Source organism: Adiantum capillus-veneris, chromosome 21 (genome assembly GCF_014529385.1).
Source record: "Adiantum capillus-veneris isolate H3 chromosome 21, ASM1452938v2, whole genome shotgun sequence".
Taxonomy (NCBI): Eukaryota; Viridiplantae; Streptophyta; class Polypodiopsida; order Polypodiales; family Pteridaceae; genus Adiantum; species Adiantum capillus-veneris.
Genome location: NC_140951.1, coordinates 6,061,779 through 6,205,957, shown reverse-complemented (window position 1 = coordinate 6,205,957; position 144,179 = coordinate 6,061,779). Strand labels below are relative to the sequence as shown.

General features: G+C 43.8%; 1 protein-coding gene across 1 annotated transcript; it reads right to left on the bottom strand.

The window, feature by feature from the left end:
* Nucleotides 1-56,788: 56,788 nt before the first annotated feature.
* On the bottom strand, nt 56,789-114,234 carry LOC147430497 (pre-rRNA-processing TSR1-like protein). The gene is made up of 22 exons (XM_086493114.1): nt 114,017-114,234; nt 113,841-113,929; nt 113,621-113,698; nt 64,392-64,562; nt 64,267-64,317; nt 63,011-63,139; nt 62,800-62,925; nt 62,650-62,727; nt 62,473-62,565; nt 62,261-62,377; nt 62,101-62,181; nt 61,914-62,009; nt 61,603-61,815; nt 61,436-61,511; nt 59,327-59,430; nt 58,474-58,733; nt 58,254-58,340; nt 57,911-58,141; nt 57,705-57,783; nt 57,572-57,635; nt 57,218-57,450; nt 56,789-57,128 (listed from the first exon to the last, which is right to left on the bottom strand). Exons 1-21 carry the CDS (start codon nt 114,102-114,104, stop codon nt 57,347-57,349), a joined length of 2,415 nt encoding a protein of 804 aa, XP_086349240.1. The 5' UTR covers nt 114,105-114,234; the 3' UTR covers nt 56,789-57,128; nt 57,218-57,346.
* Between the last annotated feature and the right edge of the window lie 29,945 nt (nt 114,235-144,179).

Genomic DNA, 144,179 nt, shown 5'->3' with positions numbered 1-144,179 from the left:
ACACGTGATGGTGCTTCATTCATTGTCAAACGTGTGAACACAAGAACCAATGCATGCTACTGCTATGCAATGTTGAACATGCAAAAGTAAGTATATTTAAGTGGGAAAATTTTGTAAGGTTCACTTTTACTTGACGTTTTTCTCCCTGCCTTCCTTGCACCTGTGTTGTTTTTCTCTCATCCACTCTATACCACGGAGACCATAGCCCTCTCCCTACTCTTTCTTCAATTCTTTGCATTCAATATCTTGAAGGCTCCATTGACCTAGGGTCAGCAAATATGATGGATTTGATGCCAATCAACAATCAAATGATAGATGTGATGAAGATTTGTCTTGAGCATAGAGTCTTTCTTGAATACACATTGATTGAATGGGCATAGGTATAGTCTCACCCACACACTCCTTTGATTCCGTAGCAATTGTCAGCAAAGGATAGCCAAGGTATTGAGCACTTGCATGGTGAGCCTCACCACTTGTGGACTCAACTAGTGCAAGAAAAGTGTCATGGATTTCCACGTTTTTGTGGATGCGTCAAATATCATAATTGGGAGTGTATTGATGTTGAAGACAATTAATGGGTGGTTTAGACTAGTTTAATATACCAACTTTCTACAACAAAAAAGAATTATTTGGTGACACAAAGAAAATGCCTAAAAATGGTGTACTCAGTGAAGAATTTTGACATTATTTTCTTGAGAAATTGTTTTATTTTCATGTGGACCACTCAGTATTGTTGTTTCTAGTATGATAATAGAATTTGGATGGAAGATTAGCTAGATGGATAATTTTGCTTAAGGAATTTGGCTACGGACTATTTGTTCCAATTTTATTATTCAAGAGAGGCACCCCACGGGTATTGAAGATGAGTTGATGTGGACACATATTTGTTTAGAGAAGAAACAATTTGGAACCTCTTCCACGGACATGGTATGAGTATATAATGATTTTTCTATAGGAAGGAGTTATGCTGGCCCATTTGATGGTCGATCAAAGGAAGAGAGTAACATAACACGTTTGAAATATTATTGGGTCAACTTTATTACAAAGATCTTTGGGGTGTATAGCTTCGGTGTGTCCCAAGATCCAAACAACAAGCAATCCTTGAAGAGGCCCATGAAGGTATTGCTAGAGGACATTTTTTTGGAACATTAACTGCAAAGAAAGTGTTTCAAGCAGGACTTTGGTACCATACATCTCATGCGGATGCAATGAGGTATGCAGCTCAATGTGATGTGTCATAAAAAGTAATATCTAACTTTTCCAAAAGATTTTCTCATGCTAAACTAATCATACTCTCTTTATTTTATTGTGCACAAATTTAAGAAGTATGCATGCTTAGGATCATGTTTATGGCGACGACCTCTCCCAAACACCAAGTAGAACTTGTCACTCTATCTTGGGAGAATAATATGGGATAATGAGCAACATGCTTGCGGCAACTAAATCTCTCAAGCACCAAATGTATTAGTCGTCCATTTTGGAATGATGTTGTAGGGTAAAAAGGGATCCTCTAGCCGCTAGGAAACCATGGACTAATGACTAGGATTTATCTTCTCTACCTCATAGTTGAACACAACTATGATTTTAAGAGAGAGGTAATGTCATAAAATCTAATATCTAGCTTTACCCAAATGATTTTCTCGTGCTAAACTGATCATTTAATATGGGAAAGAAAAAGGGAAACAAGAGCTAGAATATAGATATGTGCTTTTAGGCCAAGCTCAACACGGGGCCAAAAGGAGATGGTTCCATCTCAGCAAGGGCTCACAAGGAGATGGTCTATTGAAGAACAATGTTTGCATAATGGAGCTTGAAAGACCTTAGGGTTAGCTTCATTAAATACCTCCAAAGGTTAGTGCTAAAATTCCATAGACCTTAGGTTACGTTAGGCCTATGCTTGAGGTGCTTGATGATTAAAGTGCTTGAGATGCTTGATAACTAAGGTACATGGTTAAGCTACGCTTATGCTTGAAGTCAAAACCAATTTTCTACAAGGAGGGGGCAATCCCTTTGAGGCTAGAGGCATGAGAGAGAGAGAGAGAGAGAGAGAGAGAGAGAGAGAGAGAGAGAGAGAGAGAGAGAGAGAGGCCATGCACTTGCTAATCCCATGCTTGTGACTAAGGTGCTTGAGGTGCTTAAGCATGTTGGGGACCAAGGTGCTTGAGGGCTTGAAAGTCAAACCAATGCCTACAAAGGAGGGGGCGAGCCATCGGAGTAGGGGGTGGGGTTGAGTGACTACTCCCTCACCCAAAGGGCACCCCTTGCTCAAAGAGGCAAAAGGGACACATGTAAAGCTCCTAGATGTGCCTAAAGCCTATTGGTTGACCCTTAGAGAGGTCCAACGAGAGTTTAGCTAATTAAATTAATTGTTTAAGAAGCCCTCTTTCTCAAAGGGGAAAGGAGGACACTTGTCCAAAGGCTACTTCTATTGCTAGTTGTGGACTTGTGATTGGCTAGGCTTGAGAAAGTCAATGAGCTACAAGCATGAGCTAAAAGAGGGGGTCGACCCAAGAACCTAGGGGACTTGCTTGCAAGATATACACCCTCACACACACACACACACACACACACACACACACACACACACACACACACACACACACACACACTCATTGTGTGAAGTGCTAAGTGAAGAACTTCATCTCCTTCTCCAAGATTGTGGAGAAGTTGAGAGCCTACACCAACACTCTTGGCTATGGAATGAAAATCCAACCAAGAGCCATGCTTCAATGCTTAAGCTTTCCATCTTCTTTATCATCATTAATGTGCTATTATGTTATGCTAAGCAACAAAAGTGATGATAAGTGAGAGACTATTTCTTTCTCGTAAGAATGCTTCTTATTCATCTTCCCTACCCTCATTCCTTGTTATCTCTCTCCACCTTCAAAGGTGTTTGAGGTCTTGGGACTGAGGCCGGGGACAAGTTAATGCTTTCATTTAGCTAAGCTACGGGCATAATTGTGGTGCATCAAGCTCTCTATCTTCATTGCATCAAGGTTTCAAGGATCCCAAAGCTTGTATTGTACCAAGTCTCTCTTTATGGAAGAAACTATAATACAAAATCCTTTTTGGGAGGGGATCGGTTCCACATAAATCCGTTCCTCAACTGTTGTCAAGTTCTCTAATTCTCTCTCTTGAAAAGTATTTTTCATGCCAAGTTAATTAAGTATAATGGCTATGTTGCTACCTCTAATCAAGTTCACCCTCTATTTTCTCAAAGTAGTCTCATAAAAATGCTCACTGCAATTTTCTTAATTCCGTTATTTTCAATGTTCATAGGCCCTTTCCGTTAAAGGTAATGTCATAAAAACTAATATCTAACTTTTCCAGATATTTTCTCAAGTTAAATTGATCACTTAATATGGGAAGATAGAAAGGGAACAAGCGCTAGAATATTGGTATGTGCTACTAGACCTATCTCATTAGGGGATCAAAAGGAGAGAAAATAGAGATCCAAATAGAGATGGCCTGCCAAAGATCAATGTGCACCTAGTGGAGCTTCAAAAGACCTTAGGTTAAGCTTCATTAAATCCTCCAAATATTTGTGTCAAAGTCCCTAGCCCTAGGACTAGTGGGTGGGAGCCATGCCCAACCTTGTGTGTGTAAGGTGCTTTCCCAAAATTCAAACTACTTGTCCATTTGCATGAGGCGAGCCCTACTATTGGACAGTCTACCAAGGGATCCAATGAGAATTAAGCAGTTCATAAGCTAGCTTAATTCCTATTGGCTAATTGATTTAGAGGTCCAATAAGGATTTAGCTTCATTCAAATAATATATAAGCTCTCTCTAAAGGGGAAATAAGGACACTTTTCACAAGGCTACACACCTTGCTTGTTATCTCTCATTGGCTAAGCCTTGGCATGGACGAATAGGATACAAGCATGAGTAATTGCAAGAGGAGGGGTCAACCAAAGCAAGGAAAAACTCTCATTTTGCAAATCCAAGCACACAGACTCACATAGCACATGTGTTGAGCAAGAACTCCATCTCCTTCTCCAAGCATTGAGAAGTAGAGAGCCTACATCAACACATTTGGCTATGGAATGCAAATCCAAGCAAAATTCAAGCTTCAATGGCATGCTCATCTTCTCTACCATCTACATTACTATGCTAAGCTAAGATCTAAGAGTAATCTATGGTAAGGAGAATACTTCTTTCCCGTATGCCACATCTTTTTCCTCTTCACTTTCCTCACTCCCTGCTAGCTCTCTTCACCTTTGAAGGTGTTTGAGGTCTTGGGATTGAGGACGGGGACAAGTTTATGATATCGTAAACAAGTTTAATTGTTGTTTTGGGCATAATATTGGTTCTTGAAGCTTTCCATCTGTTGACCCATGGATCAACAGTACGGCATAACTCATTTTTGTACCAAATTCTTATTTTTTGAGATTTATGAAATGATGCAGATTATGGTTAAAAACATTATCTATAATGAGTAGCTATTTTAGTTGCAGAAGCCGAGGGTCGACGGTACTTCCAGATTGTATATACAAATCCATTTGACCCCTTGAACTATATTTTTGGTTTAACCTATGGTAGCCTTAGTATAAGGTACCTAGGTCATTTTGTAAAGAGAACTTTAATCTTAATCAAGGTATCGTGTTGCCATCGATTGTGTGTGAGAGAGAAAGAGAGAGAGCGTGAGCTTCATCCTGAAGCTCACTCATCGCATTTGAGATCCAATTGCACCATTGCAATAAGCTTGGACAAAGTTACGCAACAATGCCAAGCGTTCGATGCAAAATGGAGCACATGCACTAATGCATCTATGAGCTATTTCTGGTTGCAAGTGTATCAAATGATGTTTGTTTTCTGCGTGCAAGTAGTCATTAGAATTGTGACGGCATAAGCTATGCATAGGTGTTCATAGATTTTAGTTTTGGGTACTTTTAAAAAAATTTCTTTGTGTTGATACATATTTGCAATAGATGGGTTTGAAGTGAGGATTTTGAGTGTAGAGACTTTGGGGTAGGTGTACCCTAGTGAGGGGATGGTGTTCTTAAAGTTTTGTACGATTCTTGTATGATTTGGTGAGTTTCCTTTTGTTTGTGTGTATGTATGTTGGGTGGTGTAGTTGAGAGCTGTTATATTCTTGATTTTGGTTTAGTTGGCCTTCCAGAGTGTTGTATGTGTGGGATAACCTGACAAGCTATAGAGATTTCCTCTATAGCTTGCATCAATCATGTCATTTTTGTCCTCAATTGACATTATGTTGTTCTAGGTAGTGTTGCACGCACTTTATAGGTGGTGTGATTCGCTCCCGCAACATTGGCACCGCTGCCGGGGACACAAGGACTAAAGTAGGTAATCCTATTAGCACTCGTATGATGAATGCTTGCTTTAATTTTGACTAAATAGAGCATCTTTCTTAAGTGGATCTGGAAGAGGATATTCTGAGATCAAGTGGACAGCCAAGAAGCGTATGTCTTGCCGAGGGTTTGCGACTAGATAGATTTATTTAAGATTTGTAGTATCATTCAAGTGATTTGTGAGGGATAAAAGTGTTTGCTAGTCTGTGTGTGGCAGTGAAGCGTTTTTCTATTCACAATTTCAAAATCCCATATGATGAGTAGGAGTAGCTTTAAGTAAGTGATTTGATTTTGATCTAGAGCTATTCATCATTGATTTATTTGTTGAAGTTCTTGTTTGCATTTATGTTAATAGTGCCATTAAAAGAGGTTCTACATTGGAGAAACTTCCTACTAGTCATATTTTTTTGCAAAATATGTTGGGACTCTACACTAAGGAGACTTTGTGTAAGTGATAGGATACAAAAAAGAATTCTCCCTCTCACAAAATTTTAAACTAGCCTTGAAGGCCTTGTTACTACACTTTCCATAGTTTGGCTCTAGTTAAGTTCTCCTTGTTTGAGGTTGTCCAAATGCTTCTTTACATAGGGGATTGATGGTAGCGTTGTGAATGTTTGAAAATAGACCATGCTAATTGTTACCCTTTTAACTTACTAGATTTAGTAAAACAAATTGGATTTATAATGGTATTGTTTCCTCCACTCTTGCCAAAATTTTGTTGGGAAGATAAACTTTGTAGTAGACCTACCCCTCACAATGTCCTTGGCAATTTCGATAATAACACTTTTGATTGACTTGAAGATATGGTTATTTCACAATTATGGTTGACCTTATAGTGACTAAACCCTAAGGGGTTGTTCTTGCATTTTCTCCCCCTTAATGGGTTGAGTTTCACTTGGGTGAGACTAGCCCCTTACTTTATAAAATTTCCCCTCTTCTGGAAACTTACCTTAGCAAACTGGTGGTTTTCTTTCACCTTGGGGTCATAAGAAGTTCATTGGGCCTTGAGGAAAAAAAATGTCTCTCTCTCTCTCTCTCTCTCTCTCTCTCTCTCTCTCTCTCTCTCTCTCTCCACCACACACATGTCACCATTCCCTGTAGTGTCTTGTTCAAGTCATATTGCATGCCATGAAATCATGGGAATCTTCTGCTTTTCCATGAGAGTACTACCCTTCACTAACCTTGGAATACTATGGCACTAACTTTTTGGATGTTCTTCCTATGTGTTTCCATTACTACTCAATAAGGCAATATATTAGGCTCTCGCTTTTTACTTAAAAGTTCGCTTTGTGCCTTATGAGCTCCATGGGGGTGCCTTGGCTATTGAAGCGATGGCATGTCTTGGAGTTTTTGTCATCACATGGATGGGTAAGCTCTCTAGTAGTGTTATAATTTATTCTTTGGCATCACCAATGCATGGCATGGTAACTATCCTTTCACTAGCTCTACAAGTTCACTTTGATGGGAGTGGGCCACTTGAGGGGCTTGAAATGTTGACGGAGAGGAGCTGGTCCCTTACCCTTTACGTGCCCTTCCTATTTCGGGTGAGTGATCTCTACACTCACTTAGCCTTGATATTGTCATGTAGCTTGTAATGACTGTGATGAGGTCGATCACCCTCCGCTCGTATACTTGTGAGGATGGGCTTCAAGGGGAGACCTCTCGATCATAGTGAACAAGCGACCAAACCGATGTGAATGACAGGACACACATCTATAAGGTCTAGGAATGAGGGGCATTCCTGATTTATCTCAATGGCTATTTCTCCTTTGGTGGTAGGTATGTGTATAGCGATGTTATGGTATTCTAACATTGGTATCAGATCTTGGATTTGTTCAAAGTGACGAAAGCAAAGCAAACCCCGAACACCCGACAGCCTCTAAAACACCGGGGACCGAATGGCGCGCCTCGAGCCTGTCATGGTAAAGCAAACAGGGGGCACCACCTAGCTTCAGCGGCTAGGACGCAAACAACACACCACCATAACAAAGTTTTCATCCAAGAGAGATGGATGCTTGGGAGTAATGATGAAGAGGAAAGGGAATGAGATCAAGTGAGAGAGAGAGAGAGAGAGAGAGAGTGAGGGAGGGGGTATAGCGGCTTAGTACTTAGGCATCACAAAAGGATGGCAAATCCGCACACCCTTAACACATACACAAGCTCACTCCAAAACACGAGACTAGGTGGCGATTCCGCACACCTCACATGGGCAAAACATTGCAAGAAAACATACTCACAAAACCTCAAGCTTTATTTAGAGAATTAGGCGATGAAATGGGGAGCATAGGGTAGGGGAATGAGAAGGGAGACATTGGTAGAGCACATGGCGGATAGGTGGGAGTTGATGGCAAAGACTCGCACGAGGATTATGGCCATCATCCTTCATTTAGTTGCCCTTCATCTTCCATAGCCAAGGGTGTAGAGGTCATGCTCAAGACAAGCATGGTGATTGCGGTGATGGTGATGGTGTGGGTGTGCGTGTGTGTGTGCACTAGGCACACACAGTGCATAGTGTGTTCTTTGGTGATGTTGTGTGTATTTAGTGTGATGGTGACCCCTCTTTATATAGGGGAGGAGGGGGGAGGAATTTTAGAATTTAGAAATGAAGAAATCATTATCTACATAGGCCATGTGACTGTGGGCCCCACTTGTCTGGCTGTGTGTATATGTGCCAGAACAGCAGTCTCATGAGAGAGAGACTAAGAGAGAGAGATGGGTTGATGAAAAAAAGTGAGAGGTGACATGGAGAATAAAGTAATTACAAGAGGGGAGAGAGGGGAGTGTGCTCAAAGGTGAATCTGTGTGCAGATGTGTGTGAACACAAGAAAAATCAGGTACCCACCGGGTGGGGATGGGTCTGTGGGCACCTTTTTTAGTGAAACTGAGTGTGTGTGAGTGTGGGGGAGGTTATTTAGCTACAAGACAAGAGACATGGCGCCCTTTAGAGAGAGGGGGGGGTATTTGGGTCATGGGATATGATAGGAGAGAGAAAGGGGGGGTGGGGTATACTATTTTGGAAGATAGGGTAAGTTGCATGTGAGTTAGGGTGCATTATTGGTGAGTTAGAATGCATTATTGGTGAGAGGTGGGGTAGCTTGAGGGGAGAGAGAAAGGAGAAAGGACAAGGGGAAGAGAGAGGGGGTTGACCTTTTGAGTGGAGGAGAGGAAAAGGGACACCCGGCGTGGCAACAGTGAAGAAAAAGGAGGCAAGGTGGGGATGGGCTACCCCGCAGGCATGAGGTGGCCTATTTTACCTTTCTTATATATTTACATAATCATACTTTATTTTTTTCTTACTTTTTCCAATTCCTTTTATCACTCCCTCCATAAGAGGGGGTTTTCATGGGGTGGGGACGAGAGAAGAGGGGTATGGGAGCTTGGCTTGTGAAAATCACAAATTGCTTAGGCAGCAAATATGACCTAAACTTTGTAGTTGCAAATCTAAGAGCTAGGACTAAGTGTTCCACATGGATGAAACCTTTCTCTCCTGCTGTCATCATTTGACTAGAGAAGTAGATTGGCCTCATGAAAGATGTCGTCGTATCCTTTTGGAGTAGCACAGCCCCCAATGAGTCATCACCAACACTTGAGGTGACATAGAATTTTTCATCCCACTTAGGTGGTGAGATAGTTGGCAGAGTGGCTAAGACCTCCTTTACCTTGTTGTAGTGATGTTCGCTTTCCTCGTCCCAAGTGAAAGTTGATCTTTGAGTGAGTTGTTGCAGTGGTAGAACAAGTTGTGATAGTAGATGTATGAATCTACTTAAGTACCTCACCTTCTGTAGAAAAGAGACCAGTTGACGTGCGGTCGTTGGTGAGGGTAGGGCAATGAGTGCGGACACCTTACTTGGGTCGGCGTTGATACCTCTTGCTGAAATTTCATGGCCTAGTAGAATGACTTTACTCTCCCCAATGTGACATTTATCCACATTTAATTGCCAACCTAAGCTCTGCAACCTGGCCAAACCTTCAGTTACCTTTTCTAAATGTGAAATACGGGAGCTATATATACAAAAATCATCATTGAACACTCTTATGGATGTTCCAAAGAACGGTTGAAAAACATATGTGAAATATCTTTGGAATGTGGCAGGTGCATTTGTGAGACCAAATGGCAGAATCCTGTATGCAAAACAACCCCATGGCGTGATAAAAGTGGTTTTTAGCTGATCTTCCAAGGCTATGCATATTTGAAAGTATCCTGAATAACCATCACAGACGGTATAGCATTCAAAACCCGCTACTTTATTCAGAATTTCATCCAAGAAAGGGAGAGGAAAGTGGTCTCTCTTTGTAGCTGCATTTAGTGGTTTGTAGTCAACACAGACCCTCCACTTATCATTCTTTTTAGGCGTCACCACTACGGGTGACACCCATTCTGAGTTTTCTACAGGATAGATGAATCCTGCCTCCAGCAGTTTCCTTACCTCGGCCAAGAGTGCCTTTTCTTGTATGACCCCCAGTTGTCGTAGCTTTTGCACAACTGGTTTTACCCCTTCCTTCAGCTTAACATGATGTTCCACCACTGTAATGCCTGTGATTCTTTCATAGTTGTCAATGAACAGGTTAGGAAATCCCATCAACATTTGCAAAAAACTATCTTTCTCCTCAAGTGTTAATTCCGTAGACAACATACCCTTCAACCTACTTCCTCCTAGGCCAGGTGATTTTCTCTCCTCTTCATTGGGTTTCCCTTTTGGTGATGGATCACCAGTTGTGCTTACCCTTTGTGGATCCTTCATAATGATACCCATCACATCAATGGAACTGTCACTTTCGTCGGTGGATGTGGTCTCCTCCTCAGAACTGGAAGATTCGCTAGTGGTTTCATCTGCCGATGTTTCCAGATTCATTTGCTTCTGCTTGCCAATCCTCATGTCGTAGTAGATTGTCTCCCCTTTCTTACCAGTCATGCGTAGAAGGCCAGTACCCCAGTCCTGTTTTGCCTTCATGGCCATCAACCATGGCCTTCCCAAAATTAGTGGATAGCCCTCCCCCTTAGTAGGCATCACAAAAACATCTACCTCTACCTCAGTGTTGAAAGCTTTGATTTTCACGGCACTTACCACACCCACACACTTAACTTTTGCGTTGTTTGCCATCTTTGCCTTACATGGAGAAGGCCTGTCAACCTCAAGCCCTAATCGAAGCATCATAGCTTCGCTCATTACACAGATTTGTGCACCCCCATCAATGTAGGTGTTTCCAACCCTCTTTCCTTTTATGTTTACGTCGACAATTGGAAGGATGTCATCCATGTTGCATCCCGAAATTGCTCCGGCTACCTTTGTTTTGGAGCGTCTTGTACTTACCATTTTAGACCATTGTCGCCTTACTTTAGGTACAAGATGTAGCAGTTGTGGCCATGTAATCTTCGGTCCTTGCTCTGCCACATCCAATGTTAGATCATAGGGCTTAGAACTTTCCCCTAGCTGGAAGTCGGTGATGCCCAATTTCCGCCGTGGCCTGGATGGCCTCTTGCTAGTTTCTCCTCTCATGCTTCTCTCATCATCTGATTGTGTAGCTTTCTCCCTCCTAGCTCTTTTCACAGTCATGGCTTCAAGTGGTTCTAAAAAGGTTACCTTCTCCTTACCCTTGTCCCTCTCCTTTGCTCTGGGTGGATCCACTACTACGGATTTTCCTTTCTCTTCTAGCCTTATGATGTTTACAGGGCGATCAGGTGGTGGGGCTGGTGGAAGAGGTGGGATGGATGCTTGTAGTGGTGTCTGGGGTGGACGTAGAATTTGTGTTGGTGGGGGTGGTGCTCGGGGTGGGGGTGTTCTTTCTCTAGGGGGTGACAATTGGTTCCTCCTACCTCTTCTATTATAGTTTTGTCGGGGTTTGGGACAGTAGTACATACCGTGACCGTCTTCTCCGCAGTTGTAGCAATGATACTCCCTATTTTGTCGTCGTGCTCTTCCAGGGTCTTGATCTCTTTCTTGACTCCTCCCTTGTTGTATTAAGTGGACAGAAAAATTCTGCAGTTGGTCAGTAATATGGGCCAACATATCTTGTTGGTCATCTCTTACCCCAAGAGCCGGTGGTGGTGGTATGGTGGTTGTCGTAGTTGCTGGTCGACGCGATGTTCCTGATTCTATTGACTTGGTTTCTTTGGCTTTCATTCACAGCTTCTTGTCTTTAAGGTGAGCAATCTCAACGGCTAGCTCGTACGTAGCCGGGAATCTACCTTTCACCTTCTCCTTGAGAAGCGGCCATAAGCCATGCGTGAACCGATCTTTTTTTAGGAAATCGGGTGCAGCTTCCCCCCTAGCCAGTGACTCAACCCACCGTTCCCACAAATCCACAAATTTGGACTCATAGGTGGCATATTCTAAAAGACCCTCCTGCTTCAAGTCTCTCAACTTGTCCCACAACTTTTCTGAAGTGGTACCTCCCCCAAAGCGCCTCTTAAAAGCGGTTTTTAAGGGTTCCCACTCATCCTTGGTTGCTTGTGGAAGTGCATTGTACCATGATCTAGCTTGTAGCTTCATGAGATGCTTAAAGATTCTAACCCGGGATTCATCCGTATCTTTGTTGCTCACTACACATGCTACTTCAAAGTCATCTAGGAAGTCTGTTACCAAATCCTCCCCCTTCTTTCCTTTAAATGTTGGAAATGCTACACTTGCCATGATTACTGAGAGAGAGCTAGAAAGACACACTGCTTAACTTGCAAAAGTTTTTTTCTTCTTTACAAGGAGGCGTGTATACCCTCTTATACTAGGACATAGATTAAAACTTCAAACGGTACATTGCCTTGTACCAAAGGTAAGACAAATGGTTGATCTGATGCCAGAACCTCAAAAAATTTCTCCCCACCCAGCATGGTGTCAATGACGTGCTGGTAGTGAGCCTTCAAATCCAGTATTACCTTGATTCAGCGTACACGTGTTGGTATGTGTGATCTGTCTTGAGGTAGGTTTTACTGATTCATGTGAAGCTTAGAGGTGCTTAGTCACTGTCCAAGCTTGTGGGAGAGGGTGGTGTTCTTTCCTAAAACAAACTCAGTAGATCCCTAGTTTCTCTAGTGAGAGTGTGAGCCAATGCTTCTGTTATCTGTGCTGCAGCATTAGGTGCGACTTGAAAATTGACTGTGGTAATTACCTCGGTGACTTGAGTTACCCGATTCTCAAAGTAGAATAGTGTTGATTCTCTATTGTGTAGAGCTCCTTCCATTTTGTTGTTGTGGGTTGGTTGTAGGTTACGGACATGGTTTCGACCTTCTCCTTCTTCTTCTTGGCACTTGGCCTATGTATATCCACTGGGTTTGGCGTGTTGGTTGACTCTCCCACTGCAAATCGATTACCGTTACACCTGGCACTCGAGCTTCGATGGAGATGCGGAGTTCGTCTAGTTGTGCTTGGAGCTCTTCTTCTTCTGTCGTCCAATTAGCAAATCCTGCTAGCCATTCATCCATTCACAATAGTTTAAGGGTTTTAGTCTTGTAAACTAAAGGGTTTCATGAAAAGATCCTCAGTGGGGGCACCAAATGATGGGAGCAAATCGAACCCCGAACCCCCGACGGCCTCTAAAACACCGGGGACCGAATGGCGCGCCTCGAGCCTGTCATGGTAAAGCAAACAGGGGGCACCACTTAGCTTCAGCGGCTAGGACGCAAACAACACACCACCATAACAAAGTTTTCATCCAAGAGAGATGGATGCTTGGGAGTAATGATGAAGAGGAAAGGGAATGAGATCAAGTGAGAGAGAGAGAGAGAGAGAGAGAGAGAGTGAGAGAGGGGGTATAGCGGCTTAGTACTTAGGCATCACAAAAGGATGGCAAATCCGCACACCCTTAACACATACACAAGCTCACTCCAAAACACGAGACTAGGTGGCGATTCCGCACACCTCACATGGGCAAAACATTGCAAGAAAACATACTCACAAAACCTCAAGCTTTATTTAGAGAATTAGGCGATGAAATGGGGAGCATAGGGTAGGGGAATGAGAAGGGAGACAGTGGTAGAGCACATGGCGGATAGGTGGGAGTTGATGGCAAAGACTCGCACGAGGATTATGGCCATCATCCTTCATTTAGTTGCCCTTCATCTTCCATAACCAAGGGTATAGAGGTCATGCTCAAAACAAGCATGGTGATTGCGGTGATGGTGATGGTGTGAGTGTGTGTGTGTGTGTGCACTAGGCACAAACAGTGCATAGTGTGTTCTTTGGTGATGTTGTGTGTATTTAGTGTGATGGTGACCCCTCTTTATATAGGAGAGGAGGGGGTAGGAATTCTAGAATTTAGAAATGAAGAAATCATTATCTACATAGGCCATGTGACTGTGGGTCCCACTTGTCTGGCTGTGTGTATATGTGCCAGAACAGCAGTCTCATGAGAGAGAGACTAAGAGAGAGAGATGGGTTGATGAAAAAAAGTGAGAGGTGACATGGAGAATAAAGTAATTACAAGAGGGGAGAGAGGGGAGTGTGCTCAGAGGTGAATCTGTGTGCAGATGTGTGTGAACACAAGAAAAATCAGGTAACCACCGGGTAGGGATGGGTCTGTGGGCACCTTTTTTAGTGAAACTGAGTGTGTGTGAGTGTGGGGGAGGTTATTTAGCTACAAGACAAGAGACATGGCGCCCTTTAGAGAGAGGGGGGGGTATTTGGGTCATGGGATATGATAGGAGAGAGAAAGGGAGGGTGGGGTATACTATTTTGGAAGATAGGGTAAGTTGCATGTGAGTTAGGGTGCATTATTGGTGAGTTAGAATGCATTATTGGTGAGAGGTGGGGTAGCTTGAGGGGAGAGAGAAAGGAGAAAGGACAAGGGGAAGAGAGAGGGGGTTGACCTTTTGAGTGGAGGAGAGGAAGAGGGACACCCGACGTGGCAACAGTGAAGAAAAAGGAGGCAAGGTGGGGATGGGCTACCCCGCAGGCATGAGGTGGCCTATTTTACCTTTCTTATATATTTACATAATCATACTTTATTTTTTTTCTTACTTTTTCCAATGCCTTTTATCACTCCCTTCATAAGAGGGGGTTTTCATGGGGTGGGGACGAGAGAAGAGGGGTATGGGAGCTTGGCTTGTGAAAAGCCCCCGTCAAAAGGTATCTGGGCGTGCAAAGCAGGCCCAAAATACCTTGGAACCATAAGGTTTCATTATCGAATGGGTTTTGAGAATAAGGGAGTGGATAATCTTATTGCGCACAGAAAATACAGCAGGTTTTCCATAATTGGGAAGGAAATAAGCTCTCCCTCTCTCTAGTGCTCTCTCTTTGTCTCTCTCTCTCTCTCTCTCTCTCTCTCTCTCTCTCTCTCTCTCTCACACACACACACACACACACACACACACACACACACACATATGTCACTTTTATGTGTGGCTTACTATTCTGAGAAAGGATAATTGTTGATATTTAACACTGCATGGATGGTAGGTATAAGTTAAAAAGCATTTAAGTAGGATATGGATAATAGCTGATAGGTTTGTTGACACCTGTTATACGTATTTAAGGCTAGCAAATCTGTGGTTTTGTTTATATGGAAGTATGTGAGGACTCTATCTTTACTTACGATCTTTTTGGCTTTGCTATTGTCCATCACTGTCGAACCTGGCCTCTTTCACTTCAGAATAAGTTGTTCTTGACTATCTTATATAACAAACACTGGAATGATACTTCATTCTCACTATGATGTACAAAAGTGAATCAAAGACTGAGTTATTTTTGTGCTAATTGTTGTCCTTTGTCTAAAGCCAGTTGTCTTTTGAACTGTTATGCTCTTTTGTGTATAAATTTAAAAACAACACCACACACATCCTAAACACAAGGTTCTCTGAGAAAGTTGGGAAACCAGGACACTGGCTTGGGAGATTTTTGTCTATAGACTTTGATGGACCCATTGTCTAAAATTCCTTGTTAGGTTGACATGTGTTACGTGGTCTTTCCTTGTCTATAGATTGAATTCCTGCTCACGGCTATTGTAGCCTTTGACTTTGCTGGTTTTAGGTTTCAAGTTAATCCAAGATTACTTACCCTTGTGTAATTATTTTGATTCTTATGATTTTAGGAACGTTTTGCCTATAAACAAACTACTCTTGGATGGATGGTTGGTTTGAGTGTTGAGATGTCGAGCTCTACATCTTGAGTTGGCATCCACTACGGGTCTTGGCCGCTTACGGCATTTACTCACTGGCGCGTTAGGTGATCGACACGGAGGATCTCTGCCAGTGATTCTACAGTTGAACTACACTTATAGTGCCAGCCTAGTACGCTTCTAGCGAGTTCACACTTAGTGACCGCATGCACATATGTGCTACTTTTCAGTTTTAGCATTTAGTCATTTTGTACTCTCTTTTCTGTGAGAAGAAGAAGAAGCTTTCCATCTCTGTGTGCTTTGTGTTTGTCTTGTGTAGCTCTCTTGCATCCTCTTTCTTTACATGGTATCAGAGCATGGTGCAGGCAAGAGAGGCTAAGAGAGCAAGAGCATCACAATCCCTTCGTTCGCAATCCACGACCAGATTTGGGGGTTTTTCGTACAAGTTTCTGAACAGGTCTCCAAAGTGCAGTACACAGAGATTTAATGTACAAGTACAGTGGTTGTATGTATGCTTGATTGTGGACACTCGTTGAGTGTAGAAAGCGTTACAGGTACCACGATAGCAGGTTCAGCAGATTTGCAGGTTTTTGCAGATTGCAGCTATTTTGTCTTAGTGCTTCAAGATGTCTGACGGTTTCAGTCATATTGTCACTGAGAAGCTTGAGAAAAATAACTACCCTGCATGGAAGTTCAGAATAACAAATTTCCTAAAAGGAAAAGGTTATTGGGACTATGTAGAAGGAGACAATGAAAAGGAACCAGAGATTCCCGAGGCAAATGCTACAGCAGAACAAAGGAAAGCTTTGAGGGAGTGGCAACAAGGCCAGAGCAAAGTGATGTATTGGCTTTCTATGAGCATCACAGATGGCATGATGGGCTATCTACAAGATGTTGAAACCCCCGCCATTGCATGGAAAAACTTAGGCACAGTGTTCGAGGTGAACACCAAGGCCAAGAAGCTTCAACTAAAGTCGGAGCTAAATCGGGTTAAGAGGAACAACCTCTCCATCAATGATTATGCTTTGAAGATCAAGAGTATCATCGAGGCTCTTGGATCTATTAAAGTCTCAGCGGAAGACGATGACATTTTCCATGCATGCTTGGATGGTCTAGGAGATGAGTATGTACATTTCAGGTCTTCCATGAATACAAGAGACGACATCCCTGTGTTCCAAGATTTGATTTCTATGCTTATTCTTGAGGAGAAGAACCTTGACATATCTTCTTCTCATGGCAAAAATAATTCTGAACAGGCCTTCTATTCTAACTCCAACAGAGGTAGAGGTAGAGGTCGTGATCGAGGCCCAAGGGGTTGTAGGGGCTAATTTCAAGAAGGTCAATCAAATCAAAACAGTACAGGTGGCAGGGGAAACCAGTCTCAAGGGAGGGGGAGTCAAAGAGGTTGTGGTGCAGGAGCAAGCAGGCAGCAACATACTGCAGATAACAGAGAATGTTGGACTTGTGGTGAAAGAGGTCACATGTCACGTGATTGTCCAAAGGGAAAAGCAAGTGGAAAGAGAGAACAGGGCAACTATGCATCTACTAGCAGAGATGCAGATGACAACAAAAACGAGTGCATGTTTGTTATGCAGCATGTAATGAATACAATGACTGCAGAGAATTCCACCCAAGATGATGTTTGGTATGTGGATTCAGGTGCCTCTAATCACATGACGTCTCGTGGAGAGTGGTTTAGAGATATGCGCAAACCAGATGTGTCAGGCTATGTGCAGACAGGAGATGACACAGCTCACCCCATTGCTCATGTAGGGGACATACCTCTAAATACGAAGAGTGGGAAATCAAAGTACTTAGCAAATGTACTTCATGTCCCAAACATTACAAAGAATCTTGTTTCTGTTGGACAAATGGTTGAGCAGGGTTTGCAGGTTCGCTTCAATCCTAATGGTTGTTATGTAGAAGATTTCCAGAATAGCTGTAAGCTGATCACAGAGGGCAAATGTGTGGACAGAATGTTTACGCTGAATGTAGACATGCCTGAGGTAAAAGCTGCATTATTTGCACAGGACACAAGTGTTGTGGCTGATGTTAACATTTGGCACAAACGCATTGGCCATGTCAATGAGCAGAGATTGCGCAGCATGCAATCAAAACAGATTGTAAAAGTTTTGCCCAAATTCAAGGTCGATGGTATGCATAAAGTATGTGCAGCATGCCAGTTTGGAAAACAGTCAAAGGGCTCATTTCCACATGAGCGCAATGTATGTAAAAAGCCACTTGAGGTGATGCATGCAAATGTTTGGGGTCCAACCGATACTGCAAGTATACATGGTTGCAGGTATTATGTCTCTTTCATTGATGACCATACAAGGAAATTATGGGTCTACTTCATGCGTAACAAAAGTGAAGTGTTTGGTCACTTTCAAGACTTCAAAGTCATGATTGAGAAGGAGACAGATATGCAAATCAAGACATTGAGGTCATATGGAGGGGGAGAGTACTTCTCCAATGATTTTTCAAATTTTCTGCGAATGCATGGTATACGCAAGCAGTTTACATGCAGATTTACTCCACGGCAGAATGGGGTCGCAGAAAGGAAAAACAGGCACATTGCAGAGGTTGCACGTGCATTGATGAATGAGAAGAACATGCCTCATCATTTCTGGGTTGAAGCTGTAAATACAATTGTGTACATTATGAACAGGACACCTACAGCTACGGTGCATGATGTAACACCTGAGGAAAAGTTTACAGGTACAAAACCTGATTTGGCACACTTGAAAGTGTTTGGCTGCATAGCTTACGTGCATGTACCAGATGAGTTGCGTAGGAAATTGGATCCTAAAGCAGAGAAATGTATTCTTGTGGGATATTCCCTTGAACAAAAGGGGTATAGGTGCTACAATCCTACTACACGAGAATTACGAGTGAGCAGAGATGTACTCTTTGATGAGATGAGCAGCTGGTACAGTAATGCACATGGCACTATTGGGGCTGATGTAAAAGATGATGTGGTTGTACAAAATGTGAGGCCACAGTCACAGGTTTTGAGTGGACCACAAGAGTCCTCTTCTCGTGGCTCTATTGAGAAGCCATGGAATGGTAGACTACGTACGCATGTTACTCCACCAACAGGTACAGGGAATGTATCACGAAAAGGAAAGAAAAAGGTTGATGAACCTCCCTTTATGGCTGATGCATCATCAGGTTTTTCACATGTAGACATGGATTCAGATGGTTTTGAACAAAGTCTTGATGAGGAATTTGGAATTCCGGCTGTAAGGACACCTGGTGTAAGGAAAGTACAAGAAGATGCTAGAGGACAAAGGAGTGACCCAGGACCGCGCAGATCTAACAGAGTCAGAAATCCAGTTCAGAAATGGACTTATGATGGGTATCTAGCGCATCACCAAGCCTACATAGCTAAGGTGATACAGGATGTGGAGCCCACATGTTTTGAGGATGCAGTTGGAAATGTGCATTGGGATGATGCAATGAATGAAGAGATGGCTGCATTGGAAGCAAACGACAAATGGGAGTTGGTGTCATTGCCAAGTGGCAAGAAAGCTATTGGCTATAAATGGGTGTATAAAACCAAGCATAAGGTTGATGGTAACATTGAGCGTCACAAGGCAAGGCTGGTCGCAAAGGGCTATGCACAGAAGTATGGCATAGACTATGAGGAGACCTTTGCTCCAGTGGCAAAGATAACGATTGTGAGCTGTCATAGCAGTGGCTGCATCTAGAGGATGGATTATGCATCAAATGGATGTAAAGAATGCCTTCTTGAATGGTGAGTTGCAAGAGGAAGTGTATATGGATCAGCCACCTGGTTATGTCGATCCAGGTTACCCAGATTATGTATGCAGACTTCTCAAAGCTTTGTATGGTTTGAAGCAGGGCTCTAGAGCATGGTATGACAGGATTGCCAAGTATCTTGTCATTATTGGGTTTAGGAGAGCTCATGCTGATCATTCACTCTATGTACGTGAGAGTGATGTGGGGATTGTGGTCATTACCATATATGTAGATGACCTTATTATTGTGGGTGACAATGCTATGGAGATTGACCATGTAAAGGGTCTTCTCAAACAGGAGTTTGAAATGAAAGATTTGGGCGAGTTGCGCTACTTTCTTGGCATTGAGGTGATCAGGACTCCAGAGGGTGTATGGTTGTCACAGAGACAATATGCTTTGTACATGTTGTCAAAGTATGGTATGGTTGATTGTAAGCCAATTTCTATTCTCTTGGATGTGAATGCAAAGCTGAGTGCAGAGAAGGGTGATGTTGTTGAGGATGTCAAGATGTACAGGAAGATTGTGGGTAGTCTAATCTACTTGACTATCACGAGGCCAGACTTGAGCTACACAGTAGGCTTGGAGAGTCAGTTCATGCAGCTTCCGAGGAAGCCACATTTGGATGGAGTACGACGCACACTTCGGTATGTGCAAGGGACTCTTGACTATGCATTGTTCTATGCAGATGCGCCACTAGCATTGTATGGGTATACAGATGCAGATTGGGCAGGTAGCATTGTTGATAGGAGATCTACGAGTGGCTTCATGTTCTCTTTTGGGAGTACTGTTGTTACTTAGAGCAGCAAAAAGCAGCCTACGATTGCTTTATCGAGTACACAGGTGCAACATTTGCGGCGTGCGAGGTAGCTTGGCTACGCACATTACTTGAGGACTTGGGAGTTCAGGTGGACCAGCAGATTGTCATCCATTGTGAAAACCTCAGCAGCATGCAGTTGGCTAGGAACCCAGTGTTCCATGCCAGGACCAAGCACATAGAGGTCCATTACCACTACGTTCGAGAGCGAGTGTTGGCGGGCGACATCGACTTGGTCTACGTTAGCACAGAGGAGCAGATAGCGGATATCTTTACCAAGGCCCTCGGAGCTGAGAAGCTTCGACGTTTCCGGACTATGCTTGGACTCTACGACATGTAGAGCTCGAGGGGGAGTGTTGAGATGTCGAGCTCTACATCTTGAGCTGGCATCCACTACGGGTCTTGGCCGCTTACGGCATTTACTCACTGGCGCGTTAGGTGACCGACACGGAGGATCTCTGCCAGTGATTCTAGAGCTGGACTACACTTATAGTGTCAGCCTAGTATGCTTCTAGCGAGTTCACACTTAGTGACCGCATGTACATATGTGCTACTTTTCAGTTATAGCATTTAGTCATTTTGTACTCTCTTTTCTGTGAGAAGAAGAAGAATCTTTCCATCTCTGTGTGCTTTGTGCTTGTCTTGTGTAGCTCTCTTGCATCCTCTTTCTTTACATTGAGGAATATCCAGAGAAACTGATTAAAGCATGGAGAACTTCTACAATTGACTATGAACAACATCCATACTATTCTCTGCTAGCTAACAGAGCCTTAAAACTCCGATTGGAGTATAATCCTCTCTATTAACATGGTCACTTATACTCCTATGAGACTCATGGATTTTTTTTTATGATATAGCACCTCTGCCATCATCGGCTGAACCCACTATTGTGGACAGCACCGTTGTGCAGACCCCCACTGCGGCTGCCATGTTACCACTGCCATCATTGGTTGTTGCCGATATTGTCTAGCCCCACAATTCCCACGTTGATTTTGGATTTTTTAGCCCTCTAGCCCAAAACCCACGAGGCTAGCCCCCTATCTAGAGAATTGAAGCTCTCTCTGTGTTCTTTGTATTCATTAGGAAGAGAGGAGGGCCTCTTTATTTGGCAGTTTAAGGAAGTCAAACCTTTAGTTTTAAGAAAGTAATCAAAGGACAGCTTTTGAATCCAAACAGGAAAAATGGCTAGTTTATTTGAATTCAAATTTTTCTTCCAAAATGGAATTTAAAATCTAGCGGGTAAAACCATATCAGTAGCATATCTATGAAAAGAGCTCAATGTGTAGATTGTAGATCTATGATCTTCGCTCAAATCGAAGGTCATATGTGGGAGTTATGGAAGGCCAAAAATCATAAAATCGTCCACCTCCCTTTTGAGAAAAAAAGTACATCCTTTGACCTCTCTTACATCTCTTACACACCCACCATTCTTGCACACATGGCGTACACCTATTTGTCAAAATGTTAATCACCTCCATAAGCTCATGGAAAATAAAGAGGCCCTTCTACACCCCATCCTCTTCCTAATGCGTAGGGAGAACTCATTAATTTAAAGGTTTCAATGGCCTAAGCTCAAGTAAGGAGTTCTTTACAACAAGTACAATTTTTGGCCATGAAGACCACAATGAAATTTTTATACAAAGACAAATATCTTGGCACGAGAGAATCTCGCAACAGATAAACTACAACGCATCACCAGCTTTGACACCGAGTTATGACTCTCGAAAGTAAGAGGGTGACTATATTTCTCTTACTCTTTCATTAGTGTTTTAAAAATATCTATTATTCTATTTTCTTGTATTTACTTTTCTCGGAACAAAAATGTTTGCTAGGTGTAGTATGTCCTTGCCACCCTTTATTCCTCTAGGAATTTTGGTTTTACTCTCATTGGTCATGGGCTTAATCGTGACCAAATTATCTGACCATAGATGCCAAGTTCTCTCGCATTCTAGAGAACACTCTAGAATGGCGTCACGTGATCCAAAAACACCCTCCACATCCGTCGACCCCGACCCAGCATGGTCGTAGAGGCTACCAAGCTTGATGACCCTCCTCTTGCTAATGAGATAGACCATTTGGCTAGAGGGACGATGAGGACCTCTTGGATGATGCAGATTATGATTATGAACTAGCGGACCTTGCAGACATTGTGTTAGAGACATAGCTCTCTAGCGAGATGTTTAAATATTCCAATGCAAAATTGACCACTTTAGAGTCCAAGATAATGTAGTCATGATGCTACAGAGAATCTATATCATTGGCTAGATGCATTGACAACCATTTCAATAGGTTATCCTCTTGGCATTCACTAAGTAAAATTTTTTGTGTATCACAAGCGTTCACCAAAATGGATTTTAATTACCCCTCTTGTACACATGAATTTGTAAATTTGCAAAAAATTAAAATCCCTTCTATTGAATGCACGTGATATGTTACATATACTTTAGTGAACTCCTCAAGGAGTGCTACCGTGGTGCGAGTGAGCGTAGCCTCACCCATAGTCACGAGAGTCTAGGCCAATGTGGATATGAAGCCATCTGTAAAGACATCCTCATCCCTACACAAATATTTTAAATTTCCTAGCTTTGGAGGTGAATAAAGAGAGCGAATCAAGGATTCAATGAATCTGCTACTAGCAAAGTGGTCGGGCATTCATGCGCCATGAAAGAAACCTAGTTTTGTGCAGCATGTAGAGGCTAGCTTCTTGTTGATTGTCAAGGGGTACAAGAGGTGGATGAGTGACTACTTGTCATGCCACTTGGGTAGAGTTCAAACTGATGTTTCAAAAGGAATTCTCGCCTGGAAACAAAGAAGAGAGAAGCAAGGAGTTATGAGACAAGTGCTCAATGGAGAACAAGTACCTAACTCAGAACATCTCAGACTATAGAGAGATAGAACTCAAGTTGAAAGGGATTGATTCATTCCACATGCTATGAGGATTCAAGAGAGGCCTCATGGATGATTATCTTCAGTACGTTGAGCCCCTTTAACTGAAAGACTTATCCAAGGCAATCAAATATACTCAAATTTATGATGACGTCAAGCACCATGGTGCACAAGATGGGGCAAGTAGGGCCGAGGATAAAGAGAAAAAGGGGGTGAGCTTTAAAAGAAAAGGGTTTTGTAGTGATAATCAAGGAGAGAGGATGGACCAAGGGAGTTAGGGTGGTCATTGATCTAAAAACCTACGACCATTCAACAAAAAGAGTCCAAAATCCACAAAAAGGGCATTATGTTAAAGAGCAAAAGAAAAATAATTTCTTTAGCTGCAATGAGGTAGGACTAGCACTAGTTGCAATGAACTTAAGATAGGTGGTAATCCTCTAGGTAGTTTCATACAGTGCAGATGCTTCCTTTGAATTTTGGAGACTTTAGTGAGGTGATTGTGTGCCATTGTGATGAGCGTCATGCTTGTCCAGTGACACCAATTAAGTGAGGCAACCCAGTACAGGCCTACATGACATGGTGCACATGTATGGCACTATTGGTGGCCATAGAGTCATTGTCCTAATTAATGATGGAGCTATCCATAACTTCTCAAAATAATTATTAATTAATAAGTTACGGTTGACTGAGACCACAAATGATCACGAGTATATTGTTGGGTTGGCCAACGATTATGATAAAACGATATGGAATATGTAGTCTTGAGAGTTCCATTAGCCATGCAAGACTACGAGGCTTTGCTATACTTTTAGTTCATGCACTTGGCTAGAGAAAACATATATCTAGGTAGAGAGTGGTTGTATCGCCTAGGTCCTAGTCTAGTTTGGAGCTATTTGCATAACATGCTATAGTTTGAACATGGTGGTAGGATCATCACCCTACAATGTGACTATGGTGTCCCCTCTATCCCTCTCATATCATCCATGGCTCTAGGCAAAGCAATACGCAGAGGCCAGATAGAAGAGGTATTTGTTTGCTACCCTCTTTTAAATTCTATTTTTGTAGATGAAAGTAGTTAAAATGTTTTCGTGGGGGTGGATGTAAGTAATGTTTGGGTAGAAAAACATGATAAAAAAAGATGGCCTTGGATGAAACCCAATGTTTGAAACCCCTGTTTAGCATGCATGTGATTTTAAAACAAAAAATTCCAAGGCAAAAGAGACTCTTAAGAAAAAGTACGTAGATGTTTTTAAAAAATTATTAGAGTAATTTCAATATGTATTCTCCGATGATTTATCGAATGGCTTGCTGCCATCGCGTGAAGTAGACCATGGCATTGATGTTGTGCCAAGTTCCAACCTGTAAGCAAGTCTGCTTACAGATTAAGCTACTCCAAAGCATATGAGGTGGAAAAAAAATTAACAAAGTACCTAAAAAAAGCCTTCATTAGGTCTACTTCTTGTATGTGGACATTGCCTATCCTTTTGGTAAAGAAGAAAGACAGATATATGTGGATGTGCATAGATTATATGGCTCTTACTTAGATAACAATAAAGAACAAGTATCCAATGCATCACACCTATCTTGCACTCTCCCTCACTGGAAACACCACACCCACTACACGCCCCCCACACACCACATCGATTCATTTCACACATGAGCTAGCCCCCCCATACTCGGTAGAGGTCAAGAAGGGACTCCTTTTACTCCACCCCTCTACATCACTACCCGTGCTCACCTCCCACATCACATATGTCCTTCAGACATCGTCCATTATCTCTTTCTTGTACACCACCCACATGGGCCACACCCCCCTCCCCCACGGGACTATGATGATGAATTCAGAGACCTTTATCTCCACTTGGGTGCGCAATGGATCCTTGGGGAAATTAGTGATCGAGAGGCCAGGCGATAATTGAAGCTACTCACATTCCGAAAGTGGGGAGCCTTTCAGGAGGTACAAGACTAGAGTTATACCGCTTATTCATGAGCATGGATACTGCCACAACGTGGCGCACCCTTTGAGAGACACAACCGCCTACCCCTATTGAGGATCTACAGGTATCGCACGATTATGCAGAGAATCTCTATGAGGTACCAAACTAGTCTCTTGAATGCACAATCACTCGGGCCTGGACCCACGACCTTATCTTTCTTCACAACGGAGATGGTCAAGAAGGCCATCTACAGCACCACCGGTCTTCACATCATGCACGATTACAGAGTGATCACCTCATTTACGTAGCCACCACTATAGCCCCATTGATTGCACATGTATTCAATTGGGCTATAGGGAAGGGCTTCCCAGAGGAGTAGACTCGGCACACCATTGGGCCAATCCACAAGTGTGGGGACACCTTGGACCCAGAGAATTATAGGACTATCATGATAGGCAATACAATGGCCAAACCATATGGGGCAGTACTTGAGGCTGAGCTTAGTTGATATGGAGAAAATGAGTGCCTACGAGCTCCCAACCAGGCAAGGTTCTTCTCCACCATCGACCACATCTTCGTTCTGCTCTACCTCATTGATGGGGCAAAGGTGCGGAAGAAGAAACTTTATTGATAATTTGTGGATTTCCACAAAGAATTTGTTACAGTCCCATGGGAGAGGCTCTTTCGGCGGCTTCAGAGTCTCGGGATACCACCAGAGATTATATGGGCCATCTACGCTCTTTATGAGAGAGTGACGGGGAGAGTTCGTTTTCCGAGCGGCCTATCACAGTCTATTGCTAGCACCATGGGTGTTAAGCAAGGATTCACCCTCTCCCGGACCCTTTGGATTCTACATCGACGAGATCTCCGATTACATCTTACGAGCGGGAGGAGCAGGAGCTGACCTAGCAGGCATCCTAGTCAACATTATGCTTTACGTTGAAGACATTGTTTTGATTTCATAGTCACCAAAGGGTTTACAGAGTCATTTAAGCACCTTGGATGAGTTTTGTACACACAGAGAACTGACAGTGAACCTTGGGAAGACTAAGGTCATGATCTTCCACACCTCCAGATCAGTCCGACGAGCAGTCACTTTTATAGCAGGACGAGGCCCAATTGAGGTAGTCACCTCCTATGTCTACCTAGGAGTCACCTTCACTAGCAGACAGAGACCCTTCTCCATGGCACAAGCCGCCACTGGTAAGCTTACCTGAGGATATGCAGCTTTGGCCATGTTAGAGCAGAGATGTCATCAGGCACACTTTCAAGAGCCCCATACGAAGCGCTGGCTATTTGATACATTAGTCACCCCAATCCAATGTTGTTTCAAAACATACGTACAAATTCGTTCCGTACTGTATGGCCGTACTGTTCGATCCGTACAAGTTTCTTCTTTTTTGAAGGGGGGGGAGGGGGGGAGATAAGGCCACCGAGTGATTTTGTGAGTGTTTCTGAGCCATTCACTTTTGGGCACATAACTAGAGATGTCTTCAAATGTCTCTAAAAGCTAATGCATGTAATCTTATTTTTTAATTGGAAATGTCCTAGAAAATTTGGTAAATTAAAGTTTTTTTACAAGAGAACGTATTTTTATGTACACAAAAATGTTTCCTGTACGAAACAACATACAATACGTACAGATCAGCCATGTACATTACGTTTGGAACCACCTTGCCCCAGCCTTGATGTACGCAACAGTAGTGTGGGCAACCGGATTGATAGATAGCTAGTGGGCACGGATCGAGAGACCATAGGTATATATGATCTCCCGCATGTTTCGAGGCAAGCACACAGTTCCACACGACATCGCCAAGGCGGAGCTCCCCCCGCCCCCCCAATGGTAGTGGAGGCACTCTTTTAGACGATCTTCTTTATCCAGAGAGTGAGAGAGCTACCAACCGATAGACTCACACAACGAGCATTTGAGTCAGCCATACAGATTCTCCGCCATACAGATAGGAGAATCTGGGTAGAGCTTGGTACACACATGTTAGAGCATGGTTCGAAGCACATGGCCTTGATCTTGATAGCATGTCACCTTTCCAAGATGTCCCTAACTCACCCCGGGTTCATCTCTCACGCAGTGAAAAAAACATAGTGCTTTGACAAGTTCTCTGGAAGCTATATACCAGACAGAGTTGGATCACATCTCCCCTACAGAGATCATTTCCTTACCATACCGGAGGACAAGTTCATACAACGACCATGCTATATGGACATCTACAAACCACACAGCTCACGAGTGGAAATTGGTCAGCTCACAGTATCATCACACAAGCTATCGATAGAGGTGATGGGCGCTCATGACATTCCCAAGAAGGAGAGAGTCTGCCAAGTATGTAGAGAGGTGGAGAGTGAGGAGCACTTTGTTTGCAGATGTACAGCTTATGATGATATTAGAGGTAGATACGAGTCACTTTTCAACGAGCAACCTACCCTTTGCGAGATCATGCACTCTCGAGATCAGAGACAATCGGGGCACTACAAACCTAACATGCAAAGGCATAGAGATGCACTTTTACAGCCACCTACAGAGACACGGGGTGTGGGGGGGGGGGGGGGGGGGGGGGAACAGTCACAATTTACAGAGTTTTTTCCAAATAACCACACACCCTCCACTCCCAGACCCACCGAGGGGAGTGACTCTCCAACAAGCTAAGACGAGCCAGGTCGTATTTTCCAAATGACTACAACCCCTTCACTCCTAGATCCACTGAGGAGAGTGACTCTCCAACAGGCTAAGACAAGTTGGGTCATAGGACGCCCATGTTTTACTAGATGTCGGGCCCCACGACACCACCACAGACAAATTGAGGAGACGAGCGCATCAAGCCGCTAAGGAGAGACGAGCCTAGATGATGGCTCACACAGTTGCCTTCATCCGAGCAGCCTTTGATCCTCCCATGTACCAATTTTACACCTTCCTATTGGCACAGGATGGAGCTAGCTAGATTTATGCATTTTCATGGTTGTACTACCTAGCATAAAGACATGCACATACCCCTAGTACTAGAGCTCCATTCCCCCCTATAGATCCCATCACAAACTGTTGGACGGGGAGCGACTCACACACCCATGAAGTGCATGCAAACACTACCTAGATCAACAAAATGTCAATCGAGGACACAGATGACACGATAGGCACACGGAGGAAATCTCTTTAGCTTGTCAGGCTGAGACCATCCTACACATACAACACTCTGGAAGGCCAACTATACCACAATCAAAAACCTCATTGCTCTCAACTATACCACCTAGCCACATACACACATACGGAAGGTAACTCACCTAATCATGCCAGATTCATATGAAACTTAAGGAACACCATCCCCTCACTAGGATACACCTGTCCCTACGCTTCTACACTCAAAACCCTCACTCTAAACCCATCTGCAGAAAACGCGTAGGATGACAGAGCTGAATTTTGAAAGTGCCCGAAACTTAAATTTATGAGTACCTATGTGTAGGTTATGTCGCCACGATTCTATAGACTACTAGCATGCAGAAAACAGACATCGTTTGCTACACTTACGGCCACAAATAGCTCGTAGATGCGTCGGCGTGTGCGCTTCGTCTCGCGTGGAATGCTTGGCGTTGTTGCGTAGCTCTCCTCGAGCCTACAACAATGGTGCAGTTGGATCTCCAATGTGTTGAGCGAGCCAGGCGTAGCGCAAGGATAAAGCTCACGCTCACTGTCTCTCTCTCACACACAGTAGACGGCAGCGCTAAAGTTTTGATTATGATTAAAAGTCTTTTTACAAAATGACCTAGGTACCTTATATACTAAGGCTACCTTAGGTTTAACCAAAAATGGGGTTGAAAGGGTCAAATGGCTTTGTATTTACAATCTGGAAGTGCCATTGCACCCCGACTTCTGAAACTAGAATAACTACTCATTACAAATGACATTTATAGCCATAGTCCGCAGCATTTCATAACTCGCAAAAGATATGACTTTGGTACGAAACTTGAGTTATGTTGTGTTGATGACCCAGCGGTCAACATTCCCCCCTTCCGCGTTCATGTCGTCCCCGACATGACCTGATTGTCGATGGCGATGTGGTCTTTGCTGTCGTTTTGGCTTCATATGTTGCACTGCTTGTAACTTCGTCGAACCATAGCAAGAACTATGGTCCATTAGAGCGGACATCTATCATCATAACCATTCATATTTTGAGATCCTCGGATTACTTTTATGTCTGCTCTTCTTCATTGGGGACTTCCTTGTTCCTGTGCAATCATGTTGTTAGTATTGTCTGCAGCTTTGTCATTGTAGGCCATTCTTCGACTTGCCATTGAGGAGAAGTATGCTATGATCTGAAATTGGTGCTCCAATTCATTTGTCAATTGATTTGAGTAGCATATCCTTATTGTTGATGTAGAAGGAATCTGTACAAGAGGATGGTGATAGGTGTCTTTAGATTAGGGTCTAAAACCTGGATGACCAAAGGAAAAAAACCTGGTGGGAAAAAGATGCCTTTGGTATACACTCTTATTGGAATTGAGCAGTTGAACGTGAAGTACATGTTCATGAAAGGTGAGTGCTTGGGTGAAACATGGAAAGAGTGCCTGATACAAGTGCCAATTATGGGACACTCTATATGCATATGAGAAATTTGTCAACAAAAGCATGCAATGTGAAAGAAGGAGATGATGGGTGTTTCGAGGAATAAATATAGCACATGTGACATCAAAAGATGTCTCAATAGCTTCCACCTTTCCAAGAAGGGTTGTCGACGTAGAAGTTTCTCCACTCGTATCTCACTGTGCGTAGTACGTGAGTGTCTTTTGGACCTTCTCCTTCACTTCACCAGACATAAGTACTTAGACTTCGACTCTTTTGCTCACCTATACCAGCATGAGCGACACAACGTAAATATGCTCAACTCTTCCAGCTTGAGCAGTACCTAGAATAGCTAAGACGCTTACACCACAAAGAATATTACTTGAAGCTTTGGGACTAACACCTCACTCATTTTGTGGCTTAGCTACTCGACTCTGACTTGTATGACTTGTCGGTTGCATGATGACACTGCTTTGTGACAAGTTCTTCGGCTGTTGTAGTGGCTGTTGAGACATACTTCGTGAAGTTTCATCGTTTTCCTGTACTTTCTTCTCTTTGTAGTGCTCAGGCCTCTCGTCAGTCTTTTCTTCATGTGGATTATGGATTTTTTTTTATTTTTTCTTAATAATAAACAAAGAAAATCTTTAAAAAAACTTAACAAAAGAAAAATCATTCAAATAGAAATCTAAATGTTATGTACACTATACACATGTCCCTAGGGGCTCATATATGGATTTTGTCCCCATACTCCTCTGTAACACTACTATGAGGTCATAACTCTAACTTTCGTCAAAAAAAATTATCACAATAAAACGCATGTTAAGTATGGAGCCTGATTTACCCTTGTAATTTTCTGTGGTAAAAGCGCACATTTGTAAGGCCCTCATTATGAGGATAAGCCATCGTGCGTGAAAGAAAATCACTCACCGGAAACCAAAATTTTCACGGACAAGAATCAGGGACAACTTTAAAGGCCGGAATATTATGGCCGGACGGCGGCCGGAAAGTGGTCGGAAAACAACCGGTCGGCTGGCCGGTGGTCGGAAGTCAATGGCCGGTGGCCGAATTCAAAAGCGGACTTGTCTTCTCAAGGGCGGCCACACATGGGCGGATTGGAGGGTCCGATTTGGACTTATTCGCACAAGGGCGGCTACACATGGCTGTCTCTCATAAGAGAGGGCAGCCCTTTTGGCTTATAAAAGGAGGCCATTTCTACACACATTTCATAGTGTGAAGTTGATGCAACAAGGTGAGTGTGAGATGGTGAGAGTGAAGCAAGGCGGGAGCTCCATTAAGGATATAATCCCTTTGTAAACTACTTCTTGTTTTGAAGTAGTAAAGCCATTGAGTGACTGCTTTCCCGTGGACGTAGCCCACATTGGGTGAACCACGTATATCGTGTGTACTCTCTCTCTCGCTCTCTCTCTCTCTCTCTCTCTCTCTCTCTCTCTTACTCTATAATCTCGTGTATATAAATCTGTCTCTCTCCATTAAGTAATCTACTCAATTATCTATTTAGCTACGTCTTATTTCCTAACAACGCAAAAATTCAATGCATCTCACAAAACATTGCCCTCTAATAGTCATAATGTTAGGTCCGCATTCAGAATGCCTTCCCCCTTCCTATTTGGAGTCATCCTTTACGACAGGGTATCGCAAAGGGTATGTGTTGTGCTTGGGCAATTAAAAGTTGTGCCTATGCAGGCCTTGTAATGTAGCCCTATTATGCATACACAGTCAATGTATGGAAAGATTTATGTTGTGCAAGATGTGGGTATAAGCAATTTGCTTATTGGCATTTGTTGGCGAGGCTTCCTAATGGTCTTTGAAGCTCCTGTATCGTTGCTTAATTGAAGCGACTTGCTCTCTTCTAATTGTACTGTAATCGTAGGAAGAATCGTAAGAATTCAAGCGACGATCCACTGACAGCAGTTTTGTTGTTCTTCTTTGGGACCCATTTCTTTGCAATTATTGGTTGTATTGTTGTTGGCTCTCGTTTGGAAACCCATACTTTCCCGTGCTTCGTTTGTGTTTGAAGAGACTTCTTTGGGATCCACCTTTTTGTTGTGTGAGTCGACAATGGTCTTTGCTTCAGCCCTTGTACGCTTGGTTGGGGACGGGATTTAGACTTTGAAAGTTGATACTGTGGTTGTTTTGGAATCCAAATGAAATCTTGACTTTTTCGTGCTTGAATCAACTTCGTTGGGGCCCAAACCTGAGTTGTGAAAGCTTGTAATTTTATGATATTCTTACCCGTTCGTGCACGCTTTCCTTGTTTTTTTTTTGGTGTTGGATCTTGTGATTTGTCATTAGAGATCTTTGTCTTCTTGATCCATATCTGTTTTTGGCCGATCTGGCTTTTTGGTATCCAGATTTGTCGAGCTTTTTGGCTTTGACTTGTTGTCCTATTCTTTTGACCTGTCATGGTTGTTGCTGAAGGGGTTGGTGATAGTGATGGCTTGAGTTGATGATAGGGGATGTCGTAAGAGTTATCACTGCCGCTACTATCCTTAGCAAGGTTGACTTCTTGTACTTTCCCTTGATTTTTTGGCTGGTAGTGAAAGTTACTGTCTGTTTGCTCGTGGGTGGTAGTTTCTTGGAGGACTTTTCTATCCCATTGATTAGAGCATTGTTAGATCGTTGCTCTGGTCGTATTCCTCCTAGTTGAGTCTTTGCATCCTTATTAGGAGCCCTATATGAGGATGCTTGTGGTGGCTGTGTCTTCACCGAGGACTTTGGAATCCTCTTTTGATGCACTTTATTCGTGTAGCGATGACATTGATTCCCGGGTCGTTGATCTTCTTGAAGCTCGAAGTGTTCTACAGAGTCATAGAACTCGTCGTCTTCTTCATCTTTTGATTCTCCACATTTCTTTGTTTGCTCCTTATTTCGAGAGCTTGTTGATGTCTGGACCTCTTCATTTTCCTGGGTTACACTCGCTGCAAAATAAGGAATGACATCATAGCCATTTTCATCACAAAACTTTGTTGTGGGAGCATCCTCCACGGCGCACACGTCCAGAGTAGCCAAGATGTGTTCCCATCCAAAAGGCTCTAACTCTTCTTCAAGAAATGGTTCTGGGATATAGTCCATATCCTCTATAACCCGCTCTAGGATACATTCCTCACATTTCAAGCTACCACATTGTGAAGCTCCACATATCCACAGGTCTTTAGGCTTACCTAACCAAGCTGGAAGTTCTGATCCTGCTACTGTGGCGGAATCAAACTCCTCAACCGGTGTTCTCGTCACATCCCTATAGCTATGGTACCTCAAGTTTATCTTTGTTATGGTTTCCATATGTCTCAGGTATATATGGTCATAACCCCAATCTTGGACCATTTTCAATTGTCGCATAAATGGTCTTCCCAGAATGATGTCATAGTTGTTCTTCTTGCCAAAGTCAACAACAGCAAAAGTGTGTTCATATTCAATGCCACAAGAAGTAACAAGTACTTTTTCTAGCAGTCCTAGGGGCTTTTCCTTGTGTCCGTCCGCAAGCTGCAGGGTCATTCGTGTGGATATCAAGGCAGGTTTTCCTTTATTTTTTCCAAACCTCTTTGGTTGCAATGGCCACACCAGCTCCACTTTCAAGGATTGCCATGGTTTTTACAGTATTGAATTCCACAGGAAGGGTGGTGTTTCCCTCTTCTCCCTCGTAATACTCGCCTACCTTGTTTAATGACACTGGCTTAGTATTTAGTTGAGGCATTTCAAGCTCTTTGAAGCCTTCCTCGATTTGAGTCATTGGGGTTTTTACACCAAATTTCTCTAGACATTTACCCACATTAGCCCACATGTTTGGTCTTATTCTGAGCAACTCGGCTAACATTATTGTACAGGTGACTGGGGTAGATAGAATATCTACTAGCCCTTTTGAATCGATGGCCTTGTTGGGAGACAGTCTCTGTAATGGGACTGCAACCACATCTGACTTGGTCTCATACTCTCTCATGTAGGACGGTAGTGTTCTTAACGAATGGAGTTGACTATCCATAGATTGTACAGATCCTTTGTCGCCCCAATACGATCGCACGTCTAGATTCATTTGAGATCCAGTCTCAAATTCCTCTATTGGTGGTAGAAACACTCCTCGTTCATCACCAGTCTTGTCTACTCGTCTTCTTATGACTTTTTTCCACAATTCGTCAAGACCATTTATCTCTTTACAATCCTCAGGTATAGCTTGTTGAAATCCCTCGGAAGAGTTATCCGTGGTATTCAGTACTATCCTTGGTTCTAATGCTGGTTCTTTGAGGTTTGGTCTGTGCTCATGACTAGAATCTGGCTCTTTTAGTTCCTGATTTGGTGGGATTACTTGTGTAGGCATGACACGAATCACGTCCTCAGGTTTTGTAACTGGTGGTTCTAGTAAAGCTTGGGCTGTTTGAATCATTTTCTAGCACATTTCAAACCTTTGCTTTTCTAGTTCCACATAGGGATATGTCATCCACCTGTGTTCTTGGGTTTGGTTGTCTTTGAGCCTCACATCATAGGCTTTCAAGAGGGTATCTAATATCTCATTAACTTCTCTGCCAACACAAATCCTCCTGAACTAGCACTTCTCGGTTTTTCATCCGTGGATGGTTCTTCTAGAGGTTTAATCATCTGTGTAAGAGAAGGTGCCTCCTTTTCCTCATGTTGTTTTATCTTCTCCTCAGCTTCCGTAAGCTTCTCAGCTAGGGATTTTTGCTCTCGTTCCCTGCATGATTTCATCCTAGTCTTTCTAGCTTTCCAACTATTTCGTTTGCTCTTGATTTTCTGACTAGGTGCGTCTGTCTTTGGTCCATCATCTTTCTTTGGACTCATGTCACTTTCCGTGTTCTTTGTCTCTGGATTCTCATCAGCTTTCTTTTGAGCTTGTGCTCTTGTAACCACTTGAACTGGTACAACATTTTCATTTTCTGAGCTACCAGGGAGCTGAACAATATTCCCTAATACATTTGTCGTGATTCTCCTGATTTGGTTTGGGTTTTTCGGGCAATCGGGGATCAAGTGAGTGATGCCACACTCAAGACAATAGGCATTTACTTCAGTGATCTCCGTATGAGGACATTGTTTGACCAAGTGGTTGTCATGACTTTTGTGACAATCTGTCTCTGGTTGAGGAGATTCTTTTAGCATTTCCTCTTGGCTATAAGCAAGCTTGACCTCAATAAGCCGCTATTTGCAATGAATCGCAATGTCCTTTCGTCCATTTCATACCTTCTTTCTTTCGACTGAAACCCAGGAGGTGGAGGTTGTACCGGCCTCACCACTCCATGTGTCTCTCTCACATTTTGTTGCTCCGAAGGGTAGTACTCACTTTGGTTGCTATACCACATTGTAGCTGGTACTAGCGTTGGTTTATTTGATGCTTCCATCATTGGCATGTATCTCATGTCTACCTGCATTCTAGCACCTGGCAGCAGCAGCGGAGGTTTTTGTCCTAAGACAAGTTGTGGCCTTAAAACTCCTACTGGTCCTGGCGCATTCCCCGTAATGTATCTAGGTGGAGTAGGTGCTTCTGGAACAGGTTGTACATACCTCTCCTTAGCATTTTCCATGCTATAATAGCACTCTTCCCCCGTATGGTTCGTCCATTTTCTCTCAATTTCACACCACTTCGGCTCTCCCGAATCAGACTTTGCAAGAGGAATCAACCTCTTGACCCAATCGTCGATAATCTTTTCTTGATCAATAGTTGCCGTTGGCTTGGCAATGGACTCACTTATCTGTGAAACACTGTGCTGAGAGGATGTGTCATCTCCTTGACTCTTTAAGTCCTTTTCTTTATATGCCTCACACTTATCCACTAGATAAAGAGCTTCTTTGATCAACTCGTTTAGCGTCATCCTCCTTATCATATGCAGATCCTTCTGAAGGCCCTCATCTCTCATTCCCTGGATAAAGATCATCATCAGTCGTGCTTGCGTAGGTAATTCCGCTCTCGGACAGAGCTTAACATATCTCTTGAGCCCTAATGATGCTCTGCGTACTGATTCATTCTCTTTCTATTTGAATCTATGGATTTGCGAGACCGTGTTGTGAACAAGGCCTTTTGGCGAGAATTCTTCAATAAATTCCTCAAACACCTCATCTAGGGTCTCAAAATCCCCTTTTTCCATCGAGTCAAACCATGTAGCTGCATCATCTTCTAGAGTCAATCCAAATCCCGCAAACTGTGTCGCAAAATCTGAAACTTCCTCTGCTCTAATCACTCTTCTAAAAACCGCTACGTGATCTCTCGGATCTTTATCTCCGCAGTATTTTCTGTTTACCCGTTTCTGGACTTAGGATGGTCTAACTCGTCGATTGTCTACAAGTCTAACCAGACTTGGGATGGTCTAACTCGCCAATTGTCTACAAGTCTCTCGTTATCGCTCTTGAAGGGAATCCTGGTGGCTCTCTTCTTGGAATTCCTATAGGAATTCTCATGTTTGGTGGAGGCATTTGTGGTCCTTCATTGACCAAATATCCACCTCTTTCTAGTACAGTATGTGGATTTGTGCTTTCTACAACTCTGTATTCTCTTCCATACTTGTCGACAACTATAGATCTCCATTGACACTCGAGTCCGTATGTATAGACATATAAGAGCTTGTAATCCGTTATCTCTTCTAGGTATGGATCTGAGCACCTATAAAGATTGACCTCATTGTCGCCAATGTATCTATATAGTCCTTCACTCTCATGACCAATCATCCAAACTCTCTCAACAAGATGGGTCTTTATCAATTGCAAGTTTGGAAGATCCATTGTGGGAGAATATTCCTCTATCGTTGGGATCTCCAAGCTTGTGTAAGCTGCGTTTGAATCTAGGATAGACATGATTTCTGGGCTTAAGAGATTTTTCTTGGTTCAAGTAGACTTAGTCCACTGTGTTCTAGTTCTTTGGTTAGGGAAAAGTCGAAACTATGTCCAAAACCGCAACCGTTTCGTCACAATTCTCGCAAATTGTCGCTTTTAGACACCCCCGACTTCCGGATGAAATTTGAGGCCTCAAACGACGTTTTTTTCTCTCAGGCTACGTTTTGATATAAAAACTTTTCCAATCCGATACCGTTTGTGAAAGTTATGGCCAAAACAGTGAAATGCACTTTAGAATGGAAGAAGATTTGGGATCTCTGTGACACTATAAACACTTCTGTGTGGTCAAAATTACAGTTGGACCCTAAAACTGGCCTAGAGATATCCTACGCGTAGGATGTCTATATGCTCAGAATTTAACAAAATTTGGTCCAGAGACTCCCCTTAAGTCCAACAACACAATGGTATGCTCAGAATTTCATTTGGACCTAAAAATGGCCTTGAGACATCCTACGCGTAGAATGTCTTTTTGCTCAGAATGACTTGAAATTTTCACCCCAGCTTCTCCTTGTTGTCCTGATCACAGTGGTGTGCTCATAGGTTGGTTTGGAGTCCTAAATCAAGCTAGAGACATCCTACGTGTAGGATGTCTTTTTGCTTTGTTTCAGCTCAAACGTCCACTGTAGCTTCCCCTTGATGTGCTTAACTCACAGCTATTTTTACTTTTTGATTCTGACACCTATAGGTTGGTCAAATGGTCAAGAATCTATTCCAAAATCCTGATGTCTGTTTTGATGAATTCTTAAGTCAAATCAACTCCAAATTGGACCAAATTTGACTAGAAGGCTTGCCTAAGGCTATACAACACCTTGCTATGTCCACAGTTTGAATTTGGCCTCTAAATCATGCCTTAGACATCCTACGCGTAGTATGTCTAACTGCTCAGAATTGCCCCAAATTTGAACCACAGACTCTCCTTAGGGTGCTGATCACAGTGGTATGCTCAAAATTAAGTTTGGAGTGCAAAATCACACATATGACATCCTATGCGTAGGCTGTCTTTTTGGCCTGTTTGACCCCAGACTTGACCCAAAGCTTCCCCTTGATGTCAGCAACCCAATGGTATCTCAGATTTTGGTTTGGATTTCAAAAGACCCCAATTTTAGCTGTTCTAGTCTTTTTCAGTCAAAAGTGCTAAAGTCTGCTTAAAACCCAATTTTCTCACCCAAATGAGCGGACAACTCTCACATGCACTCAAAACATCATGTATAACATGCACATGAAGTCACCCTATGGTTTGGTCTCAAAAATTATGCCTTGGGCACAATTTGCGTAGGATGTCTGACAATTTTCGTCTCTTGGCTTTGATCTGTCAAAATTTGGTCAAATTTCCACTTTCCAGGTGAAAATAGGGTAAAACCTACCTTCTAAACACACTCGTAACCTCAGATTTTTAAAAAAGTGCCAAGATCACCCTGTAGACATCCTACGCGTAGGATGTCTACTGCTGATTTTTTGAGACTGAAGTGTCCCTGATGCTTCCTTATGCTCTCAGAAAGTGCAAGTATGCTTTACAATTGCAAAAACATGCAAAAATCACTCAATTAAGCCTTTGCTGAAATTTTACGTTTTTTGACTCCGCCTTTTGTCTTTTGGTCAACAAAAATAGGGAAAAACACCCAAGTCAATATGTTACTAGGGTAAAACCTACCCTCTAAACCCACTGGTGCAGTCAGAATTTTCAAATTTGGTCTCCAGAACCCCCTTGAGACATCCTACGCGTAGGATGTGTATGTTTAAATAATTGCAGGTTTTCTTCACAGAACCCTTGCAAATGCTCTTTTATATGCACAGCATCAGTCAGTCATACAAAAACATCCACAAAAGCTTGTTTAATGCATTTTTACCCTCAAAAGCATACTTTTCCGTGATTTCAAATGCAATCAAGCACTTTATCAAATAATTCAGTACTGAATAGCTCTAGATCAGAATCGGATCACTTACCTAAAGCACTCCTACAAATCATATGGGGTTTTGCATTTATGAGTAGAAAAACGCTTCACTGCCACACACGGATTAGTAAACGCTTTTATCACCTCACAAATCACTCGGCCACCAACAACTACTCTAATCCACAGATCCTAACTAAACCTATCTAGTCGCATACCCTCGGCAAGACACAAACTTCCTGGCTATCCAATTGATCGCGGAATATCCTCTTTCGGATCCACTTTTTAGGTCAATCCTACTGAAGTAGGTCGATCCTTGTAGCTTATCAAATAGGTCTTCTACCCGTGGAACGGGAAACCTATTCTTGATAGTGATCCTATTTAGTGCTCTATAGTCGACACACATACGATATGTGCCGTCTTTCTTTTGCACTAATAGCACAGGTGAGCAAAATGGAGATGAGCTAGGCCTAACCATGCCCTTCTCAACTAACTCATGCACTTGCCGCATAATCTCCTCTTGTTGAGCTTGAGAAACTCTATAAGGAGGTTTGTTAGGCGGTGAACTTCCTGGAAGAAGTTCAATTGCATGGTCGTCATTACCTCGTTTAGGAGGTAGCTCACAAGGGATGTCGTCAATAAAAACATCTTGAAACCCCTTGAGAAAATTGGATAACTCTAATTCCTTTTGGTTGCTTTTATTTTCTTTTGCTAAAGCATTAGGTTCATTTTGAGAATCTTTAACAAAAATCATGTACACGGAAATAGAGCTCTTTATTGACTTGTTGAAAGCTGGTGTATGTACAATGGGGATGGTGTTACCCATCTCCTTAGCATCTATATACATGTCCTTTTCCCTGAACTTAAAGGAGATTCTCCTTTCAGGAAATTTAACATCAGCAGCCAGGCGGTCAAACCATGGTGCCCCTAGGATTACATCCTCATGCTTGAGAGGAGAGATAAAGAAGTCCTCTTTGTCCACATAGCCTTGGACATGAAGCCTCAATTTCCCGATGAAGGGAGTGACTGAAGCTTCTTGCCCCTTGAAGGCACTGTCTGCAGGTAGGATATCTCCCATCTCGTAGGATTGTATGCCTAGCTTGGTGGCTAACTCCATAGATATGAAATTGTGAGTAGAACCAGGGTCAAAGAGAATAAAAGCATCATGTTCTCTTACCTTTCCCCAAGCATGGCATAGAGGAGATCCTTTGTGGTGAGTTTGGTGAATCTCCTCCTCTTGGATTTCAACCAAAGAAGCTCTAGGAGGATCTTGGCGGTTGTTCTTTTGGGGACAAGCGCGGTACGCATGCCCTTGTTCGCCGCACTTGAAACACCGGTTATCCTTACGATAACGCTCAAGCTCTTCAGGAGAGAGTTTATTCTTTCCTTTGTAAACTCCCTTCTCTTTAGCTTTGTTGGAATTGCCCTTAGGAGACTTTTGGACATTGTCCTTCCCCTTGGGCTCATTGGAACCCTTGTTTTCCGGGGGCTTATTATTTCTTTTACCCCCCGTTTGAAAATTGATTCGCGAGGCCACCATAGTATGGTGTATTACCGCCGATATGGTACGTGGCCTTTGGGAGTTGACATACTCCGCCATTTCTTCGGTTAAGCCCGCACAAAATTGTTGCTTTTGCTCTCCAAAATCCAACTTTTTGAAGACAGTGGCTTTGAGTTGTAGGTCCCAAAACTTGTCTACATATTTGTGGATGGATTCATTGGGAGAGAGCTTTAAGCTTCGCCATTCGGTGAGTACTTTGTCTTTGGCATCGGTGGCCAAAAACTGCTTCATAATGGAAGCTCTTAAAGCCTTCCATGTTCGTGGAGCTTCACCGTTGGCTCGTAGGCTAGACCACCATTGTCTGGCGGACTTTTGAAAGTGCATAGCTACATGGCGTAGCTTAGAGGACTCCGTGAAGCCCTCATCTCCAAACGCCACATCGAATTGCTGGATAAAGGCCAAAACTTTGTCTGTAGCACCGAAGGTGCCATCATAGGTAAGGAAAGAGATGCTCTTCCCTCCCTCTTTGAATTTCTTCAGCTTGGACGACCTCTTCCATGCGGCATAGGATTTCCTATGGCCTCTTCTTTTTGATGGTTCAAAAGTTGCACCATCACTTTCTTCAGAAGGTGAAGAATTTGAAGAAGGTGGAGAAGAGGGTGACCTCTTTCTCGCCTTTTTCTTGTCTTGATCTTTGTCGTCTTCACCATAGCTTTCATAAGAGGAAGAGGATGAAGAAGATGGAGAAGAGGGTGTCCTCTTTCTCGCCTTTTTCTTCTCTTGTTTTTTATCATCCCTCTTTGAATTATGGCGTGGAGAAGAGTGTGATGGTCTTCTCCGCTTTGGTGGTGATGGAGAGCGTTTAGCCCGCCGTCTTCGTGGAGCCATCTCCGCCGAGGTGGCGGGAGACTCGCTTCTTTCTCGTTCCTTTGATGGAGGCTCTTGAGTTCTTCTTTGAGAAGGAGATACATCATCAAGAAGTAAATTCTTGAGCCCTTCATATGGATTCTCTTCTTCTTCCCAAATCGGAGAGAGACCTCTTTTGGTAGTCTCACAAGGAGGCTTCCTAGGTGTTCTCTCGTCATGGTGATGAGCTTGGAGAATCCCGTGAGCACGGAGCTGCCGTTGCACTTCACTTTGGAGAGATGGATTGCCCATGGCTTGTTGAAGCCTAGAAACCAGATAGTTAACAAGCATTGAAGCATCATTACTAGCTTGCTCATGAGCAAAATCAAAGTTATCAACATTAATTTCACTCTCTTTACTATTGTCAGCCATTCTAACAACTTTTAGGTGTAAACTTTTTAGGTGTACTTTGGCACTTCAAGCCCTAGTTGCTACTCCTCTTTACCCCTTTAGAAAAAGCACTCAAGCTACTGTACCCGCGGCTCGAATACCATTAATTGCAAGGAATAGAAGAGAGGGTCTTTCGACACCAAGATAGCACCGGCTCCTGTCAAGCTTCTAATAGCTCAATAGTGGTTAAGCCGTAGGCAAGCCCCGTAGGACTCCACTATTAAGACCATAGCTCTTGACGGTGATGCCCCGTTAACTGCACAAAGGCAGGCGCACTGCAAGGCTGAAAAATCCCTATTCTACTTACTCACAGGCAATTAATAATACCAACCATTTGTAGCTAGCTTGAGGACCTCCCTTCTTGAGCAAGAAAAGAGAAACCTTGTGCTCTGATACCAATGTAACATTTAGTGGCCTAATAACTTTTGTGTAGCGAAAATCAGCATGAACATAGTGGGCATTTCATTAGAATAGCTTCCTAATGAGAATTACAAGAGTGCTTGGGTGGAGAGAGCAACAAAAAGCATAACACCTAATTAGATGGCATCGACAATACTTTCAAAAGAGAGAGAAATTAAGCTATTGACAACAGTTGAGGACCGGATTTGCATGGAGCCGGTCCCCCCTCCAAAAGGCTTTGTATTATAGTTTCTCCCATCAAGAGAGACATTGTACAATACAATTCTTTGTGTTCCTTCAAGACTAGCTAGTGCAATGAAGATGGAAGCTTCATACACTAAGCAAAACACTAATCAAACACAACTTGAATTATCCCCGTTCTCAGACCCAAGACCTCACACACCTTCGAAGATGGTGAGAGCTAGCAGGGTATGAGAGTAGATTGAGAGGAAGAAGGAGTATCTTACGAGAAAGATGTACATCTCCTCACATATCACTCATATTAGCATAGCTTAGCTTAGTAATTAGCTTGGTAGAGAAGATGAGCATGCATTGAAGCTTGGCTCTTGGTTGGATTTGCATCCACATGCCAAGAGAGTGTTGATGTAGGCTTCTATCTCACAAGCTTGGAGTAGGTGATGAGCTCTCCATTAAAGCTTGGGAGGAGATAGAGTATTCTTCCTTCACACATGGTCAAGTGTGAGTGTGTGTGTGTCAATGCCAAGCAAAAATCAGCCCCCCTCTCTCTTGGGCGAGCCCTAGCTGCTAATTAAGTCTGGCTTTTGCCTCATTGGACCTCCCCAGGTCAAGCCAATAGGAATTAAGCAGCATAAGTGATAGCCTTCTGACATGTGTCCCCCTTTCCCCTTTTGTGAGAGCTTTAGGTAATTAAATAATTAAACAAACTCTCATTGGACCCCTTTGCCTCCTGGCCAATAGGAATCAGGCAAGCCATGGGCTTCTGAATGCTCATTGGACCCTTTGGGAGACTGCCCAATAGTCTTCTAGGAGACTTAATTCTCATTGGTTTCTTTTATTAAATGTTTTTAAATTAATTAAACTAGATTTACTCTAGCTTAATTCTCATTGGTCCACTTCAAGGGTCTTCCAATAGGAATTGGGCACACCTTGTGGGCATCTGGCCTAGGGAGCTGACATGTGTCCCTCATTCCCTTTGTGTAAAGGGAGCCTGTGTGTGTGTGTGTGGCTTTCTCTCTCATCCCCTACCTTTGGGGCTCGCCCCCTCCCATGTAGGGATGTGAAAAGACTTTTAGGACACACACTAAGCATCCAATTTTCCCTAGGGTTGACCTTTGGACACAACCTTTGAATTTTGGAACCTTAGCATTTTGGAAGTCTTAATGGGCTGAACCTTAGGGTCTTTTTGGCCCATTGTTTCACATGGCTCTTTTGCAGATGGCCCCCCCTTTGGATCCCTATTTTCCCTCCTTTGGATCCCTACTGTGGCCGGTCTGCTAGCTTAACCAATATTCTAGCTTTTTCTCCCTTGGCACTTCCCCACATTAAATGATCAGTTTAATATGAGAAAATCATTTAGGAGAATTAGATATTGATTATTATGACATTACCTCTCTCTTGAAATCATAGTCGTCCTCGACTATGGTGTAGAGAAGATAAAGCATATGCATGAGTCCTTTTCTTAGCGGGTAGAGGATCCCTATGTTACCCTATGACATCATTCCATAATGGATGACTAGTCCATTTGGCGCTTGAGAGCCTGAGGCTGCCGCAAGCATGTCTGCACATTAGTCCTATCAATCTTCCATAGTAGAGTGACAAGCTCTACTTGGTGTTTGGGAGACGTTGTCTCCGCAAACTTGATCTAAGCATGCATACTACTTCATTTTTGTGCACAGAAAAAGAGAAAGAGAGTCTTATAAGACAAAAATTTTGTTCATTTTTAACATTTTGTACATTTGCTTGGTTCTTGAGGTGGCTCTCCTTTGTAAGGCTTTAATAGGCTCACATGAAAAGCATTGTGTATGAGCCAATGATTGGGCAACTTAAGTTGATAGGCCATCTCATTGATTGGCCTAAGAATCTGGAAGGGACCATAATACCTTTTTGCTAGTTTAGCATAGTACTTTTGGTGGCCCGTAGGATTCTTGCCCGTCGTGTGCCTTAATCGAGCCTTGGGAAACTTTAACAAGACCCAATCGTTTTCTTTAAAGGCTTGGGCTCTTCTGTGCTTGTCAGCAGCAGCCTTTTGCCTTTGTTGTGAGATAGAGATAGCATCCTTAATCTTTTGGAAAGATTCTTGTAGGTCTCGGCTATACTCATCTGCAGCGAAGATCTTCCCATGTACCTTAAGTAGCAAGGGACTTTTTGATCTTCCCTCAATTACCTCGAAAGGTGCTTTTCCTGTGGAAGTATGTACAGTGTTATTGTAAGCATACTCTACTAAGGGTAAGTACTTCTCCCATTGGGATCTTTGATCTACTTCCGTTACATAGGCTTTTAGTAGATCGAGAATGGTTAGGTTAGCTATTTCACTTTGGCCATCAGTTTGTGGATGATAGGCCGAAGAGAAGTTTAGCCTTGTTCCTAAATTCTCAAAGAGACCCTTCCAGAAATTACTGGTCATTCTAGGATCTCTATCCGACACTATGGACATTGGCAAGCCATGGTACTTGAAAATTTGTGAAATGAAGAGGGTTGCCATTTGATGGGCTTTGATAGTCTTTTTGACAGGTATAAAATGAGCTTGTTTACTGAACCTGTCTACTATCGTCCATATTCCCGTATTCCCATGGATAGACTTAGGCAATCCAAAGATAAAATCCATGGATATGCTCTCCCAAGGTGAATTAGGGATTGGCAAGGGTTGAAGCAATCCAAGTTGCTTCCCTCTATCAAATTTTGTCTTTTGACATACCACACATTTGGAAACATACTCGTGTATGTTCACTTTCATGGTAGGCCAATAGAAATATGTTTCAATTCCCTTTAGGGTAGACTGAATCCCTCTATGCCCCGCATATGGGGGAGCATGAGATTCATACATTACTTTCTCACGTAGTGAGTTAGTAACGCATAGTCTATTGCCATAGAGAAGATAACCATCTTGTAAAGTAAATGGTTCTTCTTTCTTCCCTAATGCAAGGGCTGAAATCACATCTCTAAAATCGGGATCAATAGCATACTCATCTATCATTGAAGATAGATCATTGTGAGTTGCTATGGAAACCGCATTCACTCTCGGTCGTCTTGAGAGTGCATCGGCTACTTGATTATGCTTGCCAGCAATGTGAGCAATATGAAAATGAAATTGCGAAAGGAAATTTGCCCACCTCATTTGTTTGTCGGAGAGCTTGGTCTGCGTCATGAAGTACTTAAGACTTTGGTGATCCGTTCGCAGAATGAAAGGAGTCCCCAATAAATAGTGCTTCCATGAGTCTAAGGCATGTAGAACTGCAAGGAGTTCTTTTTCGTATATGCCTAGAGCTTGCTCAACAGGGTCGAGCCTTCGACTCTCATAGCCTATGGCGTGCCCTTCTTGGAGCAGAACAGCCCTAAGGCAATCACCACAAGCATCACATTGGACCTCAAATGGTTTTGAGAGATCCGGTAGTGTAAGCACAGGTTGAGAGATAAGCTTTTCGAAAGCATTGTTCTCCTTAGCAGACCACGTATACTTAACATTTTTCTTTGTTAGGTCATGTAATGGTCCCGCAATTTGTGAGAACTTTTCTATGAAGCGTCTATAGTATGCACACATACCTATAAAGCTTCTTAGTTCATGAAGATTCCTTGGTTTAGGCCATCCTTTTATTACCTCTAACTTGGATGGATCCATTTGGATTCCATCTTGAGAGATAATGTGACCTAAATATTGAATCTCTTGCAAGAAAAATTCACTTTTCTTTCGATTAACATAAAGTTTATTCTCTCTTAAAACTTGAAATATTACCTGGAGGTGTTGCTTGTGTTCCTCCAATGAATTAGAGTAGATGATAATATCATCAAAGAACACTCCAGTGAAGGTTCGATGAGGCCTGAACAGCTTCTCCATCAAGCGGTTGAATGTGGCTGGTGCATTAGTCAAGCCAAAAGGCATGACAATGTATTCGTAAAGACCAAATGTAGTACGAAATGCGGTCTTTACAATGTCTTGATCAACTATCCTTATTTGATGATAGCCACTTTTTAGGTCAATCCTACTGAAGTAGGTCGATCCTTGTAGCTTATCAAATAGGTCTTCTACCCGTGGAACGGGAAACCTATTCTTGATAGTGATCCTATTTAGTGCTCTATAGTCGACACACATACGATATGTGCCGTCTTTCTTTTGCACTAATAGCACAGGTGAGCAAAATGGAGATGAGCTAGGCCTAACCATGCCCTTCTCAACTAACTCATGCACTTGCCGCATAATCTCCTCTTGTTGAGCTTGAGAAACTCTATAAGGAGGTTTGTTAGGCGGTGAACTTCCTGGAAGAAGTTCAATTGCATGGTCGTCATTACCTCGTTTAGGAGGTAGCTCACAAGGGATGTCGTCAATAAAAACATCTTGAAACCCCTTGAGAAAATTGGATAACTCTAATTCCTTTTGGTTGCTTTTATTTTCTTTTGCTAAAGCATTAGGTTCATTTTGAGAATCTTTAACAAAAATCATGTACACGGAAATAGAGCTCTTTATTGACTTGTTGAAAGCTGGTGTATGTACAATGGGGATGGTGTTACCCATCTCCTTAGCATCTATATACATGTCCTTTTCCCTGAACTTAAAGGAGATTCTCCTTTCAGGAAATTTAACATCAGCAGCCAGGCGGTCAAACCATGGTGCCCCTAGGATTACATCCTCATGCTTGAGAGGAGAGATAAAGAAGTCCTCTTTGTCCACATAGCCTTGGACATGAAGCCTCAATTTCCCGATTAAGGGAGTGACTGAAGCTTCTTGCCCCTTGAAGGCACTGTCTGCGGTAGGATATCTCCCATCTCGTAGGATTGTATGCCTAGCTTGGTGGCTAACTCCATAGATATGAAATTGTGAGTAGAACCAGGGTCAAAGAGAATAAAAGCATCATGTTCTCTTACCTTTCCCCAAGCATGGCATAGAGGAGATCCTTTGTGGTGAGTTTGGTGAATCTCCTCCTCTTGGATTTCAACCAAAGAAGCTCTAGGAGGATCTTGGCGGTTGTTCTTTTGGGGACAAGCGCGGTACGCATGCCCTTGTTCGCCGCACTTGAAACACCGGTTATCCTTACGATAACGCTCAAGCTCTTCAGGAGAGAGTTTATTCTTTCCTTTGTAAACTCCCTTCTCTTTAGCTTTGTTGGAATTGCCCTTAGGAGACTTTTGGACATTGTCCTTCCCCTTAGGCTCATTGGAACCCTTGTTTTCCGGGGGCTTATTATTTCTTTTACCCCCCGTTTGAAATTGATTCGCGAGGCCACCATAGTATGGTGTATTACCGCCGATATGGTACGTGGCCTTTGGGAGTTGACATACTCCGCCATTTCTTCGGTTAAGCCCGCACAAAATTGTTGCTTTTGCTCTCCAAAATCCAACTTTTTGAAGACAGTGGCTTTGAGTTGTAGGTCCCAAAACTTGTCTACATATTTGTGGATGGATTCATTGGGAGAGAGCTTTAAGCTTCGCCATTCGGTGAGTACTTTGTCTTTGGCATCGGTGGCCAAAAACTGCTTCATAATGGAAGCTCTTAAAGCCTTCCATGTTCGTGGAGCTTCACCGTTGGCTCGTAGGCTAGACCACCATTGTCTGGCGGACTTTTGAAAGTGCATAGCTACATGGCGTAGCTTAGAGGACTCCGTGAAGCCCTCATCTCCAAACGCCGCATCGAATTGCTGGATAAAGGCCAAAACTTTGTCTGTAGCACCGAAGGTGCCATCATAGGTAAGGAAAGAGATGCTCTTCCCTCCCTCTTTGAATTTCTTCAGCTTGGACGACCTCTTCCATGCGGCATAGGATTTCCTATGGCCTCTTCTTTTTGATGGTTCAAAAGTTGCACCATCACTTTCTTCAGAAGGTGAAGAATTTGAAGAAGGTGGAGAAGAGGGTGACCTCTTTCTCGCCTTTTTCTTGTCTTGATCTTTGTCGTCTTCACCATAGCTTTCATAAGAGGAAGAGGATGAAGAAGATGGAGAAGAGGGTGTCCTCTTTCTCGCCTTTTTCTTCTCTTGCTTTTTTATCCCTCTTTGAATTATGGCGTGGAGAAGAGTGTGATGGTCTTCTCCGCTTTGGTGGTGATGGAGAGCGTTTAGCCCGCCGTCTTCGTGGAGCCATCTCCGCCGAGGTGGCGGGAGACTCGCTTCTTTCTCGTTCCTTCGGTGGAGGCTCTTGAGTTCTCCTTTGAGAAGGAGATGCATCATCAAGAAGTAAATTCTTGAGCCCTTCATATGGATTCTCTTCTTCTTCCCAAATCGGAGAGAGACCTCTTTTGGTAGTCTCACAAGGAGGCTTCCTAGGTGTTCTCTCGTCATGGTGATGAGCTTGGAGAATCCCGTGAGCACGGAGCTGCCGTTGCACTTCACTTTGGAGAGATGGATTGCCCATGGCTTGTTGAAGCCTAGAAACCAGATAGTTAACAAGCATTGAAGCATCATTAGTAGCTTGCTCATGAGCAAAATCAAAGTTATCAACATTAATTTCACTCTCTTTACTATTGTCAGCCATTCTAACAACTTTTAGGTGTAAACTTTTTAGGTGTACTTTGGCACTTCAAGCCCTAGTTGCTACTCCTCTTTACCCCTTTAGAAAAAGCACTCAAGCTACTGTACCCGCGGCTCGAATACCATTAATTGCAAGGAATAGAAGAGAGGGTCTTTCGACACCAAGACAGCACCGGCTCCTGTCAAGCTTCTAATAGCTCAATAGTGGTTAAGCCGTAGGCAAGCCCCGTAGGACTCCACTATTAACACCATAGCTCTCGACGGTGATGCCCCGTTAACTGCACAAAGGCAGGCGCACTGCAAGGCTGAAAAATCCCTATTCTACTTACTCACAGGCAATTAATAATACCAACCATTTGTAGCTAGCTTGAGGACCTCCCTTCTTGAGCAAGAAAAGAGAAACCTTGTGCTCTGATACCAATGTAACATTTAATGGCCTAATAACTTTTGTGTAGCGAAAATCAGCATGAACATAGTGGGCATTTCATTAGAATAGCTTCCTAATGAGAATTACAAGAGTGCTTGGGTGGAGAGAGCAACAAAAAGCATAACACCTAATTAGATGGCATCGACAATACTTTCAAAAGAGAGAGAAATTAAGCTATTGACAACAGTTGAGGACCGGATTTGCATGGAGCCGGTCCCCCCTCCAAAAGGCTTTGTATTATAGTTTCTCCCATCAAGAGAGACATTGTACAATACAATTCTTTGTGTTCCTTCAAGACTAGCTAGTGCAATGAAGATGGAAGCTTCATACACTAAGCAAAACACTAAATCAAACACAACTTGAATTATCCCCGTTCTCAGACCCAAGACCTCACACACCTTCGAAGATGGTGAGAGCTAGCAGGGTATGAGAGTAGATTGAGAGGAAGGAGTATCTTACGAGAAAGATGTACATCTCCTCACATTATCACTCATATTAGCATAGCTTAGCTTAGTAATTAGCTTGGTAGAGAAGATGAGCATGCATTGAAGCTTGGCTCTTGGTTGGATTTGCATCCACATGCCAAGAGAGTGTTGATGTAGGCTTCTATCTCACAAGCTTGGAGTAGGTGATGAGCTCTCCATTAAAACTTGGGAGGAGATAGAGTATTCTTCCTTCACACATGGTCAAGTGTGAGTGTGTGTGTGTCAATGCCAAGCAAAAATTAGCCCTCCCTCTCTCTTGGGCGAGCCCTAGCTGCTAATTAAGTCTGGCTTTTGCCTCATTGGACCTCCCCAGGTCAAACCAATAGGAATTAAGCAGCATAAGTGATAGCCTTCTGACATGTGTCCCCCTTTCCCCTTTTGTGAGAGCTTTAGGTAATTAAATAATTAAACAAAACTCTCATTGGACCCCTTTGTCTCCTGGCCAATAGAAATCAGGCAAGCCATGAGGCTTCTGAATGCTCATTGGACCCTTTGGGAGACTGCCCAATAGTCTTCTAGGAGACTTAATTCTCATTGGTTTCTTTTATTAAATGTTTTTAAATTAATTAAACTACATTTACTCTAGCTTAATTCTCATTGGTCCACTTCAAGGGTCTTCCAATAGGAATTGGGCACACCTTGTGGGCATCTGGCCTAGGGAGCTGACATGTGTCCCTCATTCCCTTTGTGTAAAGGGAGCCTGTGTGTGTGTGTGTGGCTTTCTCTCTCATCCCCTACCTTTGGGGCTCGCCCCCTCCCATGTAGGGATGTGAAAAGACTTTTAGGGCACACACTAAGCATCCAATTTTCCCTAGGGTTGACCTTTGGACACAACCTTTGAATTTTGGAACCTTAGCATTTTGGAAGTCTTAATGGGTTGAACCTTAGGGTCTTTTTGGCCCATTGTTTCACATGGCTCTTTTGCAGATGGCCCCCCCTTTGGATCCCTATTTTCCCTCCTTTGGATCCCTACTGTGGCCAGTCTGCTAGCTTAACCAATATTCTAGCTTTTTCTCCCTTGGCACTTCCCCACATTTAAATGATCAGTTTAATATGAGAAAATCATTTAGGAGAATTAGATATTGATTATTATGACATTACCTCTCTTGAAATCATAGTCGTCCTCGACTATGGTGTAGAGAAGATAAAGCATATGCATGAGTCCTTTTCTTAGCGGGTAGAGGATCCCTATGTTACCCTATGACATCATTCCATAATGGATGACTAGTCCATTTGGCGCTTGAGAGCCTGAGGCTGCCGCAAGCATGTCTGCACATTAGTCCTATCAATCTTCCATAGTAGAGTGACAAGCTCTACTTGGTGTTTGGGAGACGTTGTCTCCGCAAACTTGATCTAAGCATGCATACTACTTCATTTTTGTGCACAGAAAAAGAGAAAGAGAGTCTTATAAGACAAAAATTTTGTTCATTTTTAACATTTTGTTCTTAAACTTAACCAAATACTTCCGTATTATCTTTCCGGATTTGAGAGACCGCTCCTGATGATTTACTATCTGCTCCGGTTGGAATATTTCTTCTGTTTCCTCAACCTCAGGAGGTTCCTCAGCACTAGGTTGGCTTGGAGGCGGTCCCACATACGGCCGGAGTAAACTGACATGGAAAGCATTATGGATCTTCCAATTAGGTAGTAGCTCTAATTGGAAAGTGACATCATTCACTCGCTCAGTGATCTTAAACGGCCCATAATAACGGGTAGAAAGTTTTACCACTTTCCCCTTATGAGACGCTTGTTTCTTAAGTCTTGCCTTCTCAAACTTGAGTAAGACTAACTGCAATACTTGGGAAAGTATTGCCATGGCCTGAAGCATCGCAGTGAATACTTGCCTTCTTGGTTTAACACTGCTCCGATGCAATCGCCTGATACATCGCAGTGAACCTCAAATGGTTTCCTTAAGTCAGGCACTATCAAAATAGGTCCATGGCTTAGCAAGTACTTGAGCCGATCAAAAGCTCCTTGTTGTCTCGATCCCCATCTGAAAGGAATCTTCTTCTTTGAAGTGGTCCTGCTACATGAGCAAATCCTCGGACAAACCTTCGATAATACGAACATAATCCCAGGAAGCTACGTACATCATGTACCGTAGTGGGAATAGGCCAATCTTCTACCACTCGGATCTTGGCAGGATCCATACTCACTTGATTGTGAGAGACTATATGGCCGAGATAGTGTATCTCTGAGAGAAAGAACTTGCTCTTCTTTGCATTCACATGCAACTCATGCTTTCGCAATTCTTGAAACACTAGGTCCAAGTGCTTCTGGTGTTCCTCTTCTGACTTAGAGAAGATGAGTATGTCATCAAAGAATACTCCCGTAAAAGCTCGTTACGGGCTGAAAATGCGGTCCATCATGCGATTGAACGTCGCAGGAGCATTGGTCAAGCCGAAAGGCATTACCAAAAATTCGTATAGTCCAAAGGTTGTGCGGAAAGCAGTCTTATGGACATCCTCATGGGCGATCTGTATCTGATGATACCCACTCTTTAAGTCTATGTGACTAAAAACACTTGCACCCTGCAACTTATCAAGTATATCATCAATCCGAGGGATCGGAAAGCGATTCTTGATCGTGATCTTGTTTAAAGACCTATAGTCTATGCACATTCGAAACGTGCCATCTTTCTTCTGCACCAGTAGAACTAGAGAGCAGTAGGGTGAAGCACTTGGCCGTACTAACCCTTTCTCTAGAAGCTCGTTGACTTGCTTCAAAATTTCCTCTTGTTGAGCAAGAGTTACCCGATAAGGGGGTTGATTGGGAGGCGAGCTACCCGGTATGAGATCTATGCGGTGATCTTCCGCGCGTACCGGAGGGAGTTCATCAGGGAGTGTTTCCGTGAAACAATCTTTGTACTTTTCAATAAATTGAAGACGCTTAATTTCCAGACTAGAGAGAGAGTCCCTAGTAGTTTTCTTATGTGCAAAAATCAAGTAAGCAGAAACACACTTCTTCATTTCTTTCTTAATGGAGATATGGCTTGCAATTGGGAACTACCAATCTCCTGCATCGGCTTGAATCTTTATTTTCTTACCCCCATGATCAAAAGTGAGGGTCTTTTCCACATAATCGGGAATATGTGTCATGTGGAAGTGCCATGGCATACCCAAAATGATATCACATCCCTCGATGGGTGCCATCAAAAATGATTCGCGGTCCTTGTACTCGCCAATCCGAAGATTGAGTTGTCCTTGCACAGGAGTTGCATTGGTTGTCAACCCCTCGAATGCCGATCTGGATGTAACCGGTGTGCCAAGCTGAGCCGGTGTGAGGCACAATCGTTCCGCAGTATCCAGGGAGATGAAGTTATCCGTGGATCCTGGATCATAAAGAATCAGTACTCGCTGGTTGTTCAAAGACCCCCAGCCCTTCAGAAGTTGACGCTTCCCTTTCTCTGTTTAAGTGTTTCCTTGAATATCTAGAATTGAGTTCGAGCTTGGTGGTGCGGGTTCCTTCCTTGCTTTCTCTTGCCTCGTAGAGGCTTGTTCTTGTCGTTGCTGCTTTAGCGGGCAATCCGGTTTCATATGTCCTTTCTCGCCACAGTAGAAGCATCTTCCTTCCTCTCTGAAAGTTTGAATTTGAGTAGGAGAAAGATACTTAGTTCGCTTTCCAGTTCCCTCTGGCTTCTTAGAATGATCATCGTCCCTAGATGGAGGACGTTTTCTTCCTTGGCCCCCATGGTCATTGTAGACCCCTCTTTGTCTTGCACGGTAAGTGCTATGCTCCATTTTTCTGGGCGTCCCAGTTGAGTGCAAATCCTCAACAATGATTGTTGACTCCATCATCCTTTGAAGAGTATCATGTGGATACACCTTCATACTCTTTCGAAGCTGCGGTTGGAGACCCGCTTCGAACTTTCTTTTCTTTTCCTCGTCGGCAATCTTCATGAAGGGAGTGACCTTCAAAAGAACCGACCAATACTTGTCCACATAAGTCGTTACTCTTTCATGTTCCTTCTGGGCAAGCCAGTACCATTCCTTCAGTATGTCCTGCTCGAAGTCAGGTGGAAGAAATTGTTCATAAAATTCAAATTTGAAGCTCTCCCAAGTTCTGGCCTGTGAACCTTCCAGAATCTTGGCTAACCACCAATTACTTGTCGTTTCCTTGAAGTGCATCCCCACATGGCGTAATTTGGATTTTTTTGTGAAGTGCCCATTGGTAAAGGCGACTTTAAACTGTCTGATCAAGGACAGTGCTTTGGAGATGTCTCTCCATCCGTTGTAGGTTTCGAACTTGATGTCCTTGTCGCCCGATTTGAAGACTCTCATGCGATGTTGAGACTTGCGACCATCCTTCTTGAATCGAGGCTTATCTTTAGGTTGATGTAGGGTAGTGGCAGTAGTAGCGGCTTCCTTCTTCTGACGAGATGATCAAGACGTAGAAGTATAATCAGGAGAGTAAGATGGAGATGAGATAGAGATGTCCTTGCTCTCGTCTAGCAAAGAGAGCGCTTTTTCCTGGCCTTTCCTTGAAGTAGGCCGTTCATTCCGATCCGAAGATCCTTCGTGCACCTCGACACGTTCTTCTTCTCTTGCCTCCTGTGGTCTCACGCCAACAGTGTTGTCTGGATGCTTCGCTGCATCAGTTCCATTCGTTTTCTTCATTCCGCCCAAAAGCTTTTGGACGTCTGGCAACAGTAAGATTTGTTGCAACTCCGCAAGCTGAGCTTGCACTTGTTGAAGCTCCTCTTCAACGCTTCTCCCTTGGCTCGACATGGTTCTTCGCGTTCTTCCCGGAATTGTCCTTCTTTGCAGAGAAAGAGAGGAGTCCGAGCTCTGATACCACTGTCACAAAACGGGAACGTACACGAGCACTTATAAATCTGAAAAATATAATACTTTGCAAATATGAGAGAAGGGAGAAGATCGACACAGTATTGGGGACCAAAAGATGGGCTGCCCCCCCCCCCCCCCCCCCCCCCATTAAGAGTATTCTTTATTCAGGGAGAATTCTTATACAAGCACGAGAACCCGAGGAAACCCCTCCATTTGGTAATCTTAGACCCGAAGGTCGTGCTTTCCCGTAAAGGGCTTGGACGCAAGGCCGTTCCTTCCCGTAAGGGACTTAGGCGCGAAGCCGTACTTTCCCGTACGGGACTTAGGCGTAAGCCGTACTTCCCGTGAAGGGCTTTCCCGTAAGACGGGAGGTTCCTGCAAAACAAACCACACAAAGTAACAATTCTCAATGCATATCAACACCTTATACATGTCGCTCCTTGCTCCGAACCGCGACCTTCGTACTTAGTCGTCACACGAACACTTGCCGTTTCCGTCGCCAACCTCCACTCCAGAATCCTAGGGCTAGCACTTTCTGCTGCTCCCGGCATTGTCCCAAAACTGGAACGCTGACTACCCTTTTATAGGGTCTGGCACCGGGCGGGAATAGAGCCGCAAAAGCAGAACTCGTCGCTCCCTAGAGAGAGGAGAGAGAGATCGCAAAATCAGACCCCCCCCCTCGTAGCTTTTTAGCGCTGCCTTTTTTTTTTAGGGATTTGCTTTATTTTATTAATAAAGGCCTAGTCACTTAAAAGTGACCAGCCACTTTAATAAAATAAAGTGTGAACCTGTTCAAACTTTAAAAACTCACTCAGTTAGTGAGAACAATGCTACACAAACACATTCCAGGCGTCCCCGGGTGCAGGACACGACACAGATGCAATGCAGACTCAGACTCCTCGCGGGAAAGCATCTACCCTCCCGCGACTGTTCTTGCTTTTCGTAAAAAGCTTCATTGAACCCATCTTTATTCTTGTGCTTGCGTTCTTATGCGTATTTTCTTACTCAGTTCGGATTTCCTCCTTAGCCTACGGGATGCCCCCTTACTAATGCACCCGTCACCCATCATGTGACGCATTAGGGGCACTCGTAGCCCGGCCCTTTCCACCGAACTTACGAAAAATCCTTCGCGATGTTTACCGTCACCCATCAAATGACACATCAGAGTTGTCCGTTCTTGATGGCAATTCCTGTAGCTACAATCTTTTAATAGTTCTTAGTGCCCATAATAAGATATCCTAAAAAAAAGAGAGATTAATCATTAAAAATAAGAAAAATAGTTCAATTAGCAACAATATAACAATTCATCTCTCTCTCTCTCTCTCTCTCTCTCTCTCTCTCTCTCTCTCTCTCTCTCTCTCTCTCTCACAGCTAGGTACGAAGATGACTTTCTATAGAGAGCATCTTCTTGAACTCATGGAAGATGGTTTTGTGATCATACCAAGATACATGGATGCTCATCTATCCCACGGGATACGATGTGCTATTGGTCAGATACGCACATCCTCACATCAGCTAGAGATCGAGACAAGGAGACTTAGAGGAGTACCCGCAGAGTCAAAGATTTGTCATGTGTGCAAGATTTGTCAGGTGTGCCAAATAGAGCCAGAGACACAGCTACATTACATATGTCACTACCCAATATACTATATGAGATACAAGGCCTCTTTCACTGTCTATTCAGAGAGGGTTTTGGGCCACTTTCTAGAGTCGTGAGATACCAAGATCAGAGATGCCTCGGATTATACTTGCTGGAGATTCGCAAAACCACAGAGGACCTCTTGAAGAGGGGCACAATGAGAGAGATCAGCGACAGCGAAAGATTACAAGATTTCTTTCAGTCACAGACAGAGGAATTCAAGCAACCCCCACAGCATAACAACACCAGAGGCATACTGCTTGATCAGGCAATAGAGTTGGGGCGGTCCGGTCACCCATGGATGAGGGGCCCCTCTCGATATCGACGCATATAGCGAAAGATGATGCATACCATACTAGCGCGACATAGGAGCCGTCCCGAATACTGATGTATATGTATATGATGCCTCGACTGTCAAAGAGCTCCATTGTATCAGCTCACCCTTTGTATTTCCTATTCCCTTTGTATCAGTTTTCACCCCACCCCTACCCACTATTTTGTTTTCTTATCAATTCTTTGTACTTTTTGTACCCAGACCTGGTATTAGATTCACCACATGTAACCTTTTGGTCTCATAGGTCATTTTGGCCTTTTAAAGACGTTCATATTACATTTCATTTCTCTCTCTCTCTCTCTCCACACATCAAACCAAAAAATGGTTGCCTGACGAGGACAATGGTACTACTCTCAAGTGTACCTTTGAGAACAATAAGCCTCAATATTGACTAGGATCAATGGTACTTCTCTCAAGTGTACCTTAGAGAACAATTAGCCTCACATGAAATGTACATGTAATGTGAAACTAAGTTAACCCCATCTATGCGAATGCAACGGATTAAAAAGTGAAGTTCTTTGCTTAGGTTAAGGGGGCCAGTAAGTGTACGCTCCCTTTCAGTAGGCTGCACCCCACCCAAATAGTGTCACTACCCAGCATGAGTAGATGGTTCGTGGTAGCTGATGTGGAGAGCACTGATTCGCAGGTTCCAGGTTCAAATCTGGATGCTTTTTGCCTTTCTATTGGCACCGTACCGTCTCTAATACGCAGGGAAGGTCACTTTGCATGGGAGATCATGCTAACCTGCGCAAATTACATCGGCTGCAGTTTTGCAACGCAACCAATTGCAGCTAATATCTCATGTCAATGTGCAGCCATTGAATCTGTTTCCACATGAATCTATGCAAGAGGCCATAATCTTGAGGGATCGGAAGTTATCTGTTCCGCTACTACTGGCCCCTTTACCCTAATATGAAGCCATTCCTACTTGCACATCCTCTTCATATTATGTTAAGTATGGCTCACGTTCTCATTATGCCTGGGCAGCAATGAAAATGCATTCCCAAGCTTGCTAACACCTCATGCGAAGTTGAGTCTATCAATATGTGTTGATCTGAAAACCAGGTTCACTATGCTTTCACCATCTAGCCCAATATCAACTTTTGATTCAACCCATGTCTAAATGGTTCCCACGGCAGTTGCTGAATCAAGCTAGAGAAATGCTTCTACTTTATACCCACTTAAAAATAACATCCTGAATCAATGTAAGCAGATAAAATGAAGAGATTGTTCAAAATATGTAAATAAAGCTATATAAATATGTGCACTAGTGGTATTCTAAGGTCTTCAAATTGTACAAGTAAATTTTGTTTCACCTTGGCAATCAAAATCTAATTTTTTGGACTATCAAACTGTCAACTGTTCACGCCTTCAGTGAAACTCCGACCCTTATTAACTTCTCAATCATGCTGCAATAGCAAGGACTACACTTCTTCAAGACCTTGACTTTATCTTTGGTGATTAGGTGACTTTTTCTTTTGAGATTATCGGCCTCATTATCCAGAATAAGCCAAAAACGGGTTTGCAATCTCTTTCAAGGGAATACCTGCAACAACAAAATCATGTCACCTCATTAGCTTCAAACTCCATCGAAAAATCTTATGGTAATAGATGAAACTCTATCGGGAACATTACCCTATACTGTTGGAAGGTGGGACGATAACTCTGTACATGTCCAGATATGGAACACGGTATGTCCGTAGAGTGCTGATTGAAGAAGCCAAGAAGAAACAACGGCAGTAATAAGACAGCACACCCACTCACTCAAGAAGCAAGTTCAGGCCACTTTGGATAAACTCTTTTGTAGAGGCTCACACACACAGCATCTCTCTGTTGAAGAACTCCGTCAAAAACACACTTCATGGCACCTGAAGGCAGCAGATTTCAATGCCAGAGTATACATTAGAATAGCTCCAATAGCCACTACATTGCTCACAAAAAAATATCATGAAGGACTCACGAAAAGAAGAAATTGGATGGACCTCTTACCATGAGTACCGACTGGCTCCTTGATTCGACCACGCCGCCCATATTTTGTCGACAATTCAAGGGGCTAGACAAAGAAATTTGTTCAGAGAAATATTTCAAAAGCTCCCAGCAAAAGCTGATCATGAGACAGTACCTTGAACCAGCGCACATCTTCAGGGTTGTGAAACATGAACCGTATAACAGCTCTCTGCTTTTGAACTCTTTGAGGATACCTAAGATATAAATCCATGCAGTAGTTAGCCGTAGTTCAACAATCTCAAAATCCGCTAAGAATTTTAGCCTGCTTTCGCTGCTGTTTTTCTTCTCTGGATTGGGATAAAACATTGTTGATACGCTTACCCAGAGAGAACAATCTTTTTCAGAACAATCCGATCAGGATCCACACTCTTTAGTGAACCCGAGGCTGCTAGTGTTAGCCTCTCCCCTATACCAGTCTCTTTGAAAACCACCAAAGGAAGGGGTAGAAAGCAGATAGGAGCAAAGATAGAAGCCACAGAAAAACGGCCAGGATGTAGAAATCTTTCCAACTTGTGCTTATCCATGTTAATGTCGTCTGTAGAGAAAATTGGCCTGCGAGCACAACACACTGTTCAACTTAGCAACTTACAACAAATTACTAAGACCTTGCTAGGTTAAATATCCATAATGCATAACTTCCGCTGCAGACAGAGGAAGAACTTGCCTTGTTCTAAAAATCCTAAACCCTACATGGAAAACCATAGAGTCCTTTGATCTCAAAGGTTCCAGATAGCTTTCATGCTTCCTAATACTGCAAAGTAAACACCAAAAAACCCACCCACTTATTTCATGTAACAAAGCAAGACCTGTTGTGCTTGATCTATCCTATCTAATGTTGTCCAGTTCTTAATATAATACCAAAGCTAAATGACATAGAAGGTTACCTGAAATGCAGAACTGACATCTTTGATTCATGTTGAAGCAGCCCACAAACTATTAGAGGCATCTGAGTGTAGGTACTCAAAAGTTTTAAGGCTGAAATAGCAGAGAGATCTTTGACATGAAGCCTCGCATAAGCTCCCAAGGGTACCGAACCGTTAAACAGTCCCTCATCTACTCCAGCAGCTTTGGCAAAGACACTTTTCCGAGTCCTTTGAAAACTCTCGAAGGAGAATATTTTGCCGTATTGTTGCGGCAATGACTCCTACAAGAAGAAACAATATCAGATAGTGACTCCATATAGAAGTAATATTGGAACATTTTGAGAAAACACAGAGACCCAGTTCAACCAAGCCATGACTATAGATCACCTTCAAAAGCAAGTGCAGAGTGACTTGATATTCCTATAACAAGAAAAGGTTTTCCTGAGAAATCTACAAGCTTCCAATTAAGTTTCCTGTCACAAAGCCGAAATGTGTTCCATTTGGACTACACGTATGGACCTTGGTCCCTCCCTGCTTTTTGGCTCTACCCCATACTACTACTTGTTTCTCTTTTCGGCTCTACTCCTGAATGGGATGTGTATGGGTTTCTACAAAACACTGAGGAGAGTGACACCTCTCTCTCTTAAACCTTGTGCGTGTGCGTGCGTGCGTGCGTGTGTGTGTGTGTGTGTGTGTGTGGGGGGGGGGGGGGGGGGGGGGGGGGGGGGGGGGAGAGGATATGTATGGGTTTCTACAAAACACTGAGGAGACTGACACCTCTCTATAAAACCTTGAGGGTTTGTGTGTGTGTGTGTGTGTTGGGGGGCGGGGGGGGCGTTTGTGAGGGGGTTATGTCCATAGATAGAAAGCTAACCTTCGGATCCCAAGCGGACGTGCGAAGAGACTTAAGTCCTCTATATTTGGCAAACCTTTGTCTCGCAGGCACATCCAATGGAGTATCAACTTCATCGGGGAACTCTGAGGGCACACCAGGAAAAAACATTAGTAATGCATCACATAGTCATTTGACTGAAAGGCAAAAAGACACAACAAAAATGTACAGAAAAGTAAAGCTCAAGATATCTTGGCTGAATTTGTTTTATAAAACACTTGTATATTATTTTCCCATTATGCGGAATGGTACTTCACATGACTTTCATGTGAAGCCTCCATAAGGTAGTCAAATACATCATAAATAGCTTTGTTGCAGGGAAAAACAAAGCTCAAACCTTAAAGAATTTCGTATTTAATCACGGGACACAACAACCCATTTGAGAGAACCAGCCACAAAACACAAGAAATTTAGTGCACAATTGATAAAATCGACAAATGTCATCAAGACTCAAAATAACTAAAAGCATTTCAACCCACATACAACTGCACCATATGTATATCTATGATTTTGATATGCTGAAAGAACCAAAAAAAATGTTCACAAACTATGTTTGGTGCCAAAGCTCAAACAGAAAATACTGCACTAAAGTAACATTTTGTAGAAACAAAAAAAGGTTGTTGGAGTAAAGAAAGGATAGAATACAATGAAAGGTAAAAGACGGCATTGCACAAGAATTTTGTAATGTCACATACGCCCACTCCCTAGGAGCAGTCACAGCAGCTGAATTTAGCCTTGCAAGTTGAAATTACAACAAAGACAGGATTTTTTTTTCTACTTAGGTGAGAGCTGACATGAATCAAAAGAGATGCCAACATTATGGATGTCAAATGAACTGAAACTGTTGTCAGATTATGGATGTCGTAGCACCAATCTCAACTAGAAGATTTATATGGATTTTCTATGATTGTGAAACAATTGTTTTGTCCTACTCATGCTGTTCAATATTGTAAGCAAATACAAAAGGTTGTAAATGTTCTCTTTGACCAGTGAAAGTAGGATCACACAATTCTTTGCGTTGCTGTTGTTTTGGTTGCTGTGACCATATGGTTGTAACACTCTCGGTTAATGAGATCATTCTGTACGCAAACAGAGCACTCACTAGCCTTCACAGAAATATTAAAGCATCTTCTGAGACCAACTCTTCATTCATCATGTCCCATAAGCTGAGTCGTATTTGCAACAACTTTGCCATCAATCTAGCCCCATAACGGAAAAGGTAATCCAGCAATTTATGTAACAAGTTTTGGGGTTAGGGCTGCTTAGCAACCCAATCCCTAAAAACAGGGTCCATCCCAATTCTTATCAAATTAGTTTTCACCTGCCATTATGCTTCTCTAGAGTATTTCCCTCTAGAGAATGCACATTTCTCTCTCCAGAGAATTCACTCTCTGGAAACATTCTCCCATGAATTTCCTCTCTCCAGATTTCTCTCTCTTGAATTCTGGCAGATATTCTCTATACAAGCTTGCTTCGCAGTACCGTGAAGATGCGGTCCAAGATGGAATTTTGTCTCAAAATTCTATATATACCTTCATAAGATCAGAATAGTCTGAACTTACAAATTATAAGAGAGGATAAAGCACTCAGAAAAATACAAAAGCAAGGGACAGAAGAAAACAGAAAAAGGAAAAACTAGAAAACTTTATTGTTACTAAACAAAACAAACCATTATTCATTAAAAATGCTTTTAGCAAAGGCATAAGCAAAATTAAGAGGCTTACTTGCCTAAAACTTGAAAGTGTACTCAACCATAAACTAACAAGCATAAGACATCACAAAGACTTTATTCTTGAAATCAGATTCCGCACGACCACTTCTAAAAGAACAAATCCTTAAATCCTAATGTAAGCCTATCCTCTTGCCCTAAGCCCACGTCTCTGTGCTATCCAGCAGCACCAAAAACCCCAATGGCCAATGGTAACCTATTTAACCAAGGCATATAAGGAGTCTGAGCTTAGGAGACACTTACGAAGCATGGAAAAAAATCCTTGAAATCCAAAGGCATCAAAAAAGAGATCAACAGAAATCCCAGAGATAGACCAATGATTGGAAAGAAAAAAAAGCAAGAACTAATGAGGGGAAGCAGACCTGCATCAGCAGCATGTGCGGCCTTCAGCCGTTCAAGCTCTGCTTGTCTGCTTTCTTCTGTTAACTCTTCCTCAATCTGCATGAATAAAAATCTAATCAATAATTTTTGTGTTTTTATTACTGGGTCTATAGAAGCCGCTGATTTAAAAATATATCCACATAATCACCATCATTTCACTTTGATCATCATCATCATTGTCATCTGAAATGGACGCATCTTCATCTGAAGAAACGTCTTCGTGTTTGCTGTGTCTTTCCTCAGAGATTACTCCTTCTTCATCTCGTCCATGGATTGAAAAATCCATACCTTCCATCTTTTCATCAGGATTACCCTCGTGGAAGTCTTCATGGTCACTGACCTCATCTACAATCCATGCAGCCTGCAGAAAGAAATGAGGTTCGACCACTAGCAACGACAGGTAAAGTACTCAAACACCCTTTTGAGAAAATGCCTAAGATCCACAAAATATGATCTCACTTGGTATTCTGAGGTGCCCTTTGGCAGCAATCTCTTCTTCAGCCTGCTTTGTTTCTCCTCATCTGCTTTTGAGAGCTCTTCTTCCGTTGGCCAGGTCTACATTGAATCAATCATTTAACATTACGTGAATAACATTTTAATCAAATAGGGCAAGCCAGTAATGAAATTGATTCTTGAGCGTGCCAACCTGTTCACCGGCCAGTGGATCTGGAATATTTTCCAAAATCAACTGTTCTTGTAATGTCGGATCCGGACATATTGTAGATGCCTGCATTAATATAGAGTTTAATATCTTACATATAGGGACTTATTGCACCCAAAGAAATATCCACGAGGTGCACTATCACCTTTTCTAACTCCATTGCCTCATCCTTCGGCCCCTTGTGATCTTGTCGTAATGAGCATGGATCTTCAAGAACGTCAACTTGCTTTAACTGGTAGTCTCCCAGTCCAGTCAAGTGCACCTACACACCATTTCAGGTACCTACAACTCAAATCCTTGCCAATATGTATTGCCAATTCACTTCTTTAAAGACAGTAACATTTTTGCATGACCTACCAACTGATTCACCGTTAAACCTCTTCCTCGTACATAGCCTGACACAAGCAATATTCCTTGTTCTGGCCTCTGGATGTCAGGTATAAATTCAAGCTGCAAAAATACGGGATTCAAAAGAGCATTTTATGCTAGATAATGGCACGAGGACAACATGCTAAAAAAAATCTCCCACCTTACCTTTTGTGCCATCAAGTAAGGCCGATTACTTCTCCACTGAGGATTCAACAGTCTATGAGTGGATAGGTAACGCAGGACCTGCTCAACAATACCCATGCCTAAATTTTTTTATTTTCTGCATAGCTCATGTTTATTTGTCAGACAGCATACCTGCTCGTAGTCTTCAGCTCCATCAGCAAAAAAGACCTTTGAGCCCTCTGGCATTTCAGCTTCAAGTACTGAGGAAGAAACTTTCTTAACATCTGACCTTCTCTTGACAGGAACGTTAACAAGGTCCTACAGGATTGTAGACAGACAGTACACTATGACTACAAATGATCTGTTAAGAAATTTTGCACGATCACTAAAACAAGGAGTCTACCTGTATCAAGCCAAAAACCGAAGGCAGCCCTTGGGCCCTTAGCATTGATAGGCAAAGCTTCCCATCTTTGTCTACAAGCTGGTCTTTCTCACTTGAGGCAGCTGTCACAAAAGCAATGGCATCTGCCACCTGATAATTTACACCAACAGGAAAAACCGGTCAACCACTTTAAGTTCACAATCTAAATAAGAATCGAGATACTGATATGAGCAGCATGCCAATCTCTAGGAAACAGGCTAACACCGGCTTGAGGTGAAGCGGAACACTCCGCAGGATTTCTCAGGCCCAAAACAGCAGATATTCACAGTTCTTCACATTTGCATGAAAACTTAAGTAATACTCCTGTCACGTTGGACAGCTTGAACATTATAACGCCACAACATTGATCACACAGGCAAACAGCCACCATAAAAGCAAATTGAGCGAGAGAGCAGACGGCAGGCAAAGGTAAGATAGAAAATGCTGTCAGAGCAGCAGAGCCGAAGTGCCAGAATGTGTGGAAATTCACTAATGTCAAAAAAGGCTAGGATCCATGACGACAGTTTAGTTAATACTATAATGAGGCAGAATAACTCAAAAGATTTGCAAATTTATATTTTTTTTAAACATTCTGCACTTGCTAATCAGCATACAGCATCTAACTTGCCCACTGTTGCAACAACTTCTTCAGACTTCAGAGTACGATGCATGGCTGTTTTTGTATGTGAACAGGCTGAGGCATGTGATAGTAGGGAAAAACAATTCCAGATAGCTGATAGGCCTAAACTTGTTCAAGGCAGAGACCACACATGTCCAAAACATCCAAAAGTCCCAATAACTGAGCTTTGAGCTTCCCAAATCAGGCATACACTCAGCAAGTCTCTTTTGCTGTCAGAAGATGAAAGGATCTTTAGACAAACTTCAAGCAATTGTCACTTGGAAACTTTAAAAGCCTCAGAATGACACTCAATAATAGCCGAGGGGAGATCCAAGCTGAAGAACGAAGTTTAGAGCTTTCAAAAAAGACCATGATTGCTCTCCCTAAAACCATGCAAGTGACACCAAAATGATTAATATTTCTAGTTTTCAATATACAAGCAGTTAAAGACGACACTAATACTAAGAACGGTATGCCAAGATCTACAACAGCATGTATGAATCAAGGACCACTATACAACCTTCTCAATGCCTCTCTGCACCATCAGTAATCTAAAGCTGACAAATTTAAAATGTCATACAGAAAATGATCAATTGAAAAGTTTTAATGGTCCCCGTACCTTTGCAGCAGTCAAGCAGCTTTCAAGGTCTCCATGGTTTGCTTCGATGACCTTTACAAGCAGACAAAATACAGTGTGATAAACATTGCCCAGAAGAAAAGCCAAAAAAAGTCTGTAGAGCTTACCGTCAATCTCAGTTTATGACGACGAGAAAGGTAAGTAGCCACAGAAGCTCCTTTAGAGTTCATACTTTCCATTTCCATGATATTCCTAGATTCTTCTGGCTTGTTAATTTGATCCAGAAACATTGCTTTTGCCTTATTTGTATTTGTTCTTGATGAAAGGGTAATAAGGGCCTACATCAAAAGAAGAATACTTATTACATGACACAGCAGTCCTGGAATTTTTATTTAAATATGTTAAACGGAGAGAGTTACTCTGCACACGCAAAAATTTCCTTTAGCCATAGAAAGCCTACAACATACCGTCCACATTGATACCCCAGTCACACAGGAAAAAGATAAAACTAATTAGGGTTCACTCTCAATGTAAGGATTCTAGGTGCTAATCCTTAATTAAGTACTTAAACTCATGATTAAGACTTAAGAAACTTGAACTCTCAGGAACAAGACTCAGAAGACTCTGTGCTTGATTGATCGAATGATTGCCTAAAATTGAGTACAATAGGCTCCTTATATAGGAGATGAAGAGACACAAATGAAAAGACACGTCTCCTAGTGAAGAGACATGACTTTAGACGTAAAGACACATCCTTTCGGCGAAGAGCTGCAACCATTGGGTGAAGAGTCTCACCCATAGACGGAAGAGGTGTGACCAATCATCGAAGGAGTGTGGCTTTTGGTGAAGAGACACGTCTTTTGGGCGAAGGGGTGTGACCATCCAAACGTAGGGGTCCTCCTTGGCATGGCACTTCGCATATCTGCAACTAGGAGTAGATGTAATACTACAACATAGTCACAATCGTGACATTCCCTCTCTCTTTAAATGAAACCCAGGTTAGCTGTAGAAAATACGGGAGAAGGTAATGTATTGTTGTTGTGCTTCTGCATCCAAAGCTCTTTCTGTTAAGTCCCATGTCATGGCACTGTTATTGACCATGACTATTTTGCCAAACTGAAAACTGATCATATTGTAGCAGGCTACAGTGTCACTTTCACAGGACACAGTTAGTACAGTTGGTCTGGTCTGGTTCACGCTGAACGGACTCTCTGGGCTGGGCAATGACACATGGCAGGGGATACGGACGATGGTCTAGTGGACATCGTGGCCAGGTCACCACCACCACTCAGTTTGGAAATAGACTTAGGTGGCTGACATTTATTAGCCGTTGGTGGATCTTCTTCATATGTGGTCGAGCGTCGTCGTCTACAGTAGCGAGTCTATACACACAGCACGTCTGCACTACCCCTGCACATCTGAGCCTCGACACCCCCATTGTACCTGTGAGTTCTGGGCTGGAGCTGAGTGTGCTGCCACGCTGTATCGGTTCTTTAAGATAGTCGACTTCATATGTTATGGTCTGTTGATGTTGCTATGTCTCTATGTTGATCAGCTGTTATCTATTGTTTCCTTTGTTTTCATTCTGTTTTGAGTGAGATGTCACGCACATTGCACTGACGGGCATCCACTGTAGAGAGCACGACACACTATCCACGCAACAGGTGCTCTCATTTTTGGCACGCCCGGTGGGACCTCAACTGAAGTCTCACTCTCTGTTGAGATACAAATCAAGAAGTTAGTTGGTTTTTACCTAGCTTCGCCTACTTTGCCTTACACTGTGCAGCCTGCTAGTCTGGTCCTCTCTCGCCTTGGTCCAATTCTCTCTCGCCCTGGTCCAATCAGCTCTCGTCCTGGTCTAGGCCTTCCTCGTCCCTGGTCTAGTCCCTCCTCGTCCCTGGTCCAGCCTGGTGGTCTAGTCACTTGCCCTGGTCTAGTAGAGTCTAGACCTGTGTTCAGTCAATTAAAGATCTTCTTGCCCAAAGCTTGGTTGGGTTTGTGGTCGCTACATGACACATACAAGGCGGTCATTAGAGCGTCAAAGCGCACTACTCAGTCCTCTGAAGTACTACAACAGAAGATGACCCTTACTACCTAGTGGAAGTCCATCAACCTCATCACCCATTCCCCCATCCGGTTCCACATCTTCCAGGTCACCTTCCCCAATAAAGCTCTCTCCTATTTTGTTACGGCAGGCTATTGAGCAACGGGCTCCTGAACAAGAGGCCATGGAAGTGTTCACCAATTTTTTGGCCAAGGTAAACATCAAGTTTCCTACCTTCAAGGGACTTTCCTCAGAAGATACAGATGACCGTGCAAGGAGGTTTGTATCTCTCTGTAGAGATCGTGGTCTTAATAGAGAAGATGCTTATTTAATACTCTTTCATCTACCTTGGATGGCTTAGCAGATAAATGGTACAGTCAGTTTGCAGAGAACCGTTTTGCAACTTGGGCAGCTTTAAGACAACAGTTCTGTGAAACATGCAAGCCAGGTGACTACCAGGAAAAGGTTTTGGATGAGTTGGCCAACATGGTGCTCCAGCCAGAGGAGACTTTTGCAGAACTCGTGACTAAAACCAAGTCTTTGGTTGCCAAGCTTCCTAAGCAACCAAGGGAATTTATGGTTAAGAAGTGGGTGGAGAAGGCTCTTCCCAAAACTTCCCAGCAAAAACTCTGAGAGAGTCTCCAACCTGACGCCACTCTGGAGGAGTTTGTCGCGGCTGCTACTAGGATAGAGGGAGCTAGGAAGCTGTTCACCAACTCCCCTCAGGTAGAGACCTCCTCAATGTTTTCGGAAAGTCTTTTTGATCCGTTAACTTCTTTACGCAAGGAACCAGAAGCCCTAAAGTTATAGCGAGCTCTTCAAGAGGAGAGGTCCTTCTCTCTTCGACAGGAGAACCCTCCACATCACGAGGCATTGGAACAGATCAAGCGCGAGCTAGAAGAGCTCAAATCTCAGCAGGAGACTAAGGCTATGGTTTGGTGTAGCTCATGCCGCTCTCCAAGGCACCCTCCACATGAATGCCCCCTTCGGATTTAATGCCACTTCTGTGAAAAGTCTGGACATGAGGACAAGGACTACTACTACCTCAAGGGATTGCGACAAATACAGCAAAGTCTTGGTCCTACTCTTCAACAAGGGCCAGCACCTGCATCCAACATGGTTTCTCCCTGTGGCCATCCACACTATATGCCACCGTTGCTGACAGCCCCTCCTATGCAAGGTATGCAAGGCATGCAAAATACTTTTCCGTCTCAAAGCTTTTAGCATACCCATGCTCCCTCATCACCTCAAAACTTCTATGCCTCCACCTCCAACTCCATGCACCAGGAGCAAGAACAACCTCGCCCTTCGACTCGCCCATTGAATCGGTCCATTTTGTGCTACAGATGCGGGGAATATGGTCATTATCAAAGCAAATGCCCCATGCCAGAAGGGTCCCCTCCCTGCCGTCATTGCCCTGAAACGAAGGATCGCTACAGTAAAGATTGCCCTAAACTTCCTACATCCCTCGACTGCGAACCCAAGTCAAAGCCAAAATGAGTTTACCTTTCCCAAGCTCAATTTGATAGCAGTGAGCCCCACTTCTCAACCACCCTCTTCCGCCCATGTGGTTACCACTCAAGAGAAGTTGCAATTGGTAGAGGAGCCAGCGGGCATCCTCACCCGGGCACAGAGAGCCGCTCTCGGTCTTAGCATTCCAGCAAGTTCAACTTCCCTACACATTCTCACACCAGTGGATACCTTGCCTTCAGCTGTTAACAAGCTATCCCCCAATGCCATGAAAGAATCCAAATCTTTGCTCTCCGATATTGATGAAGCTTTCTTGGAAGCAGTTTCCGATCTACAGAAGATCAAGGTACCAGAGAAACCAATGGTAGAATAGGAAAAGCTTACAGCAAAGACAGTCTTGAAGAACACCTTCCAACAAGTGTCTCTCTATGACATGCTACGACTAGATGCGAGTTTTATAAGTGACACCCTTGCTGTTATTCAGTCACTTTACCCCGGAGCAAGTCCTAGTGGCGGGCACCTCCCAATGCGACCATCTAAGTCCAATCCTGCTGCTCCCCTCACTGATTATAGAAGCCCTCGCCTGACAGTGTCTGTCTTGGGGCAGCAATTTTCAAGAGTAATTGTGGATGGTGGATATGGCATCAATATGATGCCTGAGTTTACTATGATGGCTTTAGGCCGGCAGCCTACTCAACCTGCCCCCTTCATAGTAACATTGGCCGACCAGAGGACAGTATACCCTGTGGGCATAGTGGAAAAGGTACCTGCCTTTGCAGGTACAAGATTTCACTTTTAGTTTGTATTTTGTTGTGATTCGTCTTCCACAGGTGGAGGGCGCATTTCCCTTGCTCATCGGTAGACCATGGCTGCGACACACTAAAGCACTTCATGATTGAGGAAACCATGCCATGTGGATACATACTCTTGGCTCCCCAATGTTGGGGTATAAAGCCCAATGTGGTCGCCCAGGTAAGTGGGCGGGCCGCCAGGTATGTACACATATTCTTTTGTAAAAACCTAATAAGAACTCACTATGCTCTACACATTATAGTAGAGCGAGTTCACCATATCGTCGTGCTCTTCTTCTCGCACTCTCTCTCGTGTCACACTTCCGCTCGTACTCCTTCAACTGGTATCAGAGCTCAGATTGAGGCTCGGGGCAGCACTGCAGGAGGCTAGAGTCACCAGCTCAGATTGGAGTGAAATTCGACAGGCGAAGACACGGCCCCAAATCCTGTGGGTGAGCCCAAAGGGCTCGGTGTTCTCAGAATTTCATTCTGAGGTCATCTCGGCCACCGTTCGGCTTCGACAAAGGTCTGCGTAGGCCATTTTCGACTACGTGGTCTCGGCGGGTGCAGATCCGACTCTGCAAATTTGGGGTTTTTGGCCTACGACTACAGGTGCTGAGGATAACGACACTCCCAGAGTGTTGATTTGTGGCTGTCTACACATCGAAGGACGGCTCACAGTTCTTGGAGGCGTGTCACATACGACACGGGCGCATCTACACACAGTCTGTAGGCGACATCCACTAGTTCATCAGGTAGCTTGTGTTTGTTGCTTGATATTCCAGATTTCATCCTGACATTGCAGGTACTTCCACATGGGATGTATTGTCAGAGATGATGTATGTCTGTTGAGGGTTTGCTGGCTGTGAGTCACGCAGCAAACAACCGCCGCAGCGGTTACAGCATACAGTGGGAAATTTGTGGATGTATGACTTTGTGGGAAGTCTATGTACTGTCAGATTTACTGCAGCCTTTGTTGAGGGTCGAGTGAGGTTTTATTGAGCTGGGGGATTCTCGAATGTTGAGATCCTTTCGGTGATACAGGTCTTGGAGCGATCCCTCGAGCACCCTTAGATAGGCAGCTAGGATGTATTGACTGTGAGTTAGACAGTTGGGATTGCATCTTTGCTTTATTGCCGTTGAGGCATTGTCGCAGTCTATGCTTACAGGACAGTGACAGGACAGTCAGAGACAGTACAGGTGCAGGATAGGTTTACCCGCAGCTTACAGTGTCAGAGAGACAGTGTTTTTTGAGCTGTTTTTTTGGTCTATTTTTTGAGTACACCAGAGCCATTTTACAAAGGAGACTCTACCGAAATTTATGCAGAATCTGAAGCCTTTTTGGTTCATTTGACAGGTTGATATTGGTTCAGAGGTCAGTTTACAGGGGAACCTCTGCCGAATTTTTCCCAGGAAAGTAAACCACTGTGAAGCGTAGCTATGGCTGGATCACAGGACACTGCTCTTTACAATATCAAGAAGCTGGATGGAATCAATTTCCCATTGTGGAAGAAGCAGATTTGGCACGTGTTGGTACAAAAGAAGCAGATAAAACCTATAAAGCTCAAAGGGATAAAACCAGAAGATATGGACGAAGATGAATGGAGCGAAATGGATGAATTGGCACTTTCTACCATTATGCTGACTTTGGCAGAAAGCGTTTACTTCAATGTAGCAGACGAGATGTCGGCTTATCAAGCATGGTTAAAGCTGAGTGATCTTTATGAGAAGCAGAGTGCAGCTTCACAGGTATACTGGCTTAAGAAGCTTGTTGACTTGAAGATGAAAGAAGGGACACCTATGTCCAATCATCTGAATGAATTCAACACAATCTATAGTCAGTTGTCAGCTCAAGGTGTCAAGTTTGATGAACCTGTTAAAGCTATGTTCCTGTTGATCACATTGTCGGAAAGTTGGGACACTTTTCGCACAGCTTTGAGTAATTCTGCACCTCCAGATGGTTTGAACATAGCAGGTGTAGAAGGAAGTCTGCTTACTGAAGAAACCAATAGAAAGACAATGGACAAAGGCAAAGGAACAGCCTTAGTTGTCAGGGGAAGGACCAAAGAAAAGTACAAAGGTGGAAAGAGGAATCAGTCTCGTAGCAAGTCCCGCAGTGCTAAAGGCAAGAGTGACATAGAATGCTACCATTGTGGCAAGAAGGGTCACATGAAAAGAGACTGCAGAGAATGGAAAGCAGAAAAAGGCAAAGAGAAAGCTGAAGACCATGGTGAGAAGAACAAGTCCTCAGTGAAAATTCAAGAAATAAATGTGACAAACACTGTTGCAGAGGATGACAGTCTAGTGTCAGGAGACATCTACTTCTTGAAGAATACAATGGACTCAGCTCTTCTTACAGCATCTGATAGAAATGCACTGAGTCACTGGATTATAGACTCAGGGGCATCACTTCATGTGTCTCCATACAAGGAGTGGTTTACCTCTTATGTGACCACTAAAGATCATGTTCGGCTAGGCAATGGGCAGACATGTCAGATCTTAGGTGTTGGAGATGTTCAATTGAAGTTTCAAAATGGCTCTTCTTTCACGCTGAAGAATGTGAGACATGTTCCCGCAATTACAAAGAGCTTGATCAGCACAGGTTTACGTGATGATGCTGGCTACGTCACTACTTTTGGACAGAACATGTGGAAGATATCCAAGGGTTCTATGACAGTAGCACATGGAGTAAAGTCTGGAGGACTTTACATGATTTATGTATCAAATGTCTCTAAAAATGTAATCAATGTAACCGAGCAGCCGAACGTTTCTTTGTGGCATAGCCGGTTAGGACATATGTCCAAGAAGGGAATGGAAATCTTGTCTCGTTCTGGTTATTTGCCTGTCTTTTCATTTAATGATTTTGAATTCTGTGAACATTGTCTGTATGGTAAGCAAACACAGCAGCCACATAAGCATAGAAACAGTAGAAGAGATACACAGTTGGCACTTGTTCATAGTGATTTGTGTGGACCTATGCCTAACCTATCTCTAGGGGGAGCTTCTTACTTTATGACATTTATAGATGATTACTCGAGGAAAGTATGGGTTTACTTTCTCAAGCACAAGGATGAAGCGTTTAGTGTTTTCAAAACGTTTGTGACACTTGTGGAGAATCAGAGTGGCAAGAAGCTTAAATGCTTACGCACTGCCAATGGTGGAGAGTATGTTTCAAAGGCCTTTCAGGACTTTTGTGAGTCAAAAGGTATAAAACGTGAACTTACTGCTCCTTACAATCCTCCTCAAAATGGTGTTGCTGAGAGGATGAATAGGACCATACAAGAGAAGGTCAGAAGTATGTTGTCTAATGCACAGCTGCCAAATGGGTTTTGGGCTGAAGCTGTATCAACAGCTGTTCATCTTGTAAATAGATCTCCTAGCAAGGTTTTGCAGAAGGGTTCAGTGCCAGAGATGGTATGGTCAGGCAAAATGCCCTCATACAAGCATCTCAGAGTCTTTGGCTGTGAGGCATATACTCACGTTCCAAAGGAATTTAGGAACAAACTTGAGCCAAAGAGTAGAAAGTGCATCTTTCTAGGCTATGGTAATTCTGGTGAGATGGGGTACAGACTTTGGGATCCCGAATCCAGAAAGGTTGTCCGCAGCAATGTTCACTTTAATGAATCCAAATATCATTCTAAACCAGAGAGGGTTGAGGAGATTAGAAGAGTTGTCTTCCAAGAAGATGGACCTGCACGTGCAAGACATAATGTCAGGGCTCAAGAGGAGCAAGGACAAGATAGAGTGGAACCACAGGTTGTGGCTGAGCTTGAGCCACCTATTGTGCGTAGATCTGGACGTGTCACGCGACAGCCTGATAGGTTTGTTCCATCTATGAACTATGTCATGTTGACTGATTGCAATGAGCCTTCATGTTACAAGGAAGCAGTGCAAATGAAGGACTCCGGGAATTGGCAATTGGCAATGCAGTCAGAGATGACAGCTCTGCATAAAAACCAGACATGGAAGCTAGTTAAATTACCACGGGGCAAAAAGGCTCTACCTTGTAAATGGGTTTACAGGTATAAGATCACCGCTCATGATAGTCAGCCAAAGTACAAAGCAAGGCTTGTTGCCAAGGGCTTTAAGCAAGATTAAGGCATTGACTTTGATGAAGTCTTCTCTCCGGTGGTCAAAATGACTACATTGAGATGCTTTCTTGCATTGGTTGCCATATTAGATTTGGTGTTGCACCAAATGGATGTCAAGACAACGTTCTTGCATGGTGATTTAGATGTGGAAATTTACATGCAGCAGCCAGAAGGGTTTGTTGAGAAAGGCAAGGAAGATTGGGTATGCCAGTTGTTAAAGAGTCTTTATGGCTTAAAACAATCACCGAGGGCATGGTACCATAAATTCCACAAGTTTATGCTTTCTCAAGGCTACAAACGTAGTGAGTTCGATCACTGTCTATATACAAAGAAGGCTAAGGATGGCAGTTGGTTGATCCTTATTTTGTATGTGGATGACATGTTGATTGCTGGCAAGCACTTGGAAGAAATTTCAGCTTTGAAGTCAAAGATGGCAAAATCGTTTGACATGAAAGACATGGGTGAGGCAAGTCATATACTTGGTATGCGCATTGAGAGAGACAGATCAAAGAAGTTGATTTGGTTATCTCAAACAGAGTATATTGACAAGGTTTTGCAACGTTTCAATATGGAGAAGGGAAAGGTACTGAGTGTTCCATTGCCACCATATGTGAAACTTAGCAAACAAGATTGTTCTGTGTCTGAGGAAGAACAGGCTGAAATGGATAAGATTCCATATGCGTCTGCAGTGGGTAGTTTGATGTATGCAATGATTGCTACTCGCCCAGACATTGCATTTGCAGTGGGAGTAGTAAGTCGATACATGTCAAACCCAGGCAAGAAACATTGGGAGGCAGTGAAAGGAATATTGAGATACCTGAAAGCTACAAAGAGTATGCGTATATGCTATGGGAGTCAGGAGCTAAGTGTAAAGGGTTTTACAGACTCAGATTATGCAGGTGACTTAGACAACCGAAGGTCTACGTCAGGGTATGTCTTTACATTGGCTGGTGGAGCAGTATCATGGCGTTCTAGATTACAAGATTGTGTTACTCAGTCTACTACAGAGGCTGAATATGTTGCAGCATCAGAGGCATGCAAAGAATCAATTTGGCTTAATCGACTAGTAACAGATTTGGGAATCAAAGAAGAGATGCCTGTGTTATATTGTGATAGTCAAAGTGCTATACAATTGGCTCGCAATCCAGTTTATCACTCAAAGACAAAGCATGTGGATGTGAAGTATCATTTCATCAGGGAAATGCTCGAGGATAAGCAACTTCAGCTTGTCAAAGTTCACACCACAGAAAATCCTGCTGATCTACTTACAAAAGGACTTCCCTCAGAGAGCTTTGCGCATTTTCGCAAGCAGTTAGGTGTAGGGTAGTACATCACTTCTCTACATCTCTTGTATATTAGCTTGTATAGTAGCTTCTCTCACACTTAAAGTACCACATTGGACTTTAAGTGGGAGGTTGTTGGGGTATAAAGCCCAATGTGGTCGCCCAGGTAAGTGGGCGGGCCGCCAGGTATGTACACATATTCTTTTGTAAAAACCTAATAAGAACTCACTATACTCTACACATTACAGTAGAGTGAGTTCACCATATCGTCGTGCTCTTCTTCTCGCACTCTCTCTCGCGTCGCACTTCCACTCATACTCCTTCACCCAATGCAACCCATTCGCCTAGAAGGAGGCATGGATCCCGTTGTGCAACATAGTTCTTTGTCCCTAGCAACCTTGAATTGGAACAGCCTCCACCTGACGAGTCAGACGAGGATCTGTTGGAGTGGTTGGATGCTCTACCAAATCTATGCCTTGTTATGGAGTCTCTATTCACTCTTTGTCTGAAGACACACCCTCTTCCAATGTTTCCACAATAACTAAACCTAATAGGCCACCTGAGCCACCACAAAGGTTGAAGGTCACATAAGCTACTCCCGGTGCGCCCTTGGTGGTAGCCTTTGGAATTGGTGAGCTTATGAAGAATCATAGATGCGGAAAGAAATCCCTTATACAGGAGTTCACCAACCTTCATCGTCAGCCCTATCCGTGTCTGCTTCTCCGACCAGAACAAAGCTCTCCTCTGTGTCTAGAGCGAACTCCCTTCACAAAGCTTCCTTAAGACAGGATACAACCAAAACCATATTGTTTTCAAGCTTGATGATGTCCCTGATCATCATATTCATCTGCTAGAGTGCCATCTTCCCTCACAACCCCCTGCTCACTCACCCTCTCCCTCTACCTACCCCTTGTCCGCTTCTCTCTCCCTCGCCCCCCTACCTAACCCTCGTTCCCCCCCTCCTCTCTTCCTCGTCCCCCTACTTACCCCCCACCCCACCCCCCCAATCCACCCCTCGCCCCTACCCACTGTAAGCTGCAGTGGAATGAATGCTGAACTTTGCTCAAGATGAGTGCTCCGAACTGTGCTCAAGGTTCCTTTTACTTATGGAAGGGAGAGCCTTCCGTTCTTAATGAGAGAGTGCAATGGACACAAACAAAGTGAATGGACACTGTGCGTAAAAGTAAGAGAATACGACACCAGAGACATTGTAAAACCCTCCTCCCCAAGGCCCCACTCTCGATGGCAAGAATGGTCTACTATTGATTGCACAATCTGATACAATGATGCTGATGCAAACCTAATGGCTATATCGAGGCCGACGGTGTGGACGACGAGGACGAGACTATGGCTGAAAACTGAATGCTTCGAATGATTCTTGTCGGGCTGTCCTTTCTTGCTTGAAATCACGGGATCTGTTGGGCTTCTACCTGCTGAATTTGCTGATGCAAAACGTTGTCTTTATGGTACTTAAGGGCTGATCATAGGCTGCTGAAAAACGCCAACTGTTGTGGTGCAAAAACACTACCATGCTGGCTGAGTTTCTGCTGCAAAAAACCCTGAATGGGCGGGCTGCTTCAAAAACGCTGATGGGCTGCTTCAAAAACGCTGGCTGATGTTGTCTTTGCTAATGCCAACCATGCTGCGGGGATCACCAAGAGCAGGGCTGAATACCCTTGTGAAAAGCGCTGCTGGAATCGCACAAGATAGACTGAAAATGCTGCCCAAGGCAGGCTGAAAACGCTGATGCTTGTTGAAGATAAAACGCTGGGATTGTTGGGGGAAATCGCCACCAAGGGGGGGAGTCTTGCTTGAGAGAGAGAGAGGGAGAACCTGCTACCCTTGGCCTCTGTTCTCTTTGCTCTTCTGCCAAATAGTGCTAGCCTAAGTTTGTTTATATATTATCTTACCCAAATTGCCCTACTCAGTTCCCGACAAAAGTCACTTAAAATAATAAGTGAAAAATGTCAACAATAGAGAAAATAGGTTTAGTGCACTGAAAAATGCTCCTGATGGATTCTGTTGGATTCTGATGGTAATGCTGATGATCATGCTGTGTTCAACCGGAGGATACGCATCTAATCTAAGTGACTGGTCATGCACGGTCTGCGAACAGACTCACAAAAGTGCAAGATCACTTCCTATTCTAGACTGACTTGATGGAATTGAACCCTGGTCATGCTGTAGCTTGTCCACAGACACATAGGGTTGGATGCGTCACGTGACATCCCCTCCTTTTCAAAGTGAGGTACTGGTACCGAACTGTATGGCGTCGAGGAAGATCGCCAATAGCATCCGAAATCCTAGAAGGGACTCTTCGCGGGTTCACTATGATGCGTGGGTCGTGCGGTACTTGAACTTCATAAAGGTCTGCAACGCTTGCTTCTTTGGGCCGTGCTGAAAGCGACACAAAGTCTTATGTGGCTCCTTCGATGCTTTAACTTCGTCTAGAGTCATGCTTCTTTCTTCTTCAAGAATCTCCATGGCTGAAAATTCATGAAACCACTTCCAACAGAAAAACATGAACATACCTATTCCATGTAAAGTGACTGGAAAAAATCTTGTCTTCCTCAAAGATTGTGCATGCAATGTAGATGAACAAGGAGACGGAGTGCCAAACCGTTCACCACACACACGCAAACAATGAGATCGAATCTTGTCGTGCTGATCTAAATCAATCAACTGTGACAAAACACAATGGAAATGCCCATGCTTGGTGCTCGTAATTTCATGTGCTCTTTCTACAACTGTGTTGTGCCAAGGAAGAGAAATGGAATGTGACTTCCCTGAATGCATACTTTCAGCTTTTCATGAATAATCCGCATACATCCGTGCTCATTCATGAGCGAAACATGCTCAACGAACAATATGTCATGCCTAGGAAAAGGGATCACATAAAGACGCTGACTAAAATACAGGAAACAATCACGAATGAAACACTCGAACAATGTGTGCTGACAAATCATTCGAACATAAGAGTACTTTCTGTAAGGGTTCTTTGGACCTAGACTCGAGGGCCAAGATCGGTTCTTCCTGAAGAGGTTCTTTGGACCTAGGCTCGAGAGCCAAGATCGGTTCTTCGTGATTGATCGAATCTGCAATGAGGTTAGCTTCACTAGAAACAGTATCAACTAACCCACCATTCTTGTGAACAACCACATCATGGCCATACAAATCATCATGCTCGTGAGAAATCACATCTTGATCATGCAAATCATCATGCTTGTTATTATCATTTATATCATCATGCAAATCCTGTGTATCATGTTTTGGAGAAGAGGAGACCAAGAGTGTCACAAGGCGGGCACCACGTGCCAATAGAAAAGAACAGACTGAACAGACTTTTAGAACTTCAATAACAACTGAATTGAAAGAGAGAGAGAGAGAGAGAGAGAGAGAGAGAGACGACACGCAACAAGGAGTGGCGGAATTCCACCCCAGAGAGTATTGGCCCCAAACCTTGGCGCCCCTTTCGTTATTTCTTTATATTGCATCAACACAATACAAGCCGGTACTCGAGACTCTGCACCTTTGCCAGAAAGCATGCCAGAGAATGAGCCCTAACCTCATATTTAAAGGCCCTTGGCCTAAAAAGCAATTACAGTGAAAAGCCTTCAAACTTAAAAGCATATGATCCAAAAGCAAAGCCAAAAAGTTGCCAACGTAAATCATGGAAATCCGTACAGCCTGCCACATCATCAGCCAGCGCAATTTCGAAAATCTTCTTGCTGCCCTTAAGGTTAGGGTTAGGGTTTCCAAAATTAGGGTTTGCAAGTTTTAGGGTTAGGGTTTCCAGAATTAGGGTTTGCAGGTTTTAGGGTTAGGGTTTCCAGAATTAGGGTTTCAGTAGTTAGGGTTTCTGGCAAAAATTAGGGTTAGGATTTTTGCTCTCAAGCAACCACATCATCACTTTGTGACACTTCTTCTAATACTTGTTCTTCTTAGGGTTTAGGCCCCTCGGCCACATCTGTAAGTTGGCTCCATTCTTTAGGCTTTGACACGTCAGCAGTTTGTTACATCTCCCCTTCTTGAAAGAGAGTAATCGTCCGCGATTACAACATATCTGCAAAACAACTCAAGTTAGCTCAAAAATTTCCGAGGGTCATTCCGAGGGACAATCAATTTGCTCTTTTTATTAAGGAGTTAGCTTCTCCTTTCTGCTCTTTTGATCAAGGAGTTAGCTTCTCCTTTCGGCTATTTTGATCAAGGAGTTAGCTTCTCCTTTCGTCCAGATCGAAACTATTGATATTCCGGCGTAGTAAAATTAGCCATCACACCCAGACCGTACTGATCTTCCACGGGTGTCTTGTTGCACTAAAATTACATACCCAGGCAATCTCATCCAATTAGGAATATTCAATGGTTGGCACATCACAATGCAACACAAATGCTTACATATGCATGTTACAAGACATAGAAACATAAAGCCGCCGATGAACACTCATGAACACTCCTCCCGCATAACCTAACAAGGTCCGGACCGGGAGATATTCAACGACTCCCTCATCACTCCTCCCGTATAACCTAAAAAGATCCGAGCCGGGAGATATAGACGCCTTTACAACCAAACACCCCCCAGACCGCAGTCTGCATCGTTTGGAGGTGCTGAGAGTAACCACGGCTCAGACTTCTTAATACTCCTCCCGCATAACCATCCAGGTCCGGGCCGAGAGTCACAACAACAATCCTCCCCCCGTAAATAACCACAAGGGTCCGCGCCATGAGTTTAAAAAAAACAGCACTTTTCAATCATTCAATACTCCCCCCCCAAATAACCACAAGGGTACGGGCCATGAGTATGAACAAGCATTCTCAAACATAATTTCTTGCTACTCCACCCGGGAGTAAAATCACCAATCATTGAAACCAGTATCAAACCAGAGTCGAACAATTCAAATCGGCACCAAGACAGGTTTAAAACAGATAGCATCCATTTCAAACAAATTCCAAACAGGATCACCAAACAAGTTCTCAAACAGATTTGAAACTTAAAAAGAAATCTCGACATCAGTCGAGCTCCAAAAGTCAACTGACTTTCCATCCTGAAACCTGCATCAAAAATTAGGGTTAGGTTCCTTCCATAAGGTCGTAGACAACCACAGCATGGTCCATCAGCTCTTGGACAGACAGTGTTCGTCTAGTGGCGATGGTAGTCCCAAGACATAACAATCGCACCGGACCTCCAAGGTCATCTGCTCGTGAAGAGACGTCTACTGGGAGATGTCGAGAAACTTCAAGTTATAATCTGCTAGAGTTTCCATGGCAAGCATTTCAGGATACCCCACTCTACCAGAAGTTGCACTCTGAAGGAAGATGTCAAAAACCATATTACTTCGGGCAAAATTTTTCTTGAAAGCTTGCCAAGTACATGGAGTATGCTATTGGTAGCTGTAGACATCAAGATCTGCATGGCACTGCTTCTGAGAAAAAACAGTGACTTGAAACAAATCTGGATCCTTCTCTTGCAAGTGATCTTAATTGGCTTATGCCCTGTAAGACATGAGCGGTGAAGACGGGAGCGCGCCCGATGCGCCATGAAGTTAGGGTGGGAGTGGCTAATAAATCCAGGTTGAAGGCGAAGATACCTCGAATAAATTCCAGATGTCACTGGTTTGCTCTATCTGCTCTTTTGTGGGACCGATATGCTTTGAGAAAAGCACACGCCTGATGCTCTGATACCACTGTCACAAGGCGGGCACCATGTGCCAATAGAAAAGAACAGACTGAACAAACTTTTAGCACTTCAATAACAACTGAATTGAAAGAGAGAGAGACAACACGCGACACGGAGTGGCGGAATTCCACCCCAGAGAGTATTGGCCCCAAACCTTGGCGCCCCTTTCGGTATTTCTTTATATTGCATCAACACTGTACAAGCCGGTACTCGAGACTTTGCACCTTGGCTAGGAAGCATGCCAGAGAATGAGCCCTAACCTCATATTTAAAGGCCCTTGGCCTAAAAAGCAATTGCAGTGAAAAGCCTTCAAACTTAAAAGCATCTGATCCAAAAGCAAAGCCAAAAAGCTGTCAGCGTAAATCACGAAAATCCGTACAGCCTGCCACGTCATCAGCCAACCAATTTTCGGAAATCTTCTTGCTACCCTTAGGGTTAGACTTAGGGTTTCTACAGTTTTAGGGTTAGGGTTTCCAGAATTAGGGTTTCTGGCAGAAATTAGGGTCAGGGTTTCTGCTCTCGGGCAACCACGTCATCACTTTGTGACACTTCTTCTGTTACTTGTTCTTCTTATGGTTTAGGCCTTTCGACCACATCTGTAAGTTGGCTCCATTCTTTAAGCTTTGACACGTCAGCACTTTGTTACAGAGAGTCTCCTTCTCCTAAATCCGTTCAATCTTCGCTTGCACATTAGAAATGAGAGATGGAGAATGAAAAACTTGCTCTCCACGAATGACAATGGGAGAGTCACTTTTGGCATGGAAAGTGAACGTATTGTCCGCCCACTCAATGAGAGGTTTATGCTCACGAAACCATCGAATGCCCAAAATCATATCACATCCTGAGAAAGGAGAGACAAAAAAATTTCTACGAAAAGCAGCTTGTTGAACTGTAAACAACACATCAAGGCACTCTTTTGTGAGGAGAGAGTCCATACCGGGAGCGAAGCTAGAGACCTCGAAAGGAGATTTTTGACTAACCTCTAGGGGGGCTCTCTCAACAAGAGAGGGACTAATCACATCATGCATACTGCCTGGGTCAAACAATACGACAAAACGTTGCCCCGTCATATGATCATAACATTTAATGAGAGACTCATCAATGGGAGGGTCATGAGAAACTTGGGGCACACTCGTGTTGTCATTTATTGCATTGACAGAGGAAGTGGGATCTGTGGATTCTTTAGATTCATTTGATTCAAGCTTAGGACGTGTTCCTTTTATGTGACCCTTAATGTGGCAATGAAAACAACGGCCTTCCTTAGAATAAGTGCTTTGCTCTTCCGACGTGATGTATCCTCCTAAAATTCCTTGTGCTACCTTTTCATCTAGAGTGAGCTTAGGTTTAGCAATTGTGTTAGCTTTACCCTTAGGTTCACTTTGAGAGTTCTTTTCTGAGAGACTATTGGAAGATTGGTTAGAAGAGTTACCGTTCTTACCATTCTTACCGTTCTGAGGGTTCTGAGAAGTCTGAAAGGTACTTGTCGAAGTCTTGTTTTCCTTGGGCTTTTCCTTGTTGTGCTTCATCTCCTGTGCGAGAGCAATCGCTACCGTCTTGTCGAGATCGAGTGGATCGAGCTCGACATCATACTTAATATACTCGTCCAATCCATAAAGGAATGCCTCTTTGCGCTCATCATCCGACTTGCGTAATTGGGTACCTAGCTGCAAAACACGATTAGAGAAAGACATAACTGGCATACCACTTTGCTTGAGACCGCGCCAATCGTCCTTCAATTGTGCGAGGTAATGAGGTGGCATAAACCGCGCCTTGAGCTTGTCTTGGAAATCAACCCAATTGAAGGAAAGGGGCCTGAATTCGTCGCCTTTCTCTAGGTACACGGCTAACTGTGCCTCTTGCCATGCATGGTACCAATTGATGGCATCACCGGCAAGGTACATAGCTGCCGTCAAAACCTTGCTATTTCCTGTCTTCTTAGTTGTTGCAAAATAAGCATTAAATTGATGCAACCAAGAATGAATAACTGTAGCATCCATCTTACCATTATACTTACTGAAAGTCAACTTCTCGGTGACTGGGTTGTTGGAGTCCGAATCTCGGCTTGCGCCAGTTGAGGGACTACCAACTTCTTTGGCGGATTCGGACTTCGAGGCAAGAACATATCGAACCAATTCTTGCGTGCGGAGGTCTCTCTGGACCTCACGATCAGCCTCAAAGGCCGCTCGTCTATCTTCGGCTTCCTCCTTTCTTTGTGCTTTTCTTTCTTTTCGTGCATCGCACTCGCGTTCCAAAGTAATGCGAGTCGCTTCTTGTTGTGCCAGCTCAACGCGATTCGCTTCTTGTTGTTGTGCCATCATGTCCATCATCAATTTCACCAAAGCCTCCATAGAATTTGCTGCAATCCCTGGCGTAGATGGCGAAGGGGGAGGGTCAGGAAAACCTCCATGGTGAGGAAATTCTTCTTCACTACTTTCATGCCCATCACCTCCATGAGAAGTATCCATTCCACTTCGGGTGATGACCATACACTGTGATCTTTGGTTCTTAAGTTCACGAGGAACTTTGGTTCTTGTGGGTCTTGGGTTCTTGGGTTCTTGAAGTTCTTGAGGTTCTTCTTTCGCTTGCAATCTGTGTTTGAGAAGGATCTTCTCTTCACCCGAGTTTTACTCTTTTCCGAGGGCGCACCCCTTGGCGGCCTTGCGCTCACACCAAGGTTGCTTTTTCCCACCTCACGTCGATTGGCCGGCCGCTAAGTGCACGGTCCGCTCTCAATGAGTGAAAAGAGGCACAAGGGGAGGCTAGACAAGCCCTTCTTTCTTGGGTTTCCTGTCACTCTTCAAAAACACGATTAGAAATCGACACGCCTAAGAGGACTTGGGTTACGTGCGACCTCAACAAGCAAAAAAAAAATTGTGGTTCTTTCCTTGAGTGATACAGAACACTGCCAAAGCTCTGATACCAATGTAAGGTGCAGCGGAATGAATGTTGAACTTTGCTCAAGATGAGTGCTCCGAACTGGGCTCAAGGTTCCTTTTACTTATGTAAGGGAGAGCCTTCCGATCTTAATGAGTGCAATGGACACAAACAAAGTGAATGGACACTGTGCGTGAAAGTGCATGAGACTGAGAGATAGAGAAGAAAATACGACACCAGAGACGACGTAAAACCCTCCTCCGAAAGCCCCACTCTCAATGGCGAGAATGGTCTACTATTGATTACACAATCTGATACAATGATGCTGATGCAAATCTAATGGCTATGTCGAGGCCAACGGTGTGGACGACGAGGACGAGACTATGGCTGAAAATGAATGCTTTGAATGCTTCTTGTCGGGGTGTCCTTTCTTGCTCGGAATCACGGGATCTGTTGGGCTTCTATCTGCTGAATTTGCTGATGCAAAACGCTGTCTTTATGGTACTTAAGGACTGATCATAGGCTGCTGAAAAACGCCAATTGTTGTGGAACCATGCTGGCTGAGTTTCTGCTGCAAAAAACACTGAATGGGCTGCTTCAAAAGCGCTGGCTGATGTTGTCTTTGCTGATACCAACCATGCTGCGGGGATCACCAAGGGCAGGGCTGAATACCCTTGTGAAAAGCGCTACTGGAATCGCACAAGATAGGCTGAAAACGCTGCCAAGGCAGGCTGAAAATGCTGATGCTTGTTGGAGATAAAACGTTGGGATTGTTGGGGGAAATCACCACCAAGGGGGGAGTCTTGCTTGAGAGAGAGAGGGGGAACCTGCTGCCCTTGGCCTGTGTTCTCCTTGCTCTTCTACCAAATAGTGCTAGCCTAGGTTTGCTTATTTATTATCTTACCCAAATTGCCCTACTCAGTTCCCAACAAAAGTCACTTAAAATAATAAGTGAAAAATGTCAAAAATAGGGAAAATAGGTTTAATGCACTGGAAAATGCTCCTAATGGATTATGTTGGATTCTGATGGTAATGCTGTCACAAAGTGATGACGTGGCGGACAGCAGAAACCCTAATTTCTGCCAGAAACCCTAATTTCCGAAAATCGCGAAGGCTTTTATAAATAAATAAATAAATGGGAAAATGATGAGCGACGCGAATTTTGCTTTTTTTTATATAAAAAAAGAGAAAAAGACTCTCTAAGAGAGAGAGAATTGATGCTTTTTATTTTAAAAGCTTTTGGGGCTCTGCTTTTGGGCATCCCTTGTACCTTTAAATTAGTGGTGAGGGCCTCACTTCTCAGAGCATCTGGACGCAGAGTCTGAGAGTGAAACCCTAGCCACTCTCTTGTACTTTGATCTGATTAATATAAAAAGAAATACCGAAAGGGGCGCCAGTCTTTGGGGCCAATATCTCTAGGCACGGAACTCCGCCGGGCCAATGCAAATCTATTGTGATCTGTGAATTGTTTTGAAGTGGTTATTTGGTGCTGTCGCGATTGATTCTTGACTTGGAGTGTCCAAGTCTGTTACAGTGGTATCAGAGCACGGCCGATTTCTCTTCTACGGGAAATCCGATCCCCGAATTTTTTTTTCCGCAGCACCTATGGCTTCAGGCAATGATCAGTCGACTCCCTCTGCATCTGGAGATGCGGGCTGGGATCACAACGAAGATTCAGACAGAGAGTATGGCCCGCCTTGGGCTACTCAGGCGGAGCGGCGAGAGATGGAGCGTCGCCAGTTGATCGGCGATGCAACAAAGATGATGCTCAATTTTGCCAAGGACCCGAAGATGGCAAAATATATGAACCAGACCTCTTTGGAAGAGGTACAGATGGAGTGGGAAAGCCGCTCTCAAGAAACCTTCTGCCTCCAAGAAATATACGGAGAAGGAACTGGAGAACGTGGTTGATGCATGGATTGCTCAGCTTTTCGACATGCAAAAGCACGGCAAAAAGCAGAAGAAAGGCACTGACTTCCCGGGATATTTGGGTCGTCTGTCGACATTTGACAAGGCAAAGAAATTGAAGAAGCGCGTCAAGTTTGAAAACCTACCCAGTTCTTCTTCTTCTTCTTCTGACAATTCTTCTAGCTCTTGAGACTCGAGCAAAGAAGACAGGAAAAGCAAAAAGCGAAGCAAGAAACAAAGCTTCGGAAAGGGCAAGAAAAAGGCAAAGAAGGCTACATCTCGCCCAGAGACTGACAATTCTACTGAGGACTCGTCTACAGACAGCTCAGATTCCGATGAGGGAAACTTTTATGCAAACAAGAAGAATTTTTACAAACCAACCAGTATGACTTTCTCGAAGATAAAAGCAAGAAAGTCCGAGAGTTTAAGGAAGGTGGCCACTCGATCAAGTTTGATACTTTCTCAGGATACTCAGATGTTTCGAAGGCTTTGTCTTTTATACAGCAGTTTGACATCGCTTTCGCGGGAGGACGCTATTCAGAGCACTCCAAGATTCGAAGAGCTGCCTCTTATTTTAAGGGGAATGCTCGCACTTGGTGGTCCACGCTTCTATTAAGCAAGACTGTGCCAGTTACATAGCTGAAATTCAAGAGGCTTTTTATTTCTTCTTGGTTGACTCAAGAGTTTCAACGAGATATACGAGTTGCTTGGAACCATCTCCGGATGACCAAGAGCGATACAGTGAATTCTTACTGTGAAAGATTCTGGAACTCTTTTCTACCCGCCTCTTCATTCAAGAAGATCTCGTTCAGAGAACAGATTGAGCGGTTTACCTTGGGTCTACCTACAGAGATCCGAGATCACTGCTTGGAACAGAAGTCAGCTTCTATTCAGGAGTTGATGAGTCATGCGAAGCGGGGCTTTGCCATTCACTCTGGCAGTCTGACCTACCCCACAGATGAGGCCATGACACAACGAGCCGAACAGACTTATGGGAATGAAAGTAGAAAGAAAAAGAGCAACCCAGAGAAACAGGATGCACGACCCAAGCTTACTCCTGAGGAGAGAGCTCGCTTCATCAGAGAGGGGAAGTGCTTTGGATGCGGGGAACATGGACATATCTCCGCGAAGTGTCCTAAAAAGGCACAGAAAGAACAGAATGATAAGACGACGACAGGTCTGAGAGTTCCAGAGCAGCTGAGGAATGTGGTAGAAAAGGGAGATAGAAAAGCAGAACTGGTACCACATGGCGTGGGACCTGCACCGAATCTAATGAATGAAAGTACAAACTTTGCCGCTTTTGGGGCAAAGTGAAGGATTAGGAAGCTCTTTTGAAGGAGCCAAGGCCAACTTCTTTTCACTTGGAATTGGCGGCTCAATTTGGAATTACGCCCGACAGACTGACGCCACAGGCAGAGGTAGTTCGACTGGCACCCGGATGGGATGTTGCCATTACACCGAGCATTGGCAAACTTTGTTTGCAATGACAGGGGTGTTCAGGGCACGCGAGTAACGTTCTACTCAGGATCCCTTGGTACCACAAGAACTACGCTGTGGTCAACTACCGGGCCGAGAAAGCGACTTTGATAAATGAAGGGTTTAGAGATTGTACTTGATGAACTTCAATGTCTTACTCATTCTTTTGGGAGAGAACTGAACGCTGGATAAAGGTTGAATATGTTTTGACCTGATCAAAAGAACGCCAAGATTTTTCTCCACACTCATGCCGATTGCTTTTCAGAGGGCCTGAAGATCAGACCATTGACCTGATACCTGGAAGCACGCTACCGAATCGGCCACCTTACCGTGTGAGCCGAGTACAGAATGAAAAGATTATGAGCCCAGTGAAAGACCTCTTGGAAAAGGGTCTTGTCCAGCCTAGTACTTCACCGTATTGCTCTCCAGTGTTGTTGGTTTTGAAGAAAGACGGATCTTGGAGAATGTGCATCGATTAATAGCACTCTCAACGAAATCACCATCAAGAACAGATTTCCGATTCCTAGGATCGATGATATACTCGACAGGTTACAGGGATCCTCGTGCTTTAGCAGGATTGACTTGAAGAGTGGATATCATCAGATCGGGATAGCGCCAGGAGATATCTACAAGACAGCTTTTCGGACGACTTTTGGGTTATTTGAGTTTTTGGTGGTGCCTTTTGGCTTAACCAATGCTCCTGCGACATTTAACCGGATGATGGACAAGATTTTTTGAGAGTACAAGCTATTTGTTGGCACTTTCTTTGACGACATCATTGTTTTCTCCAAGAATGAGGCAGACACAGAGATCATCTGCTTCAAGTCTTTCAGGCATTACAAGATCACAAGTTAGTGATTAATGCAAAGAAAAGTGAATTTTTCCTACCACAGATACACTTTTTGGGACACATTGTGTCAGCAGCAGCAGGAGTGCAAATGGACCCGGCCAAGATAGAGACTATCCGTGATTGGCCCGATTTGAGGAATGTCCATGAAGTTAGAAGCTTCTTGGGATTGTGTTCGTACTACAGGCGGTTCATACGAAAGTTTGCAAAGGTTGCTTCCCCTTTGCATATCTTGACACAGAAAGGAGTACCTTTTGACTGCCTTTCAGACATTCAAAGAGAAATTGACTACAGGACCAGATTTGACTTTGCCGGACTTGCAGAAGTCATTTGAAGTATTTTGTGATGCTTGTGGTCGTAGTCTGGGTGCGGTCTTGATGCAAGAAGGCCATGTCATAGCTTACGAGAGCCGTTTGTTCTCTAGGCCGGAGATGACAGCACAGATTTATGAGAAAGAGCTTTTGGCGGTTATCCATGCTCTTACTCAGTGGCGGCATTAGCTACTCGGAGCGGATTTTACTGTCTTCACAGACCATCAGAGTTTGCGCTACTTCTTGTCACAGAAGCAGCTTTCGGAAAAGCAGATGCGGTGGGCGAACATCTTGTCACACTTCCACTTCTAGATTGTCCATGTGCAGGGACAAAAGAATGTGGTGGCACATGCTTTGTCTCGGAAACTGTTGGTTCTAGCTATTTCCGCGATATATCATAGGAGCTTCGAGGATATGGTCGATCAGTATGCCATAGATACAGATTTTGCAGATATTTTCACACGGATACGGGATGGGGAGACAGTAGCGGGATACTCCCTTCGGGAAGGCTACTTGACGAGAAAGACTATGTTGTGCGGTACACAACCGTTGAGGGATAAGGTTATGATTGAATGCCATTGTCCACCTTTTACGGGTCACCGCCGCATTGCTACCACCATGAAAGGGGTAGAGAGATACTTCTTTTGGCCGTGACTCAAAAAGGACGTGGAAGAGTTGTGCGCAGTATGCCAGAAGGCCAAGTTTGACAGGCATAAGACACAGGGATTGTTACACCCTTTTACCCATACCCACCCGCCCCTGAGAAAGTATTGAAATGGATTTCATTTTTGATCTCCCGATTACACAGAATGATCACGATGATTTTCCGATTACATGGCACGTCTGAGACGATTGTCTCCGACAGAGACCCCACATTTATGAGTTTGTTTGGAAGGCAATTTGGGAGAACATTGGCATGCGGTTGCAGTTCTCGTCATCGTTCCACTTGCAGACTGACGGGCAATCTGAGATTGCCAATTCCGTGATTTTAGATTTATTGAAGTCTTGTATCTCGGATCAGAAGACTCAATGGGAAAAGAACTTACCTTTGGTGGAATTTGCCTACAATAACACGATACACTCTTCGACGGGGAAGACGCCATGTGAGATTGTGGAAAGTGCTGCGAAGGTTCCATCCTTCCTGAGCACAAAAGATTAGATATTTGAAGCGGATGAATATTCGCGAGATTTGGATACGGCTTTTGCCAAGGTTCGCGAGACCTTGCAGGAGTCTCAAGAACGACAGAAAAAGGCAGCGGATCGCCATCGTCGCGACTTGAAATTGAAGGAGAAGGCACGCCTACGAAAGAAAAAGGGAAAGGAGAGGCTTTTTCCAAAGCTCAGTATGCAATACTACGGACCTTTCCATATCACTGACAAGATAAATGATGTCTCCTTCCGATTGAAACTGCCAAATACTTGGAGGATTCATAATGCATTGCATGTGAGTCTCTTGAACCTTGTTAAGGGTGATGTGCCTGATGATGGGGAGCCTGATGAGCAACCCGAAGTGGAAGAAAACGAGGAGACCCTTGTTCTGAACAGATTTTGGCACATAACGATACGAAGAAAGGTAAAGTCCAAAGGCAGGTTCTTGGTTAAGTTCAAGAACTTTCCTGCATTTGATGCGAAGTGGATGGAGGAGGAGGACCTAGCAGATACTCCTCGGATTGTGAAACTTTACCTCGATGTTTTGGTTTAGCATAGTCTACTCCAAACGGAACCCAGAATTCAGCTTGGCCGGAGATCTGGTGCAGTGGGATACACAAGAGGGGAGTCACTCCGCTCCCTTGTCAACAGATGCCTCGATTTTGATACTAAAGTCACTGATGTCTCTTTGAGCTTCAGGGATACTGAGAGCTTACAGTATTCTGTTGGATGACTTTATGAAATGGAATTCCTGACAATGATATTGATTTGTTCTTGACTTCTTGTGAGTGCAAGAACTGATAGCCGAAATGACTGCAGCATTTTGGTTTGATTGATCTCGAATAGACATGGTTGCAATAGGGGTTAGTCAATCGGACATCGATGAGGTCCCGATTGGACCTAGATGTGATTGCTAGCTACATTGCCGATAAATCATGGTCTAAGATCGCGAAGTTTGCTTTTTTTTTATAAAAAAAGAGAAAAAGATTCTCTAAGAGAGAGAGAATTGATGCTTTTTATTTTAAAAGCTTTTGGGGCTCTGCTTTTGGGCATCCCTTGTACCTTTAAATTAGTGGTGAGGGCCTCACTTCTCAGAGCATCTGGACGCAGAGTCTGAGAGTGAAACCCTAGCCACTCTCTTGTACTTTGATCTGATTAATATAAAAAGAAATACCGAAAGGGGCGCCAGTCTTTGGGGCCAATATCTCTAGGCACGGAACTCCGCCGCGCCAATGCAAATCTATTGTGATCTGTGAATTGTTTTGAAGTGGTTATTTGGTGCTGTGGCGATTGATTCTTGACTTGGAGTGTCCAAGTCTGTTACAAATGTTGATGATCATGTTGTGTGCAACCGAAGGATATGAATCTAATCTAAGTGACTGGTCATGCACGATCTGCGAACAGACTCACAAAAGTGCCAGATCACTTCCTATTCTAGACTGACTTGACGGAATTGAACCATAGTCATGCCGTAGCTTGTCCACGAACACATAGGGTTGGATGTGTCACGTGACACCCACCCCCTTCCTTGCCCTCGCCCCTACCCACCCACTCCCTTGCCCTCGCCAACGAAAACGGGAGGGTCCGGAATGAGACTGGAACAGGGAGGAGGAGGGGGGGCGGGAACGAGAACGGGGCCGAAACATTCGACTAAAGTAAGGCTTGAATTACCTCCATTCAGTTTAGTCACAAATCAACTCCTAAACAACCCAAAAACTGCTCCCCAAATCTACCCCCAAATGCCTACTTTTTTGCCCCCAACTGCCTACTTTTGCCCGTTCCGCCTAACGTTCCATCCTGTTCCCCCCCATTTCGGAACACTGTTCCGGTTACACCTTATTCCGGAACGACGTTCCATTCCCCACTCCGTTTCAAGAACGGGACTCGTCCGGAACGGCGTTTCGAATGTTTGGGGTGCATTCCGCCCGTTCCCTGTTACACAGCCCCTCGCCCCTACCCACCCAATCTCCCCCTCGCCCCACCCACCCCTCGCCCCTACCCACCCCTTTTTCCCCCTCGCCCCTACCTAGTCTCCCCTCGCCCCCCTACCTCGCCCCTACCTAATCTCCCCTGCCCCTGCCCCTGCCCCTGCCCCTGCCATACATGGCCCGAGCATATCTCTTTGCTGTGGAGCCTCATTCTGTTTTGCCAATTGGGATTCTTGGACTATGCAATCATATTGGGTTCCGGCCTATTCAAAGGCTTAAGGCGTTTGCACGCAGTGCAACCCCACTTTTGAGGCATGTAAGGTCATGGTTGGGCCTCGCACCTGCTTCGCGAAAGATGTACGTATGCGGTACCTAGTGGTTTTCTTTCACAATTTTTCAGTATTCCTCTCACCTAGACGGTGAGCGGTCTTGTGGCGGGGAACCTGTAGCAGGCTACAGTGTCACTTTCACAGGACACACAATTAGTACAGTTGGTCTGGTCTGGTTCACACTGGACGGACTCTCTGGGCTGGGCAATGACACGTGGCAGGGATACGGACGGTGGTCTAGTGGACATTGTGGCCAGGTCACCACCACCACTCAGTTTGGAGATAGACTTAGGTGGCTGACATTTATGAGCCGTTGGTGGATCTTCTTCATATGTGGTCCAACGTCATCGTCTACAGTAGCGAGTCTATACACAGCACGTCTGCACTATCCCTGCACATCTGAGCCTCGACACCCCCATTGTACCTATGAGTTCTGGGCTAGAGCCGAGTGTGCTGCCACGCCAGAGTCTGTATCAGTTCTTTGAGATAGTCGAGTTCATATGTTATGGTTTGTTGCTGTTGCTGTGTCTCTGTGTTGATCAGTTGTTATCTATTGTTTCCTTTGTTTTCATTCTGTTTTGAGTGAGATGTCACGCACATTGCACTGAGGGGCACCCACTGTAGAGAGTTGTAACAGACTTGGACACTCCAAGTCAAGAATCAATCACGACAGCACCAAATAACCACTTCAAAACAGTTCACAGTTCACAATAGATTTGCACTGGCCCAGAGGAGTTCCTTGCCTAGAGATATTGGCCCCAAAGACTAGCGCCCCTTTCGGTATTTCTTTATATATTAATCAGTTCAAAGTACAAGAGTGGTTCGGGTCTCACTCTCAGACTCTGCGTCCAGATGCTCTGCAGAATGGGAGCCCAAACCACTTATTTAATGTTTACAAGGGATGCCAAAAGCAGAGCCCCAAAAGCTTAAAAATAAAGCAAAGGTTCTTTTCTCTCTCACAAGCTCTCTTGAGCTCTTTGAAAATAAAGCAAAGTCTCTCTCTCTCTTCTCAAATTGCGTAGCAAAAAGATGTTGGTTTCCGTAGAATGCGCCGCAAAAACCGGGTTCAGCCACATGGTGCCACGTCATCAAGCCCCCGCAATTTCCGGGATTCAGCTTGCTGGCCTAGGGTTAGGGTTTCTGGCAGTTTTTAGGGTTAGGGTTAGGATTAAGGTTTCTAGCAAATTTTAGGGTTTGCAGGTTTTAGAGTTAGGGTTTCCAGAATTAGGGTTTTCAACAGCAATCAGGGTTAGGGTTTCCCGCATGCTCTCGGGCAGACACGTCATCACTTTGTGACATACCCCCCTCTTGAAAGCATTGTAATCGCCCTCGATTACACCTGCAAAACAGACAGAGGTCATAAACCGTCTTAGCAGACACTGACTGACGTACTAGAAACACACATCTAGTACATGTACCAATCGACAGTCACATCACACGACATCACAGGACATCACATGACATTCAACATTCATTTGGATCTTAGACCATGATTTATCGGCAATGTAGATAGCAATCGCATCTAGATCCAGTCGGGACCTCATCGATGTCCGATTGACTAACCCCTATTGCAACCATGTCTATTCGAGATCAATCAGACCAAAATGCTACAGTCATTTCGTATATCAGTTCCTGCACTTAAAAGAAGTCAAGAACAAGTCAGTATCATAATCAGGAATTCCATTGCATAAAGTCACACAGCAGAATATTGTCAGCTCTCAGTATCCCTGAAGCTCAAAGAGACATCAGTGACTCTGGTAGAAAAATGGAGGCATCTGATGACAAAGGAGCCGAGTAACTCCCCTCTTGTGCATCCCATTGCACCAGATCTCCGGCCAAGCTGAATTCTGGGTTCCATTTGGAGTAGACTATGCTAAACCAAAAGCCTCGAGGTGAAGTTTCACAATCTGAGGTGTATCTGCCAAGTCCTCCTCCTCCATCCACTTCGCATCCAATGCAGGATAGTTCTTGAACTTAACCAAGAACCGCCTTCGGAATTTACCTTTATTCTTCGTATCCTTATGTGCCAAAATCTGTTCAGGAACAACGATCTCCTCGTTTTCTTCCACTTTGGGTTGCTCATCAGGCTCCCCATCATCAGGCACATCACCTTTGAAAGGTTTCAAGAGACTCACATGAAATGCATTGTGAATCCTCCAAGTGTCAGGTAGTTTCAATCGGAAGGAGATATCATTTATCTTTTCAGGGAATCTGGAAAGGTCCGTAGTATCACATACTAAGCTTTGGAAAAAGCCGCTCCTTTCCCGTTTTCTTTCTCGGGCGTGCCTTCTCAAAACGTAAGAGCACCCAATCATCCTCCTTCAATTTCAAATCGCGACGATGGCGATCCGTGCCTTTTTCTGTCGTTCTTGAGATTTCTGCAAAGCCTCGCGGACCTTGGCAAAAGCCGTGTCTAAGTCGCGCGTATACTCATCAGCTTCAAAAATCTTATCTTTCGTGCTTAGGAAGGGTGGAACCTTCGCAGCACCTTTAACAATCTCAAATGGCGCCTTCCCCGTCGAACGTGTTATTGTAGGCAAATTCCACCAAAGGTAAGTAGTTTTCCCATTGAGTCTTCTGATCCGAGATATAAGACTTCAATAAATCTAAAACCACTAAATTGGCGATCTCAGATTGCCCGTCAGTCTGCGGGTAGAACCATGACGAGAACTACAACCGCGTGTCAATGTTCTCCCACATTGCCTTCCAAAACAAACTCATAAATCTGGGGTCCCTGTCGGAGACAATCGTCTAAGGCATGCCATGTAATCTGAAAATGTGGGCCACAAACAATCTCGCTAAGTGATCCGGCTTGACTGTTCTTGAGCCTGCTTGCTAAATCTGTCAATAACAGTCCAAATACCATCGTGACCACTCTGTGTTCTCGAGAGATCAAAAATCAAATCCATTGCAATACTTTCCCAGGGGCGGGTGGGTATGGGCAAAGGCTGTAACAATCCATGTGCTTTATGCCTGTCAAACTTGACCTTCTGGCATACCAAGCAACTGCGCACAAACTCTTCCACATCCTTCTTGAGTCTCGGCCAAAAGAAGTATCTCTCTACCCCTTTCAAGGTGGTAACAATGCCGCGGTGACCCGTAAAAGGTGGACAGTGGCATTCAGTCATAACCTTTTCCCTCAATGGTTGTGTAACGCACAGCATGGTTTTTCTCATCAAGTAGCCATCCCTAATGGAATATCCCGCTACTGTCTTCCCATCCCGTATCCGTGTGAAAACGTCTGCAAAATTTATATCTGTGGCATACTGGTCGACCATATCCTCGAAGCTCCTATGATGTATCGCGGAAATAGCCAGAACCAACGGCTTCCAAGACAAAGCATCTGCCACCACATTCTTATGTCCCTGCACATGGACAATCTGGAAGTGAAACTGAGACAAGATGTTCGCCCACCCCATCTGCTTCTCCGAAAGCTGCTTCTGTGACAAGTAGCGCAAACTCTAATGGTCTGTAAAGACAGTAAAATCCGCTCCGAGTAGGTAATGCCGCGACTGAGTAAGAGCATGGATAACAACCAAAAGCTCTTTCTCATAAATTTGTGTTGTCATCTCCGGCCTTGGGAACAATCGGCTCTCGTAAGCAATGACATGGCCTTCTTGCATTAAGACCGCACCCAGACTACAACCACAAGCATCATAATATACTTCAAATGACTTCTCCAAGTCTGGCAAAGTCAAAACTGGTCCCGTAGTCAATTTCTCTTTCAATGTCTGAAAGGCAGTCACCTCTATGGGTCCCCACGAGAAAGGGACTCCTTTCTGTGTCAAGATATGCAAAGGGAAGCAACCTCTACAAATTTTCAAATGAACCGCCTCTCGTACGAACACAGTCCCAAGAAGCTTCTAACTTCATGGACATTCTTCAAATCGGGCCAATCACATATAGTCTCTATCTTGGCCGGATCCATTTGCACTCCTGCTGCTGAGACAATGTGTCCCAAAAAGTATATCTCTGGTAGGAAAAATTCACTTTTCTTTGCATTAATCACTAACTTGTGATCTCGTAATGCCGGAAAGACCTGAAGCAAATGATCTCTGTGTTCTGCCTCATTCTTGGAGAAAACAATGGTATCATTAAAGAAAGTGCCAACAAATAACCTGTACTCTCGAAAAATCATGTCCATCATCCGGTTAAATGTCGCAGGAGCATTGGTTAAGCCAACATCACCAAAAACTCAAATAACCCAAAAGTCGTCCAAAAAGTTGTCTTGTAGACGTCTCCCGGTGCATTTCTGATCTGATGATATCCACTCTTCAAATCAATCCTGCTAAAGCACGAGGATCCCTGTAATTTGTCGAGTATATCATCGATCCTAGGAATCGAAAATTTGTTCTTGATGGTGATTTTGTTGAGAGCTCTATAATCGATGCACATTCTCCAAGATCCGTCTTTCTTCAAAACCAACAACACTGGAGAGCAATACGGTGAAGTACTAGGCTGGACAAGACCCTTTTCCAAGAGGTCTTTCACTTGGTTCATAATCTCTTCATTTTGTGCTCGGCTCACACGGTAAGGTGGCCGGTTCCGTGGTGTGCTTCTAGGTATCAGATCAATGGTATGATCTTCAGGACGAGCAGGAGGTAACTCGCCTGGTAGGCCCTCTGAGAAGCAATCAACGTGAGAGTGGAGAAAATCTTGGCGTTGTTTATCAAGTTTAGACATATTTGTCCTATCCTTATCGTTCAATTCTTTCATAAAGATCGAGTAAACAGACAAACTTGATTTCATTAATTTAGAAATGGCCGAAGCTGATACAATAGGGACAGACTCGCCCTTCAATTTAATATCAAGTACAATGGTTCTGCCCTTCTCTGTAGTCAATGTCACTTTCCTCGCCCGATAATCGACCACGGCGTTGTTCTTATGGTACCAGGGAATCCCTAAGAGAACATCACAACCTTCCAAAGGCATTATGAAAAAGTCCTCATGCCCCAAATACCCCTGACAATGCAACCGAAGTTTGCCAATGACAAGTGTAATGGCTACGTCCCTGTCGGGTGCCGCTAGAACAGCCTCCACAAGTGGTTCCATCCGATCGGGAGTGATCTCGAGCCGCGCCGCCAATTCTGGTGAAATGAAGTTGGCCTTGGATCCTCCATCAAAGAAGATCAGGGCCTCTTGGTCTTTCACTTTGTCCCAAGCTCGGCAAAGTTCTGTACTCTCGTCCATGGTGTTGGGATCGGTGCCCACACAATCTGGAACCAGTCCTGTTTTCATCTTGCCTTCTCTTCCACGTTCCTCAGCTGCTCCCGGACTCTCAGGCATGTCGTCGTTCTTTCTATGCCTTTTTAGGGCACTTCTCGGAGATATGTCCATGTTCCCCGCATCCAAAGCACTTCCCCTCCCTGATGAAGCGAGCTCTCTCCTGAGGAGTAAGCTTGGGTCGTGCATCCTTCTTTTCTGGGTTGATCTTTCTCTTTCTACTTTCATTTGCTGAAGTCTGTTCGGCTCGTTGTGTCATGACCTCATCGGTGGGGTAGGTCAGACTGCCAGAGTGAATGGCAAAGCCCCGCTTTGCATGACTCATCAACTCCTGCATAGAAGCTTACTTTTGTTCCAAGCAGTGATCTCGGATCTCTGTAGGTAGACCCAAGGTAAGCCGCTCAATATGTTCTCTGAACGAGATCTTGAATGAAGAGGCGGGTAGAAAAGAGCTCCAGAATCTCTCGCAATAAGCATCCACTATATCTCTCTTGGTCATCCGAAGATGGTTCCAAGCAGCTCGTATATCACGTTCATACTCTTGAGTCAACCAAGAAGAAATAAAAAGCTTCTTAAATTTCAACCATTTAATTGGCGCAGTCTTGTTTAAAAGAAGTGTGGACCACCAAGTTCGAGCATTTCCCTTAAAATAAGAGGCAGCTCTCCGAATCTTGGAGTGCTCTAAGTAGCGTCCTCCCGCGAAAGCAATGTCAAACTAATGTATAAAAGACAAAGCCTTCGAAGCATCTTTGTATCTTGAAAAAGTGTCAAATTTGATCGACTGTCCACCTTCCTTAAACTCTCGGACTTGCTTGCTTTTATCTTCCAAAAAGTCATACTGGTTGGCTTCATAAAAATTCTTCTTGTTCGCATAAAAGTTGTCGTCATCAGAGTCTGAACTGTCTGTAGACGAGTCCTCTGTAGAACTGTCACTCACTGGGCGAGATTTAGACTTCGTTTCCTTTTTCTTGCCCTTTCCGAAGCGTTATTTCTTGCTTCGCTTTTTGCCTTTTCTGTCTTCTTCTCTCGAATCTGAAGAGCTAGAAGAACTGTCAAAAGAAGAAGAAGAAGAAGAACTGGGTACTTCTTCAAATCGAACACGCTTCTTCTATTTCTTTGCCTTATCAAATGTCGACTGACGACCCAAATAACCCGGGAAGTCAGTGCCTTTCTTTTGCTTTTTGCCGTGCTTTTTAGCTTTGTTCTGCGCGTCAAAAAGCTGAGCAATCCGTGCAACAACCACCTCTTCTAGTTCCTTCTCTGAATGTTTTTTGTGAGCAGAAGGTTTCTTGAGAGCGGGTTTCGGGGTGGTGGTGTGGTTTTTTGCCACTGCTCGTGCACTTCCTGAAAAGAAGTCTCGCTGTAACAAACTTGGACACTCCAAGTCAAGAATCAATCACGACAGCACCAAATAACCACTTCAAAACAATTCACAGATCACCATAGATTTACACTGGCCCGGCGGAGTTCAATGCCTAGAGATATTGGCCCCAAAGACTGGCTGTTGCTAATTGGACTATTTTCTTATTTTTAATGATTAATTTTTTTTAGGATATTTTATTATGTGCACTAAGAACTGTTAAAAGATTGTAGCTACAGGAACTGCCATCAGGAACGGACAACTCTGATGTGTCATTTGATGGGTGACGATAAACATCGCGAAGGAGTTTCCGTAAGTTCAGTGGAAAGGGCCGGGTTACGAGTGCCCCTGATGCGTCACATGATGGGTGACGGGTGCATCAGTAAGGGGGCATCCCGTGGGCTAAGGAGGAAATCCGAACTGAGTAAGAAAATACGCGTAAGAACGCAAGCACAAGAATAAAGATGGGTTCAATGAAGCTTTTTACGAAAAGCAGGAACAATCGCGGGAAGGCAGACGCTTTCCCGCGAGGAATCTATGTTTGCATTGCATTCGTGCATGTGGTTGCATCCAGCGACGCCTGGGAAGTGTTGTTAAATGCATTGGTTTTAACTTATAAGGTTTTATTGAGTTTTTGGGCAGGTTCAGACCAATTTTAAAATATGCCGGCCGCCCACTTAATAAGTGGGCAGCCACTTAGAAGATAAAGCAACAAAACCAGCCAACGAATTCTCTCTCCCTATTTCGGGTAGAACAGCGCAAAAAAAAAAAAAAACAGTCGCGATCTCTACGCGAGCAGTTATTCGTGTCGTGGCCAGGGAGCTATAAAAGCACCACATGCCCTCACTCACGGGAGGTACCAACATCAGCAAGAGAAGACTCTGCCGCAAGAGATCGCGAGACTACGAAGCACGGAAGTCGCTTTTCCCGCGCAAGAGCGACAGGTATCTATTGTGGATTCGCCATACGAATTGTTGTCGCGTGTTTGTGTGGTTTGTTTTGCAAAAATCTCCCATCTTACGGGAAGGCCCTTCACGGGAAGTACGGCTTCACGCCTTAAGTCCCTTACGGGAAAGTACGGCTTCCCGCCTAAGTCCCTTACGGGAAGGAACGGCCTTGTGCCCAAGCCCTTTACGGGAAAGCACAACCTTCGGGTCTAAGATTACAGAACGGAGGGGTTTCCTCCAGTTCTCGTGCTTGTATAAGAATTCTCCCTGAATAAAAGAATACTCTTAACGGGGGGGGACCAGCCCATCTTCTGGTCCCCAATACTGTGTCGATCTTCTCCCTTCTCTCATGTTTTCAAAGAATTATAATTTTCAGATTTTCTAAGTGCTCGTGTATGCTCCCGTTTTGTGACACTGGCGCCCCTTTCGGTATTTCTTTATGTATTAATCAATGTCAAAGTACAAGAGCGGTTAGGGTTTCACTCTCAGACTCTGCGTCCAGATGCTCTGTAAAGTGAGCCCTAAACCGTGTATATAAAGATTACAAGGGATGCCCAAAAGCAGAGCCCCAAAAGCTTGAAAGCAAAAGCAAATTCTCTCTCGCTCTCAATGAGAGCAACAAAAAGCAATTATGCCTCTCTCTCTCTCTATCATCCAAAGCGTAGCCAAAAGCTGAGATTTAAGTCGCTCAAAAAAAACCAAAAATAAAAAAATAAAAAAAATAGAAATTAGGGTTTGCAGGAATTTTAGGGTTTCTGGCAAAAATTAGGGTTTCTGCTATCGGTAGCCACGTCATCACTTTGTGGCATACCCCCCTCTTGAAAGCATTGTAATCGACCGCAATTATGCCTGCAAAACCGACAAAAGCCATAAACCGTCTTAGCAGGCACTGACAGTTAGTACCTACGTACTAGGGACACACATCTAGCACATGTACCAAATCGACAATCACATCACACGACATCACAGGACATCACTAGACATCACAGGACATCACATGACATTCAACATTCATTCAGATCTGAGGCCATTATTTATCGGCAATGTAGCTAGCAATCACATCTAGGTCCAATCGGGACCTCATCGATGTCCGATTGAATAATCCCTATTGCAGCCATGTCTATTCGAGATCAATCAAACCAAAATGCTACAGCCATTTCGTCTATCAGTTCCTGCACTCAAAAGAAGTCAAGAACAAATCAGTATCATTATCAGGAATTCCATTTCATAAAGTCATCCAGCAGAATACTGTCAACTCTCAGTATCCCTGAAGCTCAAAGAGACATCAGTGACTTTAGTATCAAAATTCAGGCATATGTTGACAAAGGAGCGGAGTAACTCCCTTCTTGTGCATCCCACTGCACCAGATCTTCGGCCAAGCTGAATTTCTGGGTTCCATTTGGAGTAGACTATGCTAAACCAAAACATCGAGGTAAAGTTTCACAATCTGAGGAGTATCTGCCAAGTCCTCCTCCTCCATCCACTTCGCATCAAGTGCAGGATAGTTCTTGAACTTAACCAAGAACCGCCTTCGGAATTTACCTTTAGTCTTCGTATTCTTATGTGCCAAAATCTGTTCAGGAATAAGGATCTCCTCGTTTTCTTCCACTACGGGTTGCTCATCAGGCTCCCCATCATCAGGCACATCACCCTTAAAAGGTTTCAAGAGACTCACATGGAATGCATTGTGAATCCTCCAAGTATCTGGCAGTTTCAATCGAAAGGAGATATCATTTATCTTTTCAGTGATCTGGAAAGGTCCGTAGTATCACATGCTAAGCTTTGGAAAAAGCCTCTCCTTTCCCTTTTTCTTTCGTAGGCATGCCTTCTCAGAACGTAAGAGCACCCAATCATCCTCCTTCAGTTTCAAGTCGCGACGATGGGGATCCGCTGCCTTTTTCTGTCGTTCTTGAGACTTCTGCAAAGTCTCGCGAACCTTGGCAAAAGCCGTATCCAAATCTCGCGTATACTCATCCGCTTCAAATATCTAATCTTTCGTGCTCAGGAAGGATGGAACATTCACAGCACTTTCAATAATCTGAAATGGCGTCTTCCCCGTCGAAGAGTGTATCGTGTTATTGTAGGCAAATTCCACCAAAGGTAAGTTCTTTTCCCATTGAGTCTTCTGATCCGAGATACAAGACTTCAATAAATCTAAAACCACTGGATTGGCAATCTCAGATTGCCCGTCAGTCTGCAAGTGGAACAATGACAAGAACTTCAACCGCGTATCAATGTTCTCCCAAATTGCCTTCCAAAACAAACTCATAAATCTGGGGTCTCTGTTGGACACCATCGTCTCAGATGTGCCATGTAATCGGAAAATCATCGTGATCATTCTGTGTTCTCGGGAGATCAAAATATAAAATCCATTGCAATACTTTCCAAGGGGCGGGTGGGTATGGGTAAAGGCTGTAACAATCCCTGTGCCTTATGCCAGTCAAACTTGACCTTCTAGCATACTAAGCAATTGCGCACAAACTCTTCCACATTCTTTTTGAGTCTCAGCCAAAAGAAGTATCTCTCTACCCCCTTCATGGTGGTAGCAATGCCGCGGTGACCCGTAAAAGGTGGACAGTGGCATTCAGTCATAACCTTTTCCCTCAACGGCTGTGTAACGCACAACATGGTTTTTCTCATCAAGTAGCCTTCCCGAAGGGAGTATCTGGCTACTGTCTCCCCATCCCGTATCCGTGTGAAAATAAATCTGCAAAATCTGTATCTTTCTCATAAATTTGTGCTGTCATTTCCGGCCTAGAGAACAATCGGCTCTCGTAAGCAATGACATGGCCTTCTTGCATTAAGATCGCACCCACACTACGACCACAAGCATCACAAAATACTTCAAATGACTTCTGTAATCAAAGTCAAATCTGTACCTGTAGTCAATTTCTCTTTCAATGTCTGAAAGGCAGTCACCTCTGTGGATCCCCACGAGAAAGGGACTCCTTTCTGTATCAAGAATATGTAAAGGGGGAGCAACCTCTGCAGACTTTCGAATGAACCGTCTGTAGTACGAACACAGTCCCAAGAAGCTTTCAACTTCATGGACATTCTTCAAATCGGGCCAATCACGGAAAGTGTCTATCTTGGCCGGGTCCATTTGAACTCCTGTTGCTCAGACAAAGTGTCCCAAAAAAAATGTATCTCTGAAGCATATGATCTCTGTGTTCTGCTTCATTCTTGGAGAAAACAATGGTATCATCAAAGTAAGTGCCAACAAATAGCTTGTACTCTTGAAAAATCCTGTCCATCATCCGGTTTAATTGTCGCAAGAGCATTGGTTAAGCCAAAAGGCACCACCAAAAAAAACTCAAATAACCCAAAAGTCGTCCGAAAGGCTGTCTTGTAGACGTCTCCCGCGCGATTCGAATCTGATGATATTCACTCTTCAAGTCAATCCTGCTAAAGCACGAGGATCCCTGTAACCTGTCGAGTAGATCATCGATCCTAGGAATCCGAAATTTGTTCTTGATGGTGATTTTGTTGAGAGCGCTATAATCAATGCTCATTCTCCAAGATCCGTCTTTCTTCAAATCCAACAACAGTGGAGAGGAATACGGTGAAATACTATGCTGGACAAGACCCTTTTCCAAGAGGTCTTTCATTGGGTTCATAATCTTTTCATTATGTACTCGGCTCACACGGTTCGGTGGCCGGTTCGGTGGCATGCTTCCAGGTATCAGGTCAATGGTCTGATCTTCAGGCCCTCTGAAAAACAATCAGCATGAGTGTGGAGAAAAATCTTGGCGTTCTTTTGATCAGGTCAAAACATATTCAACCTTTATCCATCGTTCAGTTCTCTCCCAAAAGAATGAGTAAAGAAACTGAAGTTCATCAAGTACAATCTCTAAGCCCTTCATTTATCAAAGTCGCTTTCTCGGCCAGTAGTCAACCACGGCATAGCTCTTGTGGTACCAAGGAATCCTGAGTAGAACGTCACTAGCGTGCCCTGAACACCCCTGTCATTGCAAACGAAGTTTGCCAATGCTCTGTGTAATGGCAACATCCCATCCGGGTGCCAGTCGAACTACCTCCGCCTGTGGCGTCAGTCTGTCGGGCGTAATTCCAAATCGAGCCGCCAATTCCAAGTGAAAAGAAGTTGGCCTTGGCTTCTTCAAAAGAGCTTCCTGATCCTTCACGTTGCCCCAAAAGCGGCAAAGTTTGTACTTTCATTCATTAGATTCGGTGCAGGTCCCACGCCATGTGGTACCAGTTCTGCTTTTCTATCTGCCTTTTCTGCCACGTTCCTCAGTTGCTCTCGAACTCTCAGGCATGTCGTCGTCTTTATCATTCTGTTCTTTCTGTCCCTTTTTAGGGCACTTCGCAGAGATATGTCCATGTTCCCCGCATCCAAAGCACTTCCCCTCTCTGATGAAGCGAGCTCTCTCCTCAGGAGTAAGATTGGGTCGTGCATCCTTTTTCTCTGGGTTCCTCTTTTTCTTTCTACTTTCATTCCCAGAAGTCTGTTCGACTCGTTGTGTCATGGCCTCATCTGTGAGGTAGGTCAGACTGCCAGAGTGAATGGCAAAGCCCCGCTTCGCATGAGTCATCAACTCCTGAATAGAAGCTGACTTCTGTTCCAAGCAGTGATCTCGGATCTCTGTAGGTAGACCCAAGGTAAACCACTCAATCTTTTCTCTAAACAAGATCTTCTTGAATGAAGAGGCGGGTAGAAAAGAGCTCCAGAATCTTTCACACTAAGCATTGATTGTATCTTTCTTGGTCATCCGAAGATGGTTCCAAGCAGCTCGTACATCTCGTTCATATTCTTGCCTCAACCAAGAAGAAATAAAAGCTTCTTAAATTTCAGCCATTTAACTGGCGCAGTCTTGTTTAAAAGAAGCATGGACCACCAAGTACGAGCATTCCCCTTAGAGTAAGAGGCAGCTCTCCGAATCTTGGAGTGCTCTGAATAGCGTCCTGCCGCAAAAGCAATGTCAAACTACTGTATAAAAGACAAAGCCTTCGAAGCATCTGAGTATCCTGAAAAAGTATCAAACTTGATCGAGCGGCCACCTTTCTTAAACTCTCGGACTTTCTTGCTTTTATCTTCCAGAAAGTCATACCGGTTGGCTTTGTAAAAATTCTTCTTGTTCGCATAAAAGTTTCCGTCATCCGAATCTGAGCTGTCTGTAGACGAGTCCTCAATAGAACTGTCAGTCTCTGGACGAGATTTAGCCTTCTTTGCCTTTTTCTTGCCCTTTCCGAAGCTTTGTTTCTTGCTTCGCTTTTTACCTTTTCTATCTTCTTCGCTCGAATCTGAAGAGCTAGAAGAACTATCAGAAGAAGAAGAAGAAGAAGAATTGGGTACTCCTTCAAATCGAACACGCTTCTTCTGTTTCTTTGCCTTGTCAAAAGTCGACTGACGACCCAAATATCCCGAGAAGTCGATGCTTTTCTTCTGCTTTTTGCCGTGCTTTTTGGCTTTTTTTTTTCGGATCAAAAAGCTAAGCAATCCGTGCATCAACCACCTCTTGTAATTCCTTCTCTATATACTGTTTGTGATCAGAAGGTTTCCTGAGAGCGGGTTTCAGGGGTGTAGTGGTTTTCTGCCACTGTGCATGCACTTCCTGAAAAGAAGTCTCGCTCATATATTTTGCCAATTTCGGATCCTTCGCAAAATTGAGCATCATCTTTGTTGCATCGCCGATTAATTAACGACGCTTCATCTCTCTTTGCTCTGCCTGAGTAGGCCGAGGCGGGCCATACATGATACTCTATCTGAATCTTCGTTGTGATCCCTATCCGCATCTCCAGATGCAGAGGGAGTCGACTGATCCTTGCGTGAAGCCATAGGTGCCACGGAAAAAAAAATTGGGGATCGGATTTCCCGTAGAAGAGAAATCGATCGTGCTCTGATACCATTGTAACCGACTTGGACACTCCAAGTCAAGAATCGATCGCGACAGCACCAAATAACCACTTCAAAACAATTCACAGATCACAATAGAATTACACTGCCCGGCGGAGTTCCATGCCTAGAGATATTGGCCCCAAAGACTTGCACCCCTTTCGATATTTCTTTATGTATTAATCAATGTCAAAGTACAAGAGCGGTTAGGGTTTCACTCTCAGACTCTGCGTCCAGATGCTCTGCAGAGTGAGCCCTAAACCGTGTATATAAAGATTACAAGGGATGCCCAAAAGCAGAGCCCCAAAAGCTTGAAAGCAAAAGCAGATTCTCTCTCTCTCTCAATGAGAGCAACAAAAAGCAATTATGTCTTTCTCTCTCTCTATCTTCCAAAGCGTAGCCAAAAGCTAAGATTTGCGTCGCTCAAAAAAACAAAAAAATTATTAAAAAAGTCCATCTCCGCGATTTCCAGAAATTAGGTTTTTTTGGCAGAAATTAGGGTTTGCAGGAATTTTAGGGTTTCTGGCAGAAATTAGGGTTTCTGCTGTCGGTAGCCATGTCATCACTTTGTGACACTCGTTCATACATTTTGCAAATTTTGGGTCCTTCGCAAAATTGAGCATCATCTTTGTTGCATCGCCGATCAATTGACGACGCTCCGCCTAAGTAGGCTGAGGTAGGCCATACTCCTAGTCGGGATCTTCGTTGTGATCCCTTCCCGCATCTCCAGATGCAGAGGGAGTCGACTGATCCTTGCGTGAAGCCATAGGTGCCGCGGAAAAAAAATTGGGATCGGATTTCCCGTAGAAGAGAAATCGGCCGTGCTCTGATACCACTATAACAGACTTGGACACTCCAAGTCAAGAATCAATCACGACAGCACCAAATAACCACTTCAAAACAGTTCACAGTTCACAATAGATTTGCACTGGCCCGGCGGAGTTCCGTGCCTAGAGATATTGGCCCCAAAGACTGGCGCCTCTTTCGGTAATTTCTTTATGTATTAATCAGTTCAAAGTACAAGAGTGGTTCGGGTCTCGCTCTCAGACTCTGCGTCCAGATGCTCTGCACAGTGGGAGCCCAAACCACTTATTTAATGTTTACAAGGGATGCCAAAAGCAGAGCCCCAAAAGTTTAAAAATAAAGCAGAGGTTCTTTTCTCTCTCACAAGCTCTCTTAAGCTCTTTGAAAATAAAGCAAAGTCTCTCTCTCTCTCTCTCTCTCTCTCTCTCTCTCTCTCTCTCTCTCTCTCTCTCTCTCTCTCTCTCTCTCTCAATTTGCGTAGCAAAAAGCTGTTGGCTGCCGTAGAATACGCCACAAAAGGCGGGTTCAGCCGTATGGTGCCACGTCATCAAGTCCCCGCAATTTCCAGGATTCAGCCTGTTGCCCTAGGGTTAGGGTTAGGGTTAGGTTTCTTGCAGTTTTTAGGGTTAGGGTTAGGGTTTTTGGCAGACTTTAGGGTTTGCAGGTTTTAGGGTTAGGGTTTCCAAAATTAGGGTTTTCAAAAACAGTCAGGGTTAGGGTCTCTCGGGCAGATACGTCATCACTTTGTGACGAGCACGACACACTATCCGCACTACACATATCTGCAACTTGATAAGTGCCTTTGTCAAAGTCATTTGTAACTTGGAGCTTTGTCCAATAAAAATTGAATCTGTATCTACTTCGAGTGAAATTATTGGTAAACTGACTTGAGTTTTCTGTTGAGTGATGACCATTGGTTGGAAATTTGTAAGGTATTCCATTGGTTTGTCTGGAACAGTAAAATCCTCCTGAAGGGATGTCGTAGACTGAGGCTGAGTAGTGCTTGAAGGTATATCCATCTATAAAGGTTTTTCCGTGGAACAAGTTGTGTCCAAAGATTCAATTGCAACGACTAAAGTCGTGTTGCAAGAGTGTGCATCTGATTTATCATTTGCATCCTTGAAGGCAAGGAATGGAGTCTTCAACTTTGAAGGATTATCATTCACCACAGCATTTGGTATCTATAGAGAGACAAAGACTTTATTTTGCAAGGGCGGTGATGGGGCGACTTTCTCTGCACAGCCATAGAAGGGGTCCCGTGCTGGTCCGTTGTCACACAAGAACCAGAATCTTCTGAATCTTCAGTTGTTTCAGCGGGTATAAAGGCTTCCAATTGAGAAGGGGAAGGTTGAGGGAATTGTTGCATCTTAGACCTCTGAAGAATCCTCTTGCACAAGGAAAGGATCAATAAATCTTCAATTGTACCACCATCAGATAAGAAAGACTTAAATGTAGGGCATAGCTCACGAGGGGAAACTTGTTCAGCATCGCGGCATTCACGACCAAGTACACGACTAGGGTCGGATATATATGCCACTAAGTAAGCTCATCTTGATATTGTTGTTGATCCTTTGGAAGCTTCATATTGCTGCCTCTGTTGCTGATGATTCCGATAAGAAGTTAGTTACTTAGAACTGTAGCATTTCCAAGAATATTCATGCTGAGATTTTTGTTGCTCGCACGAAGATACTTTGTGTCTAGTTGTCTCTAAGAAACCATGCTCTGGGTGAGAAAATTTGAGTTCCGAAGGCTTTTGTTTGAGTGGTTCTTCATGGTCGACCACTGAAGCGTCGGAAGAAGATGGCAAAGAAGTAGCTTGTGCAGTCCGAGAAGCAATTGGGTAACTTCGAGAAGAGGTTTGTATTTGCATCTGATCCAAGTGAGTGTGAATCAATGCGAAAGAGATAGCTTCACGACAGACGCGTGTCTAGTCCCCTGAGTCTGAGGAGGAGTGGAGGGGCCGGGAGAAGAGGCTCTGGATCCCACTAGGGAGAGAGGAGGGACGGGAGGTGGGGGTGGGGGTGGGGGTGGAGGTGGGGGAGGGGGAGGAGGCCGAGCGGCAACGTCTAAGGGAGGAGGAGGTGGAGGTGGAGGAATTGAAGTGGACGGGGCCTCCTCAGGTGGGTCCTGCTGAAGGAGGTCAAAACGGTTCCAGCCGGAACCCAGTGGGGGTGGAGGTGGGGGAGGGGGAGGAGGCTGAGCGGCAGCGTCTAAGGGAGGAGGAGGTGGAGGTGGAGGAATTGAAGTGGACGGGGCCTCCTCAGGTGGGTCCTGCTGAAGGAGGTCAAAACGGTTCCAGCCGGAACCCAGTGCTGCTGAGCTGCAGAAGGTCGGCCACCAGGGGGAGCAGTGGGGCGAGCCTGCCCCTGTTGGTGGCGGCCAAGCACCTGCTGCCAACCGTCAGCTGTCTGATCACTGGTCTGAGTCGAGGTAACAGCCTGTACGTCCTGTGTATCTAGCTGTTGGGCATGCTCAGCCTTGGAAGGATGCGCATGCGCTGTGGGTCGAGGTCTCCTACGAGTACAGGCCTTTGCCACCCATCTGTTTACAAATGAAACACTAATTCGGGAAACCCGAATGCTCCACTCTGTGTGATCCATCCCCCACTCACCCAAGGCAGCAGTACCACCTTGGGGAAGGAGTGTCTCTTGAACAAGAACCCGCACAGTAGATAAACCTGCGGCCTTGGCCACAATTGAAGCTGCAGTGCACGGAGACTCCAAAACTGTCCCGAACATGGAACCAATCCTGGGGAGAAGAGGGGGGTACTCTCACCTCAGGCCTGGAAAACAGACCAAGATCAGTAAGTCAGCCTCCTCCTCAAGCACATTTGTAGTAGGGTCAAAACCATGCTGCCATCGTCTGAAGTAGGCTCGAGCTGCTCGGATGCCGAGCGGGCTCATCGAAATCACCTTGGTCGTAATCTCTGGAGACTCGAACTCTATCTGGTAGTACCCTCCCCCGAGGATCTGGACATCAGTGATCTTGCCCACATCGGAGAGAAGGCGGGCTTGAAGAAAATCTCGAACCTCGTCACGACTGGGCCAAGTGCCTATGATATTGCAGATAACCGAAATGGCTTGCAAGCGTTCCACTTCGGCCATCAAGCTCGCTTGCTCTTCTGGCGAGAGAGTAAGTCGAAGGGTCGGTTCCATGGTGTCAAGTGTAAGGTGTAGCGGAATGAATGTTTGAACTTTGCTCAAAATGAGTGCTCCGAACTGTGCTCAAGGGTTCCTTTTACTTACGGAAGGGAGAGCCTTCCGTTCCTTTAGTGAGAGAGTGCAATGGACACAAACAAAGTGAATGGACACTGTGAATGGAAGTGCATGAAACTGAGGGATAGAGAAGAGAATACGACACCAGAGACATTGTAAAACCCTCCTCTGAAGGCCCCACTCTCAATGGCGAGAGCGGTCTACTTATGATTGCACAAATCTCTACAATGCTTGGACTTGCCGACGATGTCGACGACGATGAGGACGACGACGAGACAGGCTGAAATCTGGAAACTCTAAGGGCTGAAATCTGCAAATCTTCTATCTGCTGAATTCTGACTCTATGTCGGTGACGATGTCGATGGCGATGATGCAACCACGACGCGCTGAAAACGCAGATGCTGAAATCTACGTTTTCTGGGCTGAAACTGTAAACCTTGCGGAAACTGACCGTGGGGCGAGGAACTGCTGCGGGAAGGTGAGATTTGCAAGGTTCGGGACTTGATCTGCGGTGTCTAAGGGCTGAAAACTGAAAACGCTGATGGTTCTTGATGTTCCGTCGCAGTGAATCTACAAAACGCTGGGGCTGATCTGCAAATCAAAAACACTAGGGCTGAAAATGGCTCTGCTGTCGCAGGATGGCCTGCAACTGCAAAACGCTAGGTCTCTTGTTGAGTCTTTTGTCGCCAGGGATCTACAAGAGCAAAACGCTGGCTGATCTGAACCAAAAACGCTAGGTGGTTGCTACGGAGCAAAAACGCTAGGCCTCTTGAGTTCTGCTGAGAAGTTGCCTGTTGAGCAAGGTGCTCTTGCTACCTCTTCTACCAATTAGTGCTAGTCTAGGTTTGCTTATATACAAACTTACTCAATTTGCCCTACCTACTTTCCAACAAAAGTCACTTAAAAATAATAAGTGAAAATGTCAAAAATAGGGAAAATAGGCTAAATGCACTGGAAAATTCCCTGAAGGATTCTAATGGATTTTGATGGGAATGCTTATGATCATGTTGTGTGCAACCAGAGGATATGCATCTACACTAAGTGACTGGTCATGCACGATCTGCGAACAGACTCACAAAAGTGCCAGAACACTTGCTAATCTAGACTGACTGGACTGACTGAACCCTTGTCGTGTTGTAGTCCACGGACACATAGGGTTGGATGTGTCACGTGACATCAGGCGAGGGGACTTATGTAGAGTCCCTCAGAGGTGGAGCAGAAGCCGGCATTTTGTGTCTGCTGCTGAATCGAGAAGAGAGATGGTGACCCAAAACTCCCAGTAGGCTAAAAAACAGCTTCCTACGAGCTGAGAAGAGTTTTTTTTGGTGGGGAGAGGGAGGGGGGGGGGAGGGAAAGTAAGTGGGAGCGCGAGGCTGAGGCTTGCGGGCTGGCTGAGGCACCGCGCTGAGCAAGCAGCGGGCTAGGCAGGGCAACGCGAGGGGGGATGGCGGGGGAGAGAGCGATGGCGAGAGGGGTATGTAAGTGTGTGTGCAGGGGAGGGGGGCGAGGGCCGTAGCGAGCGTTCCTTGCTACTTGCATCACTCTGTAGCAACTCTTTGTCCAACCGTTTGACAACATTTTCTGGAGGCCGCTATACAGAGCACTCCAAGATCAAACGGGTCGCATCCTTTCTGAAAGGCAATGCACAAACATGGTGGTCCACTCTGTTGTTAAGGAAACAAATGCTGACAAAGTGGTTGAAATTTAAGAAACTCTTTATTTCTTCATGGTTCACACAAGAATATGAACGAGACGCGATTACTAACTGGAACCATATTCGGATGATCAAGACAGAATCTTTGGATTCTTATTGTAAAAAAATTTGGGAAACTTTTCTACCTGTTTCATCCTTTAAGAACATCAGTTTTAAGGAGCATATTGAGCGGTTTTGTTGTGAACTTCCAAAGAAATTTGAGACTACTGTCTTGAAAGGAAGTTCAAGTCTATACAAGAGTTGATGGGACATGCGAAGGGGGGATTTGCTATACATTAACTTGACTTACCCATCAGATGAACCTTCAACAAGTCATAGCAGAAACAATGACAAAGAGATAGATGACTTTCATTGAGAGAAGACCAGAGCCATTAATATTTCAAAGCACGAAAGTGTTTTGAATGCGGAGAACAAGGACATATCGCTACACGGTGCCCCAAAGAGGCACAAGAATCGAGACCACTGACAAATTGAAAGGACAACAGCACGAGGTAATACTCGTTCCAGAACAGATTTTAGATAGAAAATTATGGATAAACTAGCCTTATTTTGCTTTATGAATTTTAAGAAATAAGACTTTTTGGAAAATGATTTTGAATTTTATAAAAATTGACTAATGAAAGAATCTGTTATTTCTGAACAATGAACAAAATTAAGACAATGATCTTGGAGCAGTGACAGCTCCCAAATGAACCTGATAATTGAATCACACAATGGAACTGCCGTGCGCATCAAGAGTTCCTGCGGGATGAGATGGCCACACAGCTGGAACTGAATGATTGGACCACTTAGTGATGGATTGGGATCCCGGGAAAGATTTCTCGCACACGACAGTACTTGTGGCATCAGATTCTCGCACACGACAGTGCTTGAGGCAAATGACTACTTGCACAAGACAGTGCTTGAGTTGAAAATCTCTATAGACACAATCGCAATATGAGATTAATTAAACCGACATCAGTGAGATCAAGGATGGATCTAGACGTGATTACTAAAAACGTTGCTGACAGTCATGGTCTAAGATTTGAAATGAATTTTTCTGTGATTAATTTGTCATGTGATGTCATGTGAAATGAAGTGATTGTCGTCGTTGTACAAGTACTAGAGGTGTCGTGTCTAGTATGTCGGTACTTAGAGTCAGTGTCTACTGAACTGGTCTATGGCCTCTGTCTGTTTTGCAGGTGTAATCGAAGGCGATTACAATTCTTTCAAGAGGGAGGTATGTCACAAATTGATGACGTGGCAATTTTGCCCGAGCACACACACAAGCAAACTGTACGGACGCTGATGTGGCAGGTTGTACGGACTTCCCTGATTTTGTGTTGACTGCTGACGCGGTAGGACAGTACGGATTTCAAAGATATGCGCTAACAGTGCTGACGTGGCAGCCTATACGGAATTCTACAAATTGCGCTGGTGCTTTTTGCTAGTAGATTTTGGAGACAGTTGCTTTTTGGAACAAGTTGCTTTTGGGATCATTGCTTTAAGAACCAATTGCTTTTGAGTTTCACTCCTTTTAAGAATAAAACTTTGATCAAGCATTAATATGAAAGAAATACCGAAAGGGACGCCAGTCTTTGGGGCCAATACCTCTTGGGCACGAACCTATGCCGGGCCATGTCGTCTCGAATTGAACTGTGATTTTAAAGCTATGAAGTATTTTAAGTGATTCTCTCTCACGTCGCGACAGATTCTAGACTTGGGGTGTCCATGTTTGTTACACATTCAACCGTAAGAAGCCAACGCTGGTAATTTTTATAAGTTCTCGGTTTTATTTAAATGGGCTGCCCACTTATTAAGTGGACGGCCGGTCACTTTTTTTTTAAATGTGAATCTGGTCAAAACTTCATAAACTCAGTGAGCTGAAAATCGATGCTAAGCAATCACATTCCAAGCGTCCCCGTATGCAGTTCTTAGGCACGGATGCAATGCAAACACAGATTCCTCGCGGGAAAGCGTCTGCTATTCCCGGAAAACACTTCAAAATAATCCGCTTTTTAAAAAAAGCTTCTCAGCACCCATCTCTTGTGCTTGCGTCTTTACGTGTATTCCTTTTTCCAGTTCGGCTTCCTACGAGATCAACAAAATATTCCCTTTTTGATGCTCCCATCACACCATCACACGACGCATCAAGAATATTCGTTTCCCAGTCTCTCCTACCGAACTAACGGTACAACCCCTTCCCGATATTTAATGTCAACCATCATATGACACATCAGGGTTGTCCGCTCCTGATGACTTTTAATAATTCCTGTAGATCTATAGTTCCTAACCTTAGGGTTCAAGTGCACACATTTAAACAATAAAAAGAAATTACTCGAGAAAATAACAACGTACGAAAATAGTCCATTTAGCAACACTCTACATTTCTTGACCGTTGGAAAGCTTCAAGAGTCGCTTTTACAAAGGACCTCTTTGCTGAATTTTTCTTTGACCGACCCACTTTCACGTTGCCCTGGAATGAATAAAGATTCTCTTTAAGGGAGGGACCAGCCCATCTTCTGGTCCCCCAATACTCTGTCGATCTTGTCTCTCGTCTCTATTTATCAATATTCCATTTACTTTAGCTTATTGTTTATTCATGTGCGCTCCCGTTTGTGACACTAGCTCCCCTTTTATGCAATCGGCACCGCACCAGATTTAACATGCTAATCCATCAGTAACTTTTGGAATAGTCAAAGCTAAACCAAAAGCCTCAAGGTAAAGCTCTAGTATATGAGGAGTATCTCCTAAGTCCTCATCCATCCACTTCGCATCAAGAACCGGGTAATTCATGAACTTACCAAATATCTGCGGTTCAGCTTACCTTTCACTCTCCTTTCCTTGTGCGCCAGTACCTGCTCTGGAATGAGAATCTCTTCCACTTGTGGTTGCTCATCTCGCTCCTTGTCTACAAGCACTTCACCTTTGAAAAGTCTCAAGAGACTCACATAGATACATTGTGAATCTTCCAAGTATTCAGTAACTTCAGCCGGAAGGACACATCATTTATCTTTTCTTATACCTCGAAGGGCCCATAGTATCTCATACTTAGCTTTGGAAAAATCCTCTCCTCACCCTTCCGCTTGCAAAGACGTGCTTTCTCAGACTACAAATCACGTCGATGCTTGTCCGCTACCTTCTAATGTCGTGCTTGAGACTTCTCCAAAGCCTCCCTTACCTTGGCAAAAGCAGTGTCTAGATCCTATGTATACTGATCCGATTCAAAAATCTTTTCCTTGGTGCTCAAAATCGGTGGAACATTTCTGACACCCTTGACGGTCTCAAATGGCGCCTTTTCCATAGACGAATGAACCGTGATGCTGTAAGAAAACTCCACCAGAGGCAAGTACTTCTCCCACTGAGTCTTATGATCAGAGATATATGACTTCAACAAGTTCAAAACCACTGAGGCTAGCTATCTTTGATTGCCCATGTGTTTGTTGATGAAACAAGCATTGCCCGCACACCAAAAAACAGAGCACAATGATTCACCAATCTGCACTTCCTGAGCCCACCCTTAAATGACTATGTTAGGAGAAAACTGCAACTTTCTATTTGTATTCTTTTCTGTTCTAGCTAGAGACTTCAGTTTGCGCTTCAATTGTTGTCACAATGTATGATGAGAAAGATAAAATTTAGTTGTACCTTGTTCTGGTCTCGTGGGCATTCTGGCCTTTAAGAGACAATAACATATCTTTTTTCCTTTCTTGTCTTCAGTTTGCTATTGAATTCTATCACTATCATGAGAGTTTATAATGTGTACCATGAAAGTGTCCAGAGACATGGCCCCAATCATGTGCCTTTTCCCAATTTCTTATCCAATAAAATGTCGTTAAGAGACAATAACATATCTTTTTGTCTTCGGTTTGCTATTAAATTCTATCACTATCATGAGAGTTCATAATGTGTACCATGAAAGTGTCCAGAGACATGGCCCCAATCATGTGCGTTTTCCCAATTTCTTATCCAATAAAATATCGTAGTTGTTTCATCATTACTTATACTTTATAATTTGAGTATAAGTTTGCACAACACGAAGGACAATTCTAATTATACATCAAAAATAGTATGTCCTATTAAATTAAGAAATAAGCAATTAAAAAGCTAAACGGTTTGGCTTACAAGTATGAGGGGAGGGACGCTTGAATCTGTTCCTGTACGTCTCTCATTGAGCAAATCTGCTCTTTTCTTGTCTCGAAGCTACAGGAAATTGATGAACATGATTAACATAGTCATGTACAATACACATGAATATTGTCACAAGTTAAAACAACCTACAGCAGAGACTCAAAAATCTGACAGTTCCGACATAGTTCTCCTAGTTTACAGGAAGAATTCTTACATTTTTGCTATGGTTCAATCTTGCAGCACGAGCCTTTTGCGCAATAGGAACATGGTGACTTCTCTTTGGACCAATCAATGGACGTTTCTCTGCCACGAAAAGGAAGAAAATGAGGTCCCAGGCAATAGCAACTCTCTCTCTCTCTCTCTCTCTCTCTCTCTCTCTCTCTCTCTCACCTGTGTTCTCCTTGTGGAGGTTCCGAGACGATTTGGACGAAAATCGCGACTTGTGAGGCTTGTTCTTTTGAGCTCGTGCATTCCCCATGGCTGCTGCTTCTGGACTTGGACACTACTGCACTGTGAGACCTAATTAGAACACTGGCTGGTAACTCAACGCCACGAATCAACGCGCGTGGGAACACAGGCTTGTTCCAAACGAGAAGAGGAGAAATTTTAACGTCGGTTTACAAATTCTGAGATTTACCTCTAAATTTTAAATATGAAGGTGAGGCCCCTCCCTCTAAGAGGCAGTTCACGTGGAACCATGGCTCGCAACCAGCTGCCGGTTGGCAACCAGCAACTACTCAGTTCCCATGAAAAGCGAAAATTCTGGAAATGCATTGAAAAATGGCGTATTTTTCCTCTGCGAAGCTGAAAAAGTGAGCAAAGTTTTGTCCTTTTCCATGGTTTCCAGCTTGCTCCACCTCCTCCCCTAGGAGCAGCATCGCAACCGATTTGCATCCAATTGCAAACTTTTTCCTCGCAACACCTCATGGGAACCAAACTGGTTCGCAATTGATTGGCAACTTGTTGCAAACCAGAGCTCCATGTGAACTGCACCTAAAGCTCCTCAATCCGGCACCTTTGTTTGCACGAACAGTGAGACGACGAGAGGGGGGGGGGGGGGGGGGGGGGGGGGGGGGCAGTGACGTAGAGAGAGAAGGGGGCGGTGATGTAGAGAGAGAGAGAGAAGGGGGGGGGGGGGGGCACTGTCGGAGGCCGCACCCCCAAAATAGTATTTTCTATGAAAGGAGAAGGGATTTTGGTAGTCCCTCCTCCACATGTCATACTCTCCTTGTTCCGACCAATGCTCATTGTTCATGCCCACTGTTCCCACCAGCTTATTGTAATTTAGTGCAAAAACCTTCAAATCTAGTCAATTTACCTTTACTATTTCTCATGTGTAGGTTTAACAAGTTTTAGGGGAAAAAACAACAAGCGACGTCAAAAGATCGAAAAGACAAGGTTTGGACCCAAGACGTAATACTTCAATTGGGATAAGTGAGAGAAGAGAGACCAAAGGGGGAGCGACTTTAGTAACCTATTTTAGAGGCCAAACTCAGCCTATGATGCATATTAATGTACAACTGTGAGATATCCTCTATCATTTAAAAAAAGGAGGGGAACAATTAAATGACAAAACTAAAACGGGATTGGAACTTAGAGCGGTCAAACATGGTCAACCACCCATTCCCTTACTAAAACCCATCACTGACAAAGTATTCTATACTTTGTAGATAATAAAAACAAAGAGTTTCATGACTGCCATGCTTGTGCTCCACGAGATCTCTGTGTTCTCTCTCTCTCTCTCTCTCTCTCTCTCTCTCTCTCTCTCTCTCTCTCTCTCTCTCTCGTTCCAACCAGCCACGGTTGTGGCGGCCTTATTGATCGGGCGAAGAGGTGTGGTGCTCGGTTAGGAAGATCTAGTGGTGTTCAAGAGGGAGTGCATATTTGAGCTTGAGTTTAAATTTTGAAATTGTGTAGAGCTTAGGGAATAAGATCTTGGTTGATTTTGTCAGAGAAAAAGTAGTGTTGAGGTAAATCTCAATGAAGGGTACGTTGTTGGAAAGGCACCAAGCCTAATCCCTTATGGATACGAAAGAAACAAGCACGGTATAGGAAGAAATTTGAGCAGATAATACATAGAAATTTCACCTTGCACTTGTATTGCTTTAAAATTTAAATACACGAGAGAGCTTTTGGCTCTTGAAGGTCGATCACTTTCTTCAATTTTTTTAGTATAAACCCTAGACACCCTTGGCACTTTCGACATGATGCTCAATCTGTGAGATCGGAGCGTCTGGAACCATACTCTCCACCCAACCTTTGCCCTTTTATAGAGGCAACTCCCAAGCTTGGTTCAGACTAGCCCCTGGCAACTCCCCCCTTGGAGAAGCATTTTCGTCCTCGAACACAAAAGTGGAAAATCTTAACACTAGTTCTGTAAATCGGACACTCAAGTGTCCTGTTTTTTCAGCAACTTGTCATAATTATTTAGTGAAGTTAGAATAAAGATTTGTAGGTCACATTCATATTTTATATCAATTATAAGGTGAAGAACGTAGAAAAATTTTAATTTTGTCAAAATTATTACCAAATTAAGAATATGTTAAGTTTTAAGATGAAAAAATCATAAAAATGAAGTGTAGTTTTAACAAAATTTTCATTAATCGAATATAACTTCTCATCAAAATAAGACTTTGCATAGATTTAAAGGTGTATGGATATGAAAAAACTTATTATAGTAAGAAATTGAGCTTCATAACTTAGTTATGAGACTAGATTTTTGCTATAATAAAAAAACCCAAACCTTGAAAACGTTGAAAACGTTGAAAAAGAGGAAAATTTTGGTCTTTTAACGCCTCTTTCATTAACATGATGAGGTTATGGGAAAAAAAGATCTATAATGTATCTATAGGCCAATATCCATCAACTAAGCATTTTTCAAGATTTCAAATTCATAGTTATCATGTAATTTAAGCTTTTTTTAAAAAATTAGAGCATGTAATTTCTTGCAAAAAACATTACTATGAAAAACTAATGAAAGTGTGTAAAATTCCCCAATTGTGTGCATATGAGTTATTTGTATAAAAATAAGTGAGATGAATGGAAAAATCCAAAAATGGATTTTATTTTAAGGCTAATATTTATAAATAAAAAATAAGAATTACAACAAGCGCAGTTTTTGGGATATGACATAATTTACCAAAACTAGCTTGCATAACCATCAAATAGTATCACCTTATTTAATGGAGGCATAGATCTAGTATATACGCATCATAAGACGTTGCAAATTTAGATGAACTAAATGTTTTATGTGGTTGTTGATTGAATTTATAAATGTTGCAAATTTGACCCACACGAGGATATTTAATTCTTGTCACACAAAAAAAAAATCACATGAATATTATAAAAGTGCCAACACATATATAATTTTACCATGGATTATTGCATGCACCCTACTCATTTTTTTGCTAGACTAAAGTACGAGTTTCAGTGAAACATCGACTACTGTTTTGCATAGGTTCTTTTCATGAGTGTAGTTACTATTGAGGTTGTGTAGAAAAAGTGACGGATTATAATTTTTATGGGTACTTTATATAGCATTTTATAAGTTTGTAAAAACATTTCTTAAGATGTTTCCTAGATTTCATTTGCCATTTTATTTAAATTCGTAAAAAAAGGACACCAAAGTGTCTTTTTTGGTACTAACCTAATGTTAAGAACTCTAATGTTTTCCCAAGTGGCACCTTCTTCCAGAGAGAGAGAGAGAGAGAGAGAGAGAGAGAGAGAGAGAGAGAGAGAGAGAGAAGTCTTCTGTTGGATATGGAGGTGCTTCACGAGTCACCCATCACTACAAAATATTAAGTTTTGTGGATTTTATTTAAATTAGTTTAGTTGAGGTCCTATGGCAGGCTTCCTTTTGTGGATTTTTAATTGAAATTTAGGTAAGGATCGGAGGCCTATGGTAGGCTTCCTACGTTATCACTTGTTTAATATGAAAACCTGCATTACGGTACAATAAGGTAGCGGCTCCTCAATCCTTCAAATGAGTGTCTTGTTTCTTTTAATGAGTGTCTTGTCTCTCCATCAACTAATCAAAAACTTATGAATTTTTAAATAATAACCTCCCTTTTTCTTAGCAAAAAGGGGAGGCATTAGTAAGGCCTTACTCCTTTGGGGCAGGCCAAAAAAGAGGGGAAGGTGAAGAAAAGTAAAAAGCACCGACGGGAGAGAAGGAGAAAAGAAGAAGAAGAAAGGAAGAAGAGAAGGAGGAGAAGAAAGGGGGGAGGGGGGAGGAAGAAGGGAGGAAGCGCTAAGAAAGAAAGGGAGAAGGAAAGAGAAGAAAGAAAGAAGAGGAGGAGGAAAAAAACAGAGTGGTGCTCGATCGACAAACAAGAACGGGGAAAAAAATCCTCTGCTCTCGTTCTTCGGATCTTGAGGCCACTGGAAGGGAATAATAAAAAGGTTTCTCTCTCTCTCTCTCTCTCTCTCTCTCTCTCTCTCTCTCTCTCTCTCTCTCTCTCTCAACAGAGACAGGGAAAAAGAAGAGGGAAATCGGTCAGAAAAGGAGGTGGTTTGGTGAGGGGAAGATCTCTACGCTCTCTCTCTCTCTCTCTCTCTCTCTCTCTCTCTCTCTCTCTCTCTCTCTCTCTCTCTCTCTCTCTCTCTCTCTCTCTCTCTCTCTCTCTCTCTCAAGACATGTCTCGATCGCATTGATTACTGATCATTGCTTGTACACAAAGAGGTTGAGCGATGATTCCCTCATCATTTTTGATTTTGTACGTGGATGATATGTTCATAGCCGGTGTGAGCGGGATGAAAACACACACAGCGCCTCTATAACGACCCGACACACACTCTTGGGAAGATACACACACACACTATGGGGCACCACTCGGCTTACACAACACACCTGGCCGAGACAGGACACACACCTCTGGAGTGAGAGGAGAGAGACTATCCACTTGCCCACTCTACACACACACACACACACACACACCCAAAAAACTCAGCTCAAAAGAGGAGAATTTCTGATGTTTAGATACAAATGAGCTTGGGCCAACACCAATGGGGCAAATAGCTCACACAATATGGGTAAAATAAGCCAGATACAATCACAAACTGGAGCAGAAACTTCGCTCATAGGAGAAACTTACACAGAAAAACAACAGAAAAAGAGTGAGGAATTTGGCAAAATGGACAGCGCCATCGCATCCGGAACGGCCCAAAACCCCAGTCTACAATGTCAAAGTGCTCAAATCCGACCTCGGATAAGCACTTTACGGCCAAAACAGGCTCCAAAATGAGCAAAAACACACCTGCGGCTGTTCCTCCTCTCTTCTCCACGTTTTTTCTGGTCTTTTCTCTCTTTTTTCAGTTCCCACACTTAGCTTTATTAGTTGGGCACCCTTGGCCTTTTAGATGACCTCAAACGGACGCCGAACAGGCCAAAAACTGACCTCGCAGTGCATAGTTGTCACCTTTTTGCATCATTCGCACACCTGGCACTCAGCTTTTTTCCAATAATGCATCTCGCCACCACGTGAAGTGGCCCCAAAAAGTGGTCCTAATGATGACCTTTCTGCATAACTCTCACCAGAAAACACCCACGTTGTGTCCGTCCTCATCTGCGTGCAAATATTGACCTCGTTCGCCCTCCTGACGCCACTAGATGCCATCTGACGCACCTGCTGACCTCACGTCGTCGGCCCGCGGATAGCTTCCTCGAGAAGTTTTACGCGCTATAAACTCCTCATTATTGTAGAAAAAACATATTGGTGCTGGTGATAGTGAAAATCGATGCACTATGTACATGCTGTCCTACCTGTACACATGTGGGCCCCACATAACCACCTGGCTAAGGAAAATGGGCAATCCTTTATTTGATGCACCATGCATGTATATGTACATATACGCAATCCCTTGCTCCAAAAAACTCCTGACACCGGGAAGTCAAAAGATGAGATTGAGCTTCTCAAGGATGCCATAAGCACGCAGTTTGCTATGAAAGATTTGGGCGATGCACATCATTTTCTTGGTATGCCTATCAAGAGAGATCGCAAACGTGCTATACTTGAACTTTCGCAGGAAGAGTATATTCACAAGGTCTTGCAACGTTTTAATATGCAAGGGGGGAAAGCATTGAGTACCCCAATGGCTACATACGAAAAACTTAACAAGCATGATTGTCCCAAATCGGATGCTGAAAAGGCAAAGGTGCCGTTTTTCTTCGGCAGCTGGTAGTCTTAGGTTCGCTATGGTTATCACACGGCCAAACATTTCATATGCAGTGGAAGTGGTTAGTAGGTTTATGGAAATCCAGACAAAAAGCATTGGGAAGTAGTGAAACACATCTTGAGATACATCAAGGGCTCAGCTAGCAAGTGCTTATGCTTTGGGAAGAGTGATGCATCCATAGTTGGATACACTGATTTGGACTATGCGGTTGTGTGGACACTAGGCGATCCACATCTGGTTACGTTTTCTTGTTCACTGGAGCGACAGTTTCTTGGAGATCATGTATCCAGAATTGCACTTCGTCTTCCACCGCTGAGGCAGAGTGTTGCAATTTTTAGTTCCAGTAAGGAAGCTATGTGGTTATCTTGTCTCATGGGAGACCTTGGTATACAACAGACTCGAGTGCTACATTGTGGCAGTCAGAGTGCTATTGCGTTAGCAAAGAACCCCTTGTTTCACTCCAAGTCAAAACACATAGAGGTCAATTATCATGTGGTACGGATATTTGGGCTAGCGAACGTATTGAGTTAGTCAAAGTTTACATGGATGAAAACCCAACGGATGCTCTAACAAAGAGCCTAGCTTCAGAGCGGTTCGCACATTGCATAGAGATGATGGGCGTCCGTTGGGTGAAGCTAGGTCATGCTTCACGTTTTGTACACTTGCACATAGTAGCCCTACATTCTTTAGCCACTTGGGTCACATTGTCCTTCAAGTGGGAGATTGTTAGGTTTCAGGCACCATGGTCGGGTTGTGACCGAGCGCCCGCCCATTACTCATTCTTTGGTTATATAGAGAATAAGGAGAGTGAGATGGTTCTTCTCACAAGCTACACCACATCCTGCGTATGCCCTTCATCCACTTCCCCTTCTCTCCTTCCCTCTCTTGCACTCTCCATCCTGCTTCCATCAATCTCCAACCTTAGCTTTTCCAACTTGGCATTAGGATAAGCCATCCACATATGCTCTATTGTGTGACAGTTGTCTAATCTTGCTTCATATGCCTTTAGAATTGCTTCCAACGGCTCAAGCTTTCTATCGACTAAGACTGAACCTCTTGAACTTGCATCTTTTGGCTCTAATCGGTTTGGCTTTTGTTCAATTTCTAGTATTTCTTCTAGCATCACACTAGATGAAGATCTTTTCAATTGCTATGATTTCTCTTGAGCTAGCTAAAATAGCCTTTAACTTCTAATGATACTGGGCTCTAAGTCCATCCCTCATAGCTTTCCTTGATGATTTCACACTCATGGATTTGTTAGAGTCATCACTACATGTTGAGGTAAATTCATTGCACCTTTGCTTGGGGCTGGCCGTCCGGTGTTCGATCGCCCACTGTGTATACATACACTAACCTTATTATTGATATACCAAAGTATAAGGGGCTCCTCTCACTTCTTGGAGGTTTGCTCCACCCCCATAGCATAGCGGTCTTGCTTCTTCCCTTCCCTGCACGCATGCACCGTATCGTGCACACACGCATCCGCACACCACACTTTCAACTAGTATCAGAGCCGTGGAGGCGATCGTGGTGGCATCAAACCCCCCCTCCCCTCTCTCGCAAGCTCTAAGCAGCAGTAATGATGGAGCTCAATCATCGATGGCGGTACATCCGGTAAGGCGGACCTTAATTGGAGTGGATCAAAGGTGCATCAAGTGGAGATCGACAGATCAAGTGGAGAGTCCTGGAGGCGATCGCGGCGGCATTAAACCTCCCCTCCCCTCTCTCGCAAGCTCTAAGCAGTAGTAATGATGGAGCTCAATCATCGATGGCGGTAGATCCGGTAAGGCGGAACTTAATTGGAGTGGATCAAAGGTGCATCAAGTGGAGATCGCCAAATCTCGAGCCTCGGTTCATCCCCGTTTGCGCAGCCCCTCTTGGGCTTATGGAATCTTGAGAGTTGTGAGGGGATTTGCAGAGAATCGAAACAAGTAGGAAGTCTTGGGAGTAGAAGTCGGCACCAAGCAGCAGGGAGAGGGATCTCTGTGCAGAAGATCTTTGAGCTTGAAGGCGAGCAAGAATTGAAGCGTTGGGAATCGATCAGGTTTTGAATGTATTGAGAAAAATCTTTGGGCAACCAGAGCATATCAAGAGTATATCCTACCAAATCGAGCAAGCTAGTGAGCTGGCTAAATTGAGTAGGTGAAGTTCAACAAAGCTTGAAAAAATCACACAGTGAGCAATAACGGGTAGCCATAGTAGACCTTGCAACCAAGCAAACCAATTGAAGCAATTGTGAAAGTGGGGTAGCCAGTGAACTGTGTTGGAGTGAGCAAAGGGTAGTAGTAAGTCGAAGACCAAAGCAAGCTGGGCATCCGATTTATAGGTGAAATTTAAATCCTTGCACACGAGCTCTTTAGCACATGCTATTATTTGAGGAAATTTGGAAATGCAACCAACCAATCAAGAGGGGAAATCAAGTGAGCATAGTAGGATCTGCATCAAATGTAGTGCAAGTGAATCTCAACAAAAGAGAGTTAACTCAAAGCCATTTTAGGCAACAACAAGTGCTGCAGAGAATTGAACAGCAAGCACACAAATTGGGAGTGTGTGTGTGTGTGTGTGTGATATCTCACACACACACACACACACACACACACACACACACACACAAGCAAAGCATTGGAACCTGAAATTGGGCAAGCAAGCCTCGGGGAAAAATTGACAGGGAGCCAGAGAGAGAAGCAAAATTGAAATCACTTTTCAAAAGTTGTGTGTAAGAGTGTATTCACACACACACACACACACACACACACAAAATTATCGCTACAGAGCAGCAGAAAGAAAGAGAAAAAGAGAGAGATTTGGGATTCTCTTGGCCACGAAGAAAATCAAAACGGTGTGTGCGCTCTTGACACACGTGCGTGCGCATACACACAGTCCTGTGCAATCATGGGCGAGTAAGCCTGGGTTTTTTCTCGGCATCAACACGATTCTACGATGGTGATTTCTTCTTGGGATCGGTTTTCAACACTTTCTTTCCGGTGATTCGTATCGTATTCTCGACATCGGCTCTCAGATTGGTAGCTCAACATCGGCTTCAAGCATAGGTAGCTACGACATTTGCGAGTGCTTTCGTCCAACAGCAAAAGGTGACATCGAAATTTTTTCTCGGCCTTGAGCGAGAGTGAGAGAGAGTGGCCTGGCTCTCCTCCAACGTAGCTTCGCCATCAACTACCCTCCCACGTGCTCATCCAAAGCGCTTTGGCTCTGATGGTTTCCCCTCGGCATTACTATTTTGACTTAGCAGGAGATGATCAAGCGAGAGCCGCATTAGCTCTCCTCTAGCCTCCATATGGAGTGGCTCAGCTTTGCAACATCTCCTCGGCGATCCTTGTCTCGGATGGCATTTTGGCTTCGACGGTTCTCTAGTTTTCATATCCGGCCACACACTTTAGATGCATAGCAGCTTCGACGGACCATCCTGGAGCAGAATTCCCATGAGCACGGCTCTCAGATGGCGTTTATGACCATAGGTTGTGTTATGTGTTTTGGTTGTTTAGCGACGTGTTTTTTGACCAACGAGGTAGTGTACGCCAAATTCTCGACGATTTACTCACGGGTTGCACAATTGTTCCAGTGCACATTATGCGACACATGCATTGCTCATGTATGAATGTGTGGGGCATTCCAAAGAGTAGTTCGAGCACAGGTTTGTGTAGTTTCATGCTATGTATGCATATGCAGATATAGCTTGAGCTAAGTCACTAGCTTGCAGGTGGCAGATTCACATGCTTACATTGATTTTGGACAGGTGGTGCAATTATCCATAGAGCCATTCATTCATGAGTGAGCCAGTTTGCCAAGCTTTTGGCATTATGAGCATACAATTTCCCCTAAGGATCAAGGAAGTTACTAAGGAAGTTCAGTAGAATGCATCGGGAGTATTGGCTTTTCCCTTTACTCGAAACTAGTGTTTTTATCTATTAAAGGGTGACATTCCCTTTGAGGTGGTGGCAAGATAGTAATTTGCTATAGTAGCAATGGAGTCAAAGGATGGTCGTGACCAAGAAGGTACTACAAAACATAAAATAAACCCTTATTTGAGTTTAGTATCTATATTTATCAGCATCATGACCAAGACGGTAATATACTCTGGGGAGAGGGAAAGCCATGCGGATGAAATCCTTCATTTGGCTTTTGTTTGCCAAAATGGTGAAAAGGTTTTATAAGTCTTTTATCTTTCCAGATTTCTACTCCCCCCACACTATCTTGTATGAGCATGCTCGAATGGGATCTATGGATGCAAGCATGTAGGCCAACCCTATGGGCTATTCATCTTGGCACATCCCTGTCTCGATAAGGCCATTAGGGCTTTAAATGTATCTTTAAGTTTTTTCCACCTAGCCAATCACAAATTAAATTTCCATATTATAAAGTTCTATGCTTTAAATTTACCCATACTCACTTGAAGCAACTTTAAAAGGATGTTGTTATTTTGGTTGCACCTCATGAAAACCTATGTGTGAGGCTTTGAATTTGTGAAGTGCTAAGTTTTCTTAGAAATGGATGCTAAGTTTTCTTAGAAATGGATGCTGTTCTAGATTGACCTTCAAGTTGGTTTTTCCCACACTACCTTTGGTGGTGATTTGTTGATACTCAGATATATAAATTACACCCATTGCCAATCCTACATCCTTATTGCATACATTTAGCATTCCCACCATATGATTTTTATCATTCACCTCAATAGTGTCTTTGTGGCACCTCAACCTAGATTATTTCTTTTGGTTGGCCCACTCATTGACCCAGTCATTGCTATGGTGTAAGACTCACTTGTAATTTGATGAGGGGGAAAACTTTGTAAAAGACCATGAGTATCTTCTTTCCCTATCAACTTTTGGGAGAGAATATTTCATTTTTTATTAAATTGCTTTATACTTTATGTAGGAGACATTTTTCATGACTTTGCAACCAGTCTTCCAAATACATTAATTTTGTAGCTATATCCTTTATATGCTCATAAAAAAGGTTTGTTACAAAGAAGAATAAAGTGGGCCACATTTCTTGGAGTCCCAATCTAAAAGTATGCTCGCCCTCCTTCTAGAGCTCAAGTAGATGGGGAAGGGAAGACGGGGGGGGGGGGGGGGGGGGGGGGGGGAAGTTTTATGGGTTATGAGAAGCCTTTGAGGTTTTTTTTTTTTTGGGAGAAGAATGTTCCCTATGAAAAGAAGTTGAAAGCTCTTGCTAGCAGTGTCAGGCCTAAGGTAGGACCGGGTAGGCTAATGGCTAGGATAGACATGCGGTAAAGAGGGTCCTATAAATAACATGGCCAAGGGCCTATATGTGGCATGGTTGGGTGGTGACTTGCGTGTGCTAGTCCCTAGTCTCTCATATTGGTATCAAAGCAAAGTGGAGCAGGGCAACCATGGAGGAGGGGAGAAGCGACGTGTGCTAGTCCCCAATCTCTCATATTGGGATAGGGCAGCCATGGAGGAGGTGAGAAGTGGCGTGGAAGGCATGGTGCATGGATACTCTCTCTCCCTCATTCTCTCTCTCTCTCTCTCTCTCTCTCTCTCTCTCTCTCTCTCTCTCTCTCTCTCTCTCTCTCTCTCTCTCTCCTCTCTCTCTCTCAGCCCGTTAAAACCTAGCCTCGTTTCTGCTCGTCGAAACTTTGTGTGTCTCCCCTGGGCAAGGGCGGCCCTGTGAGGCGCATTAATACACAAGCCCTGCCCCATGCCCAGTCTGACTCTGCTACGACCTGCACCCGACCCAGCTACGACCTGCTTGTCAGCACACAAGATCGCTTTCAGAACATGTTGCATCATATAAGCCCACATAGGGTAATTGTCCCCATCCAACCTGTCCTCAGCAGCAAACATCTTGAACACATCTGTGTTGTTGTCAGCCATGGTAAATGTTGCAATTGATGTGAAAACTGCCCGAAAATAGGAGAAATGGAGCGGAAACAACACGTGCTATATAGCACAAACCGTAGAAGATTGTAAGGCACCTATTATGCAGAAATTGACATTGACAAAAATTATGTACAAAATGACGAAATTGCCTATGCAGACCTGTCTGTAGTGGAAACGGAGGCCGAAATGAGTCTGAATCAAGAATTTGAGCAAACTGAGCTCCACGAGCTTTCCCGAAATATTTGTTGACCTGCGAACGCTCGCCAAACCTCATTGTAATCAGAGAAAGTGAGTAGGCGTATGCTGGAGCAACTGGCGACTAAGCCCAGGAGGATGCAACCTGCTCTTATACCAATTGTTGGAATTAGGGTTGCAAAGAAACGCACACAGCTTGGAGAAGATGAAGGAAGCTCAAGGCACACAATAGAGAGTGTGTTACTTAATGTGCAATGGAAAGATAGCTAGCCCTAGAGTGATGGAGGTATATACAATGCTCGGGGGAAAAAACCTCCTAATTAAAGAGGGAAAAAATGCCCCGGCAGTCCTAGTGTGTTCACACATCACTACCACATGTATATGGTAACATGGAGAAGCAATTTGGAGCCAACGGAGGTGGTCTGAAAGGTTCTTTTTGTTGCTTTAAACGGGGAGATTCGCACAAGCGGTGAAGCCAGAGATTGCAGGTTTTTCTTTGTTGCTCAAGGTCTCCATGCCGAGCCGTTGTAGCAGATTTTCATGTTTGTGTAGATGAGGGTTTTTTTCCATAATCAAAGCAAATCCTATCGATTTCTAGTGTCATTTCTTCCCCTTTTCCCCTTCTTCTCTTTGCTCTGTTCCGATAATTCGGTGTCGGTGTTGGAGACATGTGTACCTCCCCGGGCCTTTGTGTGTGTGAGAGAGAAAGAGAGAGTGGTGTGTGATACGGTACGGTCATAAACGGGCTAGATCGGTGTGGATTGTTGTCGATTGTGCAAGTTTTGAAGGTGAACTCTAGTGGATCGGGGTGCAGTGATTATCCTGGGCTATAGTGAGGCAAATTGTTTGGGTTTTGGGTGTATTCCCCTTTCCTCACATCCATCTTCTGGTGCCCCCACTGAGGACCGTTCAAGAGGGGGAATGGGGGTACACACTCGGCACAACAACAAAGGCGTCTCTAGAGCTCAAGGTATCCACAACACCCCTATGCTCTCAGTAAACACCTTCAAAAAACACACTTCTCACAAGCAGACCACTGCCTGCTCTTTTCCCAATGCTTATACACTCCACAAGTCCACCACACAATGCACACCTACTACCACGATCGATCTCCACCCTTATACACACACACAACCGCTCAATCTCACTCTCTCACACAATGCACACCTACTACCACGATCGATCTCCACCCTTATACACACACACAACCGCTCAATCTCACTCTCTCACACAAAACGCCATTAGTCCGGGGGTGGCACACACTTCCACGCTACCGGCTCCGTGGAGAGACACAAGAGCAAGAGAAAGAGAAGGGGGGAAGGGGAAACGACGGCAAAACAGGGCAACAATGGCTTGATTATGCTTCAAAATGCATATACAGAGCTTGCAATGCCAACACCGTGGCCATTTTCATGAGAAAATACAAAGGGATTTGACAGGCACACTCCTCTGCCAAAGAACTCTCCTTTGCAGGCTTCAAACAACACAAAAAAAGCCCCTAATTTGATTTAAAAAATGACTTTTATAGTGGGTGGTCTTCAACTTTGGAAACTGCTCTCTCATTGGCCCACCTAGCACCTTAATTTGAAAACTTGGGAGCTGCTTTGCTTCCATTTGCTCTCTACCTGCACTCTTTGGCTTGTGCTTGAGGGGGAGTGCACTAGCAATGTCGCTAGTGCCCCTAGGCATTTTTATTTTTTCCTTTTTTCTTTATTTCTTACCCGTTGGGGAGGCTTAGCTTGCACTGCTCCTTTGACTTTCCCTTTGACCATCTTTGTCTGGACCTTTGCTTGATCTACCCTCACCAGTCTTCTTCTCTCTTTTTTTCATCACCCTCTTCTTGGTCATGCCGTGCCCGGCCATCTCCTCCTTGCCCTTTGCCTCGAACTGCCTTTGCTTGGCCGGCCTTGGAATGGCCCACCTACCCTTGCATTTGGCGGCCCTCCTGGGCGGCTCTTGAACCCTCTCTTTCTCTCCCTCATACTGTGTGACTGCCCCTTACCTATGCACAGGACCACTAACGATATCGCTAGTGGTACCCCGGTCTTTGCTTCAAAAGGTTGGCGGTGTGTGAACACCGCCCGCCGACCGCGGGTGCATTATGCCACATCATCATCCGCCGCGTTGACTGCCAACCACATCCCCATGCGGGTGCCCCATCGGGTAGGGCCGCCATCGTGCGCCACCGACTAGACAAAACCTCGTCAAATACGGGCCGATGCGCCACCACGCAGCGCTCACATGACGAGCGCCATAACCAGAACTTGACCACGCTAGGAGTCCCCTCTCTCCCCATTGTACATTCTCCATAGGGGTCACACCCCAGCAGATATACCCCACCCACCCGGTCTCCTTCAACGCATGTGGGAGGAATCTACACCATGTGGCACGTGTACAAGACTCCACCCTTTGAATCCCCCCTACAAGCCTCAAAAAACCTCCCTTTTTTTTCCACTTTCAATCAAGTGTATCTTGCTGCTCCAAGGTCTAATACCCGAGCCGTAAGACCCGACCGAAAGCTCATATTGCCTGCTTGGTTCAACATAATCCTTGTCACCTCTCAACTTTTCCAGGCGTGTCTAACAAGGTCGCCAAAACACGAGAAAATCATCTGCAAGCACCCCTCAAAAAACAATCCCAAGCTTTGACCTGTGGTACCTCCTTGACCGGGTGCCCAATTGACGAACCGTCACTCCTTGCTAACTCCACATGGCATGATCTATCTGCTTCAACCCTGTTGAGGCCCAAAAAATGTCACATGGCAGGTCCTCCAATGTGGGCAAGTGGACACAGACCCGCCAGCCCTCAAAATATCTTCAACTAGCCATAACTTGCTATCCAAAGCTCTAATTAGCAATCCAAGAAGACAGGCATGCTCCATAATTTGAGCACTACACATGTATCTGCTGATATCTACTCGGGCCATCTGTCCCCAGCTGCCCTGTCCGTCGGGGATCTGCTAAACCTCCTAACTTTGCACTGCAATATCTTGAGCATCGGGGCTCCGTTTGACGAGTCGTGTGGACCGACTTCTAGAGCACATCAAATACTACATTTTAGAGCACTGACTTGGCAATTTGAGCACCTTCACTTGCTATCCCAACTGAGCCAGTCTTGAGCTTTTTTGCCTAAGAAACCGCTTTAGACATACATTTCCGCTGCCACAATCTGCCCAGGGACTCCATACCTACTCTAGCCTTCTGCACTACACCTGCCTGCAGCCTTCTCTTGGCATAGACCACTTTCCAACTCTGACGAAATTTGGTTGCACCATCATTGCCCATCCCCTCGTTGAACATTTATGTTCAACCACACACAAACTTATTGCACTAACAAACTGCCACACCAAAACAAACTCTCTACACACCACAAAACCACCTAGTATATATACAAAACTGGCACCTGTCATCTGCCACTTTTGTTCAAGCAAGCTGCCCAACCCCCTGCTTTACCTGTAGTCATCCACCTGGGTCAAAAATTTGCCATAGGTCATCTCCATCCGCTAACAACATCTTTTTGAAGTGTCGTACTCTTGCACACAGCCAATTATCCATATAGCTTGCTCTTAGCACTACTCCCTCGCTCCAGGCATCCACAAGCCAACCATCCACCATAAACAAAACATCTTTAAGCATACCATCATACTCATACACACCACCACTTTCATAGGACATATCCGACCCTGTATCCCAACCATGTAGAACGACCTGTGAAGGGCACTATGGTTGATACGCTGTTGCACGCATTTTGAGAACCCCGTTTTTGGTAAATTTGTACATACGGACATGAAGCTCGATGTCAAAAGTGTGTGAGGGATTTATTTTTGTGGGGTTTTTAGCTTGCTTTAGCAATCACATGTACATGCACTGCAAGTCACTAGTCTAGTGACAACTGTCAAGCTGCTATAAGTGCCCTTGAGTGAGTTTTTTGAAGTGAGACTTGTATATAATTAAAACTCATGTACAAACTTAAAAATGTTCAGCCAAACATCAGAAATTTGCAGGTTTTGGGTCGTTGTGGCTTCTTGATGCTTTTGGATGCAGTTCTTTGCCCCGACTAGCCTTCTCTACGTGTAGTCGTGTTGGGACAGCTTTTTGTTCGCGTCAATTTTTCTCATGGCGGAGGATGGAATCAAATTTGGTCATCTTCATCTTTCTCACCAGTCATTTTTCAAGCTTTCTCTCAAGCTTTAAAGTGCCCCAATTGGAGTTGTGCTCTTCAGGTTACGACTAGTTCTCTGCAGGGTTATGGCTATGGTGCAGCCTAGTGGCAAATTGTGTGTAGACAGATTCGGAAGGCAAGTATCTATGAATTGTGGAATTGATGTTGAAGTTGTGGGCTTGTGATGTTTGATTGTGAAAGGAGAGGCTCTTGTATTCATATGCATTGGTCGGCGTGTGCTGTAAATCCGTGCTTTGACAGGGTTTTGCTCCTATGTAACATAGTCTCTTGGGTGGGCGATGGCTAGTAAATTCCCAAGGGTCTACTCCTATTGGACTTGTGGTGTTTCAAAAGGATTTTTCAAAGCTTTTGGTGTCTTGTAGTTCTCTTTCAACGCTCTTGGGTGACATCACTATAGAGGTGTTTCAGTTTGCTTGTTTCCCAACAGTGTTTTGGTGCCCGCCACCGAGGATCTTCTTCAAGTGACCTTCAATTGACAGATTTGATGGCTATGATGACAGAGTTTCCAAGTTTCTATGGTCATGTAGGTGAGGATGCTGATGCATTCATTGAAAAGATGGAGTTTTCTTGTTTGGTGGCAAATAAGGAAGATCCAATGATTATGCTGAAGATTTTGTTCTTTTGCTTGAAAGAAGATGCAAGGATATGCTATGATGAGTATGACTTTTGGTTGAAATCATCTCAACCTCCATTGGTGATGACTTATGATGCATTAAAGAGGGCTTTTCTTGAGAAGTTCAAGAAGGTAGAGGACCCAACGGATGTATGGCACTCCATTGAAGGACTTGTGCAATGTGACAGCGGTCAAAGTGTAGATGCCTTTGTCAAGGAGTTCAATGCATTGTGGAGAAGATGGTGTGCTGCTTTGGGAAGTGATGCTCCTCCTCTAATGCTTAAGAAGTGTATGTTTATACAAGGTTTAAGGGCTGATTTAAGGTTGAATGTTGAGCTTAAAAGGCCACTTACATTTGATGATGCAGTAAAGGTTGCAAAGCATAAGGAATGGAACCTAGAGAGAGTGAAGCAGCTTCGATTGCAAGAAGATGTGAAGCCAAATGTATCCTATGTTTTACACATAAATATGGACAATGTATGCAATGAAGACTTCCATGTTTCTCATTCTCTTGAGCATGTGAAAGAAGAATTTCATCTGCATAATGAGATTAAGAAGAATGCTCAATGTATGCCATCTTTGTTGTTTAAGCGATTTGATGTCAACCTTCATGTCAAAGATGATGATTCTAGTAAGGTGGATGTAGACAAGAAGGCTACCATGGTTATGAAAGAGTCTCAACTGCAAGGAGATGATCATTTTGAATGTCCAAGTCACATGGCTAATGCTTCTCATATAGGTTACAATGAGGATGAGTATGCTTCTGGTACGAATGTTATTGCTGTGAGTTCTTCTTTTGTAGATGAGGTAGTCAAGGATCACATGATGGAGGTCAAGGAAGTTAGCAATGACAAAGAGGGTGATGTGTATGATGAGGTCTCTCGAGTATATGATTTGGGTGATTGTATGCAAAAGGGTGATGCAGCAACTAAGTATACTACTTTTGTTGTTGATGAGGATCCTATCAATGAGAAGCTTCATGGCGTGCATGATGGGGTGGGTGATCCTGCCTTAATTGATGAAGAGAATATTGAGGTTCTAGACGATATGGAAAATGATGGAGGCTCTCTTGTTATGCCTCATGTGAATATGGTTGATGCTTCTTTGCTTGATCCTTATGCTGAGGATAGGAAGCTATGTGTAGAAGATGTCTTACCTATCAAGCATGGTATAGTTGAATTGGATGAATGGTTAATGAAGAGTGGGGAGAATGAAATGGATATGCATGAGGATATAAAAATGGCTGAGTTAAAAGTTGAAGACTTTTTGGATGAGATGTTAAAGGCTTCCTTGCATGGTATAATGATGAAAGGGTGTTTCTATGTTGTATTTGTTGAGAGTACTTTATGCCTAAACAGGATTTGGATTCTACATATGGTTTATGCTTTGATATTGGGAGTGACACAATTGATATGGTTGGTATTTCTTCATGCATTCTTTGCTTATGTTGTATGGCCCTTTGATCCGGGTGGACAATATGCTTATGCTACTGCTGAAAATGAATGCTCTAGCAGACTGGGGGGTTGGCAAACTATGTTGCGCGCATTTTGAGAACCCCGTTTTTGGTAAATTTGTACATACGGACATGAAGCTCGATGTCAAAAGTGTGTGAGGGATTTCTTTTTGTGGGGTTTTTAGCTTCTTTAGCAATCACATGTACATGCACTGCAAGTCACTAGTCTAGTGACAGCTGTCAAGCTGCTGTAAGTGCCCATGAGTGAGTTTTTTGAAGTGAGACTTGTATATAATTAAAACTCATGTACAAACTTAAAAACGTTCAGCCAAACATCAGAAATTTGCAGTTTTTGGGTCGTTGTGGCTTCTTGATGCTTTTGGATGCAGTTTTTTGCCCCGACTAGCCTTCTCTACGTGTAGTCGTGTTGGGACAGCTTTCTGTTCGCGTCAATTTTTCTCATGGCGGAGGATGGAATCAAATTTGTTCATCTTCATCTTTCTCACCAGTCATTTTTCAAGCTTTTTCTCAATCTTTAAAGTGCCCCAATTGGAGTTGTGCTCTTCAGGTTACGACTAGTTCTCTGCAGGGTTATGGCTATGGCAGCCTAGTGGCAAATTGTGTGTAGACAGATTCGGAAGGCAAGTATCTATGAATTGTGGAATTGATGTTGAAGTTGTGGGTTTGTGATGTTTGATTGTGAAAGGAGAGGCTCTTGTATTCATATGCATTGGTCGGCGTGTGCTGTAAATCCGTGCTTTGACAGGGTTTTGCTCCTATGTGACATAGTCTCTTGGGTGGGTGACGGCTAGTAAATTCCCAAGGGTCTACTCCTATCGGACTCGTGGTGTTTCAAAAGGATTTTTCAAAGCTTTTGGTGTCTTGTAGTTCTCTTTCAACACTCTTGGGTGACATCACTATAGAGGTGTTTCAGTTTGCTTGTTTCCCAACAACGCATACTCCCCCACAATAGCCTCTGTCGGCACAACCATAAAAGCAGACTCTTGCTCTCCCAAACAAGCCTCCACCGGTGGAGGGGCTAGCCCTCGCATCACATGTATTCTTGCCAAATCTTTGTCGACAAGCACCTGTGCTTCTCCATTCATCACCTACTGGGTCATCAAACCCCCAATTATCCTCATCAACCAAGCATACTTGTCCAAAAGAGCCTGTACCCAAGGCATCATCCATTTGCACTGGATCCTCCTCGCCTTCCATACCCGTAACCTGTCCTCTTTTCATACCCACAATAGCTTTCTCCCTCCAGGGAAACCTCTGTACTTGCTATACAACCAAAGAATGTTCCACATCTACCTTGATGAGCATCGTCATCAACATGGTTTCCCATAGCACTCTCACCTGCATATCTTCATTCCCAAACTTCGACAATGTGGGAGAGGTGTTTAACCTCACTCCTATCTTATTGCAGACATCGTGCAAACCACGAATTTAATTGTCAATCCATGGGACGAAGCCGACTCAACTAGTGCATAGAGGCTACAAGAGGTTATCAATCTCTTGGAAAACAACAAACAACTCACATCTAACTCAAGTTACACTCAAGGACTGAAATCACCAAAATCCAATCGCTCATCGGTAAACAAATCACATCCATTACACCATCAATTGATATTCAAACGTAATGAAACTTCTAGGACATGTTTATAAGACCTAAGCACATATGTTTATGGTCTCAATTCCCACTTTAGGGCAAGTGAACAAATTGTAATTATAAACAGCAGTGGATTTTTGACATAGTCATTTTCGACCCAGAATGCATCTAAATGCTTAGCAATGATGCCCCAATACCCCAACTATGCTTAGTTTTTGACTTTAAAGTGTAAATTCCTACTTATGATGAAATTAAGCCGCGGGTAAGCGACACCAAAAGCTATGAAATACTGTGAAATGTTTACGTCAATACGTAGAGCTCTTACCTGCAGTTGCAACGTAACAGACGCGACTGCAATATGACAACCAGGGAGGGAGTAGGAAGCGTGAGAAGGAGAGAAGTGGGCGCCGTTAGCTCACCTGTGTATTTCATTATCCAAAACCTAATAATAACTTACAAAAATTGGCTTTTATACCTTAGCCCAAGTTTTTGGTGGTCAAAACTAATAATCTGGAAGCTCTAACTAAAGATAGGTAAAGACAGGTTGATACAATCTGAAAGCTTGTAGTGACGGGAGCAAAGCGAACCCCGAACCCCGACGGCCTCTAAAACACCGGGGACCGAATGGCGCGCCTCGAGCCTGTCATGGTAAAGCAAACAGGGGGCACCACCTACCTTTAGTGGCTAGGACGCAAACAACACACCACCATAACAAAGTTTTCATCCAAGAGAGATGGATGCTTGGGAGTAATGATGAAAAGGAAAGGGAATGAGATCGAGAGAGAGAGAGAGAGAGAGAGAGAGAGAGAGAGAGAGAGAGAGTGTGAGGGAGGGGGTATAGTGGCTTAGTACTCAGGCATCACAAAAGGATGGCGAATCCGCACACCCTTCACACATACACAAGCTCACTCCAAAACACAAGACTAGGTGGCGATTCCGCACACCTCACATGGGCAAAACATTGCAAGAAAACATACTCACAAAACCTCAAGCTTTATTTAGAGAATTAGGCGATGAAATGGGGAGCATAGGGTAGGGGAATGAGAAGGGAGGGAGTGGTAGAGCACATGGCGGATAGGTGGGAGTTGATGGCGAAGACTCGCACGAGGATTATGGCCATCATCCTTCATTTAGTTGCCCTTCATCTTCCATAGCCAACGGTGTAGAGGTCATGCTCAAGACAAGCATGGTGATTGCGGTGATGGTGATGGTGTGGGTGTGTGTGTGTGTGCACTAGGCACACACAGTGCATAGTGTGTTCTTTGGTGATGTTGTGTGTGTGTTTAGTGTGATAGTGACCCCTCTTTATATAGGGGAGGAGGGGGGAGGAATTTCTAGAATTTAGAAATGAAGAAATCATTATCTACATAGGCCATGTGACTGTGGGCCCCACTTGTCTGGCTGTGTGTATGTGCCAGAACAGCAGTCTCATGAGAGAGAGACTAAGAGAGAGAAATGGGTTGATGAAAAAAGGTGAGAGGTGACATGGAGAATAAAGTAATTACAAGAGGGGATAGAGGGGAGTGTGTTCAGAGGTGAATATGTGTGCAGATGTGTGTGAACACAAGAAAAATCAGGTAACCACCGGGTGGGGATGGGTTTGTGGGCACCTTTTTCAGTGAAACTGAGTGTGTGTGAGTGTGGGGGAGGTTATTTAGCTACAAGACAAGAGACATGGCGCCCTTTAGAGAGAGAGGGGGGTATTTGGGTCATGGGATATGATAGGAGAGAGAAAGAGGGGGTGGGGTATACTATTTTGGAAGATAGGGTAAGTTGCATGTGAGTTAGGGTGCATTATTGGTGAGTTATAATGCATTATTGGTGAGAGGTGGGGTAGCTTGAGGGGAGAGAGAAAGGAGAAAGGACAAGGGGAAGAGAGAGGGGGTCGACCTTTTGAGTGGAGGAGAGGAAAAGGGACACACGGCGGGACAACAATGAAGAAAAAGGAGGCAAGGTGGGGATGGGCTGCCCCGCAGGCATGAGGTGGCCTATTTTAACTTTCTCATATATTTACATAATCATACTTTATTTTTTTCTTACTTTTTCCAATGCCTTTTATCACTCCCTCCCTAAGAGGGGGTTTTCATTGGGTGGGGACGAGAGAAGAGGGGTATGGGAGCTTGGCTTGTGAAAAGCCCCCATCAGTAGCCCCGGCTCATCAATTACAAGGTTTATCCAAAAAATAGGAGTTATAATATTCCCGATTCATCAAAATAATAAATGCTTTTACAATGAGAGCTCCGAAAAATGGTATGCGAGTTAGCTTGCTTCTAACATTCCCCCCTCCTCGCCTGTGTCGTCCGGTGACACAGCTTTATGGGCTGAGATAATCTTCGGATTGAAGGTTGGCAAGGCGGTCTTTAAGTGCGTGTAAAGCTTTTTCATATCTTATCTTTCTCTCTTTGTTTGGAACCTGCAAAAATTGCAGAGTGACTCTGTTCTTTAGCTTGACGGTGGAGTAGTTTATGAATCTGGAAGTCACGTTGTTGATTACTGGCCCAAAAATCTTCATTCGCCAAGTGAAGAACCCTGTGTAGAACACTTCCTCAAACGCCAACATATTATGAGATGGCAGGAACATGCAGCAGGCATAGAAGCCATAGAGACTTCTTTGAAAGGTTGGCCGCTTAGGTCGTAGCATAGGCCATTATTTCCCTCAAGAAAGGACATCCATGGTGCTCCTGCTTGCTCTGGCTCATGAAAGACATCAATGCATGTGAGCAGCATTCGGTAAATTTTGTAGATCATAGCACATGAGAGATCAGGGAGGCTTTTGATGAATGCCATGGCACCCGTTAGGGTTTTCACCATGTATTCCTCTGTCGACGTTCCCTTTTCTGGAGCTGGCAATCTCGGATAATTCAGCCATGTAGGCCGCTTCTATGTCATTGCCTCCTGTGTTTGCTACGTCCTTACTCTTGGTACAGGACAAAAAGTTGGGTCTTTTTGAAGCTCCGCAGGTGCTCTTGTAAATAGAATCAAGTATCTAGGATTCTTCTTCAGCCAGCTCTTTCTCCACTTTGGGTGGACTTCATCTGCGCCTGTTGCTTGCATGTCTTTATATAGTCGTTCCTTGACCTGTAGCAGTTCGACCTTGATCAAGGGATATGACAGTGATTGTTGATGCCATTGTGCATTGATTTGGTTGAGAGTGAGTTGAGTAACATTGAAAGAATTAATAATTCTCAACTCTCAATCCATAGTTGTCTTCCACTGCTCATCCATCTCCTGAGCAACCTTCTCCTTAAGTGCATCTTCTTCAACTTTTGATAGTTGGACCATTGGCACTTGATCGGCATTTGTTATTGGTACTTGAAATTCTTCTTCTCCCCCGAGCCCTTCTGTCGGCTGTGTTTCCATCTCAGCAAAAGAGACTTAGGAAATATCAATGTTGGATAGTTTGGATGTACCTACTTCTTCCTACGTCTCTTGTTGTCCCTCTCACAGTAGCTGGTTAACTCTCTTCAGCTCTGCTATCTCCTTGAGTAGCTCTTCTTCTCTTTGTACCCGCATTAACGCAAGGTCTCTATGTTGTGATTGCTCTAGCTTTAGCTCTAGCTCAAGATCTTTATTCTTTTTCTCTAGTGATTTATACACTTCATCTGTACCTTTGATCGAGGTAACTGTGAGATTTTCTCTTATCTGTCGTAAGAAGGTTGCATGATCATTGATCCTTTGCTTTGAATATTGAAATGAATCATTTGCTACATCTAGCTACACTTGGATCTTTTGAACTGATAGAGTTGTAGTTAAGAGTTTATTGGTAACTTCTGTCAGCTGTTCGTCTTCAGTCTTGCAGGCATCTGTTAACTTCATGAGAAGTTCGCCCAGCTCTTCATTTTCTTTTGTTGCTTTTCTCTCGCTAGCTGGTGTTGTTCAACTTCAGCTTTCAACTCTTGGACTTGTTTCTGCACATCGGTGATGGCATTTAATATGTCCTCTAACTCTCCTTGAAGAGCATATATCACCATTTTCAATTCGCTAGCCTTAGCACTGTGACGGCTAAGTGCTACTAATCGCATTTTCTCTATCATTTCCTACATTTGCTTTGCATATTCATTAACTTGGAGAATTACTTCATAATTTGTTTGCCATTCCTCTTGCTCTGTGAGCTGCTTAGACGTTTCAGCAGTCTCTTTGTATGGCTCCTTGGGTGGGATTGTGGCAGTTACTGGTTGCGGTGGGGCTTTTACCTCTCTTTGTGGTTGTGTGGTTGCTTCGGTCATTTTCTACTGGGTGGTGGTAGACGGGTTTTCCTCTGTTTCTTGTGCCTTTGGTTGCTCAAAACTTGTTGCATTCTTTGGTTCAAGACTTTCTTCTCTTTGCGGTTCTGGTTCTTTTGCTTTAGCTTGCTTGGAAGTAGTTGTTGCCTGTTGTGCGGATTCGGTTGCTTCTTTTTGTATAGGCTCTTTTTCTTTAGTTTTCTCACCCTCAGTGGATCTAACTGTTGGTGATGGTGGAGGGCTTGGAATGGGGTGGTCGTGTTGTTTTGTAGCAGGTGACGATGGTCTGGGAGACATATCACTTTGTTCGTGCTGGGCCCCCCCTTGTTGTGTCGCTTCAACTTTTTTTTCTTGCTCAGACGTATCTTCTCTAGGCTTTCTCTCAGCTTCTTGGGCTTCTTTTAGCTTTTATGCTTTCGCTTTCTGGTACATTCTTTCCAAAAAAAATACTTTGGGTCTTTAACTTCTTTCCGTGCAGGGTTCTTTGTTCTCTGTCCCTTTAGCTCTTTCGGTACCCACTTTCTAGGGTCCTCTCTTGCAACTTGGTGGCTTCTTTCATAGGTTTCTTTTTCCCTTTCAAACCTAGCCTTTTTCTGTTGGGGCTCTTCTTGATGTGCGGCCACTACCTTCTTCTTCATCTCCTCTCGTCTGACTCTCTTCTCCTCATTGTCTGAGCTTTCGCTGCTATGTGCTTCATAAGAGCTTTCTTTAGACTCCTCATCATATTTGTAAACTCTTTTTGTCGACCTTGTGGTTCTTGGAGATGGCTGTGCTGACACTATCCATGTGTTTTGATCTGGGGCATGTGGAAAATTGTCTACCATGCCGATAGCATGGTATGCTATTCTTGTTAGTACTTCAGGTGCTCCCAAATAGGTCATCTTGCCCTCTTTCTTTGTACCCTTTAGTGTGGATAACACATACTATGCGTGGTCGATGGGTTTCCTGGTCGACTTTAATACGTGTGTAAATGTAGTCGCAACTGCATGATTGGGTGTTGTGTACCATGTCGGTCTCTTTGCGAGAAAGTGGAAGTGTTGGTGATATAATCGTGTTGGTTCCTCCACTTGCTTCTGAATGAGATCAGTAAAGGTTGTCACAGCAGTTTCCTTGGTGAAGGTACCTGCTGTCTTTCTATCTCTAGCTCTCATGGTAATCCCTTCTGTCGGCACTTTGAGAGCTTCGGCCATTATTTCTTTCATAATTACCACCTCTACCTTGTGCCCTTGCTGGTCAGTAATCTGGGTTGTTCTATCTTCCTTGATTGTGGACAGGAGCTCATAAGCTTTCTAAAAATCTACACCACATGGCTCTTGGTCGTAGAACTTTCTAAGTCCAAGCCTTCTGTTAGCTTCTTTTGTTTCGGGCTTTACTGCGACATCGTAGAACTCTTTTGGCAAAAGTTGTAGTTCTACCTGATGTCCTTCTTCCCTTTTGAATCTACCTGTGAAAATCGTTGTGTTGTTCTCCTCAAGTTGTTTTTTCGACAGATAGGTTGCTTTGGCTGTCTTTATTGAACTAGGGTCCAGTTGGTATGGTGGTAGATCTTGCAGCTTCTCTTTTTGGGATACCCTCTTCTTGGCCTTCTCCGCAACTTGCATTGCTCCTGTTAAGTACATACAATGTCAAAGTTAGAAAATTTAGCAGATTCACTCTGAAATGTTCTTCAATCTGAATTGCTGACAAATTGAGTCCAATTTGCTTCAAATCAATTTTTGAACATGCATAGATGCATAAAAACATGTAAAGATCAAAATCATGATCGAAGTCCAAACAAAAATTTGCAACAAAAGTGAATAATCGCGATTATTTACAACTGATGTATTTTTTCAACTTTTTGCAATCTTGGCATCATGGGCTTGGAATATATCAAATAGATACTCTGAGTGAAATATGGGCTCATTTGAGTGCATAGGGTGAGAAAGGTGCCAGATTTAGGTTTTTTGTCTCTGAAACAATAGATATAAAGGAATTTTAACATTTTGAGCTCCAAATTTGTTCAAACATGGTTAGTGGGCTTAGGACATCATGTGCCTTGGTCGCATGAAGTCAAAGTTGCAATTTTCCTCCATCTTGGCCAAAAAGTAAATAATCGCGATTATTAACTTTTTCATCAAAATGGACATTTTTTGAAGCAACTTGGTTCTACGCATGACGTAGACTGTGTGTATGAGATTTGAGGTGATTGGATAAAAAAATGTGACAGATAACTCAGAAATTGGTTTGAAAGGACTTCTTTGCGTTTTTTGGCAATTTTCCAAGTTATCATTGATCAATTTGGCTCATACTTGAAATGTGACATGTAATAGGTATGCACAAGTGATAGGTGAAGTGATGGTATCATTTTCAAGCCAAAATATTACAAAAGTAAATAATCGCGATTATATACAGTAATCCACTTTTTCTTGCAAAACTTGAGAATTTTGACCTAAACATATTCTATACACCTAAAACAAGTCCTAAATTGAATTTGGTAAAGTTTTGTGTTGCCGGCATCACTTTGTGCTTTGTCGACTCTGAAATCACCGATTTTTGTGACTACATGGCTTGTAGAGTTGGTTAGTCACTTTTGAGGCTATGGACTTGTCCGCTACATAGTTCTGAAGCAACTCATCCAATTTTGGCCCATTTGGAGTCAGTTTGACCTCGTATGTCAAATTTGATGCTTTGTATCCTTCGAGCTATTTTCTGTTTTTTGAGGGCTTGGCTTGATTGATTTTATGAAACCAACCATATACATTGTTTATATACCCCGTATATAAGCTGTCTGTGGAGTCAAAATCCAATTCAGGAATCTACCAAAAACCTAGCTTTTCTACTTGGGACCCCCCTCGACCCTTGCCGAATGGTCAATTGTGATATAGAAGTGTTCTATCATCTAGGGCACGCTACATTTCAACTCTCGTTTGATTTGGTTGAGCTGACAGGCTGCTATGGTCAGTTTTTGGGCGTAGGTCTACGTGCACTGCTTGGACTCTAGGGTTTTTTTTGGGGTTTAGACTAGCTAGACTAGCTACCGGCCATAGAGAATGGATCATTGATAAGTATAGAACTTACCCCTCATGTCTCGTGTGAGACGACGCTGTAAACAGGCGACTGTGAACTCTAGAAAATGCGCGCGAAGAGGTCAAAAAGCTCTCTCTCCAAAGGCAACAAGTGGAAATGAGGTGATTTTAGCCTACGATGGGTATCTATACTCGGACTTCTCAAACCATTTTTTCCCAAATTTCCATGTTATCCTACTAGGCCGTGAAATTTATGTTAAGACTCAAAAAATTTCCAAATCGGATTTCTGTAACTCATTCTGCAAAAGTCGGTCTAGCCACCTAATTTAGGATTCCCGCTTCCGGCTGCCAATTTGATTGAAATTTTTTGTGCATGTCCGCCTTGTCCAACTGATCATCAACTATCTTCAGTTTTTCCATCGGAGCTCATTTGCTATTTGTTACCATATACATGTGGTAGTGATGTGTGTGAACACACTAGGACCGCCGGGGCATTTTTTCCCTCTTTAGGAGATTTTTTCCCTCGAACATTGTATATACGCCCATCACTCTAGGGCTATCTATCTTTCCATTGCACACTAAGTAACACACTCTCTATTGTGTGCCTTGAGCTTCCTTCGTCTTCTCCAAGTTGTGCGTTTCTCTGCAACCCTAATTCCAACAATTGGTACCAGAGCAGGTTGCGTCCTCCCGGGCTTAGTCGCCAGCTGCTCTAGTACACGCCTGATCACTTTCTCTAAGTTCAGTGAGATTTGGCGAGCGTTCGCAGGTCGACATATTTTTTATTAGGCTCATTTCGGCCTCCATTTCCACTACAAGCAGTACTACACAGGCTATTTCGTCATTTTGTGAAGAATTTCTGTCAATGTCGTTTTCTGCATAACAGGTGCCTTATAGTCTTCTACGGTTTGTGCTATATAGCACGTGTTGTTCCCGCTCCATTTCTCCTATTTTCGGGCAGTTTTCACATCAAGTGCAGCATTTACCATGGCTGACAACAACAACACAGATGTGTTCCAAGATGTTTGCTGCTGAGGACAAGTTGGATGGGGACAACTACCCTATGTGGGCTTATATGATGCACTTATAGAAAATGGCACATGGACTTTATGTGATTTTCCTCCTGGCAAAAAGGCCATTGGTACGAAGTGGGTTTACAAGTTGAAACGCAAGCCGGATGGTGAGATTGATCGCCATAAGGCTCGACTTGTTGCAAAGGGTTATGCACAGCAAAAAGGCATAGATTATGAAGAGACTTTTGCTCCCACTTGTCGTATGACTACTGTGCATTTTCTATGTGCATTGGCAGCTCATTTTGGTTGGGATGTACATCAATCAGACATTGTTACTACTTTCTTGAATGGTGACATATTTGAGGAAGTTTATGTAACGCAGTCTTGCGGTTTTGTCATAAAAGGACAAGAGGACAAAGTGTGCAAATGTAACAAGGCTTTGTATGGGTTGAAGCAATCTCCTCGTGCTTGGTATGCGAAAGCTGACACTCATTTGGTCAAACAAGGCTTTCGTAATAGTCCAACAGAAAGCACATTGTATGTAAAGCGTGAGGGTGATGTACTTCTCATTGTGGTTCTTTATGTTGATGATTTGCTGATCAGTGGACCAAATGAGAGACATATTGCTGAATTTAAGGCTGATTTGAATGCTACTTTCAAGATGAAAGATTTGGGGCTGTTGCATCACTACTTGGGTATACAGTTTAAGCAGTGTGATGGTGGTGTTGCCTTGTGTCAGAAAAGTTACATAGAGACATTGCTATGTAAGTTTGGACTTGAGGATTGCAAACCTATTTTCACTCCCATAGAAACATGTTTGAAGTTGAGTCTACATGATGCTGGCGATTTTGCTGATGTCACTCTTTATCAAACTGCTGTTGGCTGCCTCATTTATGTATGCAACACGAGGCCGGATATTCAATTTGTAGTCTCACAGATCAGCAGATTTATGCATAGCCCAGGGTCTAAGCATTGGCAGGCTGTCACGAGGATTTTCTGATACCTTAGTGGCACTTTACATCTTGGCTTGTTTTATCCCAAGGGGGGATCATTGCCGCCAGACTTACATGCTTTTTTGGACTCAGATTGGGGGCTGGTTATTTTGACACGCAAGTGTCCACAAGTGGTTTTTCTTTCATGCTTGGCAGTTCATGTATATCATGGTTGAGCAAGAAGCAACCTACTGTGGCCACTTTGAGTTGTGAGGCTGAGCACAGGGTAGTCTTGACAGCTACGGTTGAGTGTGTATGGCTCAGACGCCTTATGGATGATTTGGGTGTTGGATAGGACATTGCCAACACTATCTACACTGACAGTCAGAGCGCATTGGCAGTTGCAAGGAACCCAGTTTTTCATGCTCGCACAAAGCACATTGAGGTGCATTACCACTATGCCAGGGAGAGGCTCTCAGCAGGAGAGATCAACTTGGCTTATGTGCCAACACAGGACAACCTTGCAGATCTTTTCACAAAGGCATTGTCTCGTGAGAAGCTTGAAGCTTTCTGCAAAGCTTTGGGCTTACCCCCCCAGTGTGGACTGATCATGTCCTCAGGGCATGGCACTTCCCTTTACTCATGTGCCAGCTCTCGTTCACCGCATCACTCCAGGGGGGATTTGTTACCATATACATGTGGTAGTGATGTGTGTGAACACACTAGGACCGCCGTGCCATTTTTTCCCTCTTTAGGAGGTTTTTTCCCCCGAGCGTTGTATATACGCCCATCACTCTAGGGCTATCTATCTTTCCATTGCACACTAAGTAACACACTCTCTATTGTGTGTCTTGAGCTTCCTTCGTCTTCTCCAAGCTGTGTGCGTTCCTCTGCAACCCTAATTCGAACACTATTTATTATTAATTTTTTATTTGTTTATTGAAAAAATCAAAGAAAATAACAAAATATGCTAAAAAGAAAAGTTAAAATCCAATAATTAAGAAAATCCCTCAAAAAAACATATCTTTATTGTTTTTTTGTTGAATTTCTCCATGTTTAAGTGTCAATATCAAGAAAATGATGAAAAATAACCAAAAAGGACTTTTTTTAAAATGATTTTCTAATAGTATATACACTATTTACACTCATCGGGGAGATGTTGATGATTTATAAGAGCATTATAAGGTACTTTTGCAAAAAATCACATGTTAACATCAAACTTTTCCTCTCTCTTCAAACTTTGCCCTTAATTACTTAGTTCCCTTCCACCCCTCATAGATGGCGTACTCCAGG

Bases quoted from the DNA above. Each gene is read 5' to 3' on its own strand.
- LOC147430497 (XM_086493114.1), bottom strand. From the start codon at position 114,104: ATGGGGAATGCACGAGCTCAAAAGAACAAGCCTCACAAGTCGCGATTT. The intron at 61,512-61,602 runs GTGATTATGTGG...TTATTCATGCAG, and splicing joins ATGATCAAAGTGAAATGATG to ATTGAGGAAGAGTTAACAGA. The intron at 59,431-61,435 runs GTCTGCTTCCCC...GTGTGCCCTCAG, and splicing joins CGCACATGCTGCTGATGCAG to AGTTCCCCGATGAAGTTGAT.